Source organism: Cavia porcellus, unplaced genomic scaffold (assembly GCF_034190915.1).
Source record: "Cavia porcellus strain 051 isolate PalLab524CR breed Dunkin Hartley unplaced genomic scaffold, mCavPor4.1 scaffold_13, whole genome shotgun sequence".
NCBI lineage: Eukaryota > Metazoa > Chordata > Mammalia > Rodentia > Caviidae > Cavia > Cavia porcellus.
The window spans coordinates 34,219,918-34,364,096 of NW_026947496.1; the positions used below are offsets into that span (position 1 = coordinate 34,219,918).

General features: G+C 44.2%; 1 long non-coding RNA gene across 2 annotated transcripts; it reads left to right on the top strand.

Moving 5' to 3' along the window:
- Positions 1–8,365: 8,365 nt before the first annotated feature.
- Positions 8,366–106,285, top strand: LOC106028424 (uncharacterized). Of its 2 annotated transcripts, none has more exons than XR_001202048.2 (8): positions 8,366–8,518; positions 18,090–18,129; positions 19,219–19,438; positions 33,736–33,879; positions 44,946–45,173; positions 49,505–49,609; positions 89,896–90,001; positions 103,222–106,285. It is a non-coding gene; the product is annotated as an uncharacterized LOC106028424 (long non-coding RNA). The 2 variants fall into 2 exon arrangements; XR_010051234.1 differs by lacking the exon at positions 103,222–106,285 and adding an exon at positions 93,008–95,634.
- Positions 106,286–144,179: the final 37,894 nt, after the last annotated feature.

The following is a 144,179-nucleotide window of genomic DNA, read 5'->3' on the forward strand; positions in this document are numbered from 1 at the left end:
TCTAGAGAGATGACCCCTTTAAAAACTTGCTAAACCGCGGGATTCTCTCTCACACACATACACATTTACATCTTTTTAATATAAACATACTATATGTGTTGGCTTATCTTTTCATTTATCAAAATTATCCTAGTGAAGATTTTTCTGTAGCTTTCAATGTAGATTTCCTACATTATTTTTAACAGTTGCATATATTTTATTAAATTTTCTATGATTCACTGGCACAATTGTATCGTAGTTTAACTTTTTATGTATTTGTTGACTGCACAGTGACAGACATCTTTGGGCTTGCATTTGTTATTTGACTGAGAATAAATTCCTAGAAAATTAAGAACTCAAAGACACTTATGGAGAATTTCAATGTACTAGGTCAAGCTTCCTCCAGAAAATGTGTGATACTTGATACTTACCAACCGTATAGGATGGTAACCATTTCCTCCTCTGCCCACATTGTCAGTGTTTAAAGTTTTGGCCTATCTGATAGGTTTAAATTGAAGTTTTGTTTTTGTAGTGATTTGCAGTTCCTAGATTGGTTTAGTTTTGAGTGGCACTGCCCAGGGTTAGAGACAGTGATGTTGCCATTGACTGAAGCCTCAGTTGGTATGGGAGCCATCAGAGAGTCTGATAACTCCTTGAGGGCATAATACTTCACCAAGAATTGATTTATGACCACACTAATGACTCCTGGGAACTTGCTGAATGGCATATGACACAGTTATGGTCATAAACAGATTTGGATGAGAGAGAAAGAGATGACATTTTGTCCTATAACTTCAAGGCTACAGAGAGAATGCCCATGCTGTGTTGATAGTCCAATAGTCCTGCTCTTTGCTGGATCCAGCTAATGGAACCATGCTTGGCCTCCATTGAGTCTACCCATTCTTTGCCTCCTGGCACTGAAATTTGGTTTCACTTCAGCTGGTACAACACTTGAACAAAGTCAGAAAATGCCCAGCATTATCCCTGACCTACCACAAAGGTGAATCAGAACTCCTTGGGGACCATGATGAAGAGACTGTGTGTGTGGAGGGGCAACTCTTCCTTGTTACCTCTTCTCTGGCCTCTCCTCCCAGTGACCAGCTGGGGAGGGGTGGCCACAGCAAGGAGCTGCTCTGTCCAGGTCTGGCGCGCTGTGGTTTCCTGCCTTGCTACACGGCCGTTACTCCGTGGTGATGATTCATGACATTTGGAAAGTGTGGCTGTGTTCTGAACAGGGAAGTGAAAAATGACACAGCCAAGGTCAGTGCAGGACAGGACAGGACAGAGTCCATTCCAAGACACGTGCTTTCCTCTGGAAAATGCAGAGGCAGGGGCCACTGGGACATTGGGTCTGGGATGCGTGCTGTGGAGAGGGCTGTCCTTTGCTGGCCATTCTTTGCAGCCTCAGCTTTTCCAAGCATCAGTCACCGATTCATCCCTCGGAAGTGCTGCTGGTCTTGGCTGGGCCAAGGCAGGAGGAGGAAGTGGACGGTGATTCAGCGGGTGTTACTTCCCCTCTGACTCAGGACTGGATCCATTTCTGGGGGTGGTGCCGGGGGCACTGTGGCTTTAGTTGAATTCTTTAAACTCAGAATCCAAATGGAGACTCTGATCCCATGGCTGCTGGCTGGCCCTCGATCCCTTTGATGAGTAAGGGGTTGATGCTATATCTTTGCTTGTTCCTCTCTGGACTGGACCTTCCATCCAGAGCCCTTGCAGGGATTCTGTAACAGCGACATGAGTGGAGACTAAAGCCTCTGGATTTGTACAACCCCAAAACAAAGTGAACCTGCTTTCCTGCTGTCCATGTGCCCACATAGCCACATTCCTGGGTGAAGAGTCTGGAGGGCCCATTTCAGAGATGTTGCTGGCACGCTGTCCCTGATGCCCTTGAATCCTCCTCCAGCTGTCCAGATCGCTGCTTCTGCCTGACAGCGCTTAGGCCTCCAAGTGTACTTCATAACAACTGGAAACTTCTCAGCAAAACTTCATCCCATGCCTGCCATCCCCTTAGAAACAGTCTTCTCTTCTACGTGTCTTCTCTTTGACTCCCCATTCCCCTTCTCCTCCCATTGCCATGGCCAGGGAAGAGGGAGAGATGTTGTTCACCCCAAAGTGAGATTCATGAGATATGCAGAAGTCCCGGCAGCAGGCGCCTCTGTGAGGGTGCTTTGTGTGGCCTAGGACCCTTGTTCCACCCCAGTGCTCCCTTCCTTCCACCTCGCCTCCTTCAAGCCCACATCTCACTCTCCAAAGCAGCTTCCTCAACCTAGCAGGGAACTGTGTGAGGGCAGCTGTGCTTATGGCACTATGCCCTTGATACCAGAGGGATTAAGAGTTCAAAAGTGCTCTTGAGAGGCCTTGATGGTCTTTTTAGTAGCCAGGTGAGCACCACGGGCTCCATCATGGTGGCCGGGTGAAGTGGGCAGGGCAGAGCTGAGCTGATGGCTATCACACTGGGACTCTGGGATTCACACAAAGGCCCTGGGGATAGTGGATACAGAGGCATTTCCTAAAGCCCAGGATAAAGAGGGGGGTGCTCCCTGCCTCGCCTCTGTCTTTTACCTCCCCCCAGCCTGGTACTGAGGGGCAGAGGCTACTTCTGTTCTCACAGTCCATTGCTTCCTGGCTTGAGAACAATAGGAAGATGGGGGTTTTCTCAACTCCACTTTTGGGGTACATGCCTAGGGTAAGGGTTGAGTGATTTTCTGAGCACAGCAAGTTGAAGGATGGACACCATCAGTGAAGAACAAAGGAACCATTCTCAGAAGCCCGGCAAAAATGAAACCAAATGAAAACCCCATAAAAGTCCCTATGAGGGCAGAGGAAATACCAGCTTGACACTTTTGCCCCAATGCTCCATCACAAAGGAAAGATTCACAAACAGACCGTTGCAATTTAGTTATGTTTGGACTAGAAGGAGAATGCGCAGAAAAAGAATAAAACAGCGTCACCATGCAGGGAAAGCCTGTGGGTGTGGGCACTCCAGTGGTGAGTGGTTGTAATTCAGGAACTGACTGATGACCAGGGTGTGTGTGGGGCCTGAAAGGGACGCTGGATGGAATGGCTCAAAGTCTGCGCACATCTGCTGAAATCAGGCAACCATCGGCCAGCCAACCTTGCGGCTCTGATTGATGGACAGAGGACCTTTGACTTTCCCTGACTCACCAAAACACCCGCCTAGAAATGTCTTTGAAGATTAAGTAAACACTCCCAGCACAGATAGTAACAATCGAGCAACATCGCTGGATGCTGCTCTGAGAAGCAGCAGACAGATCTTACTGTGGAGCAGATGGGCTCTGTGCCTTTCTGTTCCTCCAGGGCAGTTTCCTCCCTTTGGGCACTTACAGGCATAGCACAGTCGATGTTCTAAGGCATGGTGTTGAGGATGTAGAAACTTTCACTCTTGTTTTACGAGGCAACACAATCCCAGGGACAGTGCTGCCTGTCACCCCAAAGCAGCTGGCTGTGGCCTGTGGTGGGTGCTTTCTTGGCATGGTGGGCCTGTGATGCTGCCAGTGGGGGCTTTCAGTTCTGCAGTGAGGCTCAAGGCAGCTGTAAGTCCAGCAGGGGAGGGTCTCTCCTGTTTCATGGGGCCACAAGAAGCGCTAGGGAGGCCTGGCTTGCCTGCAGGGAAACCTTACTTCTCTGCATGGTGGATCTTCCCTAGGCACAGTGCAGTGGCCTGTCAGCTCCCTGGTTATCTCTGTGACTCCAAAGCATGCTGAGGTGGGAGTGAGCTCTGGGTCTGGACTCCGTAGGAGCTGGGTTTGCTGAACCTTTTGGACTCTGAGGATGGTTCAATCCCAAGGAGGCAATGCTTCTGATAGTTTATCTCTGCCTCCTGGCACAGAGCTGGCCCATAGTAGGGCCTCTCTACATACTTGCTGACCACTTTTCCTGCTGTACCCTTTTGTCAGGGTGAAAGTGCAAGCCCCAGGACCTCAGACCTTATTGGAAGATGAGGTCTTCAAAGAGGTGATCAAATTAAGATGCAGTCACTAGAGTGAGTTTTAATTCCATCTGGTTCATATGAAGAGGAACTCAGGACACAGACAGATAGACGCACAGAAGGATGACCACATGAGGCCATAGGGGGAAGACAGTGCGTGTCCACACTTCAGTCTTGGACTTGCTAGCCCCACTACGGTGAGGAAAAACTGTGTTGTTAGAACTGCTCAGTCTGTGGTACTTTGCATCCCTAGCAAACCAGTACCAGCTCCTAACACATTCACTAAGCATGCAGTCACATGCCGGGATGTTCTAGAAGATCTAAAGACAAAAGTTAGAGCAGCACAGGAAAAGAGGAACAGGAATGGGCCTGTCTTTCTTCTTCATTTTGTCATCCAGGCCCCTCCCTGCTCAGCCTTTCCTCACCTCCACCCCCTGCAGAAAGCAGAAACTTGGGAGGAAATGAAACCCAGGGAGGGCTCCCAGCAGATGCCGCCCTACCAAAATGCTGGAATAGGATGAAAACCCTTTAACACGGAATCACACGTGCTGTTTTCTTCTGGCTGCTCCCTTATCCCCAGTCCTACTTAGCTCATCTGAGTGTGTGCACATGGCCAGAAGACGCACATGGCAGCAAATGTGTGCATCTTGGGAAGACAGGAAATGGGTCCCTGCTGTTGCTAACACTCTGATTGTGTACTGGTTCCCAGGCCAGCTTTATGGAGCAGGGTGACTGGTCAGGGACACAATAAAATGATTCTCTGCATCATGAATAATGTCCCTCGCTGCCCTTTGTGTCTAAAGATGAGGCCAATGTCATGTTTCCACACAGCTGCTACGAGAGTGTTGTTCTTTGATTTATGGCCATGGTTGATAGCTCTGTGCTTTGATCTCTGTCTGCAGGAATAGTGAGCTCATTTCATCATGGAACCATCTTGAGATCTCTGGGAACATTCTGAAACCTGTCCGGCCTTACCAGGGATGGTGGCACATGCCTGTAATCCCAGCAATCTGAGAGGCTGAAACCAGAGGATCAAAAGTTCCCAGTCTGGGCAATTCAGCTACTTAGCAAGATCCTGTTGCAAAATAAGAAATAAAAAAGGACTTGGGATATATAATTCAGCGTAAAACTCTAGGGTTCAATCCTGAGTATGACAAACAGACAAAAAAACCAAACCAAATCTTTAAGTAAGAAGCCATGTCAATATGAGAATTTTACCCAGCATGGAAGACTGTATTTTTCATTTTTCTGTGGTATCTACCATCTTGGATCAGAGACACTTTATAACATACAGCTCAATAACAATTCTGTTCCTTTATAGGATTCTTTTGCAATGCTAGCTTAGCTCATTGATTTTAAAGGGAACTGGGATTCCAGGAGTTCAGTGTTGACCAATTAGTCCTCATGTTGCATAGTTCTGGGTCCCCAAAGGACTTTGGCCAATATGTGCCTCACAGTGAGGCTATAATTGGCTTTCGAGTGCACACCCGGGTTTGCACAGAGCAGTCACTCACTCTCATATTGACGGTGGTGTCCCTGAAGTCTAGTGGAATTTCTTCATTTAATATTGATGTTACAGAAGCTTCCCTTTCTTGTCTACATACTAGCCAATACATACATTTCAGGGATGAATTGAGGGTCAGCGCAGCAAAGGCATCACAAAGCCACCAAGTACTTGGGCTCTGCGGCCCCACTTCCTCCTACAGTGTTCTCCTCTGCGGGCTCCAATGAAGCCCTTACTTTCTGCTCCTGTTCATTGCCTAGCAGAGTCCCCTTGCTTGATAAGACCCCAGCTTGCTCTTCTCCTGAGGGTAGCTACATTTTAGACCAGTAACTCCTAAATACTCTGAGTTTTTGCTCTTTCTTTCTTTCTTTCTTTCTTTTTCTTTCATTGAATCCACAGCCTTCACACTGAGCTACCCCATCAGCACTGTTCTCCCTTTACATTTTTAGACAGTCTTTCTGAGTTGCTAAGTTGCCCAGGCTGACCTTGAACTTGCCATCCTCAGCCTTCCAGTGTGCTAGGATTATAGGTATAGGCTACTATACCTGGCCATACCTGAGTTCTCAAAATCCATGGAAACCATTCCATAGTACTCAAAGGAAGCTCGAGGTTTGCACCTGGACTGTTTATAGATAGTCAGGTCCACTCCACTTACTCAGATACTAAGCTGTGAGGTCTGTCTGGCTCCAGAGCCCCCTTCCTTGATGTGCATGTGTACCCACATGCCTGAGGGGTACATATCCACTATACAGGTTCATATGTGACACAGGAACTGCTCTAGCTAAGGGTCCACTACTTATTATGAATCTTGCTACAAGTGGAGATGAATGTGGACTCTTGGTGCCATGTCTGTCACCTTTCAGTCCCAAAACTAATTTCACTAGGAAACCAAGAGAAAAGCCAGCATGACTCTACAGCTTTCAACCCCCTACACTCTACTCCTGTGCTTCCATTTCATAATTGTTGCATCCAGAGGACTGAACAGAACCCACAACTATGCACATACTTTTTAGTGACCTATGGCTTCCAGTTTGCTCCAGCCAATGGAAACTCAGAGAAGTGACCCTCATACAAAAGGTTATATTTGGCATGACTCATCCTGGGAGACATTCAGCCGACTTGGCCGGCATTGTTAAGTGCCTGGTTCCTGTAAATATTGACTGTTGGAAACCATCCTAAGAGCTACCAAGCAATGCTCTGGAAGGTAGTGTATATGACCATGACCAGTGATTAGGCAATGTTCATCACTAGCTAAGATCCAGCCCTGATAAATATCCCATTATCTTGCTTCCTCCTTGGGCTCATTTAGCTGTGTGACTCATGGTTGATGTATTAAGGGGTCTGATTCAGCAAGGAAAGTTTGGTCTGCTGAAACAGAGATCAGTATCCAGGGTGGCTGCAGTTTCCAGGATCCTGACTTCTTAGCAAGAGTGGCTTTGCCAAGAAAGAAAAGCAATGTGAGTTTTCACTCAGAAACAATAGGAGGAGGAGGGGTCAGGGCACAGGATTTGCTTACTACTCAGAGCCTTTGTGTGAAAACCCACTTATTCCTTAGAATCATTTATTACAGTTCATCTGCAGGCACCATTGTGTCAACTGGATACAATTTTTCTCATCAGCCATTTTGGTGTGAGCTCCACCTCAGAGAAGGAACCGAACAATCTCTGTCCCTGCAGAAACTGGCTTTCACCTTCCCTTCCTTATCACTGCAAATAGATTTGTCATTACCTAAATGTCTGTAATGCTTTCTGATGGGCTGGCTTTCTTCCTGTTGGAACTTCCCACGTGAATCGCAGCCCACCTGAATGGCTGAATGTTGTTCTTTTTTCTACATTTACTTCAGGCCAAGGGTCCATCCTACCAAATCAGACATGAGTTTTTCAGTAGTAGAAATTTGAACTTGGGTCTTTGATAGACTGGAGTGCCCACCAATGTTATATCCTGGAACAAGGAGGGTGAGTGTGAACACAAATGCATACACATGCACACATACACACGCATAAACATACATGCACATACACACACTGCTGCAGCTCTCTGCAGTCCTCTGGCATTTGCTCTGTGCTTCCTACCACAGGGTCTGAGCTCCGCTGATGCCAACCTGCTTCTCACTGCTATGAGGTGTCTCTGTGACTTTGGGCATGTTACTTAACTTCTCTGAGGCTCAGACTTTCTTTGTAAAGTGGGAACCATAATACCTCACAGGCCAGTGCCTGTACAACTAATTATAAAATCTCAGTAAATTTAGTTGTTTCCCTTAGCAGAAAGCTAAGGTGAACATTGTTGTTGTCAATGATAAAATGGGTATTTTTAATCATGATTAAGGGCCTGCTATAAGCCAGAAGCTTCACTCATCCATTGTACCAGTCCATCAAGGAGGGACTACTAGCCTCATCTCACACGGGATGAACCCAGAGCTAAACTCCAGCTAGCCAAGATTAGAATCCGGCAGTTCTGCTTTAGGAAGCATGGGCTGGCCAGCACCTGTGCTGCTGGTGAGGAACACTGGAGGTGATGGTCCTGTGTGTTTCGTGGAGGCCGGCAACTTACTGCATCAGACGACGATGAGGCCATCTGTTCCATCTTCATCCCCATTGCTCAAGTACAGACTGGTCCTTGTGCTGTTGATGAAACAGCACCTCAGGGCCTGGCTCACCACTTGCCTGGGGCTGAGTGTCCTGTTCCCTTGTCCAGGCAGTTGTACAACTACTGGGCAGCTCCATGGTGTTCCCTAGCCTAAGGTACTGCTGTTGAGACGTCAGTGGGTGGATGAGCGGAATCCTGCCTGTTGGGGAGTCTGGAGAAAGTCTAGGGGTGTCTGTTGGGAATGAGAAGCCAGGAGCTCCCTCTGCCCTGTGACAGGGGTGGGGCAGTTGTTGCTCAGCTCCCTGCAAGTAGCCCCACTCACCCCACCCACTCTCCCAGGAAAACATCTTGCATGAGACACAAAGTTAAACTTTCTGGCCTGCTGGCGGGAGACGTTCCATGCATATGAGGCGAGTCAGGATGTTCCATGGCACATTTGGAAAGAAGAAGAGGGCTTCAGTAGAGACAAGGTAGAGCTGGAAGGAAGACAACTGCCTGTAAGTGGTCCAAATGGGTAAATGTGTTCCCAGGAGAGAAGTGGGAAGGAGAGCCTGCTCCTGCTGCAGGCAGAGAATTGCCAGGGTGGAAACCTCGGGGGTGACATTTTGCTCCTCTCAGAGGTGACAGAAGTTCCAAGCTGCCTAGCAGCAGCCTGCCTGCTGACCTGGATCCCTTTGTGTCCCCAAGCCCTGACATATGCTTTCCAAGGACCCAAGGGTTCTCAGTGAGGCTGGACTGGGCAGCACAGGTAAGGAGCATGCAGGAAGCCCTTGGTTGCTGGTTCTCCCTGCCCAGTTTCCTCTCTGGGCCTCCATTTCCAGGGCAGGAAACAGGAAGCAGCAGATGGGGCAGACTCACCGTGCTGGAAGGGACTAGAGCTCTGCCTCCCCAAACCCCTCAGTCTCTGCAGAGGGACTCTCCAGGAGAACAGTTGTCTCCTCTCACCAGTGGAGGCTAAAAGGACATTGGAAGTAAGACTGAGGCAGGCAGGATGGTAAAACAATCTGCCGGTGCCAGCTTGGAAGACGTACAAGGGGTGTACTTGGCTGGATGCATCTGTTTCTAGCTTCCTCAGTCCTTTAGATCTGAATTCTCATTCTCCACCGAGTCCCACCTTTAAACCAATGCAGCCAGTGTGTGTGAGATCCTGACGTGTGGTACTGGGTGCACTCCCTGCATGCTATCACTAGCAGCTGTCACGTCTATCTCTAGGATTCTGTTTATACCTGGGAAGTTCATCCTCCTCCAACTTGATCCAATACACACTCTCTGCCCTGCAGAAAATTTGGGGCCTTCATTGTTTTCTTAGTTTTCTAGAACAATTAGTTCCACTGGTCATTCATCCACTCACCCAACATCCTTGTGCTGAGCCTGAGATCTTCCCAAAGCACTGTTCTGTTACCTGCTTGTGACATTTCCAGATGCCCTTACACAGTATTATTTTCAGGTTTCATGTCCAATTTCTGAGCAGATCCATGTGAGCTTGCTCCATTTTCCTGTGAATTTATCTTTTCCTTGTTCGTGTGCCTCCCCCGTGGACCTTATGCCTGCGGAGAGCTCCCTGTTCTGAGGACCTCTGATGCCCTCGCTGTGTGGGCCAGAGGAGGGAAGAGGAATGAGGCAGCATATCCTTCAGAGACAGAATCATGGGGTCAGTGCATATTCCCAGGCCTGCTCCCAGCTCTGCCCTGCCTAGATCTAGTTTGCAGCTGGGATTGCAGGACTCCTGGAGTCTGGATAGATTTCTGCTTTCCAATGCTGCCTGCACAAAGCACAGCAGAGGCACGTTACTTCTGAAACCGCACAGCCTTGTTGAGGCACCGTGGTAATTCAAAACCCAGAAAGAAGTTGCCCACTCCACCAATCCATGCTACATGACTCCCATTGGACTCCCAGAGTCCAGGCTGTCCCTGTCAAAACAGTGGGGCCAGGAAGAAAAAAGATTCAATGGGAAACAACCTAGCTACGAGTGCTCACTTAGCCATGGAATCCTTACTCTAGATAGTTCTGTGCTATCACAGGGCCTCTGTTCCTGTCTTTGATGAGTGGAGAAAAACAGCTCTGGTAGAAGAGGCCAAGGAGCCAGGATAAAGCCTGGCCCAGCAGCCTGGGCTGGGTGCCAGGATGAGTGGCTGTGGAGCAAGGCGCATGCTCTCCAGGATACTATTTCAGGCCAGCTGGAGGCCAGTATGTGTTCTGTGCCACAGGAAGAATGTTCCCTCAGACAGAACAGCTAATCAGGCCAGACGAGGGAGTAATGTGAGGCCAGCAGCAGTTACTGCTGGCTTCCAGCAGGCTGCTGCCTCTTCCTGCACTGAGTCACATGTATTTTTGTCTTGTAGAGTCGTCCACCTCCCACAATAGCCTTCATCTCTGCAAACGTGGGATTCTTCTGAGACTGTGAGCTGTGTTGCAAAACTTGGAGCTGTTTCCTAGGGCTGCCCTGTGTCATCTGTCTCTTTGACATAAAGAGGCAAGCAGGAGGGAGGGGACACAGGAAAGGAAAGAAGAGGGCGGAGGAAAAGAAGGAAAAAGGGAGAAAGAGAAACATTTGCTGACGTCAAAGAAGGCCACATTCTACAGGATAACATTACTTGTACCTCAACCACCTACTCCTTCTAATTTAGTAGAAACCAAACAGCCTGTTTGGAAGCCTTTAGTCGCAGTCTTTTTTTTTTTTTTTTTTTTTTCTCTCTATTCTCCTTTGACCAAAAGGGCCATTAATCGTTGGAGTCTGAAAGCTACCTGATTCCCTGAAACAGAGGGGATTTCCATGAGTCATAACTCAGGCCCTGCTTGTGCAGGGCTCTGCAGCTACAGTAAATTGATCCAGCTGCTTGCAGAACTGATCGAAAAGGCCCCGGGGAGAGGTCCGCTCTGCAGCTGGGGCTGCTGCTGGGGTTGTCATGTGGTCGAGCTTGCTCAGGCTGGCCCCCAGTGTCCTCCTAATCCCCATGTGCCCCCCCTTTCCACACCTCCCTCCTCCTCAGGGCACTCCTTGTTCCCTTGAGAAGTACTGCCTTGCAGCCCAGCTGGCTTTGCAAGGTGAAGGCAATTCTGCTTGGCTGTGGGACCTCTTCCTTGGGAAATGCAAGACCCTGAGGATGAAGTCTTGTTTCCTGGCTCTCCCTAGGGCCTCTCCTTGGGCACATGTTAGATTATGCTTCCCAGAAACCTAACCTGTTTCTGTTGTCTGGACATCCAGGGCCTATTTACAAAATAAAATGGGAGCTGGCAACAGTAACCTGTAACCTGAGGCTACAGAAACACCAATCCACTACCCAGATGCTAGACTTCAGTCTGTTAGCTGGCCAAGGCCACACAAGTTAATTTTTATTCTAGTAAAAAATAATAAACACTGCATTAGCAACTAAATGTTTATCAATTTGCAGTTCATTTCCAGCCAGATCATTTCACTCCCCGCACATTTTTATGGCTAGCTGATGCACTGGAGTGTGCTTCATGAAACCATATGTGTCTGTTTAAGCCCTAGCCTCCGTAGCATTTATATGGCATTTTTTACCTTAATTGGATAATATTATTTGGCTACTTCAGTTATGTTACTCAAATATCATATTTTAATGATGAAGAAACTGCCGTAAAGGAAAGTTAAGTGACTTTCTGGGGGTCACCCAGCAGCTCAGGAGAGGTTCTAAGTGAGGAGCCATAAGCTTTTCTTTTGTTTTTGTACAAAGTACTCACCTGTGTGTGCCAAACCATGTGCCTGAGCAGGACGGAGTTTATTGTATTTCTTTTTCTCATTTTACGGTAAGTTATATTAGAGGAGGCGGTGAGGACAACTATGACACGGAGTAGGAGGCCGGAGGAGCTGGAGATACATAGTGGACAGGAGCAAGGAGAACACATGTGGGGGGAGCGGGCTCATGTGCACTCTGCTGCCCTGGCCCAGCCTTTCTGCAAATGTGCTGCTGAGTTTGTGTTTAGCAGGATTAGAGCCACCATTGCTGGCACCACCTATTGTTTATCATTAGACAGTTAGTGCCAGGAACACAATCTAGCCATGACAAAACGAAGCCATGGCTACAATCATGCGAATGCCCAAATTCCCCCAGCCTGCCTATTTCCCTTACCTGAAGTCTGTAATAGAAACCTTGAGATTGCCATATGGTACAGGCGGTCCAAGGGGGGAAAGACAGAGGAAAAGAGTTTATAAGGGCAGTAGGCAAAATAAGTAAGACCCATGTTTTGTCTTTATTTCTTTGAGAAAATTACCCACTTTCTTGAAGCTTCAGTTTTCTCTCCTGAAAAAATGAAGGATAATAAGGTGTCCATTACAAGGCTGCAGGCGCCTAAGGGTGCTTATTCTCAGGGCTTGGCATACAGGTTGGCATCTGGTGGACACTGGAGAAATGCTTGTGTTAGAAAAAGCAAGCTTGACTGTGGGATGAAGGTACCATATATGCAACCTCAAATATGAGAAAATGCCATGTTACCCAATGGGCAGCTTACAAAAGTTTTGTGTTTTTTTTTTTACTAGCTTAAGTACATACTTTTTTTTTTTTTTATTTGGTACCGGGGGATTGAACTCATGGCCCTGCCCTTGCAAGGCAGGTGCTTATGCCGCTGAGCTAAATCCCCAGCCCCACTTTTTTTTTAAATACATAACTTTTTAATGATGAAAGTGATATAGTCAGATTTCTCACTATAAAGTTTAATTTGCTGACTTAATCGTATGCATATTTATAATTAATACACAGATGTACTCATTTGAAAAATAATTAATTTTTGGTACTGGGAATTGAACTCAGTACCTTGTGCTTGACAGGCAGATACTGTGCCGCTGAGCTATATCCCTGGCTTTTATCTGGAAATATTTCTTTTGTTGTCCTCTTTCTTCAAGTCTTCATCTTTATGCCCGCTCCTTCCCAAATGACCTGACTCAGTCTTTGAAAACACATCTTGTTTCTGTTCAATGTTTTTGAGATTTAGTACTTTTAAAAACTATATATTGTGGTCACTGGAAATGTCACCTCAGGCCTCATAATGCCATTTGTGATCTCCACAAAGTTGGCTTCTTGTACTGCTTTTGAAACAAACCTTCATGAGATTGTGGCTCTACAAAGGAACATTCGTGTATTTTAAGGTCACATGCTGAGCTTCAAGGATGTGAAATGACATGAAGCCAGGGATTTTCTTCACAGGACTTTAGCAAAGAGAAAAAATGAAGAGCAAAAAGGGAAGGAAGGTCAAAAATTGGGTAATTATTGATCTTAATGATGAATAGGTGGAGATTTATACACTAATTTTGATAGGTCTAAAAGTTTCTATAATATAAACGAGCTTGGAAAGACTTAATGATATTATCTGGAGGTTGTGCCTTCGAGAACAGCTAGGAAAACTTTTACATTTATTTGCATTAAACAAAACAAAACAAAAAGCTATTCTTCCAGGTAAACTCTATAAACATCCTAGAGTAGCACTGATTGAATTCCTTTTAGTGGTATTTTGTTCTAAATAAAGACATTGAGAAAGCACCCTATAACATAAGGAGCTTCTCAGGGACACAAACACAAGGCAAAATCTTAGATCCATCCATACATCCTGTTTTCCTCCATGCTTTGCTGGTCTGAGTTGATAGGCTTGGAAATAACCCCAGAGCAGAGCTTCCACAGGCCTGGGAGGACCCACCGCAGAGCCTTTTTCAAGCACCCGTCACCCATGCCTTACCAACAGTGGAGTTGGAAAGCCTCAGACAGCAGAGATACAGCTCTCAGATCTGGTGGCACCAGTATGGGTATGTGGCATCTGTCGTGGGACTGAAGGGGAAATTCAACATTTTCTTTTTTAGACAATGTGTATCCCCTGAAAAGAGACAAAAACTATGGTCTACATAGCCCAAGCAAGAGGGGACTCAGCATTTGTCAGCAAACACAGTCAAAGTCAGGAAAGAAGGCACAAGCTAAGAGCCCTCGTTAACAGTAAAGGATTGAAATCAGTTCCACATTGACTTTATGTCTCCCTGGCTTCTCCAAAATTAGGGAAAGGAACTATTATTTTTAAAACATTGTGGAAGAGTAGAATGCTCTCCATGCAAACAACAGATCATATACCAATGAGACTATGATTAAAAATATTACTGGAGCCTGGGGGATGTAGTTTAGTGATAGAGGGCTTGCCTACCATGTGCGAAGCTCTGGGTTTGAACCTCTATACTGAAAAACAAAACAGCCCGGGTCTGTGTGGGAAGTCTGTGATTTTCTGAAATTCTTTTTAAAAATTTTTTTATTTTTGTCTTTTCCCCCAAGAATGTGCTATGCTAGGTCACAGTAGGCTAGCCATAATCATGGAGAGACTGACTTCTGAAGCTTAATGGTGTGGCTTGATTCATACTTGACATTTTATAAGAAAGAGAATTGGAGCTGTTTTGAAAAAACCCTCCTTCCAACATGAAATCACAACCCAGTGGTTTCAGAGTACTTATCTTAACATTTCAGTGCAGGCAGATTTATTGGAATACCAAAAAAGAAAAGAAGATAAACAAAATACCCGCGTGCTCAAACTGAGAACGTGATCTTTTTCAGAAGATGCTTTTTTTTTTTTTTGAATGACCTAAGTGTTGATTCTAACCCCAAAAGACCAAAGTGTGAGGTTAGATAAGTGTCTGCGAGATTCATTATTGCTAGGTGGATACTGTGAAGTGGGCTGAGAGGTCACTGGCTGAGGCTGCAGAGTAAAGTTCACTCATTGTTTATCCTTGCTCTGATTGGGCGATTACTGAAAACAAAATATGAATTACCTTCCGGAAGCCCTCTGTTGACTTCAGGTCAACTCTGTGAAGGAGGGTATAGCACCCTCCAGTTAAGGAGCACATGATGAAGTCTACAGGCAAGGTTTGAGCAATGCCAAGTGGCCACTGGCCAGGGTTGAAGTTACCCCATAAGATGGTTATCAAATGCAGTTACTGGGTCTGGCATATAACTTTGGAGTTGCTGAGCTGAGTAGGAAAGACAGACATTGGCGAGTTCATGTCATCATTTCTTTAATGCACTCTTTCATGTTAATCTTTCTAGTTGTTCAAGTCTGACTTGCGCTGAGGATTTAGCCTGGCCAGTTCACACCTTCCACCCGTGCCTCCATAAAATCCTCTACCTGTGCTTTTCTACATTGCTTTTTCAGTAACTTGGATGGCAACTCCATAGATACTGTGGGATGTTTTGTAGTTATACTTAAAAATTTTCCAACAGATTTGCTGCACATCCTATGACAAATATAATAGCTTCCTGTGAATTGTGATGATTTCTTACACTACATTTGCAAACATATGTGTGCGTGTGCATGAAAAATAGCCTTGCTTTAAGGAAGGAAGCTGCCATAACCACAAAACTGTTTCTGGTGAATTCTCTTCGGTGTGGTCATCTGCCTTCAGGTCTGTGAATAACCGGCATTGGAAGGACATCTGGGACGGAAACTTGACTGTGAAGCTTAATGTATAACTAGTGTTTTTTTTTCCCCCTCCTGAGTCAGCAGTTGGCAACACGACACTGTAAATAAGGATTCCAGCGAGTAAATGGACGTCTCTCAGCCAGGGAGGGGAAGGCTGGGGCGAGCAGTTTTGAAACTCATGTCCACTCATGTCTGTGCTTGCTGCAAGGGATAAGATAATTTGAGAAACCTGGAAGTCCTGTGTATTCACAGGTTTCAAAAACAGGAAAGCCTCTTGTTTTAAAACCTTGCAGAGCAACATGTGGTCTTGAAAAAAGCTAGCCTGCGGTTTGGTGATCATACTTCCTTATTGATATAATGGCCTCCGACGCAAGGCCTCCTGGGAGTGCTGTGTGGACCGCAGGCCTGACAGTTACCCTGACAGGTTCTGAAACAGAGCTGGGGCTTTCTGGACAGATGAGAAGTCTAAAAATTTCCCTTTTCATTTCCTCTCTTGTGTGACTTTGTCATTAAAAAAAAAAAAAACCAGTAGTAGAAAAGGGAATTTTGTTCATGGTTTTAAGGAGTTGATCTTGACTGAGTAGCTTCCCTTCCACTCCCCCAAAATCCCACCCCAAAAACCCCAAGCTAAAAAAATATCATCTGTTCTTGCCTAGTTTTTTCAATGGGTCTATGTTTGGTTAATTTGCTTTTAGGTTGGACTCATCACAAGCAGATCTTTTAAATGGTAGGATTATAAAGAAATACTTCAGGATCTCTCCATATGGTCTGCATCTTGAGGCCTGTAAGTGTAGGTAAGGACTGTGTCCTTCTGGAATCTTCACCTGCCACAGTCACCTGGGAGGCTCTTTTGGGCACACGCTCCCAGGACCCATCCTTGAGTTCTTGAATAAGTGAAAACAGATGTCATCCTGGTGTGATATAGTTCGCTGACCGCAGCACAGAAAGTTCCACTGGCTGGAGGTGTGGGGGCTGTCTGAGCCCGGAAAACATCCTGTGTCTGACCTGAAACTCAGAAAAGCACTGGGCATTCCTGCCTGCCCTGACTAAATCTGGGTGCCAGGTAGCTCCTGGGCTGATCTGCCTCTGGCCTGTTGCTTCTCTTCTTTCCCTCCTAGAGAGAAAGAGGGCAAGAAGGTAGACACATGCCCGAAGTCCTCTTGATACCTATGCTTTACCACATATCCTAAGCATACATTTGCATACCTTTATGCATACATGTGTGCATTCTTTATGTTACTTGGCCTAGCACCAGAGTTTTGTTTTTCAGTGAATTCAAAGACAATAACATTTGAAAGCAGTGTATATTTCAGTCTTCTAGTAAATTACTAGGCAAACATAACCACTCTCACCAAAAGACTCCATCTTGCCAACTCCTCTGCATTGGCTCTGAGGATCTGCAACCTGAAACCAAGGGCCAGGATGATTGCACAGTAGAATTTGCTTCTCTCTCTCTCTCTCTCTCTCTCTCTCTCTCTCTCTCTCTCTCTGTCTCTCTCTCTCTGATAAGCCCAATAAATCTGCCCTAAACACGTCACTGAGATCACAAAGAAATGCAGTCCTGCCAAGTGTTAGCACTAATAAGATTTGCCAAAGTCTCAAGGTTACGGAGAAAGTAAGAACCACTCTCTGGGCGTGCATGTCTACTGTGTGTGTGCTCAATGCCACGTGTATATACTTTGCATGTACAGGAGGATTCCAGAGGACAGCACTCTCCAGTGGTTGTCTAGCAATGGTTGGATGCAGGCTTCCTACAAGTACTATAATCTGCAGATGCTCAGGTCCCTTGCATAAAATGGTAAAAATATTTATGACTTATTCAATCTCTGTATATTTTTTGTCATCTCTGACTTATTTATAAAACCCAATTCAGTGTACTGTGCATAGTTATTAGACAAACTCTTTAGGGAATAATGACAAGGAAAAAAGTCAGTGTATGTTCAGTATGAACATGATTTTCTCCCACTTGAAATTGGCTGAATCTATTCATGCAGGGTCCACCAATATGGAGAGTCAACTGTATGTGTGTGTGCTTAGGTGTCATGTATATGCACCAAGTCTGTGCATGAGTATCTAGTGTGTGTGTAAGAGACATACCTACATCTGTGAGTTTATGTGTCCACATGTATATGCATGGGAACATGTTCAGGTCAGGTAGTCGTGTGTGCCATGTGTACATGCTGTGTGCATGTACACTGTGTGTGTGTTCTGTGTCCTGTGCAAGCTTTCTGTTTGTGTATGAGATACTCATGTGTTTATCCTCTGTGTAGCCCAGCAGATGCCACAGGCTCATGGTGCTGGGGGCTATGTCTGTCTGGTGTGAGGCAGGCCTGCTCAAGAACAGGTACATCACTTAGGCGCAGTATTTTTCATGGGGTTTGCTGAGCTCAGACTCTGAGCAATGTACACTGTAGATGACCTTTGCCTTTGCATTTCTCTTCCTGCTGCCTTCCAAGAGGGTTCTTTTCAAGTTATCTTTTTTTCTTTAGCTTTAGGGAATAGGAGAGCATGTTGGAATTAAAATGGAGCAAGAATTTGATGCCATTCCTGTGTATACAGAAGACAGAAGAGAAGGGGAAAAAAGGTTAAGAAGCTGCAGGGAACCCAACAGGAAAACTAGTATGAGTTTGTATTTATGAAATAAAACTTCTGTCTTCCACACAGGCCTTGAAGTCTGCCCCAGTTTCCTGCCTCTAACCTCACTGTAAGTGCCGACCCACTTCTGGCTATTTTTATTTGTTTCTTTGAAAATGCTCACTGTGTGATTAGAGTTGACTCTTGTCAACTTTGTCCTCATTCCTCCTGGCCATCCAGGTCCCAGAGTGCAGTCATTCTCTCCTCACTCCCAATAATTATGGATGAGCACAGAGCCAAAGAATGTCAGCCTTTATTGATGATGTGACAAATAAGTGACCCATTTCCTCACAGTCAGAGACACCAGGACAAGCAGCAGCTACCTATGTGCAGAGCTTTGTGCCTGCACGGTCTTTTGTCTGGTTTTCCCTGCTGAGGCATGCAGACTCCATGGGAACCAGCTCTGTGCCAACTCTAGTGTGAGGGGGTGGGTATGGTTCGGGGATCTTGCCAATTTTGCACTTTGGGCCTAGGGCGGTAAGTCTACAGGCGTTTATCTGGGATTACAGCCCGAGTCAACAGAAGGACCGGGAAGTGAGCTCAGGGCCCAGCAGCACATGGACAGTTGGAGGTGTTTACTTTTCTCTTTGAGCAAACTTTGATTTACTCTTTAATAAGTCACCACCAAGGATGTGGTTCTGGAGAGGTTTGACTTGGCATTCAAATCCAAGGCACATATTGATAAAGGAGGAGCGGGAGAGGGAGTCTTACGTTGTTCCAGCTTTATTATTAACCCTAAGTTTGGAAATGGACTTGCTTTCAGAGTTGGTTTCCAGTGCATGGGCAGATATTGGTTCCCAATTGACAAGGTCCTTTGATATCCTTAGTAGAAGTACGTTGTGACCAAGTGGCACATAGTAATGTTGACATCCTTGGAGGAGCAACCTTGATTTTTAGACAGGTTTGGTTTGGGTCTCCGCTGTGTCATATGGTGATGCCACTTGGGGAATTCCTTTATTTGCTTAGCCTCAATTTCCTCATCTGTGAAATGAGAGTAATCAAAGAAACAAACAAAAAGCGAACTCATTGGTTGTCAGGAATTCTGTAAGGAGACAAGTGTGAGGGTCAGATGAGTGGGATATATTTGGTTTAGCAAACAGTGTTACTTATTGCATCAGTCATTTTTATTGTGTGGAGACAGTTTGTTCTCTCTTTTCAGAACTATCTGCAGGACAACAGTTGCATAAAGTGTGCAATGAGGATAATCCTCTTCGCATTTCCTATGTGGGTCCACATGAGTGGATGAAGCTGCCATTCAAGGACTGATTAAGAGAGTCCTTGCCTCCCAAGCCCTGGATCCCAGAGGGTCAGAGTGAGGTTTACTCTCCTCTATGCTGACAGCATTTCCTCATTAAATGCAATCATCTGCAAAAAAGAAGGTAAATATTGAGAAGGAAGAAGAGGCATGGAGACCCTTCCATGCCTGGGGTGACCCTGAGTTCCAGTTATGACCTTGACAATCTATAGGACACACCACGAGGTCCCTCCAGAGGAGGAAGATCATGCTTTTCTGGGTTTCCAGCAGGTCTCAGTGCTACTGCAGTGGAGACATGAACCAGGTGCAGATCACTCTCTGTGGCAGAGGCATCCGAAGTGGGGTGTCACCCAGGAAGGTCACCTCCAAGGGTGCAGGGCAAGCTGGTCTTGGGTGCCAAAGTAAGAAGCATGTTGTTTTTGGAGAGTTTAAAGACAATAATCAAACTTACTCAGGCTAGTCTGCTTTTTAAAATTTTAATTACCATGCACCAGTAATTCAAAAGGCTCCAAGTGATAAAATCTGCGTTCTCTGTCCAGGCAGCTGGGCCAGTCCCTGTGCTCCTCATGTGTGCATTGGGTGCATGTGTGCATGTGTCCAAAGAAAAGAGACCCGGGGAATTTATTTCTTCTCACAAACAAAACAAAACAAACAAACAAACAACAAAAAACCACCACCAACAAAAAATATGTAGCAAATAGATCCTGAAGAGTCCTCATGGGCTCCAAAAAGCCATGCATGAGAAAGAAAGATGGAGTAGGTCTGGAATGGGACCTTGGATGGAGTTGCATCACCACATTCCCTTTGGAGGGGTTTGGGAAGCAGACCTAAAGCCAGACCTGGAGGTGAAGGGGTGACAAAGATGACAGCATTCCCACTGTGAGGATATCTTCTCCTTCTGCCTCTACCTGCAGAAGCGTCCCGACGTGCCCATTCTTTCTGCCACTTCCGATAGCAGTCAGGGTAGAGACGCCTGCTTGCCAGCAATGCCAGTGCATCTCCCAGTCACAAGCACCTGGTGAGATAAACAGACTTATGTTCATTTTTAATAGATGAGGAAATCAAGGCTCCGAAGGGGGAGGGGCCATCTCTGATTGGGAAACTATGAGTCTGGGACTTGATAGCCCCCAAATTTGCTGCACTTACACCTCACTGCATTCAGAAGCCTCAGAGGCTCGGGTGAGGCCTGCTAAGGAGGCAGCAGTGACCATTTCTTTAGAGTCATTTTGGGGATGCACCGTTTGTGACTTCTTTGTCCTGGCTCAGCAAGACCCTAGAGGGTCATCTTTGAGAGGCCTTGGAGTGCACTGTGCCAAACAGGCAGACTTCCCCAAGGCCTTTGCCAGAGGGGCTAGGGGATCGCAGCCTGTTCTGCAGAGAGGCAGATCTAGTGTTCTGTGTTTAAGGCAGCCCTCAAAGTACTCCTTGATTACTGGTTCCTGGAACCCTTTCTTGCCCCCTCAGGGCTCAAGGCTAGAGAAGAGAGGCCTTCGAAAATGCGGAGATGTCCTTTGGTGGAGTCCCTCTGCTGGGACAGAATCTGAGGTGACAAAAGAGCCTCATTGTCACTCTTCATGGCTGTCCACCAGTTTCTGGGCTGCAGGGCCTGCATGAGGGAAGGCTAACTTGCAACTTCATGCAGGCCCTGATGGCCAGAGACAGGCAGAGAGGGGTGATCAAGGTGCCTGACAGTGGTCCACTGTTGTCCCTGCCTCCCTTGGAGTTTGGGTTTTTCCGGATTTGAGAGCTGTTTGCCTTAGAGAAAGAAGAGCTGGTGGGTCTGGGTCATTTACATGTCACCCTGTACAGTATCTGCCTTTGTTCCAAAGAGCAGTACACATGAAAGGCTTCAGGGAACAGGGACAGCCAGGCAGTGACCTGCACAGGAAATTGGAAATTGGACACCCAAGGTCGCCCCCACTCCTCTGACTCATGCTTAAACAAACCCCACACATGCTCTGACCTTTGCTCCCTGCAGCTGTAGCAGGCCAGGCCCTACCTGCCCGTAGCCCCCCTTGCCTGCCTTGCCCAGGGCCCATGAAAGGCCAGCGCTGGGCCAGCTTCCGGGAGGACAGACTCCTTCAGATCCAAACTAAGGCTAGGTATGCAACAGCCCGTGACTTTTTATCTTCCACAAAGTGAATTTTTAAAATTTTTTTTCTTCCATTATATTCATCAACGCAGAAGAGATGGAACATTTGGCAAAATTATTTTAAGTAGCACTCCAACCTGTGATCATCATTTCAAATCAAGGAATTTGCTGAGCAGCTGTGGGGAAGAACAAAGGACCTGGGAGTGATTTAGGGCCTGGGGGAAGGGAGGCTGCTGGTTATAAGACCTGAGCTGTAGCAGCAGCAGCAGCTGGGGAGGTGGGTCATGTGCACCCCACAGGGCGGCAGCCTTTTTGGCCCCACTATAGGTTTACACATTCCTTATTAGAGTGTTCACTGCTGAACACACTACACGCAGTACATTTTACACAGATTGGGTAAGGGACTGAGATTCAATTTAATACCCCACCTGAGAGGTTCAGTTCAGGAATCAGACAAACCTGGCCTCCAGTCCTGGCTCTGCTGCTCACCAGCTTCTGCAAAATCATCTGTAAATAGGGATAATCGTACTGTATCAGTCAGCTTTCCACCACTATAACAAATGCCTGAATTAGTCAATTCATGAAAAGAAAAGATTTACTTTGACTGACAGCTTTGGAGGAGCCAGGGCATGCTAGATTAGCCTCTTTGGCGTGGGACCGTGGTAAGGAAGCACATCGTGGTGGAGGTGCATGGCAGAGTAAGCACCTGCCTCATGGCTAAAGGAGAGCAAGAGGAAGGGCTGGGTTCTCTTATACCCTTTCAAGGTGTGCTGCTCAGTGATCTCCCTATAGCACCATGCTGCAGAGCAAGCTTTATCCCATGGGCCTTCAGGGGAGATTACAGAGCCAAACTGTTGCACATGGCAACCACATCATAGATACTATTATGGGAACATATGTGAAGTGCATATCTGACTCCCTCACTGGTACATGGGAAGTCTTCAGAATGGTGGTATTATCCCCAGGATGCAGATAAATCCAATTTACATGCTTGGATTTTGTAACTGACTCATTCAACAAGCACCTATCAAGTACCTGTTATTTCCCAGGTGCTTAGCTGTTAATAGTGAAGCAAGTGTTTCAAACGTGGGGAATAATATGCTATTAGAGAGGCAAGAAATACTTCTATTGAGTTAAAAAGTCACAGTGTCTTCCGAGGATATTTAAGTAGTTTACAAAAGTATCTTGCGTAACAGATGGTCTGCTAGAAACAACTTGAAAAAATGTACAGAGTTAAAAAAACAAAAAGAAGGAAGTAATCTTATTTCTGTTTAGGAACTTACTGCTTTTCAATACAACTGTTAGCTAAACTAACTTAATTTCTTAAAAATGAGTCTTGCTTTATACCTGGGAATTTCAGTGAGTCTGTAGATTTTCTGGCCTATTTGCAAACAATGTGGTTCATCTGAGTGCCTTTCCGTGACACATGTGTTCTCAGACAGGGTTGCAGTGGCCAGGGATTATCCAGTTCTGCTACATTACCATCGTAAGAATCAGAAGGCAGTTAGCCCAGCTTCTCATCCCCTTCATAGCATTTCTGATAGGAAACGTTGAGCTTCTGCTCAGACCCTGCTAGGAAAAGACTGATCACTACTTTTAAAAGTAGGTGCTGGCCAGATTGAACATCCCTAAATGTTTAAGATGGAATAATGACTAGGAAATAAATTTGAATGAATTTGGGTAGCTCATCTAAAAAGTGAAAAAGCCTTTTTGTTCTTTCATCCTGGTCTCCATGGCTGTTGTTTGGCCTTGTTTTGACCAGTGATCCAGCTTGTCTTTTACCCCAGCCTGCCACCTGCCCTCTGTCTCTAGGGACACCAGTAGCCCTGGTCATTGTTGGAAGCCCAAGCCTACCACGCCTTCGAAGTCTGGGGCCAACATTCAGCCCAGTTGCTCCTTGGCTGTTCTCTAGGGTGGCTTACCCCACCTCTTTTTTCTTGGAAAACAACAGTGATCTTTGTTCAGCCAAAGCCCTATTTCCCAAACTCTGATATTTGTTCCCCAGCCCTCCTCCCTCCAGCTGCTCCCAACTGCTAACCACGTCTTGCGCACACCACTGACTGCTTCCTCTCTTCCCGCACTTCTTGGAAGGCAGCCACAGGGGCCAGGGCAGAGGGAGGGCCAGGCCTGCTGCTGGTGGCTGGGGCCTGCAGAGGCTGGCTCCACCCCCTGCCCTACCCTGAGGGTAATATTGGGAAAGAGGTGTGTGCTGCCTGTGAGGTCAGAGGGCCAAATGCAGGACTAACTGTGTAGCTCTGCAAAACCCAGGGTGGCTGTCTGCAGAATTTAGTTAGAATTTAAATAAAAAGATGGCCAACTAAAGCAAAAAGCCACAAGTGATAAAAAGGAAAAGTTTATTTTTGGAACCCTTGGTTCTAAAACTCCTTTTGACTGTCTGTCCTCTTTGCCTCTCCCATTGTGCAAACCTTATTCTTTATTACTTGATTCTCTGATCCTTCTTGGGCCCTAGGCCCTTAAACCTTCCCTTGCACTCCTATCCCTCTTTTTCTTCTGTCACTCAACCTGTTACACCCTAAATCTGACACCAGTGGACAACATGGCTTCCTAGAGTGGCTGGAGAAAGCTGTACCAGGATGACTCCACCACAACAGTCCCACTGGCTCACCCAGCTGGCTCCACTCCATGACATAACATGAGTTTTGATTGGCTTGAGGAACCATTCAAATAATTTTATTTAGTTACCAACATTTAAGAAACAGGAATGCACCAGAAAAATCTAGATTCCTAGTTTGATCTGAGAAGCTAGAGAGCGGCAAGACAGGATCTTCACGTACTCTAGAGTAAGAGGCTAGAAGCAAGGGGCCTCCGCACCTCACCTGCCACACAGAGTGCCCTGCCAACACCTGTGCAAGGACAGAGTCCCTCTGATGGACTGCGGCACTGAGAATTAGATGCCATTCCCCCCACCCTCAAACCACTTCCTGTCCAGTTCTTCTGGGGTCAGTAGAGTTTTCCCAGCAATCATTTCCCTGCCTTTAATGGACTCCTAGTCCAGCATGTTCCTCTTGGGGTGGTTGCAAATGTTGTCCAGATCCTTAAGCCCTTAATCTCTCTAGGAAGCCAGACCTGATACGTTATCGAAAAGACTAAGACCATGGCACCTGTGTTCCCAACACTTCGGCTTCCTGTCTTTCCGCCCCTGGGCTATCTTCCTCCTTCCCTTCTTTCTGAAGCTTTCTTTCATCATGAACTGTAAAATAAGACAGGCCTACAATAAAGTACCAAGAGAGAGCGTGCAGTTCAGTTACTCATCGTCTTTATTTACCAGGTCCAGACAAACAGCTGCCCTTACTCTGGTCTCTCTTCGTGCCCTTGTGTGCCCCACCTCTCCCACCAGAGGTCACTGTCCTGTCTTATGGTAAAATGTCCTTGCTCTTCTTATCATTTTATCATCAATGGATGTTTATTACAATTTTATTCAATATTGCCAAAACCTAGAAGCAACTGAGATGCCTCTCAGTGGGTGAATGGGTTAGTAGACCTTGGCCCATCCAAATAATAGAGTACCATGTAGTGCTAAAAATAAATATCAACAAGGCATGAAAAGACAGAGAAACTTTCGAGTCTGATCAGAAAGTACAGTGAACATTTAAATTTTAAAAACCAGTTACAGTAAAAGAGAATTTGTTATCAATCCCCCTCAAAATACTGACCCTCAATAACTCACAAATCCCATCAGTCTTACCTCTTTTGGAAATGGGTCTGGACGTCCTTTTTTGTGAATGTCTTAACTTACCCCATTTTGGCTGCCTTGATGTCCCAAATCAATTCAAAATGTTTACCTTTCATGGTTCTTTTGACTGTGGGTAACAGCTAGAAATTACACGGTGGCAGATGTGGTGAATAAGGTGGAGGGGGACACACCGGGGTTTTTACGAGCTGCCTTTCTGTCGTATAGCCCTTGGCAGCAACGCTCACCAAATATCGATCATACTTCGTAAAGACACTCATGTAAGAGGACTTCCACATTGGCTTCAAAAAGTAGCAAGGACAATAGGAGAATATGTTCAAAGCAAAAGAGAGTATTTTAGCTGGAGACAAATGGCAGTGTGTCTTTTACTGTATACTTTGACTGTTTTTGCAAGTGACAAAGCCAAACCGAAAAGGGAACAGACTGTGTAATTCCAGCTACACAAAATTCTAGAAAAGCCAGAACAGTGGAGATAATGAAGCGTCAGTGGTTGCCCGCAGCTGTGTGAGGGGAGGGGTCAAGAGGTGGCAGGCACACAGGGCATTCTTAGGGCAGTGAAACCAGTCTCTACAGTACTGGACAGTGGGCACATGTCCTTCTACATCTGTAAAAAACCATAGACTTACAACACCCATGGACGCTGGTGATTCAGGGTGACCATGGGTTCATCAGTTACGACAAATGTACCACGCTAAGGGAGTGTTGCTAACACAGGCAGGTATTCCTGTGTGGGGACAGGGAGTGCGCGGGAAAACTGAGACTGTCATTTGTAGCGTACATCACTGGATAATATTGCATTTTAAAACATGGCATGATTTTCTATTCTCTTGTTGAACAGGTAGTTCTTGTACAGCTTAGGACTATTGTTAACGATGCTGCCCTGATCATTCTTGTGCTTGGGTATAACTGCATGTGTAACACATGTCTCAAGATTTTGCATCACAGCCTGAAGTTTCTTTATGGAAATATTTTAAATTATTAATGCACTCTTTTTGTTTGTTATACACATTAGATTTGTATGGCATATAAAAATTTTTTTTAAAAAGTAAAAAAATGAATGAATTCCTCAAAAAATTATCAATATAATAGCTATTGGGTTAGAATTCATATTTTTATATCATTTTGATATATTATTTTTAGAAATTTATTCATTTAATCTAAAATTTCAAGTGTAGTAGGATAAAACTGTTCATAATATCTTTTTATAATCTTTAATAAAGATGAGAACTGGCGTCTCTTGATCAGCCTGACACTATTTCCATCTTTTTCTTTCTTTTTTTCCTCCGGAGTCTGTCTTGGTAAGGTTTTCTTAAATCAATTTTATTACTCTCTCCAAAGAATTCAACTTTTGATTTTGTTCATATTTTCTATCTTGTATTTGTTTTCCACTTCATTAAAAATTCTATATTTACTAGCCATTCTATATTTATTAGGTGGTACATGCTTGTCATCCCAGTACTCTGGAAGGCTCAGGCAGGAAGATGACAAGTTCAAGCCCAGTTTGGGCCATTTAGCAAGACCAGGTCTCAAAAACATGATAAGATAAGATAAGATAAGATAAGATAAGATAAGATAAGATAAGATAAGATGAGATAAAGAAGGTTAGGAGCGTAGCTTCCTGTAAAAGCTCTGGGTTCTAGTACTCCTACCATCAAAAAGAAAATAAGGAGGAGAGGGAGGCATATGAGGAGAAGGAAGATGAGGAAGAGGAAGAGGAGGAGGACAAAAAGGAAGAGGAGGAGAAGGAGGCAGGTGAGAAGAGGATGAGGAAGAGGCAGAGGAGGGAAGAGGAGGAAAGGCAGAAGAAGGACATTTATTTATGTATTTGTTTATTTTTTCATTTATTTATTTTGCAGTACTTGGGACTGAAACCAGGCCCTTCACACTGTTACACACCCAGGCATTTTTATTTTATTTGTTAAAAATTTGAGACAGGGTTTATCTAAGTTACTCGATTTGGTCTTGAATTTAGCATCTTCCTGCCTCAGCCTCCCAGCTGGCTAGGACTACAGGTGGGTGCCACCATCCTCAGTTCTTCCTTTGGGATGCGGTTCAGTTTTTCTGTACCTTTTCTAACTTTTTGAGACGTTTGCTTAGTTTATTGATTCTAAGCCTTTCTTATAATCTAATATATGCAATTAAAGTCATTTGCATTTATCTAAGTATTGCTTTAGCCTTTTATTACACAAATATTACATATTCACTTCATTTAAATTTTCATTTTGATTTTTCCTATGGATTATTTAGAAATATTTTTGAGTTTTCAAGTAGATGGAAATTTCTAGTCATATTTTAGTCATCTATTTCTAGTTTACATGTATTTTGCACAAATTTAGGCATTTAATATTTATAATATATGCTTTATGGCTCTGCATATCATGGGACTTTGAAAGTGTTCTTTGTGTGCTTAGAAAGAGTATACAGTTAGTGGCGAGCTCAGTTTCTCCAGGGTCTGTTGTTTTATAGTTGCTAGTTATATTATTTCAATCTTCTGTGTCTTTACTGACTTGTCTGCCTACTATATTAGACATTGAAATAGATTAGTCGAATTTTACCATTATGATTGGATTTACATAATTGTAGATATGTTAATTTTTGTTTTACATATTTTAAAGGTATATATAATATTACAACTTTGTGGGAACTTGGAACTTTTTAAAATAAACACTTTATTTTTAGTAATGATTTTTGCTTTAAGTTCTATTTTGACTGATAATTCATATAGGCATTCCAATTTTCTTCAGATTAGTATGCTATATACTTTTTAATAACTCTACTCTCAACCCCTTTTGTATTTTATATATTTCAAGGATCTCTTATAAATATTATACAATTAAATAATTTATCTAACAATTCATCTAGTCTTGGTTTTCTATTCGAAGCATTTAGTCCATTTGTATTTAATGTACTTCTGTTATATATGGCTTTAAATACCCTACATTGCTTAGTGCTTTCCAGAGCATTGTATTACCTTTCTCTGCTTTTCTCTGCCTTTTCTACCCTTTTATTCCTCTACACTCATTCTGATATTTTCTATTGACCCAACATCTAGCTTGCAATTATTTATCTCTTTTGTCCATGATCTATTAAATTTGATTATTAGATTTTTCAGTTCTAGAGTATCCATTTGGCTCTTTTTCATGGCTTCCAAATATCTTCCAAATTTCTGTCTTGTTTCTTATCGCCTGTGCATACAAATGCAATTATTTTAAAGCCCATCTCTGATGACACCAATACTTGGAGATTAAGAGGATCTGTTGCTCTAGGGACTGTAGTTTTGCTTGATTTACTCTGTTATATTTGATTCTTATTTAGTTGTTTTCCCTTTTATAGTGGACATATTTGCAAAATTAACTGTAGACATAATCTGAGGCCTGAAATGATGTTATTGCCTTCCAGAGAGGATTTGCTTTGCTTTTGTCAAAAGCCTAGTGGCTACCGGTACCCTGAGATTAACTTAATACAATTTCATGGGTTGAAATGACTTGAAGGTAGTCTGCAGGGTCTGCAAAGGCTGGGTATTGCTGGTTAATGATATTTACTCCAGTGAAGCAGCACATCAGAGATGCAACATAAAGATAAGGTGTCCCGGGGAAACTTAAGCTGATGGGCCCCGGATGGCACTGCCTGGCCTTCTAGCCATATGCTTCTGTGTGAGGTGCTGCTCAGTCTCCTGGCTGTCTGGCTTGGAGCTGGCCACAGCCCCGAGGCAGCATAGCCTTAAATTCTATATTAGTTCCCTGGATCTGCATTTCCTCAGTTCTTGGCTTGCTACTCTCCAGCTTATATTAACTGACACGTCCAGAGAGATGATTTGTATGTTTATCCTCATCAGGAAAACCTGGTTAAATTACCTAGTCTGCTCTGTTCTCCACCTCTCATTGCTCATCATAGTTAACTTTTTGCATTTGTTTTTCTTTACATCACCAGGACAGAAGTGTCCTTCTTTTCCCTTAAGCTCTTACTGGTGTGACCTGGTCTCCTTTAGTGCCACCTTGTCTAGAATTGTAATGCATCTTCAATTTCTCCTTTGACACTGCAGCCTTCCCCACCGACATGGCCCACTGCCTTTTATGAAAAATATAGACAAGAAATATAGACATTCCAGCCACTATCCTAAGTGGTACAACCAGTATTTTTGGTGAGCATTATTTGTAAAACAGTTTATCATCATCTGTCCCCAGCCAACTCCAGACTGATGTTGACAAGTCTGCTCAGACGAGTGTTCCCATCTTGATGGAGCTGCTTAGCCAGAACAAGTTTACACATCAGTGGAGCACAGTAAAGGGGAAAAATAAAAATAGTGGTATAACTGGAAATTTGTAGTGCTTTAAATGATGCATCGCAGCCTGAAACTTTGCTATAAAAATTCTCTCTCCATTGTTCTGATGTGCTTTCCTCCCCTCTGTTGTCAGAGAATTTAAAGGGGCAACCTGCCAGGCCTGGAAGAGGCCAGGGGATCAGCCAGCCTGAGTTTGAGGCCAGCCTGGGCTGCTTAGTGAGCTCAAGGCAGCCTAAACTACATAGCAAGACCCTGTCTAAAAATCTATATATGGTGGCCCATTCCGTAGAATTCCTTGGTTCTAATTCTGGGTTTTTCTGCAGTGTTTGTCATGACTCCTTCCCTCTCCCTGAGCTCTCTCCCCCGTCTGATTCTGAGATGTTTGATGTTCTTAGCGCCCCTGCCTCAGGGCTCTTGCTCAGGTTTCATTCCTTTCTTCTATGTTCTAAAGGAAGGACTTCTACCACCTGTTGGTCCTCTTCTTTCTTCGTCTCATTTCTTTTCTTGATAGACTCTCTGCCCTTGTAAATTCTTGGCTTCCACTATTCTTTCTGTATGAGGACACCCAGATCTAAATATCTGGCTCTCAGCAGGGTTTCACTTTTGCATTTCTGAATGCAATTTCTGAATTTCTGTTTTTTTTTTTTCTTTCTATCTGCATGTCCTAGAAGTCCTTCAAAAATATTTAAAAAGTTGACTCATACTTTCTATCCACAAAGTTCCTCTTTCTTCCAATTCCCCAAAGTCTGTTAATACCATGATTACATCTGCACTCAGTTTTTCCTCTACTGTGAGTGTCCTTCCTTTCAACTCCACTTGTTCAAATCCGGTAAGACTTTGAAGGCCTCCTCTATAAGAAAAAAAACATTGACTCATGTTTTTCAAAAAGTGTGGATTTCAGCACTAACAGACATAGTTCAAATACTAGCTATGTGACTTTGAACAGAGTGTTTACTGTGAACTTGTATTTTCTCATCCATAAAATGGGAGTAAGGGTGACTCACAGCTTTATCGATGAGATTAGTTATTTATGTTTGTGTACTATTTCTTTTACTATACTTTACAACCTTCCAAACAAGGTTCATTTCTGATTAATCATTATAGCCCCAGATACTTATTAAATAGTGATCAAATGAATAAGTGAATGAAAATTGCACAGTTTGCCGATGACATGGTGCTGTCAGCATTTTATTTACCAAATCAAACTTACTTCATTTTGTTCAGTTAAATATTGTCTTATATGCAGTCACTACTTGACACCCTTATTTTAATTTCTACCTAACTGAATGACCTGGCTTAATACCAAATAGCTGTTAAGATATAATCATGGGCTTTAAGATATAATGATGGGCTTCTAGATTGATCTAACTTCAGTTTGTAGTTGCTGAAAAACCTGAATAATGGTCTAGTGTGTTTAAGTGTGTAGGCAACTGCCTGTGGCTGGAAAGATTTCAAAATCCCATCTCCCTTTTTTATTTTTGCATAATTTATCTGATAATTACTTTATCTCTTCACTTCTCTTGATCTTTGTTGAACAGCCTCTTGGGTCCTAGCAGCCACCTGTCCCCTACACTTAGTCTCATTTCCTGTTCTGACCTTCTATCCTTCTTCTTAGTCTTAACAGTGAGTGAGGTTGGCTGTAGTTGCCCTGAATAAACAAGCCCTGATTTGGGAAGTGGTCCTTCTCCAGGAGCACGTCAGGCCCAATACTCTGTGAGAGTGGACATACCGAACAGCTTGCTCTCTCTTGGCATCTCAGACACAGCTGAACACATTTGGCTGATGCCCTGGCAGTTTGGTTATTCATTCTCTGCTCTCAGCAGAGTGCAGGCCACCGGGCCATAGCTTGGCTCAACGCCCTCCTAGTTCCCTTGGCAGATGGTGTCTGGCAGCCACAGTATGTTTGCTCTTTTCACCCCTCACCAGTCTTGCCTATCAGGTAAATCCCTCAAAGGAGGAATATATGGGGGAGAGACATTGGCATGCATGGTGCATAGCTGGGGGGAATCTCACAATAAAGTTTTCCTTTAAAACACTGCATTAGGTTGAATAATTGTCCCCTGAATATATATACCAATGCTGAATGTTGCCCCTTCTCAAAATTCCAATACTGAAATCCTAATTCCCAAGTGATGATAATGAGGTGCAAGACCTTTGGGAGATGATGAGGCAGCCTTAATGTGACTGGACTTAATGACCCTCATGAATGAGAAGAGGGAATTAGCTAGTCCCTTCCACCAGGTGAGGACACGGCAAAAAGGTGCCATGCATGAAACCTACTCTCACAAGGCAACAAATGGCTGGTGCCTCTGGAACTGTAAGAGATAAATTTTTAAGTTAGCTTATGGTAATTTGTTATAGTAACCCTTATTTGGATAAAAAGGACTTTGTAGGTGTGACTAATAATTTTCCAAATAGAGAAAATATTCTGTATTATTTGAGTGGTTCCTAAATGCTATCATAGGTATTCTTATAAAAGAAATACAAAACAATGTTTTACACACATAGTATACATGTGCACACAAGGCAAACACACAAAGGCATTGTGAGGCTGGAGGTATCCTGGAGTAATGTAATGTGGTCATAATCCAAGAAATGCTGGCATCTATTAGCAGTAGGGAGAAGCAAGGATGGATTCTCCCCCAGACCCTCTGTGAGGAGCCTGACCACGTTGACACCTTGACTTTGGCCCAGTGTTGCCAGTTTCAGGCTTCTGCACTCCAGATCTGTGACAGGGTAAATTTACCAGTTTTTAACTACCAAGGATATAGTAACTTGCTGCAGTCACCACAGGGACACCACGTGCCCCGTGGCAGTCCTAGCCAATCATTCCCAAGCTCTGTTTGTCAAGGGCTGTCTGGCACACCATCCACAGACTGACTGTTCCGCAAGTCCAGTCATCTGTTCTAGATCTATATAAGGAAACTCCAGTCTCTGATTTGTGCCAGAATTGTGACTATTAGTCTCAGTTAGACACCTCCATCCTAGGGCTAGAAGCTCTCTTCATGGGATTCAGTTAGTTATTTTATCTGGCAGTCCAGAAGAGAGAACAAATTCACGTGCATTCAGTGATGCTGAGGGTCCCTTCCAGCATTCTGTAGTGCAAGGTCACCAGAGCATGCTCTGGTAGCCCCCATTCTTTAGCTCATAAACTTCTGTAAGCCCACAGCAATCCCCTTTCTTGTTATAGTCCAAGTATAAAGATAGTTAAAACATTCTATTTTCTGTAGCAACTGTGTGGCAAGGATGGCAATGGATGGGCAAAAGCTGTATTGGAGGCATCTTGGAGCCCCAATTCAGAAGTGCCCCAGATGCTAAGTCATAGTGGGTCAAACCAAATCTATTGAGCAGTTTTGACTGAGGCTTGGTTGCAGAGCACAGAAGCCATGTTAGGTAGTATTAGCTGAGATTTATTGCAAGGCATTATGTTGTGGACAGTGGCATTGTGAGGACAACAGGTTCAAGGATGAGCTTTTAGGAACAAGGCCATAAAGAGCTGCTCTTCCTGCCACCACCAGGAAGCTGCCTTCCTACCTGTAGAGTTGCCTACAGCTGCTGTAACCTTCACCCTCAGCATGGCTGTCCGATGCCCCACTTCTCTCCCCACTAACAAGGTCTAAATTCAAGTCTTACCTGACTCCTTGTTCCTGGAGGAATTTAAATTACATCTGAAACTTTGGCTGCAGGGAAACCTGGGAAATACGGTTTCCAGGGTATCTGCTTCTGCCTTCCAGGAGGAAAACTTCCCTTTGAGATGCATAGTGGAATCTTGATGGCATGGTTGGGGAGGAAAACAATCCATGATTTCTACATAATTGCTTTCTATGTGCAAAGCACTGCTCCAAGGAAAGAGGAGAGAATCTCACATGCCAGGGCCTTGCTTTCTCATGGGTGTAGACAGCAAGCTCACTGCGAAGAAACAGTCATTTTGGGACACTGGAAAGTGCTATAAAGAAGACAAATCCTTGTAGTGAGATAATGGGTGGTTAGGTTGCCTTAGTATGGTCTAGAATGGACCTGAGTTTCTTGTATTGAGCTGCCTACTGAGAGAGGCTGAGAGATGAACCTTCAAGAGGAAGGAAGAGCAGTGTACCTGGGTGATGTTCAGAGCCTTGTGGCTAGATGAGAGAGCAAGTACAAAGACAGAGGGCTGGGGAATTTGAATAAAGCTCAGAGATCTGGGGTAGATGGGAGCCTGATAAAGCACTGGGGGGCCGGAGGAGGTGTAGACCCAGATGAGTCAGAGAAGTTGGATGGAACCAGCAAGGACGTGATGGGATAGAGACAGAGATGAGTGTCATCACTGGCTCCATGTATTGTTGGTGACTCTTGCAGGGACAAGGTTTGACTGGAGCAGTTGAAAGAGAGGACTGCAAAGAGCAGTGATGGTGAATCCACACAACTCTTCACAGAAGTTGTAGACATGGCTCAATCCTGGCGAGAGCCAATGAGGTGGAAGAAAAAGTGAACAATGGCCAGGTAGGTGTCCTTGCAGAGTTAGGGGTGTGATTATCATGAAGAAGGCAGAGTGAACTGTGGCTGGTGGAAGAGGTCATGGAGGTCTAGGTCAGGACTCAGAGGCATAACTCTGCTGCAGCCCCTTGTGAAAGGCATCTCAAGTTCAAATGGGTTTTGTTAACTCCATCAGCAACACCCAGGGCGAGAGTCCAAGGTTCTTTAAAAAGGCATTTCTCTGTTGAGGGTAGAGAAACACTGCTTTTCTTTCTCTCCAGCCCATCCCACTCTGGGAGGTTCTGAAGGATCAAGTTCCTTCTTCTGATCCCCTTGTCTGAATGTCTTGCTCTGCATTTGTTTTACATGGGGCTCCCCCTGCCATCTGCAGGGACCCAGCCCACCCTTCTCTCTTGCCTCAGCACTGATCTGGGGCTTCTCCCAGGAATCAGGTTTTTTGGTCCTTTAACCTTTCCCTAAAAAATAAGAAAAAGTCTCCATACATATGATCTTAGCTACTAATAGCATGATTTGGTTTGCTTTTTACTTTCCAGGGCAGTTTTTTGGTAGAGACTTTCAAAGATTTCTAGAGTCATGAAATACCCTGGCCCAAAGAGAATTCTGTAAGCAAATCTGTTTTGGACATCTTGCATATGAAAGAGTCGGAAAAGTCCTGAAGTTAAAAATCCATTTGATTCTGCTTTACACCACATTTCTCAAATGCATTTGACCCCATAACAGTGCTTGGAAGAATGCCTTTTGGAAAATTTCTGCTTATGTAGCCTTCAGTTTGCCAGGAAAAGTGGTCATTCCATTTACCATCTGATCCAGCAGACCCTTTAGAAATCCTCCCACCCACCTAACAATGTGGCTGCTTTTCTGTGTTCTTGGGTGAATGATTTTGTACTTGCAGTTGTATTTCATTTGGAAAGGGAAAAAAAGAGTGTAAAACAGCCCTTCTAGAAATTGACACCAAAATTCACACACAAAGTCCACACTTTTACTCTGTATTCTCCAGGTTTTGAAGGTATATGTATGCAAACGGAGCAATAAATACCCTGAATGTAATCAACTGTCCATCAGCTGATGTGGAAATCTGCAACAATGTCTTTAATCTGCAACGTCTTTAATACTGACTCATTTCTAACGCACCTCTAGAACATTCTCACTTTTCATTGTTTCTGCCTCCTCATGTACTCAAAATCGTGAAATACATGGAAAAAATGTGAAGCCTTCAAAAATGTAGTTTGTTGAAAGGAGGGTGGTCATTTTTGTTTCATAACTGCAAATAATTTTCATTTTCAGATTTATAAACACCAATTAAGATGACTGATCCAACATGATATCTACTTTCCAGTCCCCTTCAAAATGCCTTCAATGTTTTCCCAGTTATAAAACATATCAGCTAGATTTCTGTGCACAAATATGATAAAGGATGGAAAATCACTGCCTTTCAGCAGATGACATGGTCCAGTTTCTTGAGATAAAACACTGCATAATGAAGTCTTTCTTGTGGGCTGACTAGATGAGGATATGGTATTTTCTTCTTCATAGAAATATACTGTTCAGCCATCAAATCCTCAGTTGGAGAAAACTTATCAGGTCTATTATCACATGTAGAATCATGGTTTGTGATTTCACTTACATGACCAATTTCACTGTCTTCATTTGAGTCTTGACATTTGCCATCTCTTTGTGTCCATCTTCTGATCCATCTAAGAATTATGAAATATCTTCCTGTATTTTTTGCTTTTAGCCACTATTGGCTTACATTTAACAATTCAGAGTTTTCAGCTGTGTTCAATGAAAGCTAAAAGCAGATTACAAGATGGGATCTTCAGTCTTCTTATTTTCTTAAAGATGATGTTACTCTTTTGACAAGGTAATAGAAAACTGGGAATGGTGCAGTTGTGATGATTTATGTGATTATTGCTTCATTCTGCTAGTCTATGTCAAGCCATCGCTCTTTTTTGGCGTAATTTGCCATAATTCATTAATAATGATGAAATAACAAAATGTTTCCAGGTACAGTGAAAATAAGAACCTCAGGATCCTTTAATGTAGCTGAGATGTGTAAAATGGTCCAATAAATAGGTATGATTATTGCAATATAGAATAAACCTTATTTTAAAAAGAAAAATAATTGGTTTTTTCCTTTGGAAAATTTCCGAGGAAGAATAGGAGCCCAGTAATACTAATCCTTATGAATAGCTAGACTACATAAAAAACTAAAAATACTGAAACTGGATTTAATGGATGCTGATAAGAGCTATTTTTTCTTCCATATTTTGACTTAAATGTAATTGTCTTAACACTTACTATGAATGGAAACAAGCTTTTCCCTCATGATAAAGAAGGAATTTCAAGTAAAGTACATTTTATATCTTATATTATACTCTATTTTTTACTTTTGACAATCTTTAAGACATTCATGACCTTTGTTTTCTTCCTTACTTCCTGATGTGCTCTTAATGGGTTGAGCTGATATACATTATGCAAGAAAATTCTGATTCATAGTGAGTAGAGTAAAAAAGGGCAAAAATGCTCTGATATTAGTTCCTAAATATATGTATGATGTTTTATAATGTTATTACATAAAAATTGCCAAGATTTTATTTTCCTGATATTTGAAATACTTATATTTTGTATTTGAACTGGTGTTTTTAAAAAAAATTTTTTTGATATCTTATTTCTAACATGTAAGTTAAAATAGAAGCTTTCATCTTTTTTTTTTCAAATTCACATCCTACTATACAAATTTCTTTCACTAATAAGAAAAAAAGCACCCTGGATATAAGCACCAGCACATGCTTGTTTTCTTTCAAATTAGTTTTGAAGTGCTACAAGTGTAGGCTGCTAAAAACAAGTGTAGAGAAATTTGCAATGTACCCATTGTTTTAGGCTTTCTGGTGGGTTCTTGTGTTTCTGCAGCAGCTTTCAGCCAGTACACTGCCATGGTGGATGTAAATAAACAACACAGGACAAAGACTAGAACAATGGAGGGCTGTGTGCGATCAAGGCAGCAGAGGGCCACTAGGGACAAAGAGTGAGTCACAAGCATGCTTAACTCGTCCTCTGCACACTAAGACTTCTTTAGTCTTGTTTCAGAGGGAAAGTTTAAAATAGTCATTTTACTTATTAAGTTAAAAATAGCCATAGACACTGCATGCTTTTAACTTTTGCAGTGGTCCAAATCCCCGGGTCACTCTTGAGACACCTGTGAGAACTACAGGCTCAGTGGACAAGAGTCTGGCCTTTTGATGCTGGCTTGGGCTCTCTGGGCATGTGGGAGATGCAGGACTCATCCTTTCTCTTTGAGGGTTTGTGATGTAGAATCTTTGCATGTTGTGGGCTTTCTATTTTCTGTCACCCACAGTTAATTGCAATTTCCAAAACTGTAACACTCACACGCTTTCACATTTGTTAGGAATTAGTGCTCAGTGGTCAGCGACACACTTTTGGAACATCACACATGATGGGTCCTCCTGGTTTTGCTTGCCCCTGGCTTTGGGTTTGGAGGCTGACTCACTCCCTATCCTCTGTGGATTTTGCAGCCTCCTGGCCCCTGAGCTGCTCCAGAGCTGGAGGTAATGTAGAGGGAATGTGATTGGGAGCAGCCACCACCTGTGGTCATGGTTCTGCAGGGCCAGTCACATATACCTTCTCTGCCCCTGGAGTCACCACATCCATTGGAGTCTATGCAAACACATCCATTGGAGGGGTGCTGGGGATACAATAATAAGGAAGACAGAACACCCTCCTTCCAATTGCCTGGAAGAGATCTGGGCATCCAAAGATCAAATCAAAACCACATTCCTCACTTTTGCTTTCCCATGACATGCCTTTCTGGTTTGTTGGGATGAGAGCCCACTGTCAGCAACTTTGAAAAGGCTAAGCTCCCCCCAGGAGGCCCACCAGGAAGCTGCCCCTGGTTTATCTTGCAGGAATGTTCAGTGAAAACCCAGCTGAGAGCCTGAGACAAGGTTCTTCATCCTATGCACTGTCCCTGAGGATGTGAAAGTTATCCCAGATACTGACCAGTGAAGAGGATGCTGCAGTCCCAGCTCATGCATTGTAACCATGGCAACTGACAGGCCAGCAAGGAGGAAGCCCTCCTGACAGGACTGTGATTAATGCAACAGGACAGGCTGTTGCCACAGGCCATGGCCACTTCACTGTCAGCTTCAAGCTCAGGGACCTGGAGGTTGTGAGCTGGCATGTTCTGGGCTCACATGCAGACTCTTAGCCCTGTGCTTCCAATGAAACTGTGTCCAGAGGAGCCAAATGGGCACTGCTACCCAATACTGGCCTCACAGGCTGGTGGGGGGAGAAGAAGCAACCCACCACAAACCCCTGTAGCCCAGTGTAAGGTAAAATAATGCGGACCTGCCCATGAGCCATCAGCCCACCTGGCAAGACAGTGGCTAGAAATAATATGTTCAGGACCTGAGGGAACACCCCAGAATGCAAAAGCTAACCCTTCTACCTCCCATCATCACCAGTCAAAAAAAAAAAAAAAAGAGGGCATCTCAGTAAGCTCCGGCTGTTCTAGGAAAGTGCCAGAGATGAGATAGCTTATACTGCAGATACTTATTCTCACACTTCTGGAGGCTGAACATCTAAGATGTCAGCACTGGTGGGCTAAGTGGGGGCTCTTTTGGGTAGCAAATAGCACTTTCTAAGTTTATTGTCACATGGTGGGAAGAGACTGAGATTGCTCTCTTCAGTCCCTTTTATGAGGGCACTTACCCCTTCCACCCTCTGACTTCGTCACCTCCTGCAGGCCCCACCTGCTTCCTAATCCTGTCGTTTTGAGGATGAGGGTTCTAACCTAGGAGTCTTGAGGGAACACACATGTTCCACCCACAGAGGAGAGGATGATAGTCAGCTCTGCCATTTCACTTAGCAAACCTGCCAGGGAAGCAGCATCCTTCTTCCTATTTACAGAGGAGAAGCCCAGGATAAAGAATGCTGACAGGCCAATCAGCCGGTCAAAGTAGAGCTGGGACATCTACTAGGTAGGGTGCACATGTCCCAGAGGACAGAGAGCCACCTCCTCTGCAAGCCTCTGCGCTCCTTCCACCTGAGTGTGACCAGAGAAACAGCTCCTTCGATTCAGTTCTGCAGGGCAGGCATTGAGTGGGGAGTTCTGGGGGAAGATAAGTCCATCCTCTTCAGGACTCTTCTCTCGCTGTCCTAGGACACAGGAAGGTGGAGAAAGAAGAAATAGTAACACACTCTCTTTACTCCACCAGGTTCAAGATACAGTAATTTCATTTCTTCTATAAAGCAAGCCATCCTGAAGCAGTTCTGGAAATCCTCTTTCATGAGTAACTGTCATTGGGCTGTCATGGCTGCCTCAGTGTCCTGAATCAAATTAAAAGGTTTACGTGTGTGTGTGTGTGTCTGTGCACGCACATGCGCGTGCACATGCATGTATGTGTGCGCCAGGGATTGAACTCATGACCTTACACTTGCCAGTCAGGCGCTTATGCCTCTGAGCTAAATCCCCAGCCCCATGGTGCCAGATCCAGTGAAAAAGGCAGACGAGGGCACACTGTAACATGTTTCCAAGCCTAGTTTTCTATTGGAGGACACTCAGCAGCAACATTCATTGTGTTTCTGAATACACTTTGTGAAGACACTAATGAGAGAAGACTTCCAGAACTGCTTCAGAAAGTAGCAAGAAGGATGGGATAGGATTATTCAAAGTGAAGGGAGGTGCTTTGAGTTGATGGCAATGTGTCTTTTACTTATGAATGAATCTTTAAAACACAAATACTTCATTACATTTCAATCACTCATTTTTAACTCATCCTGTTCCTCTCAGAGTTCATCCTCCTGGGGTTCTGAGATTCCTGTCACTTTATCTGCTGATGTTTCACCTGGAGCCAGGCAGGGATGGAGGTGAAGCTAGAAGAATATTTCTGGTTTTCTGTGGCCTCCTTTCTTCCTGCCTACTGGTGCTTCCTAATTTTGGGGTGTGGTCATCACCTGCCATTCCCCATACCTTCTACCCCCATCTCCCTGCTAGATTTCATAGCATGAAACACAGCTTTAGCCTGGCTCTTGTGTGCAAAACTTATCCTGTGGAATTCCCAGAGAAATTTCTCTCCGTACAGCCCGGTCTTGAAAATCAAAAGTGCTTTGGTTTCCGGCTGCAAAGAGACAAAGTCTACCTGAGAGTTGCAGTCTAGGAACACAAACTTAACATGTATAGTGGTGGGAAGCAATCCGGCTCCTGGAACCTTAGGGCAGGGCCCAGGCAGATAGGCATCAGCTGTCCTGGGGGCCACCATTCATCCTGAACTTCATAAATGTACTTATCAACTTCAACAATGATCTGGAAGGTAGTGTTTTGAGGAAGGGGAAATGTTTTTTGAATTTGCAAATGGACTAGTTTGGAGGAGTTAGTAGTGGATGCTGGGAAGACCATGAAACTGACACCTTTTTAGTGCCTTAAACATTATACCCCTGGGATATGCACATGGGCAGTGAATGACAGGATTCAGGGAAGCAGGGACACTGTTGGCAACTCAGCAAAGTCACAGCTGAAGTGGCCTGAAATCTGCTCCAGGAGGTGCTAAATAGGCAGATAATGGGAAGTGGGAACATTTCCAAGTGACGTTAATGCAGAAACATAGGTTGTGGGAGAGAAATGTGTGTGGCTGGAGACAATCTGGTAGTGTGGAGGCTTTGTTGCAGAGCATGACAGAAGAGAAAGTTGGAAAGGTGACTGGGTAGATTTGGAGTCACAGAAGCCAGACAGGGCTTTCCCAGTGGGCTATTGAGGAGGATCAACCTTGCAGAAGGAAGTGGAGGATGGTGGAAGTGAGGTGTCAGAGAGCAGAGGCAGATACTGGAGGAGGCCTTCTGTGAAAAGGTTCAACATGGGGCAACAGAGGGATGGTCAAGAGGACATTCAAGGGGAAGCTGTAGGGATGAAGGGGAGAGCGGAGTAGAGCAGGGGACCACACACTTCACACAGGCATGGAAACGCTTTCCAGAATGAGGTGCCCACACATGCAGCTCTGAGCCTATGCAACAGGCTAGTGAGTTCTCACTGATCTACTACATAGATTTGGGGTTTGAAAGGAGCTTTCAAGAAACTGAGGGGTACAAGGAAAATCCACTGTGCTCTGGAGGCAGCAGTATGGAAACTCTGCAGAGTGGCTCCTCCAGGGCATCAGGAGATCTTGACCTAATTTTGGGGTGTGGTCATCACCTGCCATTTGCCCCCACCCCCAGGGCATCCTAACATCAGGGGTGAGAGAAGCTCCACAACACCACAGGTTACATCTTTGTCGTAACAGACTTTTAAACCAGTGTTCTCAGGACAGTCAGTTTCGGGAGTGTATCCCCCATTTCTGGGTTGATAATCCAAGAGGACTGAGAAGGTGGGGATGATTTGGCCATAAGAGTTCTTCCAACTAAAGGAGTATGATATTTTAAGACATTAGAGTAAGAAAAATGCAAGCCCATGATTTTGCTCTATCCGCCATGGTTCTTTGGCATCTTGATGACTTTTTTTTTTTTTTTTTTTAACTGACAATTGAACCCAGCACTGAGCAACCAGTGCTCCCTGCTTTTTTTTTTTTTTTTTTTTTTTTTTTTATGGTCTTGCTAAGTCACTACATTGCCCAGGCTATCTTTGAACTTGTGATCTTCCTGCTTCAGCCTCCTGGCATGCTGGGCTTATAGGCATGTTCCACCTTGCCTAGCTTGCTGCCATTACAATGTACTTTGTGAACCCCTTCTCTGTGGAGGGGGTCCAAGGTCCAGGTCCAGGTCCAAGCCCCAGTTTTCTCCTTGTGAGAATACTGGGCACTTCTACCCTGAGCACTTCATACAGCCAATGGAGACCAACTAATTAGGATCAAAGGGTGACACTTGGCTCTCCAGGGTCACCTTCTCAGTGTCACTCTGCAGTCTCTATGATGCATGGACCCTGTGTTTGCTTCACCCCATTTTCATCTCCATCGCATCTCCTTGCATAGAACCTGCCCTCCCAGACAGTGCTGGCTGATCAATCACTTTATTTTGCTCTATTTTAAACCACAGTGTAAGCCTCTTGATCTCTAGTGACTTTTCTTTTTTCTTGTTTGTTTGTGCAGTACAAAGGACTGAACCCAGGACCTCTGCACTGAGCTACAGCCCCGGCTCTTCTTAATTTTTTGAGACAAGTTCTCACTAAATTGCCCACGCTGGGCTCAAACTTGCAGTCGTCTTGCCACAGGACCTGAAAGTTGGCATTTCAGGCACACAGCACTACACACGCACACACAAAACAGAACACCCTGTTTTGGAGCAGAGTATGCGCTAACCCCCTCTCCTTGGTTCAAGACCAGGTCCAAGCCCCAGCAAAGCTACAATGGCTCCTGTTTCCACAGTCTGCAGTGTTCTGTGAGCAGCACACAGCCCTGCAGGTGCTTGAGGCAAGAACTTCCCACAGTTCCCCCAGGAGATTCGCTGTTTCCATTTAAGACAGAAGCAGATGGGAGTGTGGCAGGGAAAGCATCCAGGAACCCAGTGAGTCAGTGCCAAAATGACGCAGCAGGCGGCTCAAGTCCTGGCACCTTGAGAAAGCTATGTGTCCTCCACACCCGGGTGACTGGCCAGGGCTGTCCTGTCCAAGCCTTTGTCCTTGGGTTATGTTCACACAGTGGTCACCAAGCATCCAGAGCAGAACAAAAGGTCTTTGAGGTCATTCTGAGCACAAATGCCAGAACTATTGCTTTCTCTGCTTGCCCTGGCTAGAGAGTGACGTTCTCACTGGGAGAGTTTTTATTTAAAATAAGCCAACAGAGCGGGAAGTTGGCAGCATAGTGTGGGTGACACACAGCCGGCCTCGGTGGTTTCTGCCTCTGGGTTGGGCCATGTGCCATGAGGGCACGGAGATCCCTGGGTTCCTGAAAATGAGCAACCAGGTCTCTTGGAGGACACTGATCCTTCCCGCTTGGTGCTGTCTCTTCCGGGGGTACCACACTCTGCTGCTGGCAGGAAAAGTCACACACTATTGACCAGAAGAGTGACTCTCACCTTCTCTAAAAAGGGACTCTGGTGGCTTTTCTGGGAGAGGATAGAGAAATACAAACTTGAGGAGTGGGGGACACTCTGGTTTGCTAATGCTTTGCATATATGCCCGGAAGATCCAGGTTTTAGAAGCTTGGTCCTCTGTGGGACTTAGTGGGAGGCACTGGTCACTATGGATCCTGTCTGCAGAAGGTATTAAGGTAGAGGATTGTTAAAAAGGAATGAGGCTGGCCCCTCCCCATCTCCCTCTGGTTTCTTGTGCTGTGGAATCTCTCTGTCTTACACTGGCTTCACTAGGAAGCCACCTGCTGAGATCTGTAGACAGGGATCCTTTGCTGGAGCCACCACTATGTTCTTGAACATCCCAGACTTTCAGCTAAATAAATCTCTTTCCTTTATGATGTACCCTGCCTTGGGTATTTTGTTATAGCAATGAAGATGGATCAATGTAAGGGAGAACTGGAGAATCAAGAAAGGCCAGGGACAGGTGTTGAGACCAGAAAATGAGGCAGGTACAATAGGGATGGGGAGAGTGGGAGCAAGGGCAGAACTTAGGTCAGCTTTGCAGGCTGGGTGGTAAATTCCAGGATGAAGGGAAGCAGAGAAAGAGGGGAAAGCCTGGATGTATGGAGTTCAGGTAGGATTTGGAATTAGGCTTACAGGAGAAATTTGTGCAGAAGACAGTAGCCAGTAGAGACAGCGGATGATTGGAAGTGTAAGATGAAAGGTCTCTCAGATCGAGGGGGTGGGTAGATAGAGAAGTTTTTCATTTTCCACAACCCTGGGCCATGGGAGGAGATTCCTACTGGGGAGAGAGCATGGCTTCTTCCTCTGAGGTGGTCTGTACCTGCTGGTACAGACATCAGTCACCTGGCTGGGGAAGGCCTCTGGTGGGAGAGCAGGGCCTGGATGGGGTCTCATGGACAGGAAGACAGAAGCCCTTGTCCTTAGATTCAGGTACTTTTTTCCTCCAGCAATGACTTTTGTGTGGATTAACGCCAGGCCACTCCTCAGTGGTGACTGATAAGGGCAGCTGCATTCCTGATATGCTTCCAAAATGTGCTTTTGGAGTCATTGTCCCTGTCCGATTGAGAAGCCCCTGAAAACCTTTTCTTGCTCTGGGATGGTGCTAATCTTAGTGCCTTCTCTTTAGAGTCAGGAGTGAACTCAGCTTTCTGTATCTGCTTCAGCCTTGAGGCCACAGGCTAAATTTAAAAACCATTCTACAAACTGGTGTGGTGGTGCATGCCTGTAATCTTGGCATTTTGAGGGTCTGAGGCAGGAAGTGTACAAGTTAGAGCCCAGCCCGGCGATTTAGCAACTTAGTGAAACCCTGTCTCAAAATAAAAGATAATAGAAGGTTCAGCATGTAGCTCAGTATGAAGACCTTGATTTGTACCGCAAAAACAAATCAACAGACAAAAAACCTAAGAAACAAACAAGAACAAAAACTGTCCTACAAACCCACAGGCCTGGATGCTTTTCTGTTTCTAGGACAGATGTTATAACATGTCTATTGTTTTGCTAAAGCTTTATCATCAGAGTCTATGCAATTGTTTGTGGACACTTTGGGGGTATGGGGAATATAAGTTCTCATCAAGGGAGCAGAAGATTAAGCTGAATTGGTAATTAAAAACTGAAAGAAAGTAACCTAGGAGACTGGATTAGAAATTTTTAGAAAAATACATCATATAAGTGACCTTTGTTTGTTTACACCAATTTCACCAGGAACAGAAAAGCTAGCCAGGGTAAGCAGCTGTAGACGCAGAGTCTGCCCTATAGACCCTTGGTCCCTTCTCCATGTGCCCTGTTCCCCATGTTGTCATCCTGTGATATCCAGGCCTGGTGGATGTTTGTGTGTGTCCAGCCCACTTGACCCAGGGCCCACAGAGCAATATCTCTTAAGGGTGATGACATCTGGCACATGTCCCCTCTGCCCATGGTGTCCCCAAGAGGCCACTGGATCATTTGCTCCTAAGGAATATTCAACTAATCTGTTCTTTAACCAGAGACCCAGTCTTAAGATCTTTGGCTTATGTCACTGAATTCTTGTACTACAGGGGGACAGCCACAGAGCTGAACATGGAGAGGAAAGACCTTCCAGAGACATTTGCATGCACATGATTAACAGCTGTTCTCTTGGCCTGGTCCCACATCCTTCTTGGGTGCAAGAGACCAAAGACAGTGGTGAGTCAGGAGGCAGAGGCTCTCTGGGACCCAAATCTAGAAATGAGAAGAATTTTTATCACCTCTAGGCTTCCAAGGACTTGAGGATCAACATGTAAAAGGTACAGATAACTTGTGTCAATGAGCTTCTCTAATTACCCAGTGTCTGACAATTGGACTGTGTGTTTGCCCTCGAAAACAACCTCCTGACCTACCAGCAGTAGATTCAGGAACTCAGCAAAGTGATTGCATTTGTTTAGAGATCAAGGTCCCCTGTCACCTTGGGTCACCCCCTGGATCACCTCTCCTGTCTCTACAACTTAATAGTGCTAGTATTTGGTGCTCCCCTGCGAGTACACCATATGCTGGCTATGGCTCCACATATGGTCAACTTGTCATCTCACTTGGCCCTCCGTGAAGCCCCAAGAAGTGAAGCTCTTGTCTTACCAGGTACCAAATAAAAACACTGGTGGCACTGGTTCACTAGTGCAGGTTTACTCTGCATGTTTGTAGTGCAAGTCAGACATCTGCCATCCCAAGCTAGACCCAGGCCTTGCAGGAATAGGAACAGGCCTACACTACAGGTCCCTGGGATATGCCCTTTCTCTTGGTCCTGGAGCTGACAAGCATGGAGTTTCCTGGTACCAGCAGAAGTACAAGGCTTCAGGGTGAGGGTCAAATGGCAAAGAGTGGCCCTGCTCAGACCCTTTGCATATCCAGCAGCCCTGGGTAGGCATGCGCACAGTCATGATCCTCCTTCAACACTGAACAGAACGTAGTCCATTGGACATTTCACAGCCCTGGCAAAATAAGATCACAAAGTCCTCAGGCAGGTCTGTCTCTCTCTCTTTCTGGTGATGGTAGTGGGGGTAAGATAGGCAGGGAGCAGAGGGCAACTGTGCCAAAAGCTCTGTTCCAAACATTCTTGCCAGCTCGCTCACAGCAGGGCCATAGAGGAGACAGAAGCTGGGCATGGCGGGTGTCTGACGAGGGAAGGTGTGTCCTCAGGACTCCCTTGCAGGGTGGGTGTTACATTCCAGTGTGCTTGCCTTCTGCTCCCCACTATGCACACTTACATGTAGGAAAATGATCCAAGTAGACTTTTTTCAGGGTTCAGGGAGAATTAAGCTTCCAGAGGTAAATAGAAAATGGTATTTAGCTGCCAAAGATATGAAGGACGTCAGCCAGCACTGTTCTTAGGCCTTGGGTGGGGAAGGACTCAGGACTGTCCCTAGGAATAAGTCATCCAAAAGAAATGATCCTCCAGGGAGGGGCAGCTGGAAAGCAAGTAGGTGGCCTCATGAGCCCCTGATAAGGACACAACCTGAAACTCACCTTTCCATGAAGCGTGGAAGAGAGGCATAGCTCCTAGAGGTGCTGGTGTCCCTGGGACACCTGTTCATTTGAATGACAGGTGCTGGAAGGCACTCAGGGGCTGTCTCTCACACTAGTTCCTGGGCAAATGTGCCAGGAACTGGTGGAGTAAAAAGGTAGGGAAAGAGATGGTAGAGGTACCTAGGTAAATCCCGGTTAGGGGCCTTGCTGGGGGAGACATGAAGGGAATCTGTTGACCAAGGAGTTGACATTAATAGAAGCATAAGAGGCCAGTGGGTCCAGGCAAGGAAAGGCAGAGGTAAAGGAGAGGTGGAAATAAGGTCCTAATAACACTGGCCTTTAAGCGGAACTTGGGCTCCAAGAGCAGGATGCGAAAAGGGACTGGAGAGGGAGGCCTCTTCCTTGAGAAGGAACAATGGTCATTCTTCCATGGAAAGCTGACCTTCCCTGAGAGAGGAAGGGCTGCCAGGGGAGGAGGGCCAGTTCAGGGACGGGAAGGAAGGGGCCCAGAGTCTGTGCCGAGCAAAGGAAAGCCAGAGGCCCCTGGAATCACATTTGGAACTTGATACGTCCCTGTTTCCAGAATGCGAGGCTGCCTGGCAGCTCACATCCGGGCTTTCCAGGCACTGTCGTATTCACCTCCAACTGCCCTATGGTCTCCTCTGGGACTTCAGGTGAGGCCTTGTAGGATGGAGGCCCTGAAGCCGTGCAGGGCAAGAGGCTCACATGCTGCACACTGCAGCAATGTGACACTCAAGCTGACCCCACGGGAAGAAGGAGTTCCCAGAAAAAATACAGGAAGCCAGCCAAGGTCATCTAGGCACAACACAGACCCCTCCTCTTTCCAAAAGGCGCCTATCTCCAAAACAATCAAGGCTGCTCCATTAAACAACACTGGCTCAGTACAAAGGAAGCTCAGCATGACGGGATCAGGGGCCAGTTCCAAGGAAAACATTCTGGATTGTAGGGTATGCACGCAGCAGTGAGCAAAAAAGCTGAATGGCATTCTTATATGAGGGTTCTGGTGCCCGGGATGGGAACTTCAGAGTTCTTGAGTGCCCGACGAGGGCTGCCGTGCCACTTGGAGAGGCTCACTCTTCACTAACAGTCCTTGCCTCGTGGGTGGTCTGCACCCCTGCTCCCCTCTCTGTGTAGTGAGTTAGCCACTTTGGGCCTCAGTTCCTCAAGCCCTTCAGAGGAAGCAGGGCCTTTTGCCAATTGTAGCTGGTGATATCAAGGACTTCATCTAGCAACAAGGGGGAGATGAGAGCCAGGGTCCAGGGCAGCTGAGAGCAGTGACCAAACTTCAACTGGCCAAAAACAAAAGAAGGGGTACAGAGCTCAGTCTGAGCATTCTCCACATTTGTGATAGACTCAAGGTTTGTGCTCCTCTATTCATATGTTGAAGTCTGAAACTTAAATAAGATTGTACTAGGAGACTAGACTTTTTTGGAGGTAATTTTGGCTAAATAAAGTCTTCAAAATGATACTTGCTAGAGAGCTCTCTCTCTACCACATGAGGACACAGTGAGAAGGTGACATGTGCAAGCAGGGCCTTTGATAGGACCAAATCAGGCTGCAATGGACATCCAGCCTCCAGACTCAGAGAAATAAATTCTAGTTAAACCTACACAGCCTAGGATATGTGAAGTATTATTGAAAAATATGGTTTATGTTTAAATTTTTTTAAAAAATGTATTATGGTAAAAGACACATTGCTATTAATCCCCTTCAAAGTACTCCCCTGACTTTGAATGCAATTATCCTACCATTCTTACTTACCACTTTCTAACTGAGTCCTGGGAGTTCTCTTCTGTGAGTATTTTTAGTTGCACTATCCTGGCTATCTCAATGTCCTGAGTCAATTCAAAATATTGGTCTTTCATGATCATTTTGACTTTGGAGAAGAGCCAGAAGTTGCACAGTACTAGATCCAGTGACTAAGGTAGATGAAAACACAAAATATTTTTATGAGCCTGCCCTTCCATTGGATGACAGTTGAAGAAGCATTCACATATTTTCTGTATCTCAATAAAGACACTCACAAAAGAGAACTTCCAGAGCTGCTTTGGAAAGTGACAAGAAAGATGGTGTGTGTGAAGCAAGGGAGAATATTTGAGGAGGATTAATGGCAATATGGGATTTAAATGCTTATTGTATGTTTTGATCATCTCATGTATTCGTTAGAGCCACTCTTGGAGACTGACGCTGCACCCAGTCACAAATCTGGAAGACCAACGGGAAAGGAACACTGCATGTTCTCACTGATACTTAAAAGTCTGATTTCATAGAAGATGAGAGTAGAATAGTGGTTATTTTAGTCTTGGCAAGCGTGAGAGGGAGAGATGGAGGGAGGGTAGTTAATGGGTACTGGAACATTTGAATCTGAAAAATGAGTTCTGATGCTCAGTACAGTATGGTAGCTGGAGTTGTCCACATTGTACTGAACATTTTACTCGCTAGTAGAGACAATTTTTAATGTTCCCAATGCAAAGAAATGATAGGTGTTCAAGGTGATAATGATGCCCATTACCCTAACCTGATCATTACAATCCTGTGCATGTATTGAATTATCATACTTCACCCCATAAGTACATAGAATTACTACACTGGCAGCCTTTCCTAGAATTTCATAGCATTGCTACTGGAAAGGATCAGAACCTGAAAAAGGGAAGCAGATGGATCATGAGTCTAAAGGACTAAGGCATTGATGGGAGGGATTCGGAGTGGGGAACAGGAAGGAAAGGCTATCTTTGGGGATCAGAGGAAAAGTGTTGACTTGGGGCTGTGAGCATTGCTGCTAAGGCAGCTCTTCAAAGGTGTATCTTGAATTTTGGTAGGTCAGTATGTGGGCAGTTGAAGGAGTAAAACAGGACAAAGTGGGCCCCTCGGTGACCCAGCATCTGTGTCTGTGCCCAGCACATAGACAGGAGGTATTGATGCTTTTCACCGTGAAGCTAGACTGCATCTGGCCTAGCACTTAGAGAAATGAAAAATTGAGGGAGTCAGGATGTCCCTGGGTCTAGCTGCTGCCTCCAGAGTGGGGTGACCCAGTACCCAGTAATGCTGCACTGTCCTCACAGAGTACTCCAACAAATCATTCTACTTTGTCTTCCAGATTGTATGGACATTTCTCCCATGAGCAGCCTTGGCTATCTGCATGCTGTATAAACATCTCTACACTTGCTGCAAAAATTTGACCAAGGCATGACAGGAAGGTGTTGTAAGTCATCTCTGATTTTCTGTTCACATGGCAATTGCAGAATTCCAGGCTGAGTGCCCAGGCTGTGCCCCTGGGTTCCTGTACTTTCCTCACAGGTCTCCCTCACGTGTGGCATGGTCTGTTCCCTGCATTGTGATATTGACAGCCTGCCCTGGGAGTCTAGTCTGTTCCACTGACAGCTGCTCAGCACTGGGACAGAGGCCTTGCTCCCAAAAGAACTGAAAGAAGGAGTGAAATGATTCCTCTGCTTTTCTGAAAACTATTTGAAGGCTGTTAGGTGATGACTTGAATTTTTATGGTCTCACTTTGAGGAATGGCCTTGTAGATAGGATCTAGAGAATTAGATGTGCTCAAAGCTAATCATCTCCAGGGAGCAACTCTGTCTTGGGACAAAGCTGTTATAGGAAGGGGTGTGGGAGGGATTCCATTCCAGGGAACCAATAGCCCAGCATAACCCAAAGCAAACAAGGTAGGAGTTTATTTCTCTCACATAGATTGAGTCAAGAGGGAAGTGGCTTACTCAGTCCTTTGGAGTTGGGCTTTCTACACTGCTTGGCCATCCCTAGGGTGTGGCCACTTCCTCCCAGCCCAAAATGACAGCGCCATGATTTAGACAGAAAAAGAAAGAGGCAACAAAGAAGAGCAACATGCACCCAGGAGGCCCTTCTGCACATGTACCCACCACCTAGAACCTTCTCATGTGACTGCAGAGGCCGGGACAGTCACCTCTGTCCTGGATGGCTCTGTGGCCAGATGGAAAGGGTGCAGCTGGCTGGGTGGTGAGGAGGTGTTTCCCCCTCCTTCCTTCCTTCTCTGGGAGGATAGGAGGCTATCAGAGGCCATATGCCCAATACTCTCAGGATAGTGAGGCTGGTATCCTGTATCCATTCTGGGAATGGATCAAGTTGGTGGCAGTTGCTGTGAGTGGGTGATTTGTGCTGAATGGTGTGAGGCTATCTGAAGTGCAGGGAGTCAGCTGCACTCAAATACATCAGGAAAAGAAAACCAGAATAAACAAGTAAAAACAACTCTCCCAAAACCCAAGGGAAGCATAGTGTGATTGAAAGGTTGTGGTGAGAAGGGAAGAGGGCGAGTGTTTATGTGATGGGGCAGTGGGTTTACACGGCAACTCTCCGGCCACGTTTTCACTACAAAATGATTGAAAAGTGTATTTACAGTAGGGTGGGGATTTAAAACCTCCTTTTAAAAGCATGAGTCTCCTGGGAGTATGTCAAAGGCGGGCAGTTGCTCCCTGGAGAGCAGTTACAAAACGACTTGTAGCTGAGTTTACTTTGTGTTATTAAAGAATGCCCAGCCAAACATTTTCTTCTGTTCTCATGCTTTTGGAGTACAGAGAGAAGAAAGTAGTTTTGCCTCTGCAGCATGCAACCAGCGGGACATGGATGAGGGATCCCCCCCATGGCTCACCCCTTGCTGCCCTTAGGATGACTGGCAAGTCACCTTGAGCTCAGGAGTCACCAAGGGGTGTGAGTTAGGAAGGGAAGAAACAGTGTAGTCTTGTGAAAGAGGTACAGTGTGCTCTGCTGCACCCTGGCTTAGGAGCAGTGTGCTTTCAAATTCCACTTGAAAAATGAAATGTATGTGCTTTTCCAAGTTAACTCCATCCTGGAGCCTGGATTCTTTCCTTTGCTGCATTGGCCCCATGGCAAAGAACTGTGCATACGTGGGATGGTGGGAATCTCGGCTGGTCCTTATTTATTATGTGCTTTCCTCCTAAGGCCCTACACCACTACACACCTCCTAGGGGGCCGAAAAGGCAAATGCAAGATTACATCAGTCTATCAGTGGGGTGAAGAAAATACAAACTGGAGCAGTCACCACTGACCAAGTGCACACTGTGTCCTGAATTTAAAAGTCACACAGTGTCGGTGCCTTTGTGACACTGGCCACATGGGCAGGGATGGCCTTCTCACCTCAGAGACTACAGATGCTGAGGCCTTTGTCTTCTGGTCTGCACGTGATGGGTGGTGGGGGCCAGGTTGGGACATTCAAGAGGGGACCTGCAGTGGGCACTTGCACCAGCCAGGACAAGGGCTCCCTCTCTGAGGTGGGGGCTCCACAGACCAGGTGAGAGTAACACAGAGCAACATCCCATCTAGATTCCCGGCATCCCGCACAAGCCAGTGAGGCAGCTTCTCTTTCTCCGAGGCCATCACTGTGGCCAACACAAGTCCTCCAGCTGACCTAGCCCCGGGTTTCCTGAAGTACTGTTTATATCAGGGTAAGTTTAGCACTTTAGCTTTGGGTTAGAGTGATGAATTCACCTCTTTAGCACCTCTCTCCCTTCCTGAATTTCTCCCTTTGAGTCAGCACCAGTTTCACCTCTAATCATTCTGATCTGCCAGTGTTTGAAAGTCCCCTTGTTTATCAAGCTCTGGAGATGAGAAGTCACACAGTTTAAGTTCTCTGCCAGGAGTAGGGCTAACACAGCAGGAAACAGCAAGTGTTTAAAGGCGGAGTGATAGATTTAATAATAAAAGTTACTTTCTCACCCTGGTATTTTTTTTAGACAAAGCAGCATTATCCTGTTGCTAATTTGACTTTTCTTCTGCTGCTAGTGAGCAGGAGAGCTCTGTGGCATGTATCATTGTGCTGTGCTGTTCTCAGGTCAGCATATTCCCTACTGACTGGTCCGTGTATCTCTCCTGCCCTAGGAGACAGACTCACATCAGCAGGGGTTTTACTGAATCAGAACCACAGATGCCACCCCACCAAATGCCCAGATGTAACCCAGTGGATTCTGTTCCATCAAAAAATTGTTTTTACATTCCATGCATGAGACAGTTGCTATTTTCTTCTCTGAGGAGCCTTTGTTTTAGGACTTTCCCCACATTTAGTCCAGAGGTTTTCTTGTTTCAGTGAACAACAAATGTCTCCAAGGTGGCTGCTATGTGCTGAGGACAGTATCAAAACTGTTTAAGTCATGGTCCTTGCCCTCAGAGAGCTTGTAATCCGTATGGAACTCAGGATAAAAAATAATTAAGGGCACCCAAAGTAAGAGAGGACCACAAAGGCAATGATTTTAAACTCCACGTTGAATTTTATTGGTGGATGGGCTGTTAAATCAATTTTATCAGCATTAATAAAAAAAAGAGAAATAATTTCCTTACTCCTTTCCCCAATACTTCCAAGGTACTGGAAATTGAACCCAAGGCCTCACGCATGCATGCTAGGTAAGTGCTCTACTACTGGGCTAGATCCTCAACCCAAAGAAATGACTAAACTACTAAGAATCGGAGTGTACATACTAAGAACAATTTTGAAAAAATGTGATTCCATTTTACATACATTTACAATGTATTTCTTACTATGTGTCATGATCAAATGTATTTGAAACCTTCTAACAAACTGGCATTAAAGGGACATTGCTCAAAGAATTCCTGAGCCTGGGTTATGGACACTTTGGGGCTCGAGGGAAGCTAGGAAGTGGTTCTATGAAATATAGATATGCCCAATATGTGTGCACAATGTTGATAGTTCATAGACTTTGCAGACCATCCACAGACTCTGGTCAAATCCTCTAATCTGGAGATTAACACCAGAAGGGAGGAAGGGAGACAGAAGATAGAGCAAAGCTCATGTATTAGTCAGCCTTTCCATTGTTGGAACAAAATATTTGACATCCACAACTTAAAGGAGAAAAGAGTAAATCATGGTTCATGATTTCAGAGGTTTCAGTCCATGGCTGGCTGGCTTCAGGGCAAGAAACATGGCATAAGGTGATGAAGCAATCTTCTCACCTCACTGCAGCCAAGATACAGAAAAAGGGGCAAGAACTAAAGGAAATTATACCCTTCTAAGGCCCAGCCCTAGGGGCCTACATCCTCTAACCAGGTCCCACTTCCTAAGAGCAGTTCAGTTATGAACTTATCCATGGGTTCATCCACTGATAAGTGTCCCATGATCAGTCACCTTCCAAAAACCCCACCTATGAACACGTGAGCTTTGGGGGTACACTTTTTATCCGAACCATAAGTTTGCCTCCTGGAGCCTTGCATTTCTGATAAAGACTAGGGTATTCATCTTCTGGAACGTTAACAAGGTCTCCAAGGATGAGGACCCAGTTCGAATTTTGGGAAGAGTACGCTAGCTGCACTCAGATGCTGGGGTTCTACTTGGAGGCCTTCTCTCAGCTGTGTGACCTGGTAGAAGATGGGAGATGTTTTCAAGATAAATTTGCCATTGGACTCATTGGGTGTTTTGCAGAGAAAGTGAGGGAACAGAGGACTTTGGTGGGTTTGAGTCTCTGGCTTTGTGAGACCCAGTGCTGGATGAGTCTAGAAGCATGGAGAGGAGATGTGGCAAGTTCTGTAGTTAAGGGGTGCACATGGGTGTTCTTCCAGTATTGATTCTGTGCATGGGGCCTTGTAGTGGTGAAAGGCAGATGTCAAGTTGGAGGTTGGAGACATGAGAAGAGGAAGGGACTACCTGCTTTGAGTTGATGTGTTCTTTGGAGGATCAGTTTGGTGATGGCCACAGGTGCGTTCAGGAACAGATGTGTCTGAGAGTTCCATCCACAGTGAAATAGCAAGTGAACCATTTGCAGAAGCAGATGATGCACGAACTGGAGCTTGGGCTTCAGGAGGTGAGGTACACACCAGGGAAGGGCCACGCCAGCCACAATAAGACAGAAGATTCTATATCTTGGAAGAACTGGATGTGTATCCCACCTATGTGGGGTTGCACTAGGGAGTCTATCAGGCGTCTGCTCCATAAGGACCCATGAGAGTGTGTTCTACCCAGCACCTGTTCCCAGCTGGTGTCCTGAACCTGGCTGGCTGAGCTCTTATGAGCCAGCCACTGAGCATGGCTGGTCCTATGGATGGGCTCTTGTTGACCCCCATTCCTAGACCTTGATGCTATCCGCTGCATCCTGACCCTTTGCACGTTTCCCTACCTCCTCACCGTCTACCTGCCATTTGTCCTCACATCCTGGACTGGACCTTGTCCAGTCTGCCTGGTCTACCACCCTGTCTCCTCCAGGGCCCCATCCAGTCTGCCCCACCTTATTTCTGCCAGATTTCATGGAGTCTACCAGTATGAAACAGATCCAGGACCTTCACCTCACCTCACCCCATTCCCAGGCCCAAGACCCAGGACAAGCCTGGTTTGTTTCCAATACAGAGAAGGAGAATGTCATCTGGAACTTAATACTTATCACTCCTGATATATATGGGACTGATCGGGCAAGGTGAATGTTTAAATTTAAAAATTTTTTCACAGTAAAAGACACACTGCCCTTAATCACCTTTCTAATACTCCCCTTCACTTCGAGCACATTCATCCCATCCCGCTTGTAACCTTCTGGAGCATTTCTGGAAGTCTTCTTTCCTCGGTCATTTTTTGTACTGTGTGGCTGCCTCCATGTCCTGAATTGACTCAAACATTTACCTTTCATGGTCATTTTAACTTTGGGGAAGAGTCAGAAGTTGCACAGTGCTAAATCCAGTGAATAAGGTGGGCAAGGACACCTCGTAATGTTTTTACAAGCCTCTCTTTCCATTGGATGTCGGTTAGTAACAGCAGTTATTTCTTTTTATCACATCTCATAAAGAGACTCACCAGAGAGAATTTCCAGAACCGTTTTAGAAACCAGCAAGAACAATGAGATAAATGTATTTGAAATGAAAGGGAGTATTTTGAGGGAGAGTAATAACAATGTATCTTTTACTGTAATTTTAAAAATTTGAACATTCACCATGTTTTGCAATCATACTTTGTACTGTACACTGCTATGATTCTGGGCTAAAGTTAAATTTGCAGTTGGTTATCTAGGTTAGCTCCTTCATTACTTGTCTGTAACACCATCAACTATTTCCAGATGTCCACACAACACACATCCTGTGCTGCTAAGATTGGAGCATTCAGGGGTGAAACTATTTTTTGTTAATAAGAAAAAAATGCATGAGGAGAAATTAAGTCTTCTACCACTGAGATCTGGTATTATTTGCCCACAAAACTTTTTCCTTGGAAGCACATGTGTTTCCTCTTCAAGCTTCTTCCAGCTACTCCCCACCAGCTCTGAATACTAAGATTACCAATTTCTATTCGGTGGTTCAGCAATTTGGCATCCAGAGAAAGCAAAAAAATTCTAAAATTCTACTGACATATGTAGGATTAAGTGCTAGTCTTGATCTCATGGACTCTCAATGAAGATGAAAGTAGACAGCATGCAAAATGTACCCAGTGGAGTGCCCGACATCTGCTGAGGTCCCTGTCAAGATCAGCTCTTCTTCCTCTGTAAGAAGATCAAAAACTCTTGACTGACAGGTTTTCCCATCAGCCTGGACAGTGATACTACAGCCTCACTGTAGGACAGCCTCAAAGTGGACTTACCTGTTGCTGAGAATTAATCAAAAATCCAGAGATTGTTATGCAAGAAAGAATTAAGTAGGAAGAACAGTTGTAGAGCTAGAAGATCTGTTTTGGATTCTAGTTTTGTTTCTTCCTGCCCAGTGACCTTAGGCAAGGCAGTTAGATTTGTTCAGTCTTGGTGTTTAAGACCAGCTAAGAACACCAGCCAACAGTGAGCTGTTATGTTAGTAATAGCAATTACTATTGTTACCGTGGCAGTCCGTGTCCCTTCTAGTAAACTATCATGAGAGCATCATATCCTCAGATATCATTCAGATATCTTTGTGGGCGCCACAAAGTGATTTATTATAGATAAATGATTTGTTCATTAATTAGTACATTCATTCATGTAATAAATGTCAAGTGCCAGCTCTGTGACTATTCAAGGGGGTATGACACAGCAACCAACAAAGCCCCAGCCCTTATGGGTATCATATTCCACTGAGAAGAAATAGACAATAAACGTGGAGACCATGTGAGTCTCCATAAGTATAAGCCACCTGTACAGCTGCCACTGATAGTTCACTGGAGTGATCACAGCCAGGCCCAGGCAGACAGATAGGAAGTCAGCCTCTTCCTGGTTGGGTATCTTTGCAGGCGCCCATACCTGCACAGCCTCCTTTTCATCTTATACATCTTATCCAGCCCTTACTTGCCCAGGCCAAGTGAGTTATTTAGCTCTGCACTGCATTCCTCTACCCTCCACCACCCTTCTTGGAGAAAGATATTCTTGGCCATGAGCTATGCTGAGAAGTAACTCAGGAATTGGGCAGTGTTTCTGGCTGTCAGAAGGACACTGCCAAATGTCCCAGTAGATTGTTCCCTCATCCTCATTCAGCCACTCCCAAACTCATGGGTGCTGTTCCATCATGGTGTTCTGTAACACTGTTCCTGCAGACTACTGTTTTCTCTCTTTTTTCCACCTGCTAAATTGTATCTGTCTGCTCCATTGAAGCTCAGGTAAACCCTTCTACGGCACAGCATGGAATTGGTCACCCCATACCCGTTCCCCTTATTTCTGGCGAGCACGCGGCTAAAAGTGAAAAACATCTTCAGTCTTTCTCCATGCCAGATGCAGCCATGTGGCCCGGAACTGGCTCCTTCCTGCCCTGATTGCCAGCAGGAACATGCAGTTGGTGCCAAGACTCAGCACCTTTGTAGAGCAACAAAACGGAAGGAGCCTGGGTCCTTGAGCTGGGGCGAGTGGCCGCATCCATCCTGCACCATGGATGTCCAAGCAACCACCTCAGAGAACACTACAGTTTCTCTGTCTTTTTTTCTGGGTCTCTGTATCTCCTCTCTCACTCTTCCTCTTTCTCTCTCCCTCTCTCCCCATCTTGTTTTCTCCTTCTATCTCTCTCTCCGTCTACCTCTCAAAAACAGCTGTTGTTTTGATTTTCATTAGAGACCCTAATCTGAAACTAAAAACTCATTCTCCTCCATGAAGTCTTCCTGATCTGATGCTTGTGTATCTCTCCATGTATTGGGATTGGTTTTTGCCTCAGTGAGCACCATCCTTTGGCTCTATGTGAGCTTGTGGTCCCACAACAAAGTGTCACTGGCTGCTCTGGCTTTGTTTGCAATGCAGGTTATAACATGACCTTGGCCACGGGCATTGGGGCATGAGGCAGAATGGCATCAAGACCACCTATACTGGACTTCCCACCGCTGTGGCCCTGGATAGGTCATTCCAACCCCTATGCCTCAGTTTCCACAGGACACCTTTGAAAAACAGTATCTACAGAACTCTGTCTTCTAAGGAACCAGCTCCGACTGATACACTGAGAGACACTACAGGTTCCAGCTCTGATGACCTAGGAGCCACCAGACATGCTGGCTCCAGGCAGTTACCAAAGGGTTGGTACTCCCCTCAGATCATGGAAGCCACAAGCAACTTTCTGTCAAGGGGTCTGGCCCAGGAAGTTTGAGCTCAGAGAACATGGCCTTAAAATCAATGGAGAGAAGAAGAGCAGCCACACGGGGGTCAGGCCCAGATGCTAGGCACAGAAAGCACGGTAAGCGGTTCTGCCTCTCCTGTTCTCAGGAGAATCTCGGTGCTCCTAGGTCAGCAAGGAATTCTGAGGAAATGGGGCATAAAATACCTCTGCAGTCTAGGCCAAGTCCATTCTAGGGAAAAACAGGGAGTCATGGCCTTACATGGATCACTTGAGGGGAAGGGAAGCAGAAAAGTCCCAAACCCCTTTTAGGCTCTCAACTTTCCAGTGTCTCAGACTAAAGTGACTTTTGCCTGCATTTATTCAGGTAATGGCCTCGGTTTTCTACCTAACTTTCACACAATGCTCTGGTCATAAAAGATTGGAGCCCTTTCCGCTGAGGATTCTGGGCACTGCAGGAGTAGGCTACGGTAGAGGCCAATTTGGAATTGATTTTAGGAAGGGGAGCAGGTCTGAGATACAAAGCTTGAGGTTCCAATCTCTGGGATCTATGAGCATCTAAAGAGCAATGGAAACCATGGTCACAGTGCTGGTCTGGGAAATTTGAGTGCCTCACGCACTGACGGTTTTAGGAATGTGTGATTCTGGACTTGGGAAATTGCCAGCCTTTGTGGAGGTGGCTGTGCTTCGGGGTGAGAGAAGTTGAGGAAATAAAAGTGTTAGGTCCTGGCCAACACTCTGTTGGAAATTTACCAAGCCATCAATGGAAAGGAATGGCCAACCCAAAGGCCAACTGTATCCTTGATGGAAAATAACTTCTCAAGGAGGAAGCATGTAATTGGATGAAGTTCTTGTTTGTTTCCCAGCTTGTAGGAACAGTCAGGCATTTGTTGCATATAGAAAGCTGTCCTTAGAGATCCAGGGGTACATGTGGTCCCAGTGCTTCTTTTGAAGGATATTTTCTTTGGTGGTCTCATCCAGAATGGTAGCGGAAAGTTTCTCTAAGGGATGCTTGGTGCAAACAAGGTACTCAACAATGTTTGCAAAAAGGGTGCATGTGTAATGTCACCCCTGGGTGGTAGGGCAGAGTGACTCTAGTTTTCATTGTCACCATGATCATTCAACATTAGAAAACATCTGTTAAAAAATGGTCATCCCATGCCTCTCTCAAAAATGTGTGTGTGTTCTCCATTCTAAACAATTGATAGTTATATTTTACTTATTTTATTGAGTAAAATACATATCTTTTGGGTACCTTATATTTCTTGTCATTTAACAAACATTATATTTTTGTGGAAAGTAATTTGGAGAACTCCCACTTAGGCTACTGGCCCCCAGCACATGCTTTCCTAGCTACGTGGTTAATTGTGAGAGTAAATTCATAACTGCCTGGAATTTTCTCTTCTCCCTTTGTGGGTAATGTGTCTCCAGGTCTCTCTGTACAACATACTCCTTTCTTTGAAAAATGGTTTTATCGGGCTGGGGATTTAGCTCAGTGGCATAAGCGCCTGCCTTGCAAGTGCATGGTCGTGAGTTCAATCTCTGGTACCAATAAAAAAAAGAAAGAAAGAAAAATGGTTTTATCAGTTTAACAAACTATTATGCAATTGTCAACACGAATAAGGTGGGCAAACATCTACTGACACATAACATATATAATGCAATCCCTAATATATAGTGTTAAGTAAACTAAACAATATGAAGAACCCTTATAATACTTTAAAATGTGACGTTTAGTTTTAATTTAAAAGCAAAATAATGGAACAGAAATGAAGCAAAAATAGAAACATAGCAGGAAATTAACAATAGTTAGTATAGTGCATAAAACAATCTTAGAAGTAGTTGTTCAGATTGTACGATTTAGGCATGAAAACAATGACCAAACAATCAAACAATGAAAGCACAAATTATTCTTTTTGATGAACTTACAAAAATTAGTAGTACAGTTATCTATCTATATATATACAGGATCCCTTACGGTGCTTTCTGTGCCTAGCAGCTGGGCCTGACCCCCGTGTGGCTGCTCTTCTTCTCTCCATTGAGTCTAAGGCCATGTATATCCCTTTTTTCTTTTCCTCTTTTCCTTATTCCAGTTGTTCTTTCATTTGAAGCACTTTTTTCCACTTTCATTTCAACAATATCAGTTGTACATTTTGGATCTTATTACTCTTACTCTTTCAGTTTTTTTTTTTTTTTAATGCTAGGGAGACCACATGATATTTACACCTGCAAGTTTGATTTATTTCACTTATGAGTATGGTATCAAGTTGCATCCATTTACCTATAAAAGCCTTAAGTTTATCATTCTTTGTAGCTGAGTAATAACCCATAGTATAAAAATATCACATCTTTTTTTATCCATTCTGCAGCTAATGGGCATTTGAGTTGCTTCCAAGATTTAGCTATTATAAATTGTGCTGCTATGAACATGGGTGCACATATATTGCTGCGGCATGATGTTTTCAATTTTTCTGCGAAAAAACCCAGAAGGGAAATAGCTGATGAAATGGGGCCTCCAATCCTAGTTTTGTGAGGATTCTCCACATGGATTTACACAGTGGCTGTACCAATCTACACTCCCAGCAAGAGTGGAAAAGTGTTGCTTTTTCCTCACACCCCTGCCAACATTTGTTATTGGTTTATTTCTTAATGACAGCCATTCTCTCTTGGGTGAAATGGAGTTTCAATGTTATTTTACTTTGCATTTCTTGAATGATCAGTGATGTTGAACATTTCTTCATGTATTTCTTGGCCATTTGTATTTCTTCATCTTAGAAGTACATGTTGATCTTGGATGCCCATTTTTGGAGAGGATCTTTGAATTTGGGGGGCCTGATATTTTCCAATTCTTTATATGTTCTAGATGGAAGTCCTTTATGTAAGGGAGAGTTGGCTAAAACTTTTTTCCCATTCTTTGTGTTTTCTTTTCACTTTATCAGTGATTTCTTTTGAAATGCAAAACCGTTTTAATAAGATGAGATACCAGTTGTTGATTCTTTGAAGTACTTCCCATGCAATTTGTGTTTCGCTCAAGAACTCTTTGCCTGCCTTTAGGACTCCAATATTTCTACCTACTTTGTCTTCCAGTAGATTTAGTGTTTCTCTTTTAATATTTAAATCTTTGATCCATATTAACTTTAGTTTAGTGCATAGAAATAAACGTGGGTCTAGTTTCAGTCTTCGGCATTTGGAAAGCCAGTTTTTTCCAACACCATTTATTAAAGAGGGTGTCTTTCTTCCAGTGAACATGTTCGACAAAGATAAGGTGGCCTTTGTAGTTGTGTCTGGATCTTCTAATCTGTTCCACTGATTAGGTGGGGTTTTTTACCAGTACCATGCTAATTTTATCACAGTAGATTTGTATTATACAAGTGATGCATCCTGCCTTGCCTTTGTTGACCAGGATTGCTTTTGATACTTTAGGTGTCTTCTGTTTCCAAATAAATTTTATGAATGTTTTCTCTAGATCTGTGAGGTGTGTTAATGGTAGCTTGATCATAGTTGCTTTAAATCTGTATAATCTGTATAAGTTTTGGGAGTATAGCCATTTTCACGATGTTAGTTCTTCCTATCCAAGAGCAAGGGGTACCTTTGCATTTTCTGATGTCCTCTTCAATTTCCTTTTATGGAGCACTATACCTTTCAATGTATAGATCTTTTACATCCTTTGTTAGATTGATTCCTAAGTATTTCATTTTTTTTTTTTTGGATGCTATTGTGAAAGGTATTATTTCCATAATTTCTCTCTCAGTGAGTTCATTGTGTACAGGAATACTATTGAATTTTTAGTAGTGACTGTGTATCCAGCTATGATACTGAATTTGCTTATTAAATGTAATAGTCTTTTGATGGAACTTTTGGGATCTTTTATGTAGAGTATCATGTCATCTGCAAATAATGATAATTTAACTTCTTTTCCTATCTTTATTCTTTTTATTTCTCCCTCTTATCTAATTTCTCTGGCTAATGTTTCCAGAACTATATTGAATTGGAGTGGTGATAGTGGACATCCTTATCTTGTTTCTGATTTTAGAGTGAAATTTTCATCCATTTAGTATGATGTTGGATGTTGGTTTGTCATAGATGGCTTTTAACAGATTAAGGTAGAGACCATCTATTCCAGTTTTCTGTAGGGTTTTTTTTTTATTATGAATGAGTGTTGGACTTTATCAAAATCTTTTTCTGCATCTACTGAAATGATCATGTGATTTTTGTCTTTGGCTCTGTTGATGTTTATTACATTTATTAATTTGCATATGTTGAACCATCCTTGCATTCCTGGGATGAATCCTACATGGTCGTGGTGTACAATTTTCTTGATGATTTGTTGCATTCTGCTTGCTAGTATTTTATTGAGAATTTTTGCATCAATGTCCATTAGGGAGATTGGCCTATAGGTCTCCGTTTTGGTTGGATCTTTCTCTGGTTTTGGTACAAGAGTAATATTTTCCTCCAGCAATGAGTTAGAGAGAATTACTTCCCTTTCATTTTTACTGAAGAGTTTGAGGAGTATTGGCATTACATCTTCTCTAAATTACTTGTAGAATTCAGCTATTAATCTATCAGAACCTAGACTTTTCTTTGTTGGTAAGTTTTTAATTACATTTTCAATTTTAGTAATATATTGTGTTATTCAAAATTTTTATATCTTATTGATCCAGCTTTGGTAATTTATATGTTTCTAGGAATCTGTCCATTTATTCTGTGTTTTCCAGACTATGTGAGTAAAGAATTTCAAAGTAGATATTGAAGATCTTCTGAATTTCCACAGGATTTGTAGTAATTTCACCCTTTTCATTCCTCATTGCATGAATTTGAATCTTTTTTTCTTTTTTTTGATAAAGTTAGCTAGGGGTTTATCAATTTTGTTTATTCTTTCAAAGAACCAACTGTTCAACTCATTAATTCTTTGTATTGTTTTCTTAGTCTCAATTATATTAATTTCTGCTCTGATATGTATAATTTCCTCCCTTCTATATGCTTTGGGCTTGCCTTGCTCTTCTTTTTCTAGAAGCTTGAGGTGCAGCATTAGGTTATTTATTTGTGCTCATTCTGATTTCCTGATATAACAATTCATTGCTATATAGTTTCCTCTTAGGACTGCTTTCATTGCATCCCACAGGTTCCGGTATGTTGTATCTGTATTTTCATTTAATTGTAGATATTGTTTAATTTCTTCTTTAATTTCATCTGTAATCCATTGGTTGTTGAAGAGGGTATTATTTAATTTCCATGTACTTATGTAAGTTTTGCAGGGTTTTTTGTCACTAATTTCTGATTTTAGTACACTATGATCTAGTTTCAATCCCTTTGCATTTACTTAAGCATGTTCTATGGGCTAACATATGGTCTATTTTAGAAAATGTCCCATGTATAGCTGAGAATGTGTATTCTGATGTTGTTGGGTGGAACTATGTGAATATGTAGTAAGTCTATTTGTTCACAGGTTCAATCCAATTCTGTTATTTCTTTGCTGACTTTCATCTAGTTAATATATCTCTTTGTGACAATGGAGTATATTAAGATCCTCCATTACAGTTGTGTTATTGCATACTTTATTTTTCTTGTCTATTAGCATTTTTCTTTTATAGTTGGGTGTGCCTGTATTTGATGTATATGTATTTATGATTGTTATCTCTTGCTCTTGAATTTTTCCCCCATTAAGTATGTAGTGACCTTTTTTATCTCTCTTAGTCATTTTTGGCTTGAAGTTCACATTGTCTTCAAACAGAATAGCAACCACTGCTTTTTTCTGGGTTGCATAGAATATTGTTTTCCAGCCTTTGACTTTCAGTATACGAGTTTCTTTTTTGAGTTAGAACTGTTTCTTGTGTGCAGCATAATGTTGGATCCTGTTCTTGATCCATTCTGCCAATGTATTTTCTTTAATTGATGAATTGAGGACATTTACATTGATGGTTATAGCTAATATGTATTGGTTTAACTTTGTTATGTTATTTTCCTGTTGGTGGTTCCCTGCTTTCCCATTTTGTTTAATTGCTTGCCCTGCCTGGTGGTTTCTTTCTGTTGTTCTGGGAATTGTGGTCATTTTTATCTCCATCTAGAATATCTTTCAGTACTCTTCCTAGGGTTGGTTTGGTAGACATGAATTTCTTCAGCTGTTCTTTATCATGAAAGTATCTTATTTCTCCATTAATGTTGAAAGAAACTTTTGCAGTATACATCAATTTGGGTTGGAAATTGTTTTCTTTCAGAGCTTGAAATACTTTTCTCCAAGCTCGTCTTGACTTGAGGGTTTATGTTGAGAAGTCAGTCATGATTCTAATGGGTTTTCCTTGATAGGTGAGCGGTTTCTCTTCTTTAACAGATTTTAGTATTCTATTTTCATGATGAATTTCTTGGATCTTGATTATTATATGTCTGGGTGTAGATTTATTTGGGGTATTGTTGTTTGGCATTCCATATGCCTCATTTACCTGTATATCAAATTCTTTTCCCATGCTTGGGAAATTTTCTGCGATTATTTCTGCAAATAGCTTTTTTATGTCATTGTGTTGACTCCCGCATTTTCACTGACACCTATCCATCTTGTATGATTTTTCTTTGCATCATCTTGGAGCTATTAAACTACTATTTCATGGTCCCTTGTTATTTTTAAGAATTCTTTCCTTTCACAATTGCTAGCTGCGATCCTGTTTTCAAGGTCTGAAAGTCTAACTCAGTTGAGTATTTTTGCCAACTTTCAATGGAATTTTTAATTTCCTTGATACCTCTTTGAATTTATTTCATGCAGTCTATTTCTTTCCTATATTGCTCATTCAGGTTTCTATCATTTTCCCATACTCCTCTACTTTTATTATCTATGTCTTCTCTAGCTATGCTGAGCAACTTCTTTATTGAAGTTGTCATTTCTTTCTTTACTTGAGAGATTATTTCTAGTCTGATTTCCTCTATAGCCTCATGCATTTCAGTTGCTATCTTTTTAGAAATTTCAGGTACATGACTTCTAATATCCCCTATTTTGATATCTCCTGTGCTTGTTCTGGGTAGGCTGGGCATTTGAGATTGCATTTTGCTTTGTTGTCTTGCGATTTTCACCTCTTGGTATTTTGGTCTTTTCAGTCCTGCTAGTCTCAACTGTCTGTTGTGTGTGTCTTAGGGTCCTACTGTGTGTCTGACCCAGTTTCTGGGTCTTACAATGTATGGGAGGGGCCAATAACCTGAATTCCTCCTGTAGGACCAGTTGTGTGAGCCCTATATTATTACCGAGTAGCCCAGGAGTATTGATGCAGACCAACCCTTAACTCACATTGTCACTGTGGCTTCAGACTGTTCTAGGCCACCAGACCCACATGTCTATAGTGTGTTCCCCAGACAGGAGCCTGCTGTGTCACTGGGGGTTTCACAGGCCCAGTTGGGTTCCTCTTGAGGGGGAGGCCTCGCCAGAGCTTTTGCCAGCCCACCCAGGGTTCTCTCTATGGAAGGACTCACCCACACTCTTGCTGGCTCACCAAGATCCTTCAGGTGGGAGACGTTCACTGAGGCTCCTGTTGACTCACCAAGGTCTTCTGCTTGAGGAGAGGGACTCACCATACTCTTGCCGGCCTGCTGAGTTCCTCTAGGTGGAAGGAAGGGTTGCTGAGGCTCCCACCAGCCCACTGAGGTACTGCATGTGGCAGAAAGGATTGCTGATACTCTGTGGGCTGCCAACATTGTCCAGGTATGGGGGAGGAGTGCTGGAGGCTCCCCTTGTCTGCTGAGATCTTCTAGTGGGGAAGGATGGCCAAGGCTCCCCTAGGCTGCTGAGGTCTTCTGAGGGCCAAAGGTGGCATTTAAAAAATATTTATAACAATACACAATACATTACCTTTAATGCCCCTCAAAATACTCCACATCATGTCAAACATACTTATCCCATCATTCCTGCCACTTCTGAAGCAGTTCTAGAAGTCATCTTTCCTGAATCTTTACTAGTGCTGATGAGGCTAACTCGATATCCTGAACTGATTGAGAAACTTTACCTTTCATGGTCATGTATGATTTGAGGGAAGAACCAAAAACCTCACAATGCTGGATCCGATCAACAAGGTGGATGGAGATGCCCTGTCCTATTTTTCTCAGCCTGTCTTTCCATTGGCTGGATTTAGTGGCAGCATCATTCCCTGTATTGTTGATTATGTCTCATAAAGTTACTAAAGAGAACTTTCAGAACTACTTTAGAAAGGGCAAGAATGGTGGGATAAGCATATCTGAAGTAACAGGGAGTGTTTTGAAGAGAATTAATGGCGATGTGTCTTTTATTGTAATACTTTGTTATGTAAACCATGCCATAGTTTTGATTAGTACTTATACATACACATACACTTTACACATTAACAGAGTGTCTCCTTAAGGTCATAAAGAATTCTGTAGACTTAAAAGAAAGAATGCTAACACATGATTCTAAAGACAAAGATAGGAACTATTTTGATCCTTTTATTCTGTGCCACTATTTAGAAATTTAATGCTGAGAAATTTTAATACAGTTAGGCAAAGCATGAATTGTGAAGTGCAATATTTTTGTTTGGTAAATGTAAGTTTTGGTTCCTACATGAAATATTTTCCTGAACCTGAACATTTTTAACACTGACATTGACTTTTTTTTTTTTTTTTTTGCTAAATTGTTAATTGTTCATTTTAAAGTGAAAGAACACATCAGAGGGGAACAGCTAGTACTGATTGTTATGTGGTTCCTACATGAATGATTTTGTGGCATGGTGGGGTGTAAAATGATCTGCTCTGGGCATCTGATATGAATTTGAATTTTAATGGGAATTTAAAAGTGCTTTTTGGACATTATTTTAATTTTATTGTCACAAGAATTTCTTGGAGGGAGAATTTAATCAGCACTGATAAATCAGTCACCTTTAGGGCCATTCTTAAGATGGCTTTGAGGGATCTCGGGGTACCCACCTTATTAATCCTACCAGTGACACATTCATTCTCTTTTCTAACAACAGGAACTTCTTATCCTGGTACTGCTATTCCTGGAGGAGGGTGGGATTCTCTTATTCCAGAAATGAGTGGTTGGATAAATAAGCGCTGAGATGGCGTCATCTCAGCCATTGGAGGGGAAGCTCTGAGACTGTCCTGGGAAGGGAGGATTTGAAGAGCCCAGCAGGAATGTGAAGATCTGAGATTGGGTAGGCATCTCCTCCTGGGTGAGGGAGCGTTATGAAAGACCAGAATAAACAACAGGACCTCCTCCCTCTTCCTAAGGAGGATCCTGTATTCCTTCAAGTAGGCTGGCTGTGCCATGCGACAGGAAGACGGAGCTGCTTCATATTAAGTATGACAGGTCTTCCTTTCCCTCTTTCCTCAGTGAGCCAGGCTTCCTAGCAGCGCCTCTTCCACCCACTGTCTGTGGCTCTGTGAGTGGAGACCTCATTTATAGCAGAATTTCCCACTGAGTGGCTGCAGAAGCCCAGCTGTGCCACTGTATCGCAGGCAACCTGGTGCGGGGAGGGATGGGAGCCTGGAGTCCCTGGCATCATCTCCTGCTTCATCCTAGTGGGCCATGCAAATACCATTCTGTATGAGTGTCATTTTGTTCAGAAGATGGAAGAAACAGCCTCTAGGGATAAAGACTACTGTTTCTGGCTGCTTAGCAGAAAGGAATGTGTTCTGTGTGGAGGAGAAAAGGACCCTGTGATCTGTTTCATTTCCTGGTGAAATTATCTTCAGTGCTGCTGTTGCTTCGGGTTTAACATGAGTGTTTTGCAGCTCAGCATCCTGCAGGGAGCACATGGCAGATTGGAAATGTCCCCTTGTGATTTGAAGCCCAGCTGCTGTTTCTAACCATAGCTGTGGGGTTGTCTTCAGCTTCCTTACCACCCTCTCCAACACTCTCTTGCTGCAAGGGCCATGCAGATGCAGCTGTGCCATACATGGAACCTTCTTTTTCTTCCGAAAACACAGAATGGACTCTCTAGCTTCAGTTCCAACATTGTCTGGACCCATTTCTGAGAGCTGGCACCAGCTGTGCCCAAGGGTGATGGCAATGGTTCACAGTAGTCATCAAATTGTGACATACAAGTGAGGCCCCGTCAGTGACTCCTTCTGGGGGGTTTACAACTACTGATGAAGCCAGGTCTCATTCACAACCTGTCCAAGTCTCCTGTTCTTTTCCCACCAGTAATGAATGAAGCTATGGAGACATGGAGCATGGGGCCAGGGACAAACTGTGGCTCTTAAGGTACATTAGGTTGAATGGCTTTTGGTTCAGAAGCTATGTGCTGGACATGCAGGGCACAGAAAGATAATGAGAAAAGTTCCTAGCAAAGCCTAAGGGGATTTCTGCAAGCAAAAGCTGAAGGTGTGTTGAAGTTAGAAAGATGGTTACTTAAAGAAAATCGTGTAAAGATGTCTATCTTCCATGCGTGTAATGGCGCTGGCCTACTTCTTCCTACCCTAGAGGATCTGCCTGCAACACCCAAAAGGCCCCAGGCAAAAGCACCCGTGAAGCCCTGCCCTTGTCCAGATATTTAGGAACATAAATCAAGCACACAGACAGTTACATAAAGTGTGCTCTGTTTTCATCCTTTAAAAAAATCTATATTCATATACTTTTCCATATATTCATGTATTTTTCAAGACAAAATTGAAAAATGTATAAAGCTATAGCTTTTACATGACCAAAAGTTGGCAAATAACAAAGATGACTGAATTAATTATTACCGCACATGTTTAAATATCCTTTGGAATGAATACCAAAATAGGCATGCATAATTTATAATTAGTTTATTTCTCTAAATTAATTTTTTTACTTCATTTTGTCAGGATCACAAATTTTGTCATTATAATGAACATTTTCACATAATTTAGTTCTAGTTATAGCAATGAGCTAAGGAATTTTTAAAAATGTAAATGTATTTGAAATATGCAAAATTGTAATGTCTTCATCAGAAATGTAAAAGCACATGTAAAAATGTCAAAAATGTTTTTTCTCATGTGTATTTTCAAATAAAGTTACTTTTTCTGATAATTTATTCTCTATTCCACCACCCTGCTTCTTTTCCGTACTGGGGGTTGAACCCAGGATCCTCACACAACTACATCTGCAACATTTTTTTATACAGGGTCTCACTAAATTGCTGAATTGCACAAGGTTGAACTTTTGAGCCTCTGCCTCAGCCTCCCAGAGTGACAGAATTACAGGTATCTGGTATCCTACTCCACTTTTTAAATGAAATACTAAAATTTAAAACAGGCAAAAATGCAAATTATAATTAAATGTTAAAATGATAAGTGAAAACTAAATGAAAATTTTAATTTTCATTTTTTTGAAAATTAAATGAAATTGTATTACATATCCTCAGAGATAATGCTTCAAATTCATAGCATTCAACTCCCATTCTACCTCCCAATAAGAAGAGTCCTAATAGGAAATTCACCCAACATGTTGCATTTTGACTTACACAGGCAGCAGAATAAGAATAATAGGGATCCTTGACTGCAGCCCACGGTGCAAACACTGCATGGTTCCCCAGCTCCTTTGCAGCAGGAGCCAGAGGGGAGAGCAAGAGGAGCTTTTCTGGGTCCTGACAACTGCTAGGCAAGAACCATTTGCTTACTTGGCCACCTGAGGGGCAGAACTCACGTGCAGATCTGTCCTTCCTCTTTTCTTGATGTTGGCTACCTACATCCTCTTCCTTCCCAACCTCGGCAGTCACTGTATGACTCACAGAATTTCAGGTTGCTTGGCAGGGAGTGAGTTTTTCTTGCTTCCACAAAGACTTTGGGTACAAATAGTGAGATGTCTCAGAGAAACATTACCTAAACCCTGGAGGAGGGTTAGTTATAGGATTGGGTATTTAAGATTCCAAGTTAGGCTTTGCTTCCCCTTAGTACTGGACCTTAAGTAGCTAAGGGGCCATGTGAGCATCAATAAAATCACCCTTTCAGTATCTGTGAATGTGAAGTGGTCTCGAGCACAGACTCAGTCCCTGTGCCTAAGTCCTCTGGTAGACTACTCACCCGGACCAAGATCTCAGTGACAGTGTTCTAATCAGATAACTTCTTACCTCCTGGTGGCTGGCTTACTCTGGCTCTGGACTAATCTTCCCTTAGGCGGAACGAGATTTTCGGTGCATGTGTCCCTTCCCGTCCTTGTCCTGCTCATATGTGGTTGCAGGGTTGGGGAGAAGAAGCAAAGGCTATGCAGCCAGCCTGAAGAAGCACTTCTATCTGCCTGTCCATTCATCCATACATCCATGTGTGTGAGTTTTGCACAAGCCCACAGAGTGTGAGGTGTCCCATGCTGGACAGTTAACCCTGGGCTTGGTCGTGCCTGAGCCTGGTCCATATTTGACCCTCACTACTATGTTCCTGCCGTCACTTCCCATTTGTTGTGCCTTTCCCCAGATCCTGAGCTCCATCGGCTCATCCTTGCCCTTGTCCCTTTGCCTAGACTCACAATTCTGTCCTGTATGACTCTGCCACTCTTTCTGAGGACACCAGGCAGAAGACACGGAACTGAGGCTAAAACATCTTGAGGGTCTGGCAGAGTAAGATAGACATTTTTACCAAGAGGGTAACTAACATATAGTACAAGCAAAATTAAATGGGCATTAAAAAACATGCAGGAATCAATGGTCAAGCTCACACATTTTGGGTAGTTGTCCGTGTAACTAAGGGGTCACCAGTGGGATTTCCATGGGCAGTCCAGTGGAAAGAGGATTAGCCACAGCTTCTAGGATCACCCTGCCAAAGTCTGGTTTCTTCAAAAGTCCTGAGTCTCTCACAGTGAGAACGTGGGGATACAAAATACCCATATCCACTCATCTCCATACACTGAGGTTTGTGCCCAGTGAAATTAGGTATGTCTAAAATCATATCCAGAATATATTTAAATTGTATTGTGATACAGTTTTTCTTAAGGATTTTGTTTCACAGATATTTTGGTTGGATTTTATTTTTAAATGGCGTTAGCCAAAAACATCTCTCCAAAACAGCAGGTTCACTGAGATTCAATATTTCATTTTGGATGATTGCTGCCCTCTTTTATCACTACATACTTGGACAAGGTCTCCCTGGATGCATGTACCCCTCCCCCATCAGCTTAAGTGGCATCTACCGCAGACAGATTCAGGCCAAAGAGAAGGCACACCCCACCAGTGGGCCATGGCGTGGCGAGTGTTCAGAGCAGGGCTGGTGCATGCTACTCATTGTAAATGATACTTTCTGAGCTATGTGCACCTTCCACAGTATTCATGGAGAGACACAAGTGTCCTGTAATAAGACAAGGCTAGGCACAGCACTCAGTGGCAGAAGACAGTGCCACAGAAAGGCAGCATCTTTTCAGACATGTGTTAGTGCCCAGTGTTTAGTCTGGTAGAAATTCAGTTCAGGAGATCATCATGATGGAATGTGACAATACTATATATCCCAGGTGATAGACTGCTGCAGAATTTAAGAGAGGGCTTTCTCTGTACCACAAAACAGAAAAGCATTCGGTGTTCTGCTATCTGGCAAGATTATTGCTCCACACACTGGCTTAAATCCCCAGCCTGAGCCAAATTTACTCCAAGGGCTCTTCAGATGATGGGTGTTACAGAGCTGTAACTCTTGATTCCATCTGTGAAAAGACACATAGGAATGGAGCAACAGAAAGGAGACCCATAGAGCAGAACTGTCTGTGCAGAACTGGCTGCAAGCTTCTGCAGGTGGGGAAGGCATCTTCCTGTAGTGACCTGAGGGCTGAAAGTGTAGTCAAGATGGGGGTTGGGGTTAGGCTTGACTGTTTGCACTGATGCCCACCTGGAAAGCATGTTGTGACCCCAGGAGGCTCTCTGCTGTTGACACTTGTGTCAATGAGTGTAGTTCCAGCTCAGATTACCTTGGTACAGGTGTCTCCTAAAAAACCCTGCCTCCCAGCCACTTGCTCCTGTTCCGTCAAGGGAAGCATGTGGGAGTAGGGAAGGTCCAATGGCTGGTGATGGTCACAGCCATCTCAAAGCCTGGATCAGGTAGGAGCTCTGCCCCTGTGAAAGTCCTCATTGATCTGTCCTCTCCCTTCACAGCTGAACCTATCTCCAATGCCTTCCTTCCCATGGAAGAGTTTCCAGAGCCACAGTGACAGATGAAAGCACAACTGTCCAGATAGCCGTGGGGATGTAACTCATCCATGGGGCCAACCACCTGGCCAACCAGCATGTCACCTGGAGCCCAGACAGCCTGCTTTATTCCCTATGGTGTTTCAGTTGTTAAGAGTCCATGATCCCATTCTCTGTCCAGCAGTCTCCCAAAGTGTGCCCTTTTCTGATTTGTTCTCATCCTGCCCACCAAGTTATTGAGGGCTACTTCCAGGTAGAGACCACAGATGTTACTCCACTGAGTTCTGTGACTGACCAGCATTCATGAGCACTTCCTAGTGTCCATCACCCCATGAGGAGCCACTGCGTCAGAGCCTAGGATGATTGCTGCTCTGAAAACAGTGTTTCACACAGCTGTCTGGAGTTTGTCAAATCCAGACACTTGATGTTGCAGCCAGCCACAGCCTCCCCATGAGCCCACTGGTGTGCCATTGCAGGTAGTAAAACTTTGGAGAGAGGTGGTCTGTCCTGGCTCTGCTGTTCACTAGCTATGTAAGCTGGGCAAAGTTGCTTAATATCTCTGATCCTCAGTGCCTTTACATCTCAAGTGGATATGTAAACTCTTGCAGGGTTCTTGGGAAGATAACAAGAGATGCTACAACTGAGTATAGATGTTACGGGTTTGGGTTTCCTCCTAGACAAGGCATTAGAGAGACAATACATTTCATATATCCCATGAAAATAACTCTACAGGGACTTTGAATCACTATTTTTAAGAACAGAAAGATGAATGAATACATGTTACGGTTTATATCCAAAGTGATCCCCAAAAGTCTCCTGTGTTTGGAAGATACTTGGACATGGCAGACTATACTCATCAGGGTATTCATCCATCAATGAGATCAGTAGCTGAACATGCTATTAGGAGGTGGGTCATCCTATGGGTTGTCACCTGAAGGAGTTGTAACCTAGAAGGGCATATATCCTTTCTGACTCCTCCTTTCTCTCTGCTTCTTGGCTGCCAGGCCTTTGTACAGGCCATTTTTGCCTTAGAGACAGGAAACCACAGACTGAACCCATTAAAATCATGAGCCCAAATAAACGTCTTTTCCTTAAAGGAGAACTTAGAGTTGCTGGTGTAAGTATTTTGTCCTAGTGATGGGAAAGTGACTAACACAACACGTTTTCAGAAATCAAAAGAGGTCCTTCCAACCATAGCTAGATTTCTGATTTTGTCATGTATCACAAGAAACACACTAGTGAGGCCTGAGAACACAACTGCCAGACAGCAGGGAAGCATGTGGTACCCACCGCTGTGCCCTGGAGCCATTATCCAGTCTGTCAGGGACAGAACAATTCAGACACAAGCCTGGTGGAGTGACTCACGGCAAACCAGGTGTCCTTTATTCTTGAGTGAGAGCAGTAAAGCATGTGCTGCCCATGAGGGATTAATGATTAGGCTTAATAAATATTACACAAAATAGCATAATTAATTTGTAAACCTTTTGGATTATGCTCAGCATAGTGACAATTTTTAAAAAATTGTATTGAAACTTCTTTTGCATGATTTTTGCTACGGTAAAAGGGACATAACTTAAAATTTACCATTTGAACTATAGAATTCTATAACATTAAGTACATGCACATAATTCTGCAATTATTGCCACCCATCTGCAGAATTTTTTTTTCAACTCAGGCAGTTGAACCAGAGCCTTTTCACTGAGCTACATTCCTGGCCCTTTTACATTTTTTAAATTTTGGAATAGATTCTTGCTATGCTGCTAAATTTCCCAGACGAGGCTTGAACATGTACTCCTCCTGCCACAGCCTCCCAGAACGCTGGGATTAGTGGTGTGCACCACCAGGTCCAGCTTCTCTGGAACTTCTTCAACACCACAGTCTGAAACTCTCCACATTAAATATTCATTTCTTTCCCTCCCTCCCATAGCCCTGGGCAGCCAGTTTTTCTATTAAAAACCAAAGGAATCTTTTGTAGGTAGTAGAAGGCTTTCAAACAGCCCCCTTCTTCAATAACACACTTACAAATGCTGTTTTCTTGGTATGGGACCTTTGTCTGACCTCTGAGGCGAAAGCACATCACAAAGGCATGAACACATGCGGAAGTATCTGGCCCCGTTGGAATCATCCGACATGCCTTAATTTTGCCCTTGCTGAAAAGAGCAATATAATGTTTATAAAAGAACACTTGCAAAGAAGAAAGACTTGGACCAAACCCCCATCTTCCTGAGTTGTTGACAGCTGTTATGTACTGGAAATCTCGGTGGGAACAAAGAAATCTTACAGCATTATCTCAGCGTGAACATTGGAAGTGGCTTCCTTCCAGAACCCAGGATCCAGAGGCCATCTCCGTGGCGGAGCCTCCTGAGGGTCTTGCTTTCTTCCTATGGCGGTTGTTGACGCAGCTGTGAGGGAGTCTGGGGAGCATCCTGACGCAGCCATCACCTGCAGCCAGAGGCTCGTAGGTTACATCGCTGTCACTGCTCAGGCGCAGGGCCTGGGTTATGAATGGAAAATATGCATTCACATTAGGAGTCATGGGCCTTCTCAGAACCCCCAAAGAGGAGAGTCAGCTTGTAGATTTCCCCAGGAAACCAACGTACCCTGTGGAGTGGAGGCATCTGGGTCATGAAAGAGAAATAAAAACATAGTTATTTTTTTCTGGGAAGGATGGTCCCTCCCCATCAAGGATGGTACCTGCACATTGTGTGTTTGCTTCTGTGGCATCCATTGGCAGTTCCAAGTGACCCATTTTGAGCCCTCGGCGCTAGGACCTACCCCTCAGCCTGGGCACTGACTCAACATGTGCTCTACTGAGTCATCTGGGGCTCACTTTTTTCCACCAGTAAAACAGGATTAATAACACCTGCCCTGCTTGCTGACTCAGGAGAAAACATGTATGATACAGACTTGAAAATCAGAAAGTGATTTCCACATGCCATGGGCAGTGTCCCCCACAAGGCTGACCTGTGGATTGAGTCTGAGTAGAGAACTGAATGAGGGAGCCATTGGGTAAGGATATGTGTGCTGGATTCCTGCCCTCAGTCCTCTGGATTCAAACTGTGTTCCCCTTTTATCTCCCACAAATATTCCTCAGATGGGCCATGACAAGTGACCATCATGACTGACAAAGCCCTGTTAGGGTAGCAGCTGGGGAGGGTCCTGGCATATCCCTACCATACACTTTGATTATTTCCAATAAATTCTAGATAAGTCCTCAGCTCCTTCTTATAGACTCACCATAGTGTATATGGCCCTCTCAATCTTTCTTACACCTAACTGGAACCCATTTCCACCACTTGCAATAATTTTTGCGTTCCTTTCTTAGGTCAGTGTTTGATTTTTGCACTGTTATTTGACCACTTATAAAGTCAAATCTGGATGAGATCGCTGGGTTCAGTCCTGACCCAGCCAACAATTTGCTCAGTCAGTACTTACTTAGCACCTACTGTGTGCCAAGTTTTCTGCTTGGCAGGAAGGGCACTGTGGTCACTCTCACCTTTGTCCTAGAAGGAGGGACTCTCTATAAATATTATGTCACAACTAGTATTCTGCATACCAGCTGTGTGACCTTATGCCATGCAACCTCTCAGGGTTTCATTTCTTCACATTTACAACACCAGATGAGAACAGTTTTCTGGGTGGGGGGTTGTCACAAAGATTGCATTAATACATGCAGTGCCTGGTGATGTTTACAACCAGAGTGAAGGACTCAGACAGTACATGTGAACTGCTCTTGTTCACCTCTCTGGTTGCTTTGTAAATCTTGTCTGGGCAGCAGGTCTGATTGTTCTCTGGCTCCCCCATCAGGATCCACTTGGCTTTGTGACCTCAGTTTCCCCACCTGCTAAGCAAGGAATTTAAGCTTTCATCTCTAGGCTGGAGTAAGGATAGACAAAGTGGACGTGGACTGACATGTATCTAGTGGTGCTTGCAATAGGGGCCCAGGTTCTGTCACCCCAGATCTTGGCACAGCTCCTAGCAGGATTTCCACTTCCTACATGGCTCCTCTCATCCCTGATTTATTGCTGGTCATGTTTGTTCTTTGCAAGTCTTTCTGTTCCAGCTTCATGAAAGATATGTCTTTGATCACAGTTACTTCCTCAATCTGAACGACTTTGGAACTGGACTGTTTGAGCTCATGGTTGTTTGCCTCCAAACTGAGCAATGGAGTTTATATCCTGTCCTTTTCAGTATATATACTGCCAATGTGAGCACTTGGTTGTCCTTTTTCAAAACAAAGACATTTGACCAAGTGGTTTGGGCACAGAATTAAAGAAGGATGAAGAGCATGTGTCCATTTTTCAATAAGCGTGTTTACATATGAGGAGGAGGGAGCCACCTAGACAGAATGGCAGCACCACCCACCACCCCACAAGACCCCAGGGAGAGAACCCGCCTAGGCAGATGCTAATGGGAAATGTGTGAGCTCATGGCCCCATGAAGCCCAGTCCCCTCCTGATGCTCAAATCCTGAAGGAGTAACCAAAGAATCCGTGTGTGAATACTTCTAGAGATGATGCTGTGGTTTGAATGTGTCCCCAAAATGTTCCACATTGAAAACAATCTCTACCTTTGTACACTGATGACATTTGGAGGAAGGGCTTTGGCGAGGTACTTAGACATATGAGAGTGGTGTCCCCGGGACGGCTTAGGGGGTATGAAGAAGAGGAAGAGAGACCCGAGGTGGTACGTTTGCTGCTCCCCATGTGAAGCCCTGTGCCTCACTATGAGATGGCAGATGCAGCACTTCTCGATTAGACTTCCCAGTCTCTGAATAGTGAGAAACAAGTTTCTTTTCTTTAGAATTTACCCAGTCTGTGGTTTTCCACTATAGTAGCAGACAGTGGCTTGAGACAGAGTAGTTACTATATTTTAACATAGCCTCTTTGATTTATTCTTGATTCATTTTGGCCACTGATTTTTTTTGAGGCATAACTTATGCATGGTAAAATGTACAAGTCTCCTAAATGTACAGTTCAATACACTTACCACATCCCAGACCAAGATGGAGAACATCTTTGCCATCTTCTTGCCCTGCCTGGAGAATCCTCTTCACCAGTCTGGCTTGGCTCCGACTGTCCCTGAGACCCACATAGGTGGAATCACACAGCAGTCATGTCTGTGTCCACTGACTGCATTCATTCTGTGGGCCTTGTTCATAAACATCCTGAGCCCCTGTGATGGGTGAGCTCTGCCCATCCCCTTAGCCCTCCCACAAGTGGCTTCTGTGTGGACCAACTGCCCTTCCCTCAGGTTCTTCTTGTCCTTGCTCATTCTGTGGCAGGACTGTGGCCACAGTCCTGGTGCCATGCTGTAAGCAAGGAGTGCTCATGCCCAGGAAACTGAGGACAATGGTGATGTCCTGATGCTTGCCTTCTGGTTGACCTGAGCACCTGGCCCTGCCCATGGGTTCAGGGCTGTCTGGGGAGTCCCCTGCAGAGACCCACCCAGAAAAGGAAGAAAGGGCAATTTTGTCCAAGGAATACTTTGATGTCTGAGTTCAGTGGTTTTATAAAATAGGAAGATTCAAAGAGATCTATCTACTGGGAATTGGTTCAGCATGGTTTCCTGGAGTAGCAAGACAGAGAAACACTGAGACAATGCTCATGCTGCTGTCCACTGCTGACTGTGGCCACTTCCTGCCTGTGACAAGATGAATAAACCCATAGGACTGTAGGAAACAGCAGGCAAAATACGACCATGGAAAAACACCTGGCCACAGCAGCAGCTGGGCACAGGTAGGTAAATGTGGGTGTGGTCAAGGGCTCAGCTGAGAGGGAGTCTATCCTGGTTTTTCTTTCCTGGTTTGCTTGGAGCACTCTGTCTTTAACTCCTTACACTTTTTTCCTATGAACGCATCACCTTTCCCTTTCCTCATGCTACCCTGGGCCCAGGTACTTCCTCTGTCATTTCCAGCTTCCATTTCTGTGGTTTCAATCATCTGTGGTCAACTGTTATCTGAAAATATTAGATGGAAATTTTTAGAAATAAACAGTGCATTAGTTTTACATTGTATTGTGCTCTGAGTATCACAATATACTCTTGAGCATCCAATCCCTTACACCAAGGACATGAATCACCCCTCTGCCCATTATATCCGTGCTGTATACACCACCTTCCCATTAGCCACTTAATGACTATCTCCTGGTCATCAGAGCCACTGACAGTGTAATTCTGTGGTCAAGTTGCTTTTACTTAGGAGGATAACATTGACACAATACTGTGTCTCCTCATTGTATAAGCACTGTACCACTTCATGTCATTACAAGAAGTACAGTGCAATAACATATTTGGGAAATAGAAGAGAGCACATCATATAACTTTTATTACTTATATTTATTTTATTGTCTTACTAGTTGTTGTTGTGGAAATGAAAATCCAGGTGACATTTCAATTTAAAGTTCCATAAATCTGTGTTTAATTTATAAATTAAACTTCATCCTAGGGATGTTTGTATAGGGAGAATAAAATCTAAACCTATGTAGGGTTTGGTATTATTCGTGGTGTCAGGCATCCCATGGGGCTCTTGGAACATGTCCTCTGCAGATCAGGGTGAGTGTGACTGTACTTTGCTCTCCTTGCTCTCTGTCTCCGTCTTTGTCTGCTCTACACTGAGTTCCTCTGTGTTTGCTTTGTTTCATCCTTAAGTTCTTTGGGGATCTCAGCTAAGCCTCACTTGGAACTCCACACTTATTTTGACCAGATTAAACACTCAAATATTAGCTTTTATTCATAGAAAACCAAAAGAATGGATGTATCATGCATCATGCAAGATGTTCTTATGTGTCAATTATTTGTGGCTAGGCTTAGCCTTTGGCTGCAGGGTGTAAGACCCACTTTGATCCAAGTACTGTTTGCTATTACTCATAACTGAGAAGGTAAAGGCCAAAAGGACTCAGAGGCTGAGGGGTTAACTTCCCTCTTCAGCACCCACATTTGCTCCTGTGCACCAACATCCTTGAAACATCCCCCGCAAATTATTGGAGCTTTAAATCGAAATGTCACCCAGCTCTTCATTGCCACTTATGGAGCTTGCCCTGAGGGACGGATTGCTGCTTTTACAGTGGGTGAATCCTTCCCCATAACTCTTCTGTGGATGACTTAATCTGTGGAACATCTGCTGGCCAATAGCAGGCTCAGAGGTAATAAGGGCTTGGATCTTACCCTCACATTATGTCATTTGGTTCCCAGAGTCTGAACCTCAGAGTCAAAACAACCAAAACAAAGGAGAAATGTTTCTCTGGGTTCATGGTGACCTTAATGTTCTTGCTGAATGGGTACAATGCAAATCCCAGAAGCCTTGCTGGCATGGGGTGTTATCTGAAGCTGATGACCAAGCACATTTCTGCAGGGGAGCCAGCATGGTGCATGGATGTCACCCCATAGCCAAACCCAGTACAGGGTGCCTGTTCCTATTTCCCTTGTGGGTTCCTGCTGTGTTTCTCAGTCAGGTCTGTACAAGATTCTTAGATCCACAGTTTTCTACATTAGAAAGATGGTGTGCTTGACTCCCAGGACCCTGCACAGCTAGATGACCGAACTGCATGGACCCACCTGACTAGTTCGCAATTAAGTACCCACTCACTACATCTTTATAGGTCTAGATTAGATGTGATACTGTTCATTGGCTTAAAGAAAAGATAGATGTCCCCAACCAAGAGGAAAACTGTCAAAGTTTATTTCAGAGCCTCCTTTGAAAGACCTGGAGATGCCCTTCAAGTGATAGAGAGGTAATTTATGTGTTCCCCTTAAACTAGTTTCCAAAAATAGTGAGGCTGTCTCACAGCCGAGGTTGCCTCTCTTCCAAGGTCCACCTGATTTCAGGATATAGTTCTTCCACAGAGGTACAGGGACTCTAGGTGTGACTACTCCCTCAGCTCTCTGGGGACCCAGAGAGGGTGGCCCTGTTTCCATGAACACTAAGAGCATCAAACGTTCCAGGTAAAGCAGGACTCTTGATCTTCTTTGTGGTCTTCTTTGTAAATAGGTGCCAAATACATTTCCCCTATGGCCAACTGATGCCTACCCATCCTGAACTAAGGCCACGCTGTGACCCTCAGCCAAGGCTCCTGGAGCTCACTGCATGGAGCCATGGAGTGGAAGGCTGTCCAGTCATTTCGGGCCCCATCTTCCTGCCTGTGCCTCCCTTACCTGCCCTATCTCCTGTACAGGACAGGACCCTAGATATGGAGCCACCAACCCTGTAAGCAGCTCTGATGACTCTTCCCTGTCCCCAAGAGTTGGGTGAGGTGGGCACTGAGTGCACAGCTAGTCAGCTTCTCTGCTTCACAGCAGGGCCTGATCTGTTTTTTTCCACTCTTTGTGCTTTGGGCCACTGCAGTCCTCTAAGAACACCTGCCATCCTCAGGAAACCCCACCCAGCTTCCCCAAGGGAGAAGGACCGTCTGATTAACTGAGGAGCAGATATATCCAAAGCCATTGGCCTGCCAAGAGCCCATACATTTCTGGCTTTGGAACTGTTCTCTCTAGCATGTTGCCCACCAGGTCATGGCTAAGGTCCAAGTTCTCTTACAGGAATTTGTCCCTGACAGGTGACCCTCCTGAGAGTTCAGAAAATCACGAAGGAGGAGACTCATGAGCAATGGAGCAGAGAAGCCTAGGTGGGTGTATAGCAGGGGAGGTTGGGGACCCAGATGGATGTGAGTCTCTGGTGTCCTCAGGGCTTCATAAGTCCAGGATATAAGGCTGTGTAGAGAAAAGAGAGTGACTTACTGCCTTGTGATGTCACCTGATGGAGTCAAGTCAGAGCTGAGAGTGGCTTTGGTGGTTACTTCTAACTCCTATGATGAAATGAGGAATAACAACCACCAGCAGGAGGAGAGGCATAGTGGGCCCACTTTATGCCATGCATCTCACTCGCGCTGGTCTCATTTAATCTGCAACATTCCCTGAGATGGGAAACACACCCTGAGCTGAACTCTGTTCCCAAATTCACAGTGCATAGGAGGGCAGACGGGGATGCAGATCTGAGTGTGACTCCAAGATCTCCAGCTCTCCATGCCGTCCAGCCCTGCCTCTGCCAAAAGCATGGCGTGATTACGTCCCTTGTCCAAAGTCACCTCCTCTGGAAGAGGTCAGGCCAAGTTGACCCCTGTCCAAGTCTTTTTAGGTCAGCTTGAACTGTAAATATTTTCTCTCTGGTTTTGCAACCCTCTGGCAGTTGGCTGCCACAGCTACCCAATGAAGATAAGACTGCGTCTTGGAGCCTCCCACCTCACCCCAGGTTGCCATAGGCAATTTCTGAATGACTCCAGGCTGCCAATAGCAATTACTCCAAGCCGGAAAGGCCAAGGCCATGCTGTAGATCTGACCACAGTTCATTTTTCCATGATCTCAGAAAAACTAGAGGAGCCACAGGCCAATCAGGCCTAGAGATGAGATGAAGGCAGCCCCCAAGCCCCACCCTGACGTGGCAGAGGCCCTAAGTGGCTCCACAGAGGTGGGCAGTGGTACAGTCCTATGTGACAGGCCGGCGGCAGCAGATTTGGCTCTCAGGAATCCCACTGCCTTCCGGAGACAGTGCCAGGAAAAGAAGGGCTTGACCAGAGCTGGAAGAGGTAGGGGGCAAAAGGCAGGTGGATGTCCCTCAGGCAGGACCTCATTGTCCACTCTTCTGTTGCTTCCTTGGGCTGCTCCCACCAGAGGAGGAGCAACAGGAACTACATTCCCAAGACACTGTCTTATACCCAAAGAGAGACCCCTACAGCCCAACACAGAGCTGTAATCTCTCCAGGGAGCCCGCATCCAGCAGGCGGGCTATCACGTCAGCCATGAAGGGAGTCTCGGACTGTCCTTGAGGCCAGGCTAGCTGGGTAAGAGCAAACAGATTGTTTTGGAACACTGTCTGGAGTGTCCCCTTTGGCCAGTATGCAGGCCCTGTATTTGTGGAATCCTCTGCCTTATTTGTTGATCTGCACTTACCACATCCTTGAGAAATAGGTCAACACAGGTGACTCTGCTACCCACAGGACCCATGTTTAGAAATCTGACCCATACAAGGGCAGCTGGGATTCCTGGGCCACAGCCAGTGCTTCCCACTCTAGGCCTCTGCTCCCCACCCCCCAACATACGACATCCCCGTCTTTTCCCATCCTGAGCTCCTGCTCGCCTTCCAAGACCCAGCTGCAAGTGCCTGTTTCTCCATGAGCACCTCCCTTTCCCTTTCAGCTTTTCTACATCTGGACTTTTCAAACATCCCGAGTTAAAGAGCAGGGCGCAATGCTCTGCCACGTCACCAGAATCTGCAGTCACTGGGGTTTACCACCCTGAAGTCACCGCTCGCTCTCCTCTCTTTTTCTCTCTGTTTTCCTCAATTATTGGAAAACATCATGTCATTTCATTCTTGTATTCTAGATTTTTCATCTGTAAATATAGGGGCATTTTCAAACATAATGCTATTATACTTATTTCTTGCTGTTGTTTATATTCGGTTCATATCAAAATTTCTCCAGCAGTGACAATAGTTTTTTGTTTTTTTTAATGGTCAAGTTTTTGGAATCAAGTCCACAATCAGACTTGAGTTTATCTGAAAGTGTGGGCTCACTTGCTTGATGGAACTTCTGTGTGTGGCTTCTGCCTCCTCTTTCAATTCTGCCCTTCCTCTGCCCTTATCCCAGGTGCCCTCCTCGGCCCTACTGTGGAGCTGGCCTGGCCGCCTTTCTGGAGTCAAGCCTGAGGCAGGGTGCTGTGCCTCAGCAGCTTCCTGAGGGTGTGTGGAAATATCACTGGCTTGGAAGGATTGTGGAAGGCATTTGTTCTCTGCCAGTTAAAATTTAAAACTTAAGATTACAAAGTGCCCATCTCCATGACTGGGCATCTCGGTCCAAGTAGCAGGCTCTGAACATAAAGCAAAAGGCAGGCCGGATGACCTGAAGATTTGCTGTGTTTGTGCAGTCCTGGCACCCCAACCCTGGCTGACACCCAGACATCAACTTTGTCTTCCTCCTTTGTACTTTACTTATGGATTTTCTTGTGGTTAAATTCCACATGCTGGCATAGTCAACGGAGGGAAAATTAGGGCACAGTTTCTTGTTAATGCCTTTTATAGCCCAGCTGGGGGTAGGAAGGCTGCCCTCTCCTTGAGTATGATGTGTTGCCTCATGAGGCTGTGCAGCATGGCAGGACCCAGCAGTCCCAGCAGTCCCCGGGTGGGACTTTGCCCTGCCTTATGACCAGTTCTCCCCTCTCCTAATCTCTGGACTTGTTTTTCCTATCACAATCTCTATGCTACAATGTGAGCAAACGAGAAAATAAGACTGGGATTATGGGATTCAGCTTTATGATTTATTTGTTGAGCAAGTTTTTTTTTTTTTTTTTTTTTTTGATAGCCTACCATGGGCCACGACCTGCCTAAATTTTGAGATCTAAAGATGACCAACGCCCTCTTTTCTGGCAAAGAGATCACTGATTATTAAAAGAAACAGATCACACATGCCATGGTAGAAGGAAGCACAGAGGGCTTCGGGACACACAGCAGCTTTTCACATTGCTGGGGCCAGACAGCTTCCTAGAGTGGGGGATTTCTAAACAGAGTCTTGAAGGACTCATGAGAGTGCTAGAAGGAGCGGGAGGGGGAAAGGAATAACACTGCAGATACTTCCCCAGGAGAGGCCTTAGCATGTGGAAAAGGAAATTGCATTCATTTGCATGTTTTCATAGACACATGTGATGTGAGTCATAACCGACATATGGCCTTATAAAATATAGACCCCAGAGAGGTGAAATGATTTGTTCCAGGGGAGAAAAAGAAGTGAGATTTTCACCAACTCTTTGGCAAGCCACGCAGCATCCCAGCCTTATTCCAGGCCCAGGTAACAAACCCTTCCCTGTTAATTAACAAAATCTCTCATTCATGTTGGTTAAAGAGCAGGCCTGGAGGGTCCACAGTTGGCTTGGTCCCTGTGTTGAAGAATGAAGGAACATCCACGCGAGTGAGAACAACAGCATCCAAGTCCTCACAGCCTCCCCACGAGCCCTGGACTGGAAACCCAGGGCTCGGCCCCATCTCGGAGGGACTGCACAACCACAGCAATCTTCAGGTCATCCAGCCTGCCTGCTGCTGCTTGTACAGAGCCCACTTCCTGGACCATGGCTCCCAGTCACGGGCTGGGCACTTTAATCTCAAGTTTTAAGTTTAGGAAATTTCTCTTCACCAAGCAAATGCAGACAGTGTGATGTGGACTGATTGACAAATAGAAATACCAGACTATCAACTGACCAAACCAGACTACACAAAATTTATGTAGTACACAAAAGATTACAGTACCATATGCTTCTGTTATCATCATCATCATCATCATCATCATCATCATCATCAAATGTAGGTAATTCAGCCACAGTCTTGAGGAAGACCAGATATTTCATTTCTTCTTGTTAGGTAATTTTTCAAAATCCTTGACAAAGTGGGAAGTGTTCCTTCTAGAACAATCCCCTGGACTCTTAAAGCCTTGATCTAGAAGTACTTGGCATTAAATGATCACCAGCAGGCTCTTCACTCAGAAAACTCACTTTGATAGAGAAAACTAGCAATGGCTAGAAAAGGAACTAGCAATGCCCAGCATCCACTAGGTTTCAGACACTGTTTGGTACTTTTCTCCACACTACTTTGGTTAACTGTGTTGCACCTTATCAGAGAGCTGTGTAATTAACCTGGATTTTTGAAGGGTAGAAATCAATATTCTGGTTCAGGAGCAAAGTCCACTCTTCCTCAGTACTTTGAATGTATTTCACGAAAGGCAGCAGCCCAAGATGGAGCGCTCTCTCCTAAATGGGCTAATCACAGTGTCTGTCTTCTAAGAGTTAGAGGGATTCAAAGGGATCTGTACAAGTAAAATGCCAGGAGAAGTACCAGTCAAGCTAACTACTCTTCAAGGGATATTTGCTTAAACTAAGGTGGACTTCTGCTTCCGTGTTTGGTTTGGGGAAAGGACATTGTGGTAGCATTGGCAGGAAAGCAGGTAGCACATATCAGAGGATAGACAGCACAGAGGTCTGGGGAGAAGTTGGGTCCATGGCCCAAGAAGTCAGTGAGGTCCAGCAACAAAAAGCAGGGCTGTGAGACACGAGGGGACCTAGGGTAATGAGTGGAGGAGTTGGTACCCGGTGAGGGTGAACCCCACTCTTATGGTGAGTTGTATATCAGAGAGGGAAGTAGGCGTGGAAAGCATGGCCAGGAATGAGGCCGGTCAGCTCCAACAGCTGCTGGCTAGAGAGGCGCTCGGGATAATTCCCTTCAGTAACCAGTTCTGACCTTAATCAGAGATAATTTTCTCTGCCTTGCAGGACAGTGTACAGCTTTAAAGAAGCAAAGCATGCAACTATACACAGCAGAGGTAGGGATATATTTCCACCTGGCCCCTTGACCTCTCTCAGCTTTGCTGAACTTACCTGTCCAGTGGAGATAAACTGGCAGTTTCCTCTCCCTGAGGGAGTCACAGATGGCACAGAGCTCCTAGTGCCTAAAGATTTGGAACAACTGAATCTGCAGCACAGTGGGTACCCCTAAAGGTCAGGGACCTGGGGCAGAGGGACTGCCAGAACACCTTGCTGAAAACCACAGGGAGATGAGGATCACTGAGCATGGACAACAGATGCTCAGTAGCTCTGAATGGTAGGTCCACATCTTTCAGGGACCAGGGAAGTGCATCCTGCAATAGAGCCTGATATCACCTTGATGCCAGTGCAAGATCAAAGCCTGCAACTCGTCCGTGCATGCCCTTCACTTCTCTCTGGCTCCAAACCCCTCTACATAGAGACTTTGCCACCATGGGACTAAGAGACAGACGTCTCTCCTCTGGGTGACATTGACACACAGACCTGAGCTATGCTTAGCATCTCCTGGGGCTCTCTCAGCCTCGGACAAATGGCCACTGGAGGGACAGGGTAATGGTGATATACGTGGGGCCTGCCAGGCAGTTAGGCGCGTGGCTTTAATGACTATCTTGGAGGTGACATTCCATTAGGGGTGATTGAACTTAATTTTAATGGCAGGATGACTTAATGTTTCATCATCCTCTCCTGGGCCTGAAGGTCAGTAGGAAAACTTTCTTTTCTCTGGGAATTATGCTACTAAATTCCCATAAAACTGTGCCAACTTTGGTTAATGCTAACATACTGAGCTCTAAAGTGCTCTCCTGCATAAACAGGCTCTCCTGCATAAATGGGCCTAGCGTATCTGTGTCTCCGTGTTCAACCTCCGGTTGAATGTGGACCCTAGCACTTCCTGGTTGTGTGGACTTGTGAACTTATTTAACCTCCCCGTACCTCAGTTTCCTTATCTACAAAGTTAGATAAAAACAATGTATACTACCTACGGTTGGTGTGAGGCTCATGTGACTTGGAGTATTCAAATGATACCTGAAATCAGGAAAGGCCATGGAAATGTCAATTGCGGTTATTAGTTGCCTAGGGAAAGAATCACCTAAGTGGTCGTACACAAAAGATGTTCAAGAGCATGACTGACCTGATAGGTTATGGCAAGGGTGGCAGGGAGGAGCAGAGGGAGGAAGATGTGAAAAAAGCACATCAGGGTCCACTGGAGAGGCCCGAGAACACGAGGCCTATGCGTTCAGATGGTGCTGTGCATGACGTCTCGCCAGATGGCATTCCACCGGTCTCATACAGGGAAGGCAAAAGGAAGTATTTTTAGAGGATCTTTGTTGACAGTGAGGATAAAAGAAAATAAATATATGTGAAAGCCATTATGAAGGGTCCTGCAGGCCTTAGTGCTCAGTGAATGAGGGGCTGAGAGAACAGGGGAGTCTAGGGTGACTCTGAGGTACGGTGAGATGACTAACCAAGGAGGGATCCTCACTGCCATGGAGAAGCCGAAGAGGAGCTGGTTAGGGAGAAGAGGCCACCTTAGTTTAGGCCCATTCCCCTGGAACTTGCACCCAGCAGGGCTAAGTGGGGCTGGAGAGGATTTGGGATCATCTAGAGGGATAAAGAGAAGGTCTCCATCCCTACAAGTGAGCGTGGGGGAGGAAAGTATGGGCGATGGTGGGTGCACACCAAGAGCTCTCCCCAGGCCAGAGGCTGAAGAAGAAGAACTCCCAGCAAAGCAGCTGTAGGCTATGCAGTCAGCCACACCTGGAAAAGCAGCAAGCTGGGTGTCTGTGGTCGGCTCCAGACTGACTTTCTGCTGCTGCTGTTTCTAGATTTGACTAAGTCTGAGTAGTGGCTGTGGCCATGTTACCTCTTACAATTCCATGGAGGATAGAGGGTTCCAGGGATATTGCACTCTGTCTCCAGGTCCTAACTGTGTCACCTCTGGAGCCTGTGCCCTCCTGTCCTGGAAGACAAGTTTCCTGAGAGCAGTTGGGGTCCGCCTTGATAGCCTAAAGTTTTTCATAGTAGCTGTGACTCAGGAGCCCTTTGCTGTGCTACCTGGATTTCTGCTCTGCTTCTAGGACTCTTGGCTTTGATGTGATTAGCAGAGGTCACTTCAAGATCTCCCTTCTGTTTTCCTGGTGTTGATTCATCAGATCCATCATACATGACAGCTCATCCTTGTGTGTCAAAGGCAATGGCTCAATTCTTGTCTTTCTTTCAGTATTCCCATCCCTAATATCATCCTTTCTATTACTTTCAATGCTCCCTGGAAACTAGAACAAAGACCTAGGAGTTTTATTGAAAGACAACATGTGGTTTAGCACCCAAAATTGCAGTCTCAACAGTCCATTTCCTCTGACAATTGGTCATTGTCTCTATATTAAGCTCAACACTTCAATAAGCCCTGAACAAAGGGTGAGAGCGGGAATGGTTTGGAGATGGCCTTTGTCCTTTAGTGGTGTCACCTCCTCTATTGCTGAAGTGAGTATTGATCCCATTATTGCAAAATGAGTCAAGGGTCTCCATCTTTTGCTAAATATGGCTCTGTGTTCCTTGACACACACTTGCATTCACACAAGTAAAGCCAAGGATATGGAAGCAGAGATGTGTGGAAGTGACTTCCCCATGACTTTGAGGAAACCAACTTCTGCTGCCCCTCGCCTTCTAATCAAACCCACCAGAGGTGTCAGGGGGCCTCTGAGATGGCCCCCAGAGGCTCTGCTCTCCCTTTGTGCTGTCCCTCCTCACCCTCATAGGGTCTGACTCTTGTGACCAGTAGAACATCATGGGGATGATCATGTGTGATCTCTGAGGTGGACATGGTGAGTTCTGCCTTGTTCTTTTGTATCACTCTTGAGGAAGTTGGTTGCCACCTTGGGAGGACACTCAAGCAGCTGCATGGCCAGGCTATGTACTGAGGATTTAAGGCCCTGTGGCCGACATCCAGTATTGACTTGCCAGCCATGTGGCCATGGTGCCATCTTGGAAGTGGATCCTTTAACCCCCACCAAGTCAGTTCCTCCTGGACAGGTGTGTTGTTCTAGTCTATGGACACTCCCTCTGAGAGGCCTTATAATGTGGGCTGGGGAAAAGTCCAGTCCTCAGCTGTTCACTGTGAGCTCTCTCTGTGTGGTCTGGAGCACTAAATAAGGGTCTTCTGTTCCTTTAACATTTTTTGTTGTTGTTGTTGCCCTTTAGCATTTTTTAAGAAAGCAGGGAAAACCTGTTACTCCTGTTACAGTGCCCTGTTACTCCTGGACAGTGTATGTGTCACCAACACCACAAGCCCTGGCATCAGTGCTTGGCTACTGAGTTTGTAAGCCCAGTTCTAGCCATCTTTTTTTCTCAAGTCCTTAAGCACAGAGAAGAGTGCAGAAGCCAGTACTATGGTTCTGGATATGGCAGGATATGGGACTTTCCCTTGGACAGATGGGAAGGACAGAGCATCAAGATGATGTGTGATCCCCAGAGGAGCAGAGTCAAGCCCAGCCTTCATTCTCCATAATCCCTTAGTTTGTCAGCGTAGTTTCTCAGCTCTTCTACTCCCACCCTGCCAGGTCAGTCCTCAAGTGGCTCTGGCTGATATCATGGATTTGGGCTGGGGACATAATCTATGGCTCCATTAGTAACATCAAATGTAGCTTTCCTGGCCCACTTCAAAAAGCCTGCAATGGGAGCCTTGACAACCAAGTTTGCTCCCTTGGAAATAGCTCAGGCTAGTGGAAACTGGACATTTGTTCCTTATCTGTACACCATACCATTCAGTACTGTCCCATGAAGTCAGAAACAGAGGACTCGAAGTCTTTGCTGAGGCAGCTGCTCCTACAGCTTTCAACATGCTGAGCTCTGATCTCAGGAATTCAGGAAGCCACAGGGGAGCTGCAAGTACTCAGGTTATGGGGTCAGGAACTCTAGGGACTCCAGTTGGCTTTTCACTTTCTGTGTGCAGCAGATGTGTGGTCAGCCTTGCAACATCGGGGCTAATTCTTTCTCCTATGGAGAGAAAGGTGAAGCAAAGCTGGCTGGGAAACCATAGGCTAGGACAAGTAGTTAATGCTGGAGCAGAGGCGCTGCCCTTCCAGGAGCTCCAAGAAAAATGCAGATAATGAAAGGAAGCAGAGGAGCAGTTGCAAATTTTTAAGCGGGAGGAGAGCTAAAACTCAGCAGGGGAGTCAGGTCAGGCTAGACCCAGCTGCAGCACTGAAGGCTGGTGAGTGAATATCCAGGGTCAAGAGCCATCCTTTCCCTCCACTGAATACAGGTCTTACTGCCTATTGTTGAAGTCTGTTTGTTCAGATTTCCTGAGAGGTGGCTAGTTTCATTCCAAAGTAGAAATTAGCTCCTCTTATTGGAAAAAGTTATCTCTCTGTTGACCTCATCTTTTATAAATATGCAGGAGAATTTGTCCCCATGTGGAGAGAGATATGTTTTGTGTGCTTCCCATTCGTACTTCACCTTGTCCCATTCCTCCACAGTCAGATTTGGACCTGGGGAAAATATCTGGCAACTGTGAGAAGTATAGACGTACCAAGTGCCCCAGGAATTGATAGAGAAAAACTTAATTTAGTTTGTTTTTATTTCTGAACTGATAAATTGTTTTCTTTTGTTCATAGATCAGAATTAGAGAAAATTGTTGCTTCAACCCTGGATCCCACCACCTTCAACCCAAGTAAACATTTCTGTTAGTGTCTTGGATGTCTTCATCAAATATAAGCAAAGGTGTGTGTTTTCCTTTTTCTTTCCTCCTTTTGCAGAAAAAGAAATGCAGTGCCTCTTAGAAGAATGGAAATTAAGATGAAGGAAATAACCAGGTGGTGCAGAGGTGCAGCTGACCAAAGTTCACATTCTCTACTAACTGCTTTGGACTTCAGTCTCTTCGCTTGACTGTGTCTTGGACATCTTTCAAATCAGTACAGCACATAAAGAATGTCCTCATTCATTTTTACAGCTTTATAGAATCCTATTTATGGGCACACAATAAATTTATCTAACTATGTTCCTACGGATAGACATTTGATTTCCTTCCAATCTTTACTACTATAAACAGTGCTGCCCTGGACACTTCCTGCATGTGCTGGTACATCTGTAGTATATAGTCCAGGAAGGAGGACTGTTGAGTCAAAGGGCAAGTGTGTTTATAATTTTGATAAGGGTTTCCAGATACCCTCAGTGTATGGATGCTAGTAATGGGTGGCAGGCCCTCTTTCCTCAGAGACTGTCACTTACGCACTTCATTGTAGTCTTAATTTGTATTTCTCTTATTAAAGGGAGATGGAGCACCATTCCATTCTTTCAAAAGTCACTGGCATTTCCTCTTCTGCAAGCTGACATGTCACCTTTTGCCCATCTAAACAAAATTTGTATTGCTGGCTTTGATCTTTTTTCTTAACAATTTTTAAGAGCTCTTCATGTGTGGAAGAAGATTAACTCCCCTTGACAGGAGCTGCCTTGTGTTGTTTGTCATTTGAGTTTGCTTTTGTTTTCAGTGTGTAAATTTAACAAAATTTCAGGGTAGCATAATATTGCAATCTTTTTTAATATGGATTCTAACTACAAGAAAAGCCTTCCATATCCAAAGTTCTAAAGAGATTTGCCTGAATTTTCTTCTAGTATGTTTATGAGTAATTTTTTTTTTAATTTCTATCTTTGCTCCACTTGGCATTGATTCTGGGGCAAAATATAACATATGGATTGAACTTGACTCTGTCAGTTGCCTAATACCTTTGACTGACAGCATTCCTAGAGCAATTAGGATGTCAACTTTATAACACACTGAATTTCTGATTATGATTAGATCTGTTAGTGTATTTACTAGTTCATTCTGTTACTTGAACTGTCTGTCCATTAGTCAGTATTATGCTAATCTTCATTATTCAGACGTTATATTTTGAATGTGGTATAGATACTCTTTTTTCGCCCCATCCCACACACACTACTCTTGATTTTCTTTTCCTTTTTCAATTTCCTTGGCTATTTTTTAAATTTATGTTTTATTAATATGAATTAATTATACATATTAATGTGGCTCCCTGTGATATTTCAATACCTGCACACAGCATGCACCCATCAAACCTAGTCTACCTCTATCCCCTTTCTGACCTCTAGCAATCTCTATTATGCATTTAAGATTCCTTAAAAGAAAAAACTTCTGTGTAAATGGTAGAACATACAGCACTGTCTTTCTGGAGTCAAGTTATTTCACCTAACAAAATGTCCTTTTGTTCTATCCTTTTTGCAGTAAATTCTAGGATTTCATGTTTCTTTATAGATGGGAGTTATTTTATGGTATACATATACATTTTCTTTATCCATTCATTGATGGGCACCTAGGCTAATTCTATACCTTAGCTGTTGTCCATGGTTTCCTGGCCATTCTTGCTCATTTCATTTTGCATATATACTTCAAGTCAGCTTATGTAGTTTTTAAAAAAATATTGATATCTGCATTGAAATCAAATTAAATTTGTAAATTAATTTAAAGATAACCAATGTGGCAGCAAATTTTCCTCTCTCAGAATGTGGTATGTGTTCCCACTGGCTCTTCTTTGGTGTTTTAAAAGATTTTTTTCTCAAAGACATTTTGTGTTTATCAAATTAGTTTATTGGAAGATATTTATTGCTTTGTTGTTGTTTAAAAAAAGAGATATATGAAGGACATACCACTTTCCTCGTTATATTCTCTGCCTGTTGCTACTTACAGATATCATGTTGTTACCCAGTATGTTAGTTATATATAATGCTATACTACTGAATTCTTTTTGAGTGTAGGCTTTTCCTCCAAAAACCTTTTAATTTAAAGCATAAAAATGAACCAGGTGTGGTGGTGCACACCTGTAATCCCAGCACTCTGGGAGGCTTAGGTAGGTGGTTTGAAAGTTTGGGCTCAGCTCAGGCAACTTAGCAATTTAGTGAGACTCTGACTTAAAATGAAAAACAGAAAAGAGCTGGAGATGTGACTCACTATGAAGGCCGGGGAATTAAAAAAAAAAGGGTAAAATGTTATTTAGGAAAGTATCCAAATTGGGTATTTTGGCAGTCAAAACAAGACAGTCCCCAACAGGCCTCAGGAAATCTGTAATTGGATGAGATACTTTAGTGTACTGTCTGAATTCAGGATCCTTCAGGAAGGTAGAATTTGAAGGATGTAATTCAATTTCAGAAGCTCATTTTGCACCAAGAGTAAAAATACATGAAAGCACAAGCTGTTACTTGGTAAAGGACTTGTGATAAGGCTGTATGTGGTTGACTTCTTGTGGCCCAAGAGTGGTGCTTCTCATTGGCCATGGATACTGCAGTTCTCAAAGAGGCAATGGCAGGGACATCGGCCACCTGGGCCCTGGGTCCTTAACTTGGAGCCACTACCACCACAGACACCCAGTGCTTCTTCTCTGGGAACATACAAAGAAATGGAGATCTGTCACACTTCCATTCCCTCAGAGATGAAAAAGAAAATGGAACCCACAGGTGACATGAGGGGAGCAGCGAGGGACAGTGATCACATTCTTCTTGGGTTTGGTGTTGAACTGGGCAGAATGAAAAGATTTGATGCCAAACTTGGAGGACTCACAATAGTATAACCAAAGACCTGACAGCTCATCAGAGGCCTGGAGCCTTTTTACAGAGCAAAGTTTATTATTTATTTATTGGTACTAGGGATCAAACTCAGGACCTTGCGCTTACCAGGAAGACAAAGTTTCATCTTTTCTCCATCTTTGTCCATCGCAGCTAAGAGGAAGGAATGAATCTGCTGTCAAGCACCTATGGATTATGCTCAGTGCTGTCTGGGCGCCATTTATTGAGTCTTCATACCAGACTTTTGAAGCATTTTCTCTGCCTTTATGGATGCAGAAATGAAGAAGAAACTTCACTTATTCAAGGGCAGGATACGGGACAGGGAGGGAGGGCAGGACTTTGAGAACATAGCTTTATCTTTATGTGCTTCACCTCTGAGTGTCCCATGCAGCTTTGGATTGAAGGAAGGATTCCATTTTTAAAGAACCTATGTTCTTCAGAAAGATCTATTTTTTTATGCTTTTCATGCCCAGCAGTGGACAGTGGTTGGGCATCACTCCTGTCCCTGTTCCTACTGGCCCTACTACCACCATGACCTAGGGGGTCCCAGCCAATGAGAAGCCTTGTCAGAGAGGCCTCAGGACTGGCATATAACAATGGCAGTGGCCGAAAGGTCCCTCAAGTTCCCCAGCACTCACTGGTTCTCTCCAACCCACTGCCACAGCCAGCTTCAGACCAGAAGGCACTGCAGGGGACTCAGATACACAGTGGTGCCTTGATTCACCAACGTGATGTGTTCCAACCAAGTTGGACAAGAACTGAATCAAATTCAATGGTTAGGTTCAGTGTTGACATTATGGGGAAATTTGATTTCGTTCTTGTCCAATTTGGTTTGCATCCAGAATTGTGGAGAGAATTGCTCTCATGAACTGAGGTGCCACTGTATAACAAAGAGGCCCTATCACAAGCCACCCGTCCTTCAAGATCACAGAAGGATTTTCCAGCCACTGTGCCAGGAACTCAGTTACATCTTCTGGAAGAATCAGAAGCTTGAGAATTACTCAAACCAGGATAAAGTAGTTCTGCAGAGCTTGATCTAAAATGCTCCTGTGGACTGAATTTTTTTTGTATATAACAACTAATAAACCTCAGTGCTTTAGTTATCACCTTATTCGGATGTTTTCTAAAAGCCCTAGAAATAAGAACTTTTAAAAAGAATCTTCCTGCTCCTCCTCTGGTGTGATGGTTGATAGACCATGTCAACTTGAAAATTCTAGAGCTTAACTAAGTCAGCCAGCAGTTCTACATGCCAGTGTGTAGAGGACATGCCCTTTCCACTCTCGGATGTTGCTCATTGTGTCCATTTGAGAAGTTTAAAAGTTTAAGTGATTCAACAGGGGGCCAGGATCCTCATTTTGAATGCATCCTGAGCTGGTGCCCTCCTCAGAGGAGGGCAGGGAGATGGTGAGAATGCCCGGGCAGGGGGTGGACTGCTTACAATATAAGAGGAGAAGAGGCTTGCTCTCCCTCCTTCTGCTCTGGTTGTTTTGCTGTCCTCTGCCACCTTGAAGTGTTGCCCCAGTGCCAGGCTACCCTGCCTTGGAGCCAGATGATTATGGACTGAAACCACTACAAACTGAGAGCCAAATAAACCATTTCTTCTTTAATTTTGGGTATTGGATATTTTGTCCCAGCAGTGAGATAAAAGTAACCAAGACATCTGGTTTTCCACCTGGGTTTCATGTGTGTGGTACAATCAAACAATATAGTGGATGTTTAAATTTTAAAAAATATATATATTACAGTAAAAAACATATATCCATGAATCCCACTCAAAACACTCGCCTTGCCTTAACACACTTCTTCCATCAGCTTTGCTGCTTTCTGAAGCAGTTCTAGAAGTATTCTTTTGCAAGTATCTTTCGTTATGCTGTCATTTCTACCTCAACTCGCTGAATCAATTAAAAACATTGCCCTTTCATGGTCATTTTGACTTTGAGGGAGAACCAAAAGTTACACAGTGACAGATTCTGTGAACAGGATAGATGAGGACACACTAATTTTTTTTATGGTCCTGCTTGGCTCTTGGCAAGAGAATTCACCCTATGTTGGATCACACCTTGTAACTTCTAGACCTGCTTCAGAACATGATGAGAAAAATGATGTATTTGAAGAGAAGGGGAGTATTTTGAGCAGAATAATGACAATGTCTTTTTTTTTTTTTTATCGGTATCAGGGATCGAACTCACGACTGCCTGCTTGCAAGGCAGACGCTTATGCTGCTGAGCTAAATCCTCAGCCCCAACAATGTCTTTTTAAATTTAAGTACTCTCGATATATTTCAATCAAACCTTGCGTGTATATGCTGCTCTGTCAAATCTTGTGAATTTTTAAGAAAATGTCATTCTTAATGGTTCTCAATCTTTGTATTAAGAACATCCAACTGCACGGCAGCCTGTATGCATCAGAGCTTACAAACAGCCATGTATCCTGTGTCATCATAGACAGAAGAGCTGCCCAATTTGTTCTTTAGCAGAAGATCCTCCAATCCCCCACCCAGCCAATATACTTCAGTTTGTCAGTTTCCCAGGTAATAGCTCCAGTTCCAGTTCCTGTTACTTTTGTTTCTTAGAAACAGCTGGTCGCTGTGATGCACAGCTGGTCACAATGATGCATATTGTAAGAACCAATCCCCAACTGACAAGCCGTTCTGCTTCTGTATTTCCTGCTTGCTTATCCCATATAAGCCCTAGACCATCAGAGATCAAGCACTGACATTTTGAGGAACAATTGATTCCTAATCAGTGCCCATCTGATGTTAAATAAATCTGTCTCCAAATCCTGGGTATCATTTCCATGTTTCTGTTGCCGTTGCAGGTTTACCCATGTTAAATCCAGTGTTAAGTCATGAGAATCCTATTCTACAGCTCACCTCCATACAACTGTGGCCAGAGCTGATGGGAGAAAAGATGAGCTGTGGTACAAAGTAGCCCCCTGAGAAAACTCCCCACTGGCCTGTGACTGCAGGAAATGGATTCTAATCCCAAATAGCTGGAATGTACCTTGTTTTCTTGTCTTTTTTTGTAATTATCATTCCTTATACAAATATGGCTATGGGCCATTATACAAAGAGCATATCCAGTAAAGACACAAAGTTAGGAATAGATGGGAGAAGGAATTATTTTCTGATTTGTTCCACATGGAACTACCTGGAAACTTTGCAACATGCCCTATATAACTGTACTACCCATGGAAAGATGCCCAGTGGGTCCTACTCCCAGTAGTGTTGAACAGTTTTGGCTTTGAAAGTTTGACCTCATGTCCCCAAGTCACTGGGGACAGGATATAAGCCACATGTCTCTCAGAAAGCAAGGCCAGTTCCCAAAATTGCTACCTTCATTCCCTCTGTCTGCATTATCTTATTTTTTCACATTTATTTACTGTAAAATGATAGCTGACTGCATCTGTTTATGGAGTACAAAGCAAGTACTTATGAATACAATGAAGAAAAATGAAGTCAAGCTAGCTAACATATTCATCACCCCACATAACATTTTTTGTTATGGAAATATTTGACTTTTGTATTTTTAATCTTTTATTACTAAATGTTTGCAGTACAGAATAGATGCATTCATTGTGGGAACTGGCATGTAGACATACCACATCTTGGTCCTTTTTAGTTCCCTTTCCCCTCTCCTCTCCGCTGTCTCCCTAGAATGACCAAAGCTTGGCTTGAGGGCCTGCTTCTTTTGAACTGGTATTTGTGCACTGGGCTTGCTGCATGTTTTCCTGAGAACTGGTACACTGGACCAGGCAAGGTGGAGCTGCAGGAACGGTGGTCCTGCACCCCATCCAGAGGTCTGCCTGAAGGCCAGTCATCAACCAACCCAGGACGTCAGCTTTCCCTGCAGCAGGAAGTAGTGGGAAGAGGTTCTCTTTTTTATTTCCCCAAAATGTGCATCCCTGAAGCACCCTGAGAAACAAATGCTGGACAGAGCCTAACTGTGGGCTAGTGATGCTGCTTAAGTCTGCACAGGAAAGTGTGGGTGTTCGCCATCAAAGCTCATCTGAAGGCGTTTTCGAGGGAAAAGAGTCTAAGAATACAGGAGGAGGCTGTGACGCATGGACTTGTTTTTCTGGTGCTGGGGGTAGAACCAGGGCCTTTACACTGATCTACATCCGCATCCCTTTCTGAGAAAGGATGTAATTAAGTCGCAAAGATGTCCAGGGCTGCATCAGAATTGCAGTTCTCTTACCTCAATGTCCCAGAAGAAAAGACCATTTGTATGTCTAATTTAGCAAATCCAGATCCTCAGTACCCACTGTGTGAGGCCTCTCTGCAACTTCTGAAGATGCTGCTCACAGCTGGTCTGGGAGGAGGCAAGGCTGGCAGAAAAGGCCACTGCAGGGAGTCCTCCGGGGGCACAGGTGGGGTGAGAGAGGCCCAAGGAGAAGGTCAGGCTTGCTGGGTTTCAGGCATTGCTCCTCCCAGGATAGTTTGAAAGCCCCTATTAAACACCTTCTTCTAGCTTTCACGCTTCTGTATTTACGTCCCACCACCCACAGCTAAGTACCAGCTTGGGGAAGAGTGTCTTGGAGCATGGAAGTCTTAAATTATTTTGAAAGGCTTCCAGAGAAAGGAGACTTCACACCCTCCCATTTCATTGTGCAATGGCTCACTGCAAGAAAATTATTCTTACACCTGATTCATTTCTTTATGAATGCTCATTTAATATCATTTCCTGGGAAATCACCATTTTGTAATTCAGTGAGGATGGTCACAGGAGTTTCCCGCAAACTGACTCCAGATTCATTGCAAACTTGGCCCCCAAGACCTGGCATACAACTGAGACCATCAGATTCACTCCGCTCCCTGTCTCTCCGCTGTCTTACCATGTTATTACATCCCATCCTACACAACCTCAGAAACTGTAGGGAAAGTTTCCATTTTAGTTTTGCTATTACACACACTCTGAAATTTTAGTACTAAAGATGGTACTAATTGATGTCTGTATAATTTTTTTTTTTCGCCTAATGGACGAAGATATCTGCAAATATAATACAAATATACCAATTAACAGTTCCTTTCTTTATAAGTCAGAATAATAGTGAAAGACTACTTTAATGGACAGAACCCAGTATCATTTAAGAGTATAATTCTAGTGTTTGGAAAAATAACAAAACATACTTCAAACCATGAAAAAAATAACTCATACTAACAATGCTACTTTTTTCTTAAAAAGTATCTTCTGATACTCTCAGAATCTTCCAGTAACAAAGAATTGAACAATTTGATTCACCATCCACACTTTTTCTTCACTGCAACAGCTTTCCTCACTGTACCTATCACAATGTGCTTGTCTAATATGAAAGTCTGGACAGATTACTTCCCCCAGAGTTTTAATTTGTGTTATTGTATTACTATTGTTATTGTATTTCTCGCTGCATCAACAGTGATGCCCATGATGAACATTTATACGGATATGTTTCAGGATGATATTTTTCTTGCTGGTGATACCAGCTATGTTCCTCTGCCAACTGCTGTTTTATGTGTAGCTTCTTGGCATGTTAAACTTCCAGGATGTGTGCAATCCTCCTGCTTCAGTCTCCCAGAGTGCTGGGGTTACAGGGATGTTTGCACCACTCCCAGCTGAGACTTTGATTTTGTTCCACAAAGAAAACAGTTACTGTACTCTTAGCTAGAACTTTTTGGAGCATGCAGTGGTTGGACTTATTTAGTACAATATGTGAGATGTTAAAAAAGGGAAAAACACTTGAGAATTTGTGGACACTGTGAGTGTTGCTCAGTAATGACCAGGAGCCGGAGAAAGAGACATTGTGATTCCTTGCACCAGACACGATGTCCAGCTTCGGTCATGTCATGACGTCTCTCTTCTGCTTCTTTGGCTGTTGAGTTTTCTGCCCTTTCAGTATCTGCTTACCCAGAGAATGAGAAGGCTTTCACCCAGGAAAAGGGCAGAAAGAAGTCCCATGGCCATAGCAGACTTCAGAGCTGCAGGGAAGGCAGCTGAGGGGGGCATCCTGCCTCACTGCAGGAAGGAGACACCCAGGAAGGGGATCTCTGAGCCAGAACAACGTGAGGTGGTCCCGTGCCCCTGCTGGGACAAGGAGGCTGTCTGTACAGAGTACACCAGTGTCCGGGTCAGCGTGTGCACCGCGGGAGAGGCATTCACACACATTCATTTCCCTCTCCCACCTCTTAGGAGTGTGAAAGGAGGGTTGAGGGAGGATTTAGACAGTGCATTGTTTGGGTTTTGTTGTTGATTGAGTTTTTTTTTTTTTAATTCCTTTTTTTTTTTTTTTTTTTTTTTTTTTTTTTTGAGACAGGGTTTCTATGCAATTTGGGCAGGACTTGAGCTCACTTTGTAGCCCAGGCTAGTCTTGAACTCACAACAATCCTCCTGCCTCAGCCTCCCAAGTGCTGGGATTACAGGCATAACCCACCAAGCCTGGCCTTGATTGAGTTTTTTGTTGATGTTTTTGGTTTTGTTTTTAGGTACTGGGGATTAAACCCAGGCCCTTCACACTGAGCTACATCTCCAGCCTTTTTAAAAAGAAAGAAAAGAATTTTTTTGAAACAGGTGGCCACTAAAGCATTGAGTTTTCCAAGCTAAAGTAGAATGCACAATCCTCTTGTCTCAGCCTCCCAGAGTGCTGGGATTACAGACAAGCATAATCATATTTGCCTTAGGCAGAAAGCTTTCAGTACAGCTGCAAATATGTACTGAACTTATTTTTATTAAAAATTGTATCTGTTCTGAATAAAAATTCTCAAAAATGCTCATTCTGAACAGGTGTGGTGACACACGCTTATAATCCCAGCACTCAGGAGGCTGAGGCAGGAGAATTTCTGTGAGTTTGAAGCCAGCCTGCACTGCACAGTAAAACCTTATCTAAAAGACAAAAAAATAACTAAATCTCATTCTCTGAACAGGCAGCAGCATGAAGATTCTGAGCCCATTTAATCACGCATTTTTTCTTTCAAATAACACTTACCCAGTTATGCAAGTTGCACTGTGTGCGGAGGGAGCAAAAAGATACATTTCAGCCCTACTCTTAGGAATCTCACAGTCTGATACTGTGGAGCAGGCAACACATACACGAAAGAAAATGCTAAATGGGGAAAATCGATCCATGAACAACAGAAAGAATCAAAGTTCTTTATAATCAAAATTTTTTATTGTGGTAAAACAAACATCACATGAAAGTAAAGATTTTGGATGCTCCTAAGCGGCAGTGAGGTGTGTGTGTTGTGGTACAGCCCTCACCACTGTGCAGATTCAGAGTTTCCCGTCTTCCCAGGTGGAAACTCCGTCCCCACCAAACAATTACTCCTTTCTCTCCTCTTCTCAGCTCATGGCGCCCACCATTCTGCTTTCTCTCTTCTCGAATTTGGTTACTCTAAGAAGCTTCTATCAGCGGCGCCATCTACAGAGGTGGTCACCGATTATTGGGACAAATGCTGTTAAGCCGCTGCCCTCAGAGCCCCCGTAGGATATTTCTTTGCAGAGGATTTGGTTAAAAAAAAGTAGAGCTGATGTTAGGACAGAACCCTGTGCCTGCCACATCAGTGCATCATTTTCCTCCCCTAGAACAGGACTCGGCCTCTCCGGGGAGTTCCTTATTTGTGTCCAGCCCTGGCCCACTTCTGCTTTTTGACCACCATCCAGTCATGCTGTGTGAAAAGAAGCTGTGAGGTGGGAGGTGGCCTTGTTCTCACTGCCTCCAGGGCCACACACAGGCGCATCCCTCACAAGCACAAGCTTCTCCCTAGAAAAGGGGAGCAGGGGTGAATGAACAGCTCAAAGGCCAGCACTTCTCAGTATGGCCTGCGTGTCGCTGGGGAACACTTGAGTTCTCATTTCTGCATCTTTCCTCTGATTCCATACAGTAATCAGTATGTATCCTTTTTAGCTCACAGAGGATGTGTCTGAACAAATTAGCCAAAAACTATACCAATTATTGAAAAATGTCGTGCTCTTCAGAGACAGGCCTTCCAGGTCTCTCTGGCTCTATAAGAGAGTCTCGCACTAGACAGAAGATATTCTGAGTGTTCTGGAGTGCAGGGAAGCCTGCTGGGTCCAGTGAAGTGACGCAGTCTAAATGTAGATCTTGTCTCGGGCCGTTACGGTGCAGCACCAGCCAGCAGCAAAACCTGCATCTCCACATGCTTTGTTCTCCAGGGTAATGCAAACAGAACACAGCCATTGGAATGATTGATTTTTTTGTCAGATCCAGTTCTACCAACACCATGACAGGGTCAAACCCAGAAAATGTTGAGAGCTCCGTAGAGGGCAGAACACCCTCTAAGTGAGGTGTTTTTACAACCCCAATCCTGTCCACATTTCTCCAGCCCATTTAGGCAAGATAGTCACCCCCTTGGAACTTCGGGAGCTCATCACCTCCCTCCATGGTCAGTGTGATCAAACAAGAGCCAGGGGCATGAGGCAGCATGGGACGCGGGCCTGGCTCAGTTCAGCCACTGTGGCAGACAAGAGGATCACCAGTGATGCTGACAGCTCCCAGAAGTGGCTTGGAGGAAGCGCAGTAGGATCCTGTTTGCTTATGTAAATGTGGGCCCTGGAGGAGCAGGAAATGAAAGTGAGGTCTGGATTCTTAGGGCTCTCCTGGGGACAAAGACACCTGATGATGTGGCTGACAAGCTGCTAGCCATGAGAGCCTGCCTGGGGACCATCCCCACGCTCAGTTCATTCCCTGTGCAGAGAAGGGTGTCTGGGAGGTGGTGGCTGATGACTGGTGCCATCTGCATAGAGGCCTGTTGTTTCTTCCCATAACCTTGGTCAGGACCCCCTGGTAGGGCTGGTGGTCAAGTAGGGCCATAAGCAAGCAGAGCAAGGACATTTCAGGGTGGCACTATGGCCACAGGCATGGAAATCTAGTGTGACCCTAGTATCTTGGTACTATTTATTCACATTTGAAACCTAAGGTGTTCTGGCACAACCTTGTGGCTGTTGCTGTGTGTAAGGCAGCTGGCAGCAGTAACAAATAGCCCTTATAAACCGGGCATGGTGATACATGTCTAAAATCTCAGTGATCTAGGAGGCTGAGGCAAAAGGATCACAAGTTCAAGCCTAGGCTAGATAATTCAGTGACTTAGTGAGAATTTGACTCAAAATAATAAAGGACAAGGATTGCAGCTCAGCATGAAAGCCTTGGGTTCAATCCCCAGTACTGCAAAAATAGCCCTTATATTTCACAGACGTGTCACAATGTTTATGCCTCATTTTGGTTGGTTTCAGGTGGTGACTCAGGGACCCAGGTTCCTTCTAGAGTGGCTTTGCTATCCCCAAAGGCCCTGGAGACTTCTACCTAGAGGTAGAAGGGGAGAGAGTGAATCTTACCACATGAACCTAGAGTAATACACATCACTTCCAATCACACTCCACTGACCGGGGGACTGAGAAATGGAACCCCAGTAACAATTATATTATAGAAAAGTCCATGTGAGCCTTGCTGTACAGTTAGCTCCCTACCATGACAACAGGAGAACTTCCAACGCCTAGGTTTCCTCTTCTGTAAAGCAAAGAACATGAGCCTAACGCTGAGGGTTCCCATGGGCTTCAGGCGACTCATCCAGTCCTGATTTGGGGCCAATCTACTGGTGGCATGATGACAGCCAGCCTGAGAAGGGCCCCTCCCTGGGAAAGGAGCTGGGGGGGGAGCTGGACACGTCCCCATCCAGCTGCCTAAGTGCTCCGGGTTCACACTTATGCTTCTGCCTAAATGGGCTTCTTAATGACCACTATGCAATATGCATTCTGTACTGTGATTATTATGTAAATGCAAGTATATTTCATGATGATTACTATACAACACGCATTATCTATTGTGATTATTATGTAAATGCAAATGAACATCCTACTCTAACATATGTCTGGTGGGCTACATCTTACTGATGCATTGACACAAGCTTTTAAATATTGCTCCATTGTTTGCTATGGTTCAAAAAGGCTTTTGTTATAAAAGAAATAAAGGTCATTTCAAAAATTGCCAGCACACAGACAGTTAGCTGTAGAATGTAACTTAAAAGCCACTTCCCTGCCATCCAGCTCTGCTTGGATAAATAACCACTGCAAAGAGTTTTGGTGCCTTGTTCCAGAAATACTCTATGCTTATACACAAGTGTATATAAATACTTTTGTTTTGCACAAAAGCAAATCACACTAAAATGTTACTCTGCAAATCTTTTTTTTTTTTATCCCAATCTCTGTGTCTGGTCTGGCTTGCTGTTTTCAACAGCTATGCAACATTCCACAAGGGAAGCAGGCTGTAGTTTTTTTTAACCAGAATCCAGAGCTTTGGTGAAAAGCCAAAAGGCACTGGATTCTTCTTTTCCTGTGAGCTGATGCCACACTCTTCACATCCACCTTCCTACAAAATTGCAGTTGCTCCAAAACCACAGACCCAGACGGTTGCATCTGAAGTCTGCATGCCTCGAACTGGGCCACTTCTCATGGTCCCAGGAAAAAGATAAGCTTAATTTGAAAACTCCTGCTGATTCCATCAGAGTGAGGTCATGAGCGGATCAAGAAGCTACCGTAACCCCTCCCTTGTGCTGATGGCCTCACCTTCACCTACAATAGCAGTGAAGGCTCCTAGACTTCTGAGCCTCCAGAGATACTTGGTTCACCTTCAAGGACATGGGCCCAGAGCCTGCAGATCATAAAAGGAATCCTTTTCACAGCTCAGTCCATTTGGGTTAAGACTTCCTAATGGGGTGCAAAACCCAAGCGGCTCTTGCAATTTTACCAAAGTCCTGGACAAGCAGTAAGGCTATGGGTTTGGAAATGAATTTGTGTATCACATCACTGGCCTGAGCCATGGGAACTCATCTGGTTTCAGCCCTGGAGTAGTATTTTCCAAGTTTTAACTATAGGTGAGCCAGCTTCTGAATTTCTGTTTTACACTTCTGCCTAGGTACTCCCTGTACACACATTTAGATCCTTAAGCAGTTGCATTTAAAACTTACAATCTTGGGTCTCTCCTAACCCTCAGCAACATCTTGAAGTCATAGATGGGGAATGTTAGTTGCACTTATCCTGATACCCATTTGCCAATAAAATCCTCAACAAAAGTAGTCATTTACCTATGTGTTTTCTACAACCACGGTTTGCATCACACTTGGAGAATTGCTGCCCTAAAGCCATCCAACATTTCTTCAGGGATCTGTGCCCCTTTGCACAATTTAAGAGGAGTCTCTTTAGTGATGTTTGGAACATGGAAGATGTGTGGAATGAGCCAGCCAAGTCTTTTCTTCTCCCTCTCCAGCACAGGATGATATTTTTGGCGACAACGATCCTCATGGAATGTTTTTCTCTTTTTCTGGAAAGAAAATAAATGCCCCTATTCCCAATTACCACTGAGGATAAGTAGTAAAGAGTGAGGAAATGTCCAGGGACGCCTACTCCAGCAGATGTAAGGATCTTTTTATTGCCTGACATGCTCCAGGCCAGGCTCACATTAGTCCTATTTTTAGACTTTTGGGTTGACTTGATGAATTTGGCCTCCTTTTCAGCAGATCATATTAATGAACCGCAGATGGGCCCATAATTGATTCCTTTCTATCGCAATTACTTCACAAGCAGGCAAAAGTATTCAGTGTCTCCTTGGTGGGTAGTTACCTAGTTTCGAAAACTCCAGGCTCTGTCTGGGAACAGGTTTTCCTCCTGGCTTGGACATCAGAAGACGGATGATCCAAGATGGATTCACCAAAGTACTTGGAAGCACACACAGCATCCTTGGCAGTTGCTCTGGGTGCTTGGAGATCTTGGCAGCTCTGTGTTGTTGCCTGGAGATGCTGACAGTTATCATTTTGGTGGATGGAGGCAAGAGCTGTACCACTGGAAGACATTCAGAAACATTTCCATTGTGTAACATCAGACCCACAAACCCATCACTCTGGCAATGTACCCAAATGCATCCATCCTCTCCTCTATTGGCCTCCCTTGAAGTACTGCCAGAAATCTAGGGTACCCTATGCTCTTCAGCGTCAGCACCGTTTCTCTTAAGAAGCTTGGGCTTCCTCCTCTGGTGACATGTGTAATCTGGGCCAGTTTATTCAACATGGCCATGGCTATCAGGGTGGTGGAGGACAGGTCTTGTATTCTAACTGAAAACCGTGGGAACATAAATTCATAAGCCCAGTGCTAAAAGGCATCGTCTAACTCGAACTTTGAGAGCCAGTGGTGGGTGACAAAGAGTTGCTGCTCTGTTCCTTTTGCAGAGGAAGTGACCAGGCAGGCTGGTCATTACCTACTTGGCAGACACAGAGAAGCAAGGAGGGTGACAGAAAGAAAAAGACACACTTTGTCCACGTTTAGACTCTGCGCAAACATCTGTCTGTTTTCTAGGGAGTTGATGGACACTGGCAAGTCCAGTAGACTGAGGAAATCTAAATTCTGCCAACCATACACATGAGATTTACCCACATTTCTTTCAACTAGGGGCACTGTCTAAGAAGCCAGCTTTTACTCACAAGGAGGATCATTTCCACGCTGGATATCTATGTTCACCTTCTTTCTACATAAGACATTTAGTACAAAGAACAATTTACCTGCTTATCTATACAAAAGTATAATAAGGGTAACTTTATTTTCAGTTCAGGTCAGACAAGTTTTACGACGATTATCTGCCCTGTGAGTTATCTGAGCTCTGTTCTTTGCTGAAGATCACAGAGAGTGACTTTTATTATTTCCATGCAATCAGCTGAACAGCAGCACAGAACACACGTAGCTTCCACATTTCAGGATGGAAACACAAGTCGCCCTGATCTGCTCAGGGACTTCCTTCAGAGGGGCCCACTGCCCTGCAGTGCACAATCCACTCAGTCTCTCACAGGGTCTGCTGACTGACTGCCGGACAAAGTACATCAGTCAGGGTTCCCGATGGCTTGGAGATGAGAAAAGAAATGGGTTGTATAGCCCCAGGGTCATCTGATATTGGGGTTCACAGGCTGGGGTGAGCAGAATAACTGCCATCTCCCCACTTCCTTATTGTGGCTTCCAAGCTTGCTTCTGTTGGTCTTAAGATGATGCAGTTTTTGCCTTCAGGACGTGCAGGGCCACACTCAGAAGTGAACAGCTACTTCCATTGTTCCCGAGTCTACTACACGTGGGCCCAGTAGTGACTGTGGACAGACGGCCATGAGGGAGACACGTTGCTCAACTCAACCTACTCCAGGGAATAGCATCGCTAAAGTTCCTGGCAAAGGACTCTAGGCAAGCCCTGGGACAACTGGCCCTGATTCCATCACCTCTAAGTGATGGTTTGGAAAGGGCTAGCATATGATGGTCTGGTCCAATTAGGAGATTTCCAGTCTCTGCAAGACCGTGAGAATACTTGTGCTTTACAAGCATTGTCCCTGTAGACTGAGTAAACAGCACCGCCACCCATGTGAGCTATTAATTGAATATTTGTAGCTGTATATAGCTAATAAAATGTATACTTATCTGAACATATAGCTAAACTCAGAGATATTTGTCATTGTTTTTCTTAATCAAAAAACATTGAAACAACCACTATCACACAGTGATAATGACCATCTCATAGTCTCATCTCAACAGGCCTCTAGAATGATCCCTATTTTGTGGAAGCCTAGAATATCTTTGAGGTTTTGAAAGGATCCCCTGATTGAGATTAAGAAACCTGCTTCAAGCATTCTGTGAGTTGTCTCTTCACTGTACTTGTGATTTCTTTTGCTGTGCAGAAGCTTTTTAATTTAATGTGATCCTGTTGTTGATTCTTTGAAATATTTCCTCTGTGCTCTGGGTTTGTTCATAAAGTCTTTGCCTATATCTGTGTCTTCTAGAGTTTTACCTAATCTATCTTCCAGTGAGCTAAGTATTTTTGTTTTTGTATTTACATCACTGATTCATTTCAATTTTAGTTTGGTGCATGGTCAGAGATACTGGTCTGGGTTCAATTTTCAACATGTGGAAAGCTATTTTCCCCAGCACCATTTATTAAAGAGCCTATCTTCTTCCTGTGAGAGTGTTTGGCCTCTTTATCAAAGACAAGGTAGCTGAACGTGCTTGGAGTTGTTTCTGCATCTTCTGATATGCTCCACTGATCCTCAAGTGTGTTTTTCTTCCACTGTTTTTATCATGGTATTTTTTTCATATACTTCAGACTGGGGATTGGGATACCCCCTGCCTTACCCATGCTGCCCAGAGTTTCAGAGTTGCTTTCTTTCTTTTTTCTTGCTTGCTTGCTTTCTTCTCTCTCTCTCTCTCTCTCTCTCTCTCCCTCCCTCTCTCCCTCTCGCTCTCTCTCTGTTTTTGTACCAGGAATTGAACTCACAACCTTGCACTTGCCAGGCAAGTATTATGCTACTGAGTTATGTCCTCAATCCCAGAATTGTTTTTGCTATTCCAATTCCCTTCTAGTTCCATATGAATTTTAAGATTGTTATCTCTAATTCTGCGATGTGTGCTACTAGTACTTTAATTGGCATTGCATTAAATCTGTGTAACAGTTTAGGAAGCATGGCCATTTGCACTATATTGGTTCTGCCTATCCAAGAACAGAGGATATCTTTCCATTTTCTGATATCTTCTTTGATCTTCTTTTTCAGAGTCCTGTAGTTTTCAATGTACAGGTCTTTCACTTCTTTTGTTCAATTGATTCCTAAGTATTTCATTTTTCTTGATTACATTGTGAAAGGTATTGTTTACTTAATTTCTCTCTCATTGAGTTTGCTTTTGTGTACAGCAATGCTATTGATTTCTAGTGTTAACTTTTTTGTCCTGATATGCTGTTCAATTTGGTTACTAATTCTAGAGTCTTTTGGTGGAGCTTTGAGGTCTTTTATGTAGAATATCATATTATTTACAAATAATGATAATTTAACTTCTTTCCTCTCTATCCATAGTTCTTTTATTCTTTTTTTCTTATGTGATTGCTCCGGCTGATGCTTCCCAGAATATACTGAACCAGAGTAGTGATAGTGGGTATCTTTGTAGGATTCCTGATTTTAGAGTGAAAACTTTCAGTTTTGATCATTTAATGTGATGCTAGTTGGTTTGTTTTTCAAAGAGAGCTATTCTGTAGGGTTTTATCATGAATGGGTGTTGAACTTTGTCAAACGCTGTTTCTGTGTCTATTGAGATGATCTGTAGTTTTTAATCCTTAGTTCTCTTAATGTGATGTATTACATTTATTGATTTGTGTATGTTGAACCACTTCTATATTTCTGGGATGAATCCTGTTTGGCCATGGCATATAATTTTCTGGATAATTCACTACATTCTGTTTGCCAGCATTTACTGAGGATTTTTGCATCTGTGTTCATTAAGGAGATTGGCCTGTAGCTTTCTTTTTTGGTTGGATCCTTCCCTGGTTTTGGTGTTAGAGTAATGTTTGCTTCCAAGAATAATTTCAGGGGTATCACTTCCCTTTAAAAATAGGGACCTCCAAATTTAAAGATCCACCCAAAAACAAGTATCTGAAATGAATAGAAATTTACCAGATGAAGTGCAAACAGCATGTAAATATATTTTTTAAATGCTCAGCATCACTAGTTATGTAAGAAATGCAAAAAACACTGAGATTCCATCTCACTTCAGAAAGATGGCTACTATCAAGAAATCAGTCAATAATAAATTCTGGCAAAGCTCTGAGGAAGAAAGAATCCTTCTCCATTGCTGATAAGAATGTAAACTGGTACAACCACAATAAAAATCAGAATGGAGATTTACCAAAAACTAAAACTAAAAGTTTCATTTGACCCATCTGGTCTCCTACATATCTTCCCAAAAGAGTTAAAAACATAATACCACAGTGATATATGTCCATGTTTATAGCAACACAATTTATATAACTGATTGTTAGGGAAAGCCCCTTTGCCCATCAAAAGATGAATAGAATACACAAAAAAACTGAGGTATTTATGCATAATGGAGTACTATTCTGCCATAAAGAAGGATACATTTCAGTCATCTGTAGGACAATGGATGCACCCCAAGATCATAATCTTAGGGGAAAGAAATTGGACACAAAAGTTTAGGTATCACATTGTTTCTGTTGTGTGAGAAACTCAAAGGGTCAATAAGAAGCATAATGGAGGAAAGATATTGAGAAGTAGAAAGAACATGTTCAAATGGGAAGGGAAAAAATGGAGGGGGAGAGAGGAGAGAAGGAAGATAAAAGAGACTGGAGAGAAGAAAATGGAAACAAAGCTTTTGTAAAATGTTGGAGGGGAAAGGAGTGGGGAAAAAGACAAATTAAGACATTATATACAAGTACAAATTCCCTATGATGAATGTGCTCAATATGTATGACAAATATGTGATAAAAAATAAAGTTTTTTAAAAAGGAAAGAAAGATGCCTCTAAAGAGGAAAGCCCAGGTCAGTGCTACAGAGAACTCCAGATCTGCTTCCAGTAGAGAGGTGCTGCCAGGGGACAGAGGAAATGCAGACAGACTGACCTGCAGGAGGACTTGGAACCATTGTGTAGTGTTATGTTTATGAAATATCCTATGGTTTTCTGATTTTTCAACTAGTATTTTATCCTATACTCATTTATGTGTCGCACGGGCTCAATCTGAGTGCAGATGACTGGCTCAGGGGAAATGGAGGCACCCACTTACGGCCCTGGCTCTCAGGGAGGATGCGCCTGTGTGATGTCCCCCTCAGGTTCCTTGGGTGTTGGGCCACTGTCCCAGATTCCCATTTGGGCAGCCCTGATCCACCTCCAACCTGCCATCTGGGGTCTCACGCACCATGTCCACCTTTCCTGCAGGTTTTGGTGTCTTGCTATCTAACAACTTAATTTCCTAGAGCTAGCATAAGCCATGCTGAAAAATATTTACTGAATAAGCAAATCAGTGAATGGGGGGTTCCATTAATAATTAGGTGTGTCTTCAACTTTATAGAGACCAAAACACTTGAAGGAGATTTTAAGAGTGAGAATCATTATTTATTAAATATCCTATTTAGTTTTTTGCCCTTGCATGGATTTCTGAAGGGTCAGAGTGTTAAATGAAAAATCTATTCCTGCTTTATTATAGAAACAACTATGTGCTCCTTACAAAAATGAAATAAAAGGGATAAGGTCACCATAACCCTCCGCTTCCCCTTCCAGACTCCCCTGAGTGTATTCCGTGTGCCTCTACCCTCAATCCCTGGCCCCTCTTCTGCCTGTTCCGGCCTCCTCTGTTCTCAGGTGGTGACCCCTTTATGGCATGATCCAGCTCCATTGCCACCAGCTTCCTGTTGTGTTTGGCAGCAGGAAGTGCAGCAGGCTCACAGCCTGGGCAGGACAAGACCAGAACATGCCTCCCTGGGTCGGTGCCTCTGCCATCTGGCTTCAGGCCCCAGGGCTGTCCTCTCCTGGGGGATCAAGTCTTAACCTCGAAATGCCGTTTTCTCCTGTTTTTCTATGCACACAGGAGCTCACACACTTCCCACCTGGCTAGGCTGGTGTCACCATCCCTCCCACAGCCTTTGAGTGCCCCCTTTGCTGAAGCTCCGTAAGTGGATCACTCTGATGAACTGTGCTTTCCGCCAGGGCCTCGGTTGGAACAAGGCAGCTGGGTAGTTACACGAATGAAATCATCCTGGGAATTCTATTCTAAAACCTGCTTTTAAAGGTCACCAGTACTCCATTATAGCACCTTTCAATACCAGGAAATATAATTTTATGTCCTCATTTTTCTTTGATATGATTTTCAATAGGATTTAATTAAACCCCACAGATACTGATTGAGCACCTGGCAGGTACAGGACATATTCCTGCCCTTTTGTGGGGTGCCGTGTCATGGAGGCTTTAAGGCAAATGTGGAGATACCTGAAAGGAAAATAAGAGGTATCGTAAAGGAGTTACTGGCTAAGGGCCAAAGGATTCAAAGAACAGAGAGCGTCAGGAATGGCTTCTTGGAGAAAGTGGTATACAGAGTCTACTGCATACCAGGGCGGTGGAGGAGACAGGCCAAAAGGAACACGTAGTCTGGAAGGTATCACAGGTTGAACAAGCAATAGCCCATGCCCAGAGCTGAACCCCTATGGTTTTCTGAGGCATGGGGCACCTGTTTAAGCTAGACAGAATGGAATGCTCCTCCACTGTACATTATTCCTCCTCTTTATAGCAGCTGTCTGTGTTGAAGATCACAAGCAGGAGTCCCTGATTACTTACACCATGGAAAGGGTCTCCAATATTTCTGGAATTTGTGTTTTTCTCTTTCCCCTCTTTATTACAATTTCCAAGGGCCAGGAACTACCCCTGCACATTTGGTCACCCATCTTCCAAAGCTACATGCAGGAGAGTGCCAACTGCACATGTGTGGAGTGAATCTGAATGGGCAGCCCACGGTGGGAACAGGAGCTGTGTCGGGGGGAGGGGGAAAGTATCCATGACAGGCTCTGTGGGCCCAGCTCCCTCTTTTAGGCTTACATGGAATCATCCGTATGAAAATGATGGCGGGGGAAGGGTCCTTACTTCTCGAGAGAATGAGTCCTTTTCCTGTGAGCTCCTTCTGAATGTGAGTTAGGGTAGCAAGCCCCCCAACTCTGGGAACAATTCGGGAGGAAACTGACACTGAATCCTGCCTCCCATTACTTGGGGACCCTGCAGCAAATGGCTCCTCAGAATAGGCTGGCCTTTGAAACTGGCTAAGCCAGAACCCAGCTAGACTCTTCTACCAAGATTAAAACTCCGGAGTCCACTCCTTTTCCTGTGGACTCTCCTTCTCCAGGCAGCCCAAGAACAGGCAGAAAGTGCCAACTTTTGCCCCATTCACTTCTTTCTTCTTGTTTTCCACATCGCTCCTAGTTCCTTCTGCTTGGTGACTCAGTGTTATCAGTTGTTAGTCAAAGGATGATGACCAAGTTTGGAATACCTGTCCCACACTGCAGTTGTGGTGTTGAAGCAACAGCCAGGAAACAGAGCAGGCCTGGCGGGAGCATGCACCTGGGCAGGAGCGCACATTTGGCAAAGACGTGTGCTCCTCCAGGCACTGGCTGCATTTGCATCTTTGTGACCAGGTGACTGACCTCTCCTGGCTTTCATCTCTACCCTCTACACCCATCTACCCTCACAGAGATGAGAGAAAAGGCCAGTGATAGTACACAGCATAGAGCTTGATGCAATATTTTATTCTTCCTTCTCTACCCTCTGGTCCTCTGTCTTGTTTATCCAAAATTCCCCTGGGAAAAAAATTTATGTTCCTGTGTGTGTGTCACTGCTTTGTGCAGTGCAAATTCTTCCTTGGAATGCACACAGTAGATGTCCAACCTGAAAAGCCGCAGCTGGGGGAGCGGTCAGCTTTATCTGGCTCTCAAATCAGTTCATCAGTCTTGATCAACTGATCAACAAAAGAACTTTTAAACAAAATTAGTAAGTCTGGTTTCCATGTCTGAATGCAGTGGTTCTGTTGGCTTCTGAGCTGTGTAGGGTGTGGCACAGGGCTGCACACCCTCCCTGCACTGAGCCTGTGTCGGGTTTCCCAAGACAGAGTCACCATGAATCCCTAGGGATATTCTCTTACAATAGTCTCTTCAACAGCCAGAGAAACCTGTTGGCTGTTGAAAAGCTAGATTCTAAATACTGTTTACATCTGAACAATTTGCAATTCCTTTCTCAGCTCAAACTATAAACTCCTAGGAAGTGCTTTACAAATACTCATTACAGTCTTACAAAGGTCCTTTGAGCTCCACATGATTATCTCTATTTGGCAGGCAAGTAAACTGAGTCACAAAAGTTGAAAGATGTGCTCAAAGCCATGCCAGGAGCAGAAGTAGGGCAGGGCAAGAGCTCAGACTTCCTGGCTCCTCAGCTGGTGAGAAGTTTGCAAAATCTGCTAGATGGGGCATGCCCAGGCTCCTGACCACCAGAGCCCACAGCACCACTGGCTTCCACCAGTGACTGGCTCCATCGCTTCACTGAGACTGATCAAGGTACCCTGGCTCCTGAGGACCCACGCTCTAAGGGCAAAGGCTCCATTCTGAGAAGCAACGTAGGCACACACCAAACAACCACCTGCACCCTGAACTCACCTGCTGAATAGCCTTGGCCATCCTACTCCAGATCCTGATTACGAGCATGAGGAATGGGCAACACAGCAGAAAGATGCTGGGATTTAGCTTTTCTCTGTGTCGACCAGCCCAGAACTGCTATTTAAGTGAGAGTAGTAAACATTTACTAGTTATTGGCTTCCCTGCACTTGAGCTCACTTCTTACATGTGGCTCTAGTACTCACTAGAAAACAGAGAAGTTGGCTACCTGTTCTCTTAGCATCCCGGCAATGGGAGCAAGGACCAAACCAAAGATCCGCCAGCCAGAAGCCCCTGACTAGGCCTACAAGTGTATGATGATTGAAGAAAACCCTTGAAGGAACACTGGAGCACCATAAAGCTCATAGCGCAGCAGAAACCCCTGCACCTGTTAGCAGTGGTGCTCCTGAGTGGGGTGACTCCTTGAGTAGAGTCCCAGGCAGTAACTTCATCCCCAGCCTGCCGCCATGCTTGACCTTGCCGTGGCTGAACAGGCTCTTCAATGTGCTTTCCTTCCTGCTCATTTCCAGAAATTTCTGGGTTGGTTTGTGGGTTCACAGCTATCCTTTTAACCCATCCTTTTCCTCGTAACATTCAAGAATCAGAAGTGTTGTTGCCTTGTGTCTGGTGGGTGTCAGCCAGGAACTAGCAACAACGCTTTTCCCTTTGCTCTCATATACCATTAAGAACTGAGTTGCTAGAGCTCAAATGTGATTATTGACACAGAGGTGACAAATATGCCCTGAGACCAGAATGCTACTTGAAAGGTTGAGGGTTGCTTGAGAAAGGTCCAGTTCTTCATTCTGCATTGCCCCAAATGTGCTTCAGTAGTATATGTCACCGTGTCCCCCAGATGTAACACTGTGCCTTGTATGCCATATAAGCATCACTAGGTGTCTTGGCCACTTTCTCATTGCTGAGACAAAATACCCAACACCCACACCTGAAGGGAAGAGAGGTTTATTTTGGCTCAAGTTTCAGCCCATGGTTGGCTGGCTCCAAGGCAGAAATGGATGGTCCCGGGTGGAGGATAACTGCTCATCCCTCGGCAGCCAGGAAGCCAAGAGCAAAGGAAGGAGCGGGGGTGAGAACGTGCCCTTTGAGGTCATTCCCCCAGTGAGCCACCTCGTCTGACCAGGCCCCACCTCCTAATAGCACATTGAGCCATGGATTTAGCCACGGATAAACCTACTATGAGCAGAGATCCCCATGATCCAATCATCCTCTGAAAGCCCCACTGCTGAACCCACAATGTTTAGGGAGGACATTCTAGTTCTAAACCATAACACCAGACCGTCACTTCCCTGGCACTATAATTTCACAGTCATGACCAAGTTGGCATCAGCATGCCAACCTCTGCTGTCTCCCTCCAGGCTCCTTTGCTCAGCATCCTTACCCTGCTGAGATGTGGACCTGAGACTTACCCGTCTACACAAGTCAATAGGGAGCCAATATCCTGCATCCCACAGGGATAGGAGTATGCCCAAAGCATCTGACCAACCTAGAAAATGTTTCTTCAGATATACCACTGGCAGCCAAGTGCCTCTGAGAGACTTCTAGAAGACAATGTGATGAAAGCTAGTGTTTGCTGAGGGGCTGGAGGAACATGGCGGACAGACAACAGCAACTACTGAACGGTCTCTAAAGGCTCGGCTCAGAGGCCAGGAATGATGCGGACTAAGGAGATACGAACCAGTAGAGATATGCTCTGCTGACTCAGGAACAAACTGGGCTGAGAGAATCCAACTTGGAATACAGTCCCGGCGCTAAAATAGGAACAGAAAAATCTCGGTGTGGAGGCTCGACTCCGCGCCATTGGAAACCGCGGTTTGGATTTCCCGCCGCGCGGCGGCCGGCTGCCTCCACAGCGGCTCCGCAAGGAGAGACGCGACCGCCGAGCTCGGGAACGGGCGTCTGGGAACGGTCTCGGAAACGCAACGGACAGGAAGGAAGGCTGACTGGAGGCGAGGTGAGCGAGGAACTGACTCCCTACCGCAGTCTGACTCCAGCGGAGGATTTTCTGGGTGCGGGCAGTCCTGTAAGAGCAGGGCGCGGCGGCAACTGCAGCCGCACGGTTCCCTCTCGGACGGGATTGGTGAAAGGTGCCTGGCCGGAGGGACGCTGCTCGCGGACCCCCTAGGCTGGCCTAGCCCAGATCCCAGAGCCTGACGGTGGCCCGGAGGAGCGACCGACTTCCGCGTAGGCTGCCTCCTCCGCAACTCCCTGGGGCGCAGCGGTGAGCTGGAACAACTAGCCAGCGCAATTCGATCAAGCTGTAGCTGACAGGCAGGGAAGCCGGGCCTCCTGTGTAAGATTACATTTCATAAGGAACAGAAAATATGGGGAAGGGAAGCAACAAAAAAGGCTCCTCGACCCCCAATCCTGAGAATCAGGCAATAGTGGACACTGTACCAATATACATTAAGCGCCATTTAGAGAGCCTCATAGACCAATTCAGGAATGAAGTTATCAATGACCTGAAGCTAGAAGTATGCAGAATAGTTAGAGAAATGCTAAGCACCACCCAGGAAAAAGCAGATGGTGGAGTGGAAGAACAGAAAAAGAGGGGAGAATTGCTTGATGGAGAAAACAGAGAAAGCATGGAGTATGTGAAGCAGGTGCAAAGGGACTATCAAGAAATCAAGAAGTCTACCCAAGACTGGCATAACAGCTTGAAAGAAACTAAGGACAGACTATCTGAATTGGAGGGCAGACTTGAAACATGGGAGAATGAAATGAAAAACTTCTTAAAAATAACAAAGAAACACACAGCAATAATACAAAGACAAGAAGATGATAAGAGGAGCCATAACTTAAGGATTAAGAACATAAAAGAAGAAGTAGGGACACAAACAAGTGAACTACAAAAGCTACTCACAGAAATAATCCAGGAGAATTTTCCTAATTTAGCAAAAGGTAAAGATACTCAAATGTATGAGGCATACAGGACCCCAGCTACCTACAACCCTAACAGAGAAACACCCAAACATATAATAATAAAAATTCCAGAAATTCAATACAAGAACAGAATATTAAAAGCTGTAAGAGACAAGAAACAGATCACTTACAAGGGAAGACCCATCAAAATTACAGCAGATTTCTCTTCACAAACCATCAAATCATGAAGAGCATGGGGAGAAATAATTCAAGCTTTGAAAGATAATAATCTACAGCCAAGATTGAGATATCCTGCACAACTGTCCCTGGAAATTGATGGAAAAACGAGGTGCTTCCAAGATAAAGAGGAACTGGGGGAATTTGCAACCACCAATTCAACCCTACAGAAAGTATTGCAGGATATTCTAAAAAAAGAAAAATACAAAGAACCCAGAAATAGGGGCGGGGAGGCCACAACGAATAGAGCAGAGAACAAAACGAAGAAGACAAACTGACAGCTACTGACAGAAAAAGAGCTCAACAGAAATGAGACAGAGAAGATTGGATGATAGGAACAGCTTTTTTTTGGAGAAAATGACATCTTAATAGGTAATGCTGATTTAGTACCATCTTGTTTTGAAGTCTCATCTAGCTTTTGTTCTTCTGTCTCCAATGGTCTAAACAGGTTGTAGCTTATTGGATTTTGTTATGTACGATAGTATAAGAAAAAACCTTTTAAAGACAAGGAGATTATACAGAGACCATTGTTCATTTTCTGTTAGTCGATTCTAAATACTCTATAATGCTGTCATTCTCTTAAATGGATTTACATTGTTTTGATATACTTAATGCTACAGTATATGAAGTTGTACTCAAGGACTTCAGGGAGGGAGTCAATATGGTAACCATTTTTGGGTCAGGATTAGCTGGTGGTGAAACACTATTCTGCTTAAATGGTTATGTTTTGATCTGCCCTGTTTCGCTGTTATGCCCTCTTTTTTTCTCAATCTCCACTCCATTATTTACTTTTTTATTTTTATCCATTTAATTACAGGGAAAAATATAGCAGGATATAATATAGTAACCCACTTTGACTTTCTATTATCTCGATTTGAAGCCCTGTATTACTCTCACCATCTTGTTTTTGACTGAGGTTCCTATATTCTGTTTTGCTGGATAGTATCAGGTTCGAAAGTTTAGGCATCAGCTGAGAAGATAATGAGATTCATTATAACGCCCATTCTCGTTGACTTTTATCTACTTTTGAAGACCTACAATGTCTCCAATGTTTTGGTTTTGTCGGTTTTATTCTTTACGGTTTTGTTCAATTGTATTATAACTAATGATATAGGCAATTCTATTAGAAATAGCGGGAGGCATTATGGTAACCATTGTTGATCACCTTGTATTATGTTTTTTATATTATCTATTATGTCCACCCTTTTGACTTGACCGATTCTGTTCTGTTATGTCACATTTGGTTTTACTCTCTTCCAAAAAAGCAACAAGAACCGTGGGAGCAATGAAACCCAAAATGTGTAATAGTCACTGTACAAAAGAGAGGAAAAGAAAGTGCTCTAAACTATATAACTGCATGTATATTTAAAAGTATAAGATAGAAAATGATATCACAGAGTTTTATTGGATCATTGAACAGAACTGTTTGCAGTATCATTGTTGGAATGTCCACTCTCCAAGCTTTAATTTTGTGACTTGAACAATTATTTCTAAGATGGCAATATGTAATCCATTAACTAGTGATTTCCTACTGCGCATTTTTTTGTTCTGTGAACCTGTATAGCTTGTGCCCCTTCACTGTTTTTTTTTCTTTCTTTTCTTTTCTCCTTAAATAAAAATTAAAAAAAAAAAAAAAAAAAAGAAGCAGCAGCAAAAAAAAAAAAAAAAAAAAAAGAAAGCTAGTGTTTGCTGAGTGCTTTTTATGTGTAATCTCATTCAGTCTTCCTAATGTCCCTATGAGAAGGGAGCTATTAATATCTCTAATTTGCATATGAGACACAGAAAACATAGAGATGAAGTGAGTCATCCGGGCCACCCAGCCCTGTGGGGTGCAGATGGATCACCTTTACCAGGCTTTGCTGCAGGGCCTGTGTGAGTATCTGCACGTCACTGGGTAGTTTCCACGGGGGATTCTCTCAAAATCCAAAGAAACAGTCATAAAATTACAGATTTCCAGGGTCCACACCTGCAGATTTTAATTGAGCAAGCTGTGGGAAGCTGAGGGGGCTGCAAGCACTGGGGGCTGGGGGGTGATGGAGGATCAACATTTGGGGGGTGTTCACACGCAGCCCCTCCAGCCTGCACACTTGTTAGAGAGTGCTCGTGATCACAGTGCTCCTTCCTACTAGGCCAGCTTGGCTTCAGAAGCCGCAGGCAGGCAGTGTCCATCAATCAGTTGGAGGTGGCTTCGAGACAAGACCAATTTGTCATCCTCTGGCTAGAGTATCTAGAAAGAGTACTAAAGATGTTAAGCTTCATCATAGGCCACTAATTCAGCACAGGAGGAGACTTATGGGTACTTCTCTGCCTCAGGTTTCACTCCACTGTGTTGTAAGGAGGGATGATCATTGAACTTTTCATATTCAGCTTGCGGAGTGTGGAAGCTTATCTCTGAATTAGCCCATTAGTTAAGGTAATGCTATTTGCAGTAACACTTTGTAACACTGAACTGTTAGGGAAACTGTTCTGTGGTTAATTTTTTTTTAAGGCACTCAACTGATTGGCTTCTACCCCATGAATCAGATCTGCTTGTATGTGTTGGACCAATTAGTCAGCACCGCTCCAGACACTGAGGCAATCAGGTTCTGTCAGTGGCAAGGTTGGGGGAAGGGGTTCTGTTCTACCCAGACCTCCCAGGACCAGGCTGGCAGACCGGGCAGACAGACTCTGCTATCCTTGAATGTGTGTCTTCCAAGATCTCTGCGAGTGTTGACAGTCAGCAGCAGGCTGTGGGGACAGTGGAAGACAGTGCAGGTCTGTCCAGGAAGTTTAACAGGTCACTAGCAGAAGGCCCCTTGGCCAGCATACACACCTGTGGCCAGAGCTCAGTCACACAGCTGCACTCAGCTGCATAGAAACTGGGAATGGGGCTTGGCTGGTCCAGCAGGCTTTGGGGAGCAGCCAGCAGGGTTAGTTGCCTTTGAGGTGGGGTGGGGGTTTGTGGGGGCACTGGAGACAGAGCAATTGGGCACCGTAGAATCCAAAGCAGGTTGGTATGTGGTCTTGGAACTCCTAAGTTCTCACAAATCAACTTGTTCATTTTTTAAATATAAAATTATTTTTAAACAAAAAATAAATACTTTCATATTTCACCATCATTTTAATAATCCTTTATTATTTTTTGAGTTCTGGGGTTTCCTTCATAATTGAGCGATCTCATAAATTTTTGGAGTGCTTTACATTTCTGACATTAGTGAGGCCTGTCTGGCCCACCTCACGGTTTTGTTCTTTTGCTGTTTGTCTCCTAAGCAGCTGTCAGACTCTAAGGGAAATCTGCCCTGCCTTCTCTCCATTCTAAAACAAAGACTGAAGGAATAACTGAAAGTTTCTGGGCTCCTAGCAGAAACATTAATGTGGGTCCTTTTTCTTGGATGTAGATGTCCCTAGCGCAGAAAGTGACAGCTTTTTGGTGGAGCTGGCTGTACACTGAGCCTCCTTTTATCTCATGGCTCCCATCACACAAAGAGAACTTTGCAGGGTACAGTGAAGTACTGGGGAAATGCTTCCTGATGCTCAGCAAATATCTGTTAATGCCCAAGTCACAAGTCACCACTGGAGAGCAGACAGGACTGGGGCTGCGTGGGGCTTTATACCTTGGATAAGAATCCATATGTTTAAGCTCAGAGTGAACATGTGCCTCCATGTGCTCACCTTCTACCCCCACCCACTGAAGGCACTTGCAGGGTTATGCTTGAAACAAACCCTACATGCTTGCCAGCTTTCGCTGTGCAGTGACTCAGTTTCCCTACTGATAAAATGCAATACAACTACAGTTCTAAACTTGCCTGTAAAACACATTGAGTGCCTTGAAATAAAGGTGGCATTTAGTGTGAGTTCAAAGAGTTATGTAATTATTTTATGGCCCCTTTTATTCCTGAGATTTTTCTGTTTGCTCAGTTTACAAACCCAACCAGAGCCATAAAACTGCTTTTATGCAAGCGCCTTTCACATACATCTCTTCCCAAGTGCGTATCACCTTTGCTGTGCAAAGTGCTCAGGCGGATAGGGTGGAGACCACAGAACACAATAATTGCAATAGCAAGTTCTGCCTAACTGAAGCCATTTCTATCCATGTTACTGACTTTGGGCTGTCAGCCATCCACATGGCCAGCTTCCGCCCTGTGCCTTAGTTTTACCTTGTAAATGGGGGAATCTAAGTTAGGATAATCCCAAACACCAAATGGAACATGTTTCTTGATCCCTTGTTCTTTTTTTTGGTACCAGGAATTGAGACCCCTTGTTCTTACAGATCCAGAGCTTCTGCTATGCCAGCATTCCTTTCAACCACCCATAACCTGAAGCCACAGGATTACAGAAGCCTCAAGTGGCCCTGGAGGGGCTCTGGTGCAACCTCCCATCAAGAGGGAATCCTTTTAATGGTATCCCAGCTTGGAAATGGCATGTACACAGCCTTTGCCAGCAGACACAGGTTCCCATCCCCACTTTGAGAGGCATGCCTCTCTACATCAGTGAATCAGTTTGTAAACTGTTTTTTTTTAAGTGAACAGAAGTATTGACTGTGTTTGGGTGAGTCCCACTTAGCACATGCTCCCCACACTGGCTGTGGAAGCCAGAAGTGAGAGGAAGCTCTATTGTCTTCAGCCTTTTTTGGCTACTGAACAGAATGGAAAAAGTTGAGGACCTAAGAGGGCATTTTTGTTCTGGTTCTTTCTGAATTCTGTTTCAAAGCAAGTGGCAGCCCATTGATATGAGTTGTAATTTGAGGTTAATTTGGGGTGGGGGCTTATATCTTCCAGGATTGTACCTGTCAATGCTTTTAGTCAAGAAAGGGCCCTCATCACAAGAGAAGCCTTTCAGGAATCCATCTGCACCAGCAGGAGTTCCAAGTGCGTAGTCCAGCCCCCAAATCCACCAAGTGGACACGGTATCCAAGTGCTACTCAACAAATCCTGCTGCATTAACTCAGCTGCTAGGTAAGGAAACCCATCAGACTCTGAGCTTGAAAAGCTTATAAACTCTTACGGAGATGGGAAGTTTCACCTGGACAAGATCACTGTACAGCTCACCCTTTAGGAAGTCTCATCTTGGAACCCTGGAGAAGTACAGTGGGGACTTTGAACCCCAGACCTCCTCCATCCACTGGTCTTCAGGTATTGTCCTCTCCATGCAGTGACTTCCTTTAGCCTGACCATCATCCTGCCCCAGGACAGTGATAAAAGGAACCTGCAAAAGGTGCAAGCCCTCAAGCCATCAGCCTGTGTTGGAAAGGAGGCACAGCCAGGAACAGTGGTTCTGCAGCCAGATAGTGGCAACCAGGCCCTGGGGCTGGTGGTTGGATGTTTTCTAGGAGGCTGCCAATTTTATGGAATAAATAAGTGAGTGAGTAAATTAATCTGGAAAACACTTTATATCTATACATGGTCCCAAAATATCACCCAGTCCCATCTCACTCCTCTCTTCTGTGGATTTAGGAAGGAGATTTCTAAAACCACTTGCATCTGTGAGCACTGAATATACGCTCAGACCTTTTTCCTGAAAGAGGTTGCATGAGGCAGAGGATTCTGGAACCACAATCTTGTGGAATTATCTTTCTTAATTTCTCAACAGAGATAGGTGGAAGATTTATTATTATCCATTTCTGTTGACTGGTGTCCAAGGAAATACAGCCGTGAGCATGTTAATGTTGGGTTGTTCCTTTTAATATGCGTCCAAAGCACTTGGGAAGCATTTTATATTCATGGTACCCAAGTGAGGAAAGTAGATATCAAGAATTATTATCCCATTTAATAGATGGAGAGTCTGAGGCCCCTATTTATGAAGCTGTCAGGAATACACCTTGGAGAAGAGTCACATCTCTCTCTGCCTATATAAGTTGGTGAGCTGTCATTCTGCTGCCTCCTATCGTGTGACCTTGGGGCACCTTCACTGAAACTGCCTTGTCCGGGTTAGCGTCCTTGCAGGAGCCAGATGCCGAAAGTGCGTCCAAAGGCACCCTGTGTAAATCCCAGCGAGGAAGCGGGCTTTGCTCTGAGGTGTCTTCCTGGAGCTTGGCTCCATCCATTTGCCTTACACTCGCTCCATGTTTGTGCTTGTGCTGTGGGACCATGTCTAGCACCCCACTGCCCCTATTGAGTCCTATTCCAAAAAGCTATTCAGAGTCTCTGAGCAGTCCCTATGTCTTCAGCCTCCACTCATGAGCACACACACACACACACACACACACACACACACACACGCACACACGTGCACACACACACCTGCCTCTCCTCAGCCTTCCTCAGCCATGCCCACAGCTATATCCATGGCTGCGCTCCGATCACCAAAGCCACCTTGCTTTAAGAAAACAGGCCTTCTGGCCTGCGTGACGCTGCTGGCGGAACTGGTAGGCTGTCCCAACCCAGATCCCAGAGCCTGACGGTGGCCGGGTGGGGAGACGCGTAGGCTGCCTGGTCCGTAACTCCCTGGTGCGCAGCGGTGAGCAGGAACACCTAACTGGCGCAATTCGATCAGGCTGTGGCTGACTGGGAGAGAAGCTGGGCCTCTTATATAAGCTTGCATATATAAGGAACAGAGAAGAAGAGGCAGCATGGGAAGAGGCAGCAACAAGAAAGGCTCCTCGGCCCCCAATTCTGAGAAACAGGCAATAGCAGACACCGCACCAATATACATAAGGCACCATATAGAGAGCCTCATAGACCAATTCAGGAATGAAGTTATCAACGACCTGAAGCTAGAAGTATGCAGAATAGTTAGAGAAATGCTAAGTACCACCCAAGAAAAAACAGGCGGTGGAATGGAAGAACAGAAAAAAAGGGGAGAATTGTTTGATGGAGAAAACAGAGAAACCATAGAATACGTGAAGCAGGTTCAAAGGGACTACCAAGATACCAAGAAGTCTATAGAAGACTGGCATAACAGCTTGAAAGAAACTAAGGACAGACTATCTGAACTGGAGGGCAGACTTGTAATATGGGAGAATGAAATGAAAAACTTCTTAAAAATAACAAAGAAACAAATAGCAATAATACAAAGACAAGAAGATGATAAGAGGATCCATAACTTAAGGATTAAGAACATAAAAGAAGTAGGGACACAAACAAGTGAACTACAAAAGCTACTCACAGAAATAATCCAGGAGAATTTTCCTAATTTAGCAAAAGGTAAAGATACTCAGATGTATGAGGCATACAGGACCCCAGCTACCTACAACCCAAACAGAGCAACACCCAGGCATATAATAATAAAAATTCCAGAAATTCAATACAAGAACAGAATATTAAAAGCTGTCAGAGACAAGAAACAGACCACTTACAAGGGAACACCCATCAGAATTACAGCAGATTTCTCGGCACAAACCATCAAATCACGAAGAGCGTGGGGGGAAATAATTCAAGCTTTGAAAGATAATAATCTCCAGCCAAGATTGAGATATCCTGCACAGCTGTCCCTGGAAATTGATGGAAAAACAAGGTGCTTCCAGGATAAAGAGGAACTGGGGGAATTTGCAACCACCAATTCAACTCTACAGAGAGTATTGCAGGATATTCTAAAAAAAGAAAAATACAAAGAATCTAGAAATAATGGCAGAGAGGCCACAACGAATGGAGCAGAGAACAAAATGAAGAAGACAAACTGACAGCTACTGACAGAAAAAGAGCTCAACAGAAATGAGGCAGAGAAGATTGGATGATAGGAACAGCTATTTTGGAGAAAATGACATCTTAATAGTCTGATTTAGTATCATCTTGTTTTGAAGTCTCATCTAGCTTTTGTCCTTCTGTCTCCAATAATCTAAATAGGTTGTATCTTACTGGATTTTATTATGTACGATAGTATAAGCAAAAACCTTGTAAAGACAAGGAGATTATACAGAAACCATTATTCATTTTCTGTTAGTCGATTCTAAATACTCTGTAATGCTGTCATTCTCTTGAATGGTTTTACATTGTTTTGATATACTTAATGCTACAGTATACGAAGTTGTACTCAAGGATTTCAAAGAAAGACAATATGGTACCTACTTTTAGGTTAGGATTATCTGGTGGTGAAACACTATTCTGCTTAAATGGTTATGTTTTGCTCTGCGCTGTTTCGTTGTTATGCCCTCTTTTATCTCAATCTCCACTCCATTATTTACTTTTTTATCTTTATCCTTTTAATTAAAGGAAAAAAATAGCAGGATATATTATAGTAACCCACTTTGACTTTTCATTACCTTGATTTAAAGCCCTGTATTACTCTCACCATCTGGTTTTTAACTGATGTTCCCCTATTCTGTTTTGCTGGATAGTATCAGGTTCGAAAGTTTAGGCATCAGCTGTGAAGATAATGAGATTCATTATGACGCCCATTCTTGTTGACTTTTATCTACTTTTGAAGACCTACAATGTCTCCAATGTTTTGGTTTTGTTGGTTTTATTCTTTACTGTTTTGTTCAATTGTATTATAACTAACGATATAGGCAATTCTATTAGAGATAGCGGGAGGCATTATGGTAACCATTGTTGATCACCTTGTATTATGTTTTTACATTATCTATTATGTCCACCCTTTTGACTTGACCGATTCTGTTCTGTTATGTCACATTTGGTTTTACTCTCTTCCAAAAAAGTAATAAGAACCGTGGGAGCAATGAAACCCAAAATGTGTAATAGTCATGGTACAAAAGAGAGGAAAAGAAAGTGCTCCAAACTATATAACTGCGTGTATATTTAAGTGTATAAGATAGAAAATGATATCACAGAGTTTTATTGGATCAATGAACAGAACTGTTTGCAGTATCATTGATGGAATGTCCACTTTACAAGCTTTAATTTTGTGACTTGAACAATTATTTCTAAGATGACAATATGTAATCCATTAACTAGTGATTTCCTACTGTTCATTTTTTTTCTGTAAATCTGTATAACTTGTACCCTTTCCCTGCTTTTTTTTTTCTTTTCTCCTTAAATAAAATTTAAAAAAAAAAAAAAAAAAAAAAGAAAACAGGCCTTGAGCTCTCCCCTATGACTCCAGGCTCTTCACCCCGTTGCCTCTTGCTGGGACTCTTTCTGACTATACTCACCTACTCTCCCTAGGCGTATGGTTCACTACTTTGGTACTGGGTCCCTGAACATGGGATCCTCCTGCATCTGCTTGGTTCTTTTTTGATATCACACCAATCTCCAGCCTTGGCTATCCATGCTCATGGTTTCCACAAATATCTACAATTAGGCACATGTCCTGAGCATCAAACTTGAATGTCCAATTCCCCAGTGGGCAGATAGCACCAAAGAGATATCTTTTAACCACCTAAAACTCCATGTACTGATACATAAATCATATTTCTCTCCCCAGACGTGTTCCTCTTCCCTGTTCCTTTCCTCAAAATGATGGTATGAGTGCTTACCCAGGGAGTGCTCACCTCTGAGACATGGCTCGCCTGCAGCCGTGGCCCCTCCTCCACCAGCTGCCATGATCTCGGTGCACTCATCTTTCCTTTCCCCATGGCCTCCTCCCTTGTCGAGATGCTCAGTCGCCCTTGCTGGTGTCTCACCCAACTCTTTCCAACTGGCCTCTCTGTACATGCAGCGCCCCTCCCCCCCAAAAAAAACTGCACCAAGAGAAATACTTCTAAAACACAAATCAGATCCTTTTCCTGCTTAAAACCAAGCAGCAGCTCTCCACTGCCATCAGGATAATTCAGATGTGGGCAAGCCCCAGTTACCTGTGTCCTTGGCAGCCCTGCATCTCCCACCATCTAGTCCCCACTCTGCATCTCTAGTCCATGAGTCACTCCACACCTGAAACTCAATGCATGCCACTCCCTCTGTCCAAATTGCTGCCCCTGCCCCCTGCCCAGGCTTGGCCATCGTCCCACTCTCCCTCACATCTCAGTTCAAAGCCATCTGCTGCAGAAAGCCTTCCCCAACCCTGAAATCCAGGTTAGAGCCCTGTCTGGGCTCCTGTGTAATCCCCTACCCCACCTCTCTTCACCTTCCTCACCATTCCACTGGCTTCCTAGGAGAGGGAATTTGAGATTTTCCCTATCTGATCCTCCTGTCTCACCTGGCTCACTGGGCTCCTTATGAGAACAGGAAGCCTGTATGCAGCAGGACCCCTTACCAGGCTCCCCACTTCTGGAGTATGCGAATCTTTATGCCCTCTCCCCCGCCATACCTCTTCTGCTCCAGTACACGCTCTGGCCTTCCTTGGCCTCCCTCCCTCCCTCTGATATTCAGTCCTCAGGCCCACATAGGTCAAGTACCACTAGGACAATGACTCTGGCTTCCCTCATCCCTGCCACCTTGTGACCTCACAGTGCCTTGCCTGACCTACCCAATGCAGCTTTCCCTGAGTTACTCCATCTGGGTACAAGTGATAAGGTGGAATGACTTGGTACCTTGTCTGTATGAGTAAACAACCTTCATAAAGGAATGATCCAAGTCCCTCTCACCTAAGACAAATAAAAGGGAAAACTCCTTGAACTATGGCATGGCACAGGGGCCTGTCACCTTATCATAGACCACCAGGCATACACATCTTAGCCTGTGCCCAGGAGGCCTCCGGGGACAAACTCCCAATTGTCCCTGACTCCGCTCTGCAAGATTCTTCCCTGCCATTTGATACTGCCCACCCCAAAGCCACCCTGACCCTGAACTTTGACATCATGTTATGGGTAACCCAATAGTCAACCACCTGCAGTGACCTGCTTCTGCATTGGCTTTTTACCTCCTATAAATTCTTCACCCTTCTAGAACCTAAACATTGTCGTTTGATGTATGGTTTGAGCACTAAGGTGGTTAAATGACGTTAAAAATTAAAATTGGAATGTAACAAAGCACTGGGGATTGCCATGGTCTTGGCTCCCAGTAAAACCAGAAAGAGAGGAATAAAGCTGATGAAATGGATGTCACTTGTGAATCAACTGATAATCGATAAATCCTGGCACCACGGAAAGACATGAATGTGCTGGCTCATCTTACTGGCTCAGCTTGCCCACAGTACTCTTCTCCTGTCCCCCTTCTTGGACCCACTTTGACAACCTCACTTCCCTCGGAGTGCTATTCCCAGTACCAAAGACCAGGGTGCCAGGGTGTACACACAGCCAGGTGTCAGGCTCCTCACGGGCAGCCTGCACCTATCTGCCTGAATGTCCCTGCCTGATACATTTCCACCATCCTTTCTCTCTCTGTTCTGCCTCACTGTTTCTTCCGGACTGAAGCCTTCCCCAGGAGGTCTGCGCCTGCCTCAGCACTGCACTGTGCCCTCTCTCTTTGAATTTATCTGTTTCTGTTGCATTTCCCACACTTGCAATAGGTGTTTTATCTCTATGAGGACCTGGAAACTCCTCAGAAGCAAGTTCTGGCCTTCATGCCCCCCAAAAGTACAGTCATACATTGGCACTCATCATTGATTGGTTCTAGGAAGTGTGACAAATATGAAAAACAAGTTCCAAACAAATGGTTTGGGCTGGAAAGCATAAGGAGTCACAAGGCAATGGCACCAACGACAAAACCACAAGTTCTAGCTTGTGCATCGAATATCAAACAACCAGGACCAGGACCAAATCTTCTTGTCAAGATCTGTCAATGACCAACCTCACAGTTTCAAAGCAACCCAGTACCAACATATGACAACAATGTAATTAGAAATAATTCATGAGTGTTTCCTAGAACTTTCACATTTTAGTTGGCTAATATTAGCCATTTAGTGGACTAATATATGGCTTTCAGTTTAGTGGTATCACTACTGGCTTTGTTGCCACCCATGATTAGCACTTAAATTACACAAAAGTAGAAAGCAGTCTCAAGGAAGATTTTGTGGTCCTGTGCCATCTGTAAGCTACCATAAGACTGACACCAGCTTTGGGCACTGAAATGTTTTTTTCTTGTTAAAACCCAAGGATTCCTGGGTTTGATTTCTGAAGCCAGTGACCACGGAGGTCTGGCTATAGTTCTCACTGCTCAACCCACATGGAGAATGCACGCATTCCACGTGCCTGATGGGTTCCCTCCAACTCAGCTGCCCACCAGATGTGGCCCCACAGAGTATGGAACTGTCTATACGGAGCAGGAGTTTGACCCCTAAGGCTGGGACTGGTTGCAGGGAACGGAACTTTCTGCCAGTTCTTCAGGGTAAGAACTAGTCACTCCCTCCTTCAGGCTACCCTGAGGCCCGGTAGAGTGACAAGAGGCAGGGTGAGCATGGCTGGGCCAGAGCTGGCTAAGGGAGCCCGGAGGAGACAGAGTCCATGTCTCTCCCTTGGTGCTAACCTCCTGACCGCCACCCTCATTTCCTTTAGTAAGACATGCCTGGGCACCCTCTGCTCCCCAAAGAGACTGAAGAACCAATGAGTCCCACAGAAGAATGAGTCCTACAGGCTCTGCTCTGGGAGGCTGGGGCAAAAAGGTCAATAAAACTGGCTTTATTTGCAATGTTCCTATGCTTGTGATTTTGTTACTCTTTCTCTATTTCCTTAAAACAGTAAAACCAGGAAAAGGAGAAAAAGTAAAGCCAAAATCAAACAGCCTACAAAGTCCAGCTCTGAACACATATGAACTTTAAGGCCACGCTCCCCTCCGCTCCCTCTCTCCCTCTTCCCTCTCCTCCCCCTCTCTCCAGGTTCACCTGGCCGACCTCTCCAGCTGGTGGAGTCCTCTCCCATATTCAAGGATTTCTACACTAATTTTTTATGGCATTTTCCTGGTTTAATGGTTAACGTTCATCTTCTACACTCCCCCCCCCCTTATCAAAGAGTGCTTTGAATAACGATTAACTTTCTGGTTAACAGAAAGTAGCACGTTAATCATCTACAAATCCTGGGGTAAGAAATTTATTCTTTGTAACCTTCTCCCAAAGGCAGGAACACCCCTCCCCGCCACCTCTCCAGCTGACCTTCAACCACACCTGGGTCCAGAAGTTTGCAAAACCCCTCCAGTAATCATGTTACAAGGGCCTATTAGTCAACCAAGGTCATAAACCACCGAACAGTGGTGACGCTGGCGCTCTTTGCTTTCCAATGTGGCCACACTCGCTCCAGGACCCTATAAAGAGATCAGGCTGCACTTCTTTTCTAAAATTAAAAAAAAAAATGTTTTGTGAGCCAAGAAGACTAATCTACAGTACATTCTCTGTTGCTGGGAGACACGGAGTGACTGCACACACTGTTCTTTCTTGGAGCCATAGTTGAAAATACTCCTGAGCCAGACACACATGTGGTGTCATCCTGAATGCCCTTTGCTGCAGGCTAGGGCATCTAACTAGGAAACCTCTCCCTGAGTGGCAGGCTTAGCGGCCAGGATCTGTGGCCAGCAGGGAGTGGCTCTGGACACAGTGATTCCGAGGTTCTGGCAGCAGGGAGGTGACCTCCTTCTGAAATAGGGTGCCTTTCCAAGGAGGAGGAGGAGGAGGAAAGGCTGGAGGGAGGTCCCGCTGGGCCCTCTCCCACACAGAGCAGCAACACTGGCCCAGGGGATGTGCAGACTGTGCACCCACCCTCTTCCCCGAGGCCGGTGTGTGGAGGGAAGTTGGGAAAAGCAGGCTTTTGTCCAAATCCCTGCTGGGTTTGGCTTGCTCTCCCTTGCCCTTGGAGAAGGCAGGGTAGAGGCAGGGCAGGAAGAGGCCGTTCTTCAGAAGGGACGTCAGGCACCTCAGACTTATTAGGAAAGATGTTGCCGGGGTCTTGGCAAACACTCCCCACCTTCATCGTCCCGTGTGGCTGGTTCTTGTCACCCTGGCCTCCTCCCCGCAGGCTCTTGAGCCCAGCTGCCCCACATCCAAACATTTCCACATTAGGCAGCCACATGCCTCTCTGGGTGGAGGGGCTGACCTGGGGTGGCCTCACAGACTCCCCACCTCCCCCAAGGTGCACACACTATTTTCTGGGTCAGCCTTGTGATCTGGTGCCCAGGCACTTGGCAAAATTTAGCAAGCTCTCCTCAGGGCTCTGTTCCACAGCTCTCTATTTACACTGACACCCTGGGGAGCACACAGGAGAAGCCCTACTCCTGCCCCAGCTAGAGCGCCCCTTTGGAAGAGGTAGGTAACTGTGCCTCTATTTCATCCTTAGCTTTCTCCTTGAAAGCTAGCCTGACCTCTGTTTTTGAACCCAAAAGCTGGAGCAGAGGTGACTGTTTATTATACACCCTGCATCTAGACCTGGGCAGCCAGACAAGGCAGTCACCTGCCCATGTGGCTGTGGAACAATCAAACAGCAGCCGCCCCAGGAGGAGCTAAGCTGTGTGACCTGCATACTGTTTTGAAGGCCCAGTAAAAAAGAATGGGAGCTATCTCGCATCTTGAAGTGATAATATTTTTAGACAAAGTGGGCTAAATAAAATGTTATTAAAGGTAATCGCACCTGTTTCTTTCAACTTTTTTTTTTAAATGGGGCTCCTAAAACTTGCCATATTTGTGGCTCACACTGCATTTTGGTTGGACAGAACCTACAGTGGGTGGCTCCCTCTTGCCTCCTGGGATCACTCTGAACAGGTCCTCAGCACCTGTGCCTACCTGCCCCACCAGGGGCTGCAGGCTTCTGTACCTGCTGCCTCTGCTCCTTCCTCCCTTCCTCCCGGGGCTCCTGCCTACTGTTCTGGACCTGGCCTGCAGGTTCCTGTCTACAAAGTGTTCTTGACCATGTGCTACTAGGTGTTTTTGGTCTGCTTAGCTACCTCTGGGCTGTGTTGTCACTGAGGGTCATGTTTGTGTCCAGATCAGAGAGCACAGGAGCATGAACGTGCTCGTCCTCACGTGGGCACATGGCTCTGAAGGATGGAACAGTCAGAATCCAGTCTTATTTATTTTTCCACTGTGGGGGAAATAAATTATTAACTCAAATCAGGATACTTTGGTTGCTGCTATCAGCAAGTGAATGTACCAACCAAGTGCTAGTTAAATTTTTAGGTCAAAGAAAATGTTTCGCAGAAGCTTCATTCATTATATGTGACATGGTTATGGGACACGTACTCTGGGCCAGGTGCTCTTTACAGAGTGTGTCCAACATGCACAGCCATGGACCACATAGGTATACATGAGGAATATTCACACACAGTGCACACACAGAGTTGGTACATTTTGCCCAGGAAGAATACAAATATTTCACTAATAATTTTTATATTGCTTACATGGTAAAGCCATATATTTTAGGACAAATTAGTTAAATATATTATTAAAATTTATCTCATCCATTTCTTTTTAAACATGGCCTTTAGAACACTTAAATAGCACATGTGGTTTGCCATGTTTCTGTTTGTCTGTTTCTATGGGTTTCTTCTGTGACTCTGCCTTGTATATTCTGAGGCACTCAGAGATATGTGTGAGCATTACAACTGGGTTTTCATTGCTTAAGATCTTGGGAAATTTGACTGTGAGTGTTCCTGTCAAATGACAAAACATGCCCAGCTACCTAAGCTCTAATTCTGGTTCCTCTGGCTAGATCTCACTCTGAGTTTCCATCTTGACTTAACTTCTCCAGAAATGGCATGACTGGCCCTCTGGGAAACTCCAGGTTTCTGCAGCGACTTGCCAGGTAGTAATTACAGGTGTGCAAAGACCCTCCTGCTTCATGCACTTAGTCATAATTGGTTACCTTTAGCAGGCACCAGTGGTGTGATGGGAGCTTAGCAGAAGGAGTAAGGACTCAGCAGGGCAGATCACCTTGAAGCCGACCTGTCAGCCAGACTTTACAGCACCTGCCTGTTCCAGCCTGAGGGCCTGCAATTCATTCCTCAGGAAAGTGAGCTGCAGATTCTGTCTCCTGGCTACAGTTCACATTTCTCCCTTGCTCTCTCAAGTGATGGAAGACTGAATGGAAGCATCCATAAAGCAAGGGAATGCTTTCCACCTGGACTGTACCCCTTCAAGCTGCCTCTGAGGATTTGTCTTTTAACACTTGCGTATATTTATGCAGATATGTATAAACATTAAAATCTCATAATTTACTCGCTCTTTGGACTAGAGACAGCATTGTGTCTGGAGTAGGGACCCTGGGCTGAGGGCAGTGGGAAGAATCTGGATAAATCAAGTGTCCCTACCCATTACCATAAACTGGCCACCTGGGATGCCCACCCAACATGCTGAACATCAGTAGGAGGAAGAGAAGAAACATTTATTAAAGAAGACAGAAAATTAGGGCCTTTCCATTAAGGTCAGAAGATTTTTGAGGTTGGATCAGCTGGCCAGGTGCATGACCAATTTTCTTGGCTCTTTGGAAGCACAAAAAGTGTCTGAAAAATAATGGAGCCTTTAATATTGTAAATAAAAACCCATTTATCTTGGGGGTTTGAAAAGAGCATTGGCAATGGAAAATTTCTGATGAGACGCATTTCTTCTCTCCTGCATGTCTCAAGTGCCTGTTGGGACTGTCTCCCTGTGAAGGTACTCACACTTGCAAAGCTGTTTTCAAGGTGGGGAGATGAAAATAAAGTCTGTGAGATATATTTCTGGGAGGGCTGAAAACAGGAAGCTAATTGGAGCCATGGCCTGTGGGACATGGATGCTGATTCTGGAGGATGTTTGCTTATTTGCACTGCAAGCAAAGCATCCCATCTCCACCCCGGCCAAGAGCTCCATGCCCTGCTAATGTCCCGTGGAAACCAAGGTTTCTTTGGGACTAAGCAGGACTGGGTTATTTTCTCAGCTTAGGTTGTTTTTATATGGTTACCCTAGAACTCTTTTCTGTTTTGGGATATTTTTATATTTTTTTATTTAAAAAAAAACCCCAGAACATCTTGACTCTGAAAAGGCACATTCAGCCAGGTAAGGTGCCAAGAGCATGAACAAGGCTGTCTCAGTAGTTCATGCGTCAACAGTCTAGGTCTCCAGTGTGTGAAGAAGGTCTGAGGACAGAAGGAAGAGCAAGTCAGCCCTGAACCTCTGCTGTTTAAATACCTGAGTCCGCTGCCCAGCCTCTGTGGCTCTAAATAGAGGTGCTCATTTTGTAGAGTGCAAGCGTGCCCATTATAGGATGAGAAAGTATTTTGGAGTGCACATGAGAGAGAGGTGGAATGAACGAGGTGGGGACATTTGATTGCAGAGAGGTGTCTCCAGTTCTAGGGGCAATGTCAACATCTCCCTTCATGGCCTTGTGTAGCTCCCATGGTTGCTAGGAACTATGACTATAGTTCCTGGATGAGTCACTGAGCTGTGTTGGTGTTATCTTATAGGAGGAGGAGTAGAGATATTCTAAACAGTCCATCATTTTTAGAAGGTGCACGCTCCAGCTATTGTACACTGTCTGACTGCCCAGAGAAATAGAAAAGGTACTACAGAAGGCACTGCACATAGCTAGGAAAACTTTTATGTTGGTGCAACCTTGGTTGGTGCCTCACCTCCATATACCTGGTTCTTCTGCATTTCCCCATGTCCACCCAGCTACAGATCTCACCACTATTCTTGACTGGGTTGTCTCTGCTTCTTCTTCACAGGGTAGGAACAGTCTTCAGGAGACAGTACCAGCCTGAGTCACAAGCCTGGAAACACTCTGTGTGGGAGCATTAGAAACCCTCTCCCTCTCATGTGGGGATGTGAAGGCTGAGACTCAGAGAGGTTAGGTGACTCACTGCCATCATTGAGCCAATCAGTGGCAAAGCTAGGGCTGTCACTTGGAAGCCCACTCTCCAGTACTTCCTTCTAAAAGACGGTCCCCTGGCCACTCTCCAAGAGCAGCAGAGGAAAGTGGTCTTGAGAAGCTTGGTTTTGAGGCTAATTCATTCAGACATGTTTGGAATCTGTAGTGAGTCACTGAGTGACTTTCCAGATCTACCTCCATGTTTCCTGGAGCCTCTGCCTGTGACCCGGGCCATTGCACTTGCTAAGACGCTAGGGACATTGCTTGGTTCTGCATTCCAGTCCAATGGCCATGCAATTCCATCCTTGAGCTGGCTGCCCTGAGTGCTAGCCATTTAGGAATTCTTTGAGTCAGTTAACTATACTAGTTTGAAAGAGGCTATGGTGGGCATATTTACACCACAGAAATTGATAAGTACTTCACATCGGGGCTTAATTTCTCTCCATCTATTCTAGGAAGAGCCCAGGGCAGAGAGACACTCTTAGGTAGAAATTTCTCTAGCAGTTAAAAAATGAAGGGTGATCCTATCATCAAAAAAGGAGACAATCAAATTTTTGAAAAATTGCTGCCTGCCACATGAAAAGCAAGTGTCCTATGGTATCTTACACCAGGCTCTGGTGAGCTTCAGAAGACATGGCTACCCAACTAAGGTAATGCATCAAGCTTTGAACAGGGTGCTAAGAGACATCCTAGAACAGCTTCCCCAGGGTCCTCAGGATCCTGTGACCGGGTGTGCCACTCTGTGGTGAAAGAGAAGCCTCCAAGAGTGGGAGTGTAGAGTGGTACAACCACTGTGGAATCTGTGTGGAGATTCCTCAAAAAACTAGGATTAGAAGTCCCATTTAACCCAGCTATTCTTCTTCGGGGTATTTTCCTGGAAAAACTGAAAATGCCATGCCACAGTGATACATGTGTATCCATAGCAGCACAATTTGTAATAGGCAAATCTTGGAAACAACCAAGTGCCCATCAAGTACAGAATGGATAAAAAAAGATGTGGCATTTTTGTGCAATGGAATATTACGCAGCTATAAAAAAGGATAATCTTGAGGGTTTTTATAGGTAAATGGAGGCAATTTGAGACCATACGCATAAGTAAAATAAATCAAACTCACATTTATAAATATCATATTGTCTCCCTAGTATAAAAATTAAAAATATTAAAGTAATAAAATCCAAAATATGCAAAAGTATTGTAATAATGAAAGGAAAAGAAAGTGCTCAAAAGGACAGGACTACTGGGATAGGGGAAAGGAAAAAAGAAAGGAAAAGATTATATGTATGTTGGTAAACATACATAAATTCATATATTGTATGTATACTAGATAGATAACTATACTACTAATGTCTCTTAGTTCATCCAAGAGAACAGTTTGTGCTGTCATTGTTTGATTGATCACTTTTGTATCTAGATTTTGTAACCTGAACAACTAGTTCTAAAATAACAATGTGCAATATATTAACTAGTCTTAATTCCCTACTTTTTTTTCTTTTTTGAAATTCTGTATCATTTATATCCCTTGTTTTTCTGTTTTGCTTTTTAAAATATAAAAAAGAAGCCCCTGAGACAGGGCAGGCATCGTCAACCACTTGAGACCCTCCTGAAAAACCCTGAAAAACCCACACCCTCACCAGCCCATGCACCAGCCAGCCCCGCCCATCTATGTCCCGCACCTATCTGGCGGGGACTTCACCTCCCTGCCACTGTCACCACCTCAGCCCAAGTCCCTGCCACTTCAACCCTACATTCATGTCCATGTCTAACCTGCTTTCTGTGTAGCTGTGCAAGTGATTTCTAAGATGAGAAGAAGAGAGAGGAGACGGAGAAGATTGAGGAGAGACTATGTCATGTCTCTCATTAACCCCTTCCCAACCAAATCCAGACATGAGACAGAGCTCTGCATGATGTGGTCCTGATTGCCCCACCAGCCCCCTCTTGTCCTGTGATCCCACCACACCTGTTTTCTTTCAGCCTTTTGAAAGCTGATGGGTCTCTTTCCTGCCTTAGGACCCTTATATGTGTTCTTCTCGCTGCCCGAGTCTTCCCCTGGTCGACTCCTTTACTCCCTTTAATTCTCAGCGTGAGTGTAACCTTCTCAGAAGGGTATCCTCTGAACTGTGTCTTAGCTACTGAGTTCCTTTGTGACAATTATTTTATTTACTTGTTTGCATAACTTTGGTTTTTACTTTTTTATTTGACTTTCCCTCTTTAAAGGATATTTGTGGAGAACTGGGTTCAACAGTGTATTGCCAGTGCTTGGCATAGGATGGTGCTCAAATAGAGTTGATGGATGGGTGAAGAATAAGTCCATTGGTCCATTCTGCTACCACCACCCACAGAGGAGAGCTTGCCAACACTGGAATAGAAGAAGAACTTGGCTCAGACTGAGCCCAGCCGGGCACAGGCAGCTGCTGTGCTTGCAAGTTTGGACCATTCATTGACTCTGTATTCTTAGAGTCCTGAAGGAGGCTTTGCATGCATAAATCTTGCTATAACCAAGCAGTTTGGGATTTCTGGATAACAGGGCCTACCTGGGCTCACAACATTCCCATTAGCGCACCAAAATGGTAACTCTTACATCAAATCTGCTTTAAGATTCATATTTGGTGACTGTGCAGTTCTATGTCCATTTTAGGCAGAGAGTTTGGCAGGCAGCTGCAGAGGCAGCTGTCCAGTGAAGGAGGGGGCAAGCCAGGCGACGTGCGTGGGGACCTGCCTGCCCTGCAGTTACACACACACGCTCAGTGCCTCTACTCTTGTCCCAAAGACCCAACTGGCCTCGGGTTTGTTATTGGAACTAGAACCAATGATTTGCTTTAAATAGATCCTGCACAAACCTCACAGTTTGTTTTTCTTGAACTGGATCTGAAGGTGCTTTCCAAGAAATAAGGAGAACACTGAACTCACAGTGGTGACTTTGAGTCTGAGGAGAGAGCAGTCTGAGCCAGGGGGATGATGGCTCCTTCCCTACAGCAGAGCCTTCTCTTGCGGCCCTGTAGCCAAGATAGTGAGATGACAGACTACCGCCTGGGGAGCAGGAGCACTCTGCAGTGGCCCAACCATATGTTCATGGGGACTTCACAGAGTCCATGAGGACAGGCTGGCTACACAGGAGGAGAGCATGTGTGATTTCCCAGGGCTGCTGTATCAAACTCCCCACAAACACGTGGCATAAACAACAGACATTAACCTCTCTCTTTTCTGAAGGCTGAAAATCTGCACTCAGTGTGGTACAGGCCCATGCTCCCATCAAGAGATATAGGTGAGGGAGGATCACTCCTGTCTCTTTTGGCTTTTGGTCTGAGGTGGCCCTTTGCATTCCTTGGCTTACAGCTCCATCTCTGCAGCTTCAGCCTCTATTGTCACTTGACCATCTTCCCTCTCCATATCTGCTTCTAAATCTCCCCTTAGTCAGTGGATTCAGGGTCCACCATAATCCAGAAATCTTAACCTCCTTGGGTCCACCATAATCCATGATCTTAACTTGGTTCCATCTTGAAATATCCTGTTTCCAAAGACAGCCACATTGTTGGGTACTGAGGTCAGGCTAACGATGATGAATCTTTTGGGAGAAACAATTGTACCCATGACATAAAGGGTCCTGTAGCTCTGAGGCAGGCAGTATAGCACACATTTCATAAGCATGCTGACCTGAGGAGAAAGCAAATTGCCAATGTGAGAAAGATGTGACTCCAAAGTGCAGGATACATAATTTACTAAAATATTTTGTGACCGGAATTTAGGGTGATTCTTTCTTCAGAGATTGCAGTTATGTGTTACATAGGTCACAGCAGTATGTTGAATACTGGGCCCTCACTGGTGAGCAGGCCCTGAGTTCAGGACCCATGGATATGTTCCCCAACATGGTAAAGAGACTTTGTATATAATATATAATATATAATATATAATATATATAATATAATATATAACAATATATAATATAATATATATATGGATCTCAAGATGAGGAGATGATATTGGATGGTCTTCATTGATCAATGTCATCACAAGGGGCTTTGAGAAGGCAGAAGTTCAGAGTTACATAACCTGATGGAGGTAGAGGCCAGAGAATCATCTACAGATATTACACCCCTGGCATTGAAGCTGAAGGTGGCAATGAGGAATCAAAGAATGTGTTGGCAGCTGGGAAAGGCAAGGCAATAGACTGTCCCCTCAGAACTTTCAGAAAGAGCCAGCAATGCCTATACTTTGCACTTCACCCAGTAACACTGATTTTTCATTTTCACTGAGTCATCATGAGTTGTTTTAAGCCCCTAAGTTTGTAATAATTTTTTACAGCAGCAATAGGAAACTGATACAGTCACATAATCCCGTTTGATGCCTAGTAATAATTCAGCAAAGTATGTAGTAAGTGGATGGCCCTCACAGGGTAAATAAGTTGAAAGCTTATTATAGTCTTGATAGCATGTTAATCTTTGGGACACATCCCCATCCTTATCCTCATCCTGTAATGCTGAGTGATAAAAAAAAACTACAACTATCCAGAGCTAGAGCATAGTAAAGGGGGAAAAGTGTCAAAGAACAGGGGACATTGGCTCCAGAATCAGACTTTGGAATACTTGGGAGCCGCACAGACATCACTTGCAGAGATCTATCCCATAAAGGAGAGTTGGACACGAAACAACAAATAAAATAAACATAGATTTATGTGACAGGGGCAATGATAGAGAGCCAGGGAACTCCAATTTATGTTCCAAAGTCAGGGGTGCTTGGTTGAGATAAGAACTAGACACAATCTCTCTTGGTTCCAGTTCTAAAGACAAGGGACTTTCTCTGTTCAAGGAGGTGCTGGACTAGAGTCCTCGCAACAATAATTTATTGTTGTTTCCATTTGTTTTGTTTTGTTTTTTGCAGTTGGAGATCATCACATGTCTTTGGAAGCTGGGTGGTGGAGAACAATGTGTCTAAGCATCAGACGCATTTTCATCTTGGTTCTGCGTTAATTTAGAAAGTGACCCCTAATAAATGGCCTGCCTGCCTCCAGCTGATGAACGATGGTCTCACCAGTGCTCCAAGGGAATGAAGTGAGTGACAGTGATGAAATGGCTGCCCTGCTCCTGTAGCCTTCCCACAGATACATGGTCATCCTGGGGCTGGTTCCCAGGCGGCTACAGCTTCTCAAGTGGAATCAGGGCCGAGGACTGGACTCAGGCTTCTGGGGGCACCTCCACACCAGGAAAGAGGACAGATAACAAGGAAGAGAGAGAAATGCAAACACTCAGAACGTGGGATGTGGAGTACTTCAGTGCAGGCACAGGTAGAGCGAGATCTGTGAGCCCACCTGGCGGCTGGACTGGCCTCAGCTGCTCCCTTTTTTCCCCCCACGGGCTGCTTATCCGTAGATGCTGCCCGTCTCCCCAGGTGATGACTGTGCAGCTCCTAAGTACCCCAAAGCCTGACCCTGATGCCAGTGTCCCCTGTTCTTTGGCACTTCCCCTGCTTTCCCCTGTCCTCTAGCTCTGGATACTTGTAGGGTTTTTTCTTATCACTCAGCATTACATCACTCCTTTGTAATTTTTTTTTTTTTTTTTTTGAGAGCTGGGACCACCTATTACTCACCTACTTGCTCAATTAGAGACTTGTCTCTTGCCCTTCCCCTACATCACACCCCACTTTTTCCACAATGATTGAAAGTGCAGTTGGGCATCTGGATGCTGCATGAAGAGCCCTTTCCCTGCCACGTCTTGCAGCTGGCACTGTCTTAGAGTAATCTTTGGAAGAAGACGGTGGACTGACATCTGTGTGGCCTCTGACCTCTGAGGGGAGTGGCTGAAGCCTGTCATTCTCTAACCTTCCTCCTCCTTCCCACACTGGACTATGGGGCAGTGGCAGACTGGCTTGGGCTAACTAGATGAGAGCCACGTATTTTAGATGTCAGGGCAACAGCAGGGAAGGCAGCCAGCTTCTCACCCACTTATTCTTGAGCCTGTACATAAGAGAAGTGAAGTTCCATCGTAGGTAAACCTTCTTCCTTGGGAGTTCATCTTGTTGTGTTACACCTATTATCACTAAGGCTGCCTCATATGCTGAAGGAACTGATGGTTCCCATGTCACCCAGGCATCACGACTCTTAATTTTCCAAAGTATGAGTGGCCCTTGATCCATCACTCACTTGAGCCTCCATCAAAGGCTAAGTGTGGCTCATGTCTCTAGAAAAGGAAGAGAGAGGGCCTGTTCACTGGAGGACTCCTGGGATTAGGAGCTGCCAAGCAGACTAGAAGATGCAGTTTTGCTATCCGTCGCAGAAGCAGACAGTTATTTAGAGGATGAAAATGGCCTTCCAACTCCGATATGGTGATGCCTTCATCCATGAATGAAGCCCATTTTGACAGTCAGGTGCTGCACGGAGGCAGAAGGACCATCATGGAGACATAGACTCTGAGGACAGAGGAACCTCAAGGATGCTGTAGGCTTTCTAGCTCTCCCTGGTGTCATGGTCCAGAGTCCTGTCCTCCACTGGTTCTGTTTGACACCCTGCATGAGCATGCCCAGCAGCTGCCAGCTCTGCAGCATTTCCCAGACTGGAACCTTTGGCTGTGATCAGGGTAGTTCATGAACACCAGCCATGTTTCTTTATTCCAAATCCAGACGTCCAGCCACTGCAGATTAACCCAGTGTGTTCCAATTGTCTATAACCTCTCATCTCCCCTGCTCAGCATGGGCTCAACACTAATCTTGTTGAACCACCAAATCCCAGCCTTGACTCACCAGATGGGTGCCTGGCCCTTACTCTTGATGAATAATTCCTTTAAGATATCTGATGTTTTATTTGCTGTTCCATCCCCTCTGATGTCCCTGTGACCCTCGATGCCATTTTGTACCTCCCATTCTGTATCCGTGGCCTCATGTTGGCTGCAAAAACTCAGAGTGCTCACACTCACAGATCCCACTAACCAGACCAGTATCTACTTCTGCGTCAGTTCCAGCCCAGCCTGCCGACTCCAGGGTGCCTCTTGCTTCCTCTGAGAATGAGAGACGGCACAGCACACAACTGATAACAGGTCCTCAGCAGATCTATCCCCCGAGTGTGACAACCCTCCAGCAAATTGGTTGTCTTTTAATAAGATATGATTTTTTTTTAACTTTTCATTCTGGGATAATTGCAGATTACATGCAGTTATAAGAAATAACTGATTTCTAGATACCTGTTTCCCACAGTGGGAACGTCTTTAACTCTATCATACCGTAACACAAGCAGGATGCTGACACTGATACGGTCAAAATCGAGATTGTTCACATCACCATGATGGCCCTGGAGCCAGCTGCCCTATTAAAGCCACGCTCATTTTCTTTTATTTTTCCTACTCCTTTCCCATCCATAACTCTACAACTACTAACCTGCTTTCTATTTCTACAACATTGTCATTTCAAGAATGTCACGTAAACAGAATCATCCGGTGTAAACCTTGATTTGTTTCACTCCACACGGCTCTCTTGAGAATCTTTTGGTTATTGTAGCTGTCAATTACTTGTTCTTTTTCATCACCAAATACTATTCCATGGAGACATCAGGATTGTTTCTGGTTTAGGATCTTTACAAATAGAGCTGTGAGAGATACAGATTTTTGTGTGGACATATATTTTGCTTCTCCAGGATCAGTGTCCAGGGATATATTGCTGACTTGTAGGGTTGTGCAGTTTTATAAGAAACTGTCAAAACTTTCCCTGAGAAGTCACACTATTTAACATTCCCTCCTGAAGTGTATGATCTAGCTTCCCCAAATCCTCCCCAGCACTACTATTTGTTATTTTGGTCATTCTGATAGGTATGTAATAGCTCATGATGGTTCTAATTAGCATCTTTCTTGTCTCTATTAACTTTGAGTATCTTTTAAGATATTATTGCCAAATGACAATATATATTAAAAGAATATAAATATATATAAATATATATTCTCTTCAGCTAAATGTTTATGTCTTTTGTTGCTGTTATTTTTTTTCTCTTTTAACTGCTAAGTTTTAAAACTCTTCTTGATTTCTAGATGCTAGTCCTTTGTTGTGTGGTTTGTGGATATTTTTTCCCAGTCTGTCACTTGCTGTTTTGTCCTTTTACTGAGATTTCATAAAGACCTTTTCATAAAGCAAATTTTTAAAATCTGATAAAGTTTCATTTTTCCATTTCTCGTACTATGGCATTATATCAAAGCATTGTCTTCCTAGCCTTGGCCTTTTAAATGTTTTCTCCTTTTTTCTTATAAGTTTCATAGTGTTTTTCCATTTAGCCCATGATCCATTTTGACTTAATTTTTTGTATAAGTTGGGAGACTAGATTGAAGCTCTTTTTGTTGAATTACGAACAATTTGTTGCTTGTGTACTATTTGTGGAAAGGATGATTATTCCTTTATTGAACCGTCTTTGCAATTGGAAGTGTTTACATGGTTTTATTTCTATTCTGCTCCTGGGGCCTATGCATATATCCCTGCACCAACACCACACAGCCTCAATTACTGTAACTGGGCAATAAATCTTAAAATTGAATAAGTTTATTTCTACTACTTCATTTTTCTTTTTCAAAAATTTTTAACTGTTTCAATTTCTTTATCATTTTATATAAATTTTAGAATAATCTTGTCTAGATCTACAAAGCTATGGCTGGGGTTTTGATAGGAACTGTCACATATCAATTAGGGGAGGGTTAAACACGGTACTTTCTTTTTATTTATTTAGATCGTCAGCTTCTTTTATTAGCATTTTAAGTGCACAAGTGCCTAATTTTTGTAGGGTTTTTTTGTTTGTTTGTTTGTTTGTTTGTTTGTTTGCACATATTTTCTTTTCTTTTTTTAAGGATCCATAAATTGTATTGTATTTTAAATTTTGGTGTCCACATATTTATTGCTAATATAGGGAAATACAATTGAGTTTATATGTTTATCTTTTATCTTACAATCTTAATAAACTCACTTATTTATTCCACAGGGCATTTTTTTTTTTTTTTGGTAAATTCTTTAGGATTGTCTATGTTTGCAATCATAGGAAAACTTTTATTTTTTCCCATCCATGCACTCATATTTCCTTTTTTTGTTTTTTGTATCAATGAAACTTCCAGGAGAATGTTGAGTAGGGACGTTAGAATGGGCATTCTTACCTTGCCTTGATTTTGTGGGGAAAGCATTCAGTCTTTCACCATTAAATATAACTTTAGCTGTAGGATTTCACAGACACTTTAGCAAGTAGAAGAAGTTTCCCCCTTCCTGTTTTTATGAAAGTTTTTACCAAGAATGCTTGCTAAATTTTGTCAAATTAGGGAAGAAGGAAGTAACTCTTTGTTATTCAAAACTCCCTACTGAGATCAGTCAATAGGAATGCTATTAGTAAGAATCTACTGGAAGTTGAATACTGTGCTAGGCCCTGTGAGACATACAAGAGCCTTAAAATGTGAACCTTATCATCAAGCACTGAGGGAACATGACCACAGTTTAGCATGTACCATAAGGGCTACAGACAAGCCAAGACAGAAAAGGCCAAGGATGACTTGGTCAGCACAGGCCTTAGACAGGCCTTCAGCACTGAGTTATGCCTGTAAATACAAGACAGAGAAGAGAACTAGAGAAAATAAAATGATATGAAATTCTATTTTCTACAGGACAACGGTAAATCAATAATTAGCAGGATACAGCTGGCTTTTGATTTATAGAGATGGATTATCTCTGTTCTGTGGATTATCTCTGACAACTGCTTAATCTTGGACTTCCTCTCCTGCTCATCCAGCTGAGCATTTGGCCTTGTTTTCCTGCCATCAGTCAGCATGTTCAGGAACTACAAACTAACATTACTGTTAGCTCAAGAAAAGCATAATTAAGGAGGGCAATTTGCTGTCCCTAACTTGTATCATCTATTCTGAACTAAATGCAAGTGATATTTGCATTATCTTTTGCTCAGAGATATCTACCTCATTTTTCCTCACCATAAGGATAAACCAGTATCAACTGTGTGACCACAGTTTATTAAGCTTCCTCTTTATCAGTTATCCAAACTCTTTGGAGTTAGGCATAATACCTTGGAGATCTTGTAACTCAGGACATCTGAGTCACTGGACCTGTGCATATTTTTATATGTTTACTCCCATATAAAGCAATAATATAATAGTCTCTGCAAAATTTAAAAGTCTGACACATTATCTATGGGTTATGCTTTGGGTTGTCTTTCCAATGGTGCTGACGAATTTGCATGGTTTAGCCCTTTTAGTGTCCTGTTGGTGACCAGCAGTTGCTCACGCAGGCAGATGGTTAGGGTTAAGGGTGGAATCTAAGGCCACAAGGCAGAGTGAAATTAACTGCTCCCTTCACAAGGGGATTAAACCTCTGACCTTCACCTCATTAGCACAGCACTCCAATGCAACTATTCCCAAACTCAGTCTTACATTATCCCATGGTGTTTTCACTTATCTCAAGAGGGAACTGTGGAATTCCCCAAACAAAATTAATTCTAATTCACTTTAATCTAAAAATTAAATATGAGTTACACAGGCAGCACTTTACAGGAATGAAGAACAGTCAACATTTTAAAAAATCCACCCACCATAATATACTACCACTCGAACACCCTGCAGTGCCCTCTCAGTCCATCAACCCATACAGGCTAGAGAGGAAGGAGTCTGGAAGCACATAGCAGCCATTGAAGTCTTTAAATGATGGAGGACAGCAGCAAGCCTACCAAACATCTGCATTTCATAGAAACTGTTTCATGTGGTCAGCTGGGGTGTGTCTG